The 137,876-nt window shown below is 47.7% G+C and overlaps 2 long non-coding RNA genes across 6 annotated transcripts; one reads left to right on the top strand and one right to left on the bottom strand.

The window, feature by feature from the left end:
• Positions 1–27,637: 27,637 nt before the first annotated feature.
• LOC120098188 (uncharacterized) lies at positions 27,638–76,841 on the bottom strand. Of its 4 annotated transcripts, XR_015642658.1 has the most exons (5): positions 76,714–76,799; positions 37,148–37,392; positions 34,873–34,941; positions 28,648–28,698; positions 27,638–27,892 (listed from the first exon to the last, which is right to left on the bottom strand). It is a non-coding gene; the product is annotated as an uncharacterized LOC120098188 (long non-coding RNA). The 4 variants fall into 4 exon arrangements; XR_015642657.1 differs by lacking the exon at positions 34,873–34,941 and having other exon boundaries at positions 76,714–76,830; XR_015642659.1 differs by lacking the exons at positions 34,873–34,941; positions 37,148–37,392 and having other exon boundaries at positions 76,714–76,841.
• Positions 58,164–108,571, top strand: LOC147999882 (uncharacterized). 2 transcript variants are annotated; one of them, XR_015642660.1, is made up of 4 exons: positions 58,164–58,874; positions 77,645–77,802; positions 81,515–81,602; positions 104,787–108,571. It is a non-coding gene; the product is annotated as an uncharacterized LOC147999882 (long non-coding RNA). The 2 variants fall into 2 exon arrangements; XR_015642661.1 differs by lacking the exons at positions 77,645–77,802; positions 81,515–81,602; positions 104,787–108,571 and adding exons at positions 59,003–59,169; positions 90,937–94,119.
• Positions 108,572–137,876: the final 29,305 nt, after the last annotated feature.

Raw genomic sequence — 137,876 nt, 5'->3', positions numbered from 1 at the left:
TGCCCCCACTTTCCTACCCTGAGGCTCTATACAGCCACTCGTGAAATACAGGGGGGAAGCCCTTGAGGAACCTAATATTTTATTGAGGAAGTAAAAATAATACGAAAGTAGCAGTGAGAGACTCAGCTAAGGTGATATCACACCGAGGGTGTCAGTGCACGGGGCAGAGACCAATAGCGCTTGGTTGCCTCTTCCTGTCTTACTGCTTGGCCAGGGAGAGCTGTGTGAGCTAAGCACTTTGTTTATCGTCTCTGTGCCTAGTGTCTTCCCAACGATGCAGGATTGGCGTTTCTAGGATTAAGTGAGATGAGTGACAAGTGCTAGAGAGAGCTGGTACTGTAAAGATCCCGTACACAAATGATAGCTGAGAGCTGTGGAGGTCGAAAGCTCTCGGAATCGTTGTCTCTTGGTTCTAGGTAGCCAATGTCAAGGTTGTACTTCATGGTGCTGCTCCCAGACGGCTTGACTATAGGATCCCTGGGTGATTTTGACAATGTGTTATGCTCCTCCCAGGAACATGTAGGGACTGGTAGCATCCTTCCCTGCAAAGGGGTCTCTCTGCATCAGTGGCCCAATTGGAAAGACAGACAGACAGACAGACAGACAGACAGACAGACAGAAGGAAAGGAAGGAAGGAAGGAAGGAAGGAAGGAAGGAAGGAAGGAAGGAAGGAAGGAAGGAAGGAGAAAAGCCAAGGACTACAAGCACCAGGACATTCTGGTGGCAATGGATTAATGGCCAGAAATATGTATGGCAATGAAATGTGTGTCCTGCCTCCTTTCTGAGAGCTGACAGAGTTGGGGCTACAAAGGCCAGGCTGGGAGTACAATGGGCAGAGGCTGATTCTCACGCGCTGACAGGCCTCTGTGGAGAGCCTAGGCTTAGGTGGCAAAAGGAGTCATGGCCCATCACAGCCATTCTCTAGTATGAATGTGAGTCTCAGAAAGACATCACCTTGCCCAGAGGGCATGAAGCAGGAGAGCCCGAGCTACAAGCTTAGGAAGGAGTGGTAACCTGGTAACCGGGTCTCTTTCATCCCCAGAAGGTAAAGCTGTCTTGGGTTAAACACACACACACACACACACACACACACACACACACACACACACACACACACACTAAAACAAACAAAAAGAAAAAGAAAAACAGAACCGGAAGTTGGGGGCAGCCCAGCATGCTAGAGCAGCCAACTGTGTGAGCATCCAGTATCGAGGCTCCTAGAGTCTCCACACCTGTGTGTTCCCACAGGCCCCGGTGCTCCCAAGGCACAGCCCTCGGAAAGGCAGCCGCAGAGCTCCCACAGCATCTGCCAAGAATACACCCGACATAATAATTTCTTTGACCTCCACCACACGAGCTTCTGAAAAGAACAAAACAGCATCCTTCCCTGGCATTTACAGTTTAAACCTTTCCTATTCAAGTTTCTAACAAAAAAAGCCACCAACCCATTCTGGCCGTGATTAAAATTCATAGGCTTGCTGCAGACAACAGATGCAGAAGCAATTTTAGGCCAGTCATATCCCAGGTCTGCAAAATTAATTTGACAGGTTTGCATTAAAGCACTGATCAATATCCACTTTAGAGCGGCAGAGGCTAACTGAGAAAAAATAAGTGACCGGAGTGTTACCAGACGAGAAAAAATGAATCTTTGAGACTTTTTTCCCTCTAAGCTTGCACCTACATCAGAAGTCCTGACCTCAATCCATTGATCGGCTGCAGTTAACATGACAAAAGGCTCGGCAGATAGACCAGCTCGGCCTACCAGGGAACAATCACCCGGATACACTAAATGTTGGAGGAGTGACTAGACTGCAGAATTAGTCTTGGCTGCTGAGGACGACAGCAGCCCAGCCTTCCTGAGTCCTCCCTCCCTGCCTGAGATCCATTTGCAGAGAAACAACTTTTCCTAAACTTCCTCCCACAGATGGCTCAGAGCCGTGGTCCTGAGGAAGGTGGGGTCTAGCTCAGTTTAGCCAAGCTAAGACAAGAAGGAAATTAGGTCCACATCTTTCCTTAGACTGTGCTTCAGAACGGAGGCCTCCAGGCAATGGCTCTTGGGGTGTGTGTGTGTGTGTGTGTGTGTGTGTGTGTGTGTGTGTGAGAGAGAGAGAGAGAGAGAGAGAGAGAGAGAGAGAGAGAGAGAGAGATTATGGGATGGCTCTTCAAGGGTGAAATTATGCACTAACTCTACAACAGGGTAAACTCCAGATGGCTATCCACTACCTGTGCTTAGAGAGAAATGAGCCCAAGCTAGTTTTTTTTTTTTTAAACCCTATTTTATTTATTCTCTAAAAATCCCGACACTTCTGCTGATGCCAAGAAGGGCTTGCTGACAGGAACCTGGTATGGCTGTCCCCTGAGAGGCTCTACCAGCACCTCCTGACCAGTTCAGATGCAGATACTCACAGCCAACTGAGTCTGGGGACCCCAATGGAAGAGCTAGGGAAAGGACTGAAGGAGTTGAAGGGGTTTTCAACCCCATAGGAAGAACAACATCAACCAACCAGGCCACCCAGAGCTCCCAGAGACTCAACCACCAACCAAAGAGTACACATGGAGGGACCCATGGCTCCAGATACATATGTAGCAGAGGATGGCTTATGCGACATCAGTGGGAGGGGAGGCCCTTGGTCCTGTGGAGGCTCGATGCCCAGTGTAGGGGATGCTAGAGTGGTGAGGTGGGAGTGGGTGAGTGGGTGGAAGAGCGCCCTCATAGAGGCAAAGGAAAGGAGGGATGGGAAGGGGGGATGGGATTGGGGGTTATGGAAGATTAAACGGGAAGGGGAATATCATTTGAAGTATAAATGAATAAAATGATGAGTAAAAAATCCCATGCATGTATATAGTGTACTTTGACCATATCTACTCTCTACTCCCCCTCTTCAACTCTCCCTGAACCCTCCCCGCACATTTGCATCCCATCATCCTATCCACAATAACCCACAGTGTACGGTTAGTGTGGCCTCTGTGCCTACAGTTGTAGGGCCATCCACCGGAACATAAACAACCTACCAGGGGCCACAAACCGAAAGAATATCGACTCTCCCAGCAGCCATTGCCCATCGGTCCTCAGCTACGGGCGGAGCCTCAGGAGCTCCTATGGAATCTGAGGTAGAGGTTTAACTGTGACATCACCTGTTCTTTTTACCATATCCTTCAGTCGTACATGCTATTCCCTGGGTGGCTGAGCTTGCCCTGCAACCTGGCCATTCCGGTTGAATGTATGGTCTTCTTACTCCATCCCCCTCCAAAGTCGATTCACACTGTGGCAATAAAACCAACACATCTGAGCCTAGCAGTGCTCAGAAAGGTGCACACAGAGTGGAACATCTTCTTGAGAGAGCGCCCGCTGAGGATGCTCACAAAGATGGTGGATTTCCCTGAGACCCACTGCCCTCCCTGTACAGGTTTTCCTAGGGGAATCCTAATTCCTCCTTCCCTGCTCTGTTCGCCTGCTGAGAAGCAGCAGATTTAAGGCACATCTTACCGCCTTATGCTCTCTATTGACCCAGCAGGATGCCCATATATGATTCTCTCAGACCTTAACTTCTGCTTCCCCAGATCTGAGGTCAGCTGCATCAGGGTACTGTGTCCTAGCATATCCCAGTACCAAACTGGTGGACATGAGATCTGAAGTCGGATCACCTACATCTGAGCCCCACATTTGCCACTTGCTAGCTGGGTGACCTGGGCAGTTATGTTCACTTCTGTTCTGCTTACTGCCATTGTACAGCAACACAGAAGAACTGCTATGCTACTCCCGTGAATTCCGTAGGGCATGGTGGGAAGGGATTCTTTCTATTTTATATTGAGGGCCTCAGAGATGAGATTTGACTGTGGGAAGTGAGTGAGGAGACCTTAAGTACTGGTGCTGGACTCATCTAAGGCATTTATTCTTGTCCAGATCTTGGGGCTGTACATCTCGAAGCCTATGGCTGGTGATGAGTCTTCTGTTTCTCCCCTCTGATTGCTTCCTTGAAACACACAGCCTCAGGGCACAGCAGCAGCTCAAGGCAAGACACAGTTCTCCACGTAAGTGGCTTCCAGTGAGCAAAGCAGGTACCTAGTCTCTCGTGATCTAGTCTCAGAAGCTGCATATCCAAGGAGCATAACTCCCTTAGTCAGTAAGAGGCACATCAGATAATCTTGGCTCTGTGCTTTAAAAATCAGAGCGGCTTCTCTCTAGCTCAGTTCCTTATCTAAACAGACATAATAATGTCCATCTCACAAGACTGTTGTGAAGCTTAAATCAGATAATGTATTTAACGTGCTTGGAGCAATGTCTGGACCATTCAGTAAGTGTCAGCTTGTATTATTAGGAGTGACATTAGCTAAGTGAGCAGTCACCAGGCCTTTTCTGCAGTCTTTGCACTGTAGGCATGCATGCCCAGCCTCATGATGGGTCCTAGGAGAGGCATCTGGAACCCACCCCTGCTATCAGGTTGGGGAGATAGACGTAGACGTGACACGTGGCAACAGAAGTCATATCAGACTGTGTGTCAACTCTATCTCCCCACCGCTGCTCCTCTTTCTACACACAGACATGTGTCACTTGGCTGACAGGGGGATAGTGTCCAAATGTCTGTTCGTCTCAGTTGAAGTTTTCAATAGTAAACAGTTGGTTATGAAACCAACACCATTGTATCCACCGAGAGCCACAGCAAGTGCTTGTGTGGGCTACTGACCCAAGCCTGTGGTCCAGCGGAGTGGGGGGCGTAAGTGAGCCCCTGAGAACAAACCTCTGGCTTCATTTGCTCTCCCGATGTTCACAGATCCCACCTCTGGGCCAAGGTCAGGAAGAATTTGCTCGTTTGCTGGAACTCAGGCACAGTGAGCCCATGTCCAGCATGCTTGAGAGCAGACAAGCAGTGGCTTGTCTCCCTGGGAAGGCACCGAATATGCGTTCTCATTTTGAAAGGACACAGATGACTGCCATGGGGAGTGTAGACTCTTGCCAGTGACGTTTGGTATTCCGATGTCGCCACCACATTCAATTATTGGTTGTATTTTTCTAACTGTAGTCACACATCCTCTGCAGAGGTATTAATCTCCTGGGGCTTAAAGAGATTCAGAATGAGTCCGAGGTCAGTAAAGGGATCAGACCAGGGGGGTGTCTACCTATTAACCTTCCATTTTGGTAACCAAACAGCCATATCCAGCACATAAAGTAGGACCAGGAACCTGCCATCATCAATAATGTCACCCATACAAGGTGACCGGGGTTCATCTGAGCTATTTCAATAACAATCTCACTTCTGCTCAAGCCGTAGAAGCAGACAGATAGGGCATGGGGAAATGGGAACCTCTTGGGGTTCAGAGTGGAAAGTAAATGTGAGAAAGGTTCAGGTCACTGTAGGTGGCGGCAAGGGTTCTGGGGGAGGGGCTCTTAGTAGAGCCCCTTGCATTCACACACACCAGCATCCATTCATTGGAACACACACCATCTGTTCATTAACATCCTTTATTCCACTCTTAGGATGCTTCACCCATTTCTAGGGATTATGCGGAGATGGGAGATAAGTAGCAGAGCCACGTTGGCAAGGTCCAGTCAGCCAACATCACACTGTCAAGATATAATGGGAACCAGCCAGGTGCCCTCACTGCAGTGTCTGAAGTAAGCCAGGGAGTGTCCACAGGGCAAACTGGGGGGCTCCCAGGAGGGTCCGGATGAAGAGGTGTAAGGACAGCCAAAGGTGCTCTGAAGATCAACCATTCAATGGTTCTTCCATTCCTAAGCATTCGTCTACAAACTTCTTCCTCAACTGAAGTAAACTCTGCCTTTTGATTCCTTTGGGGGGGGAGGGGAGAGAGAGAGAGAGAGAGAGAGAGAGAGAGAGAGAGAGAGAGAGGCAGGCATAGAGACAAAGACAAGCAGAGTGACAGAGAGTGACAGAGACAGAGAGATAGAGAAGGGGAGACAGTCAGAGAGATAAAGAGAAATGGAGAGAAAGAAAGGGAGCAGATAGGGCAAGGGAAGAAACAGAGGAGGAAACGAGAAAGAAAGATAAGGAGGGAGTGCCTGGACTGATGGCGGAGGGCCAAGAATATTCTAGATTCTGATATATGCCCATTATGAAACTATGGTGACCAAAAGCTAGACTAGGAACCATGGAGAATAGCTGCCCTTGATAGGAACAACTTCATTTGACATGACTTATGGAAGACCTGTGTGAGTGAATTAGTCACATGCTTCTATGAAGACTTGCTTTTCTGAAGCTATGGTTTATTATACAGATAGGACTCGCTGTTGTCGTCCAAAGGATCTTTTCCTGGATTCTAGTATTCCAATCCTTATGGAAATTAAGGTCCTGTCATGTGCCCACCAAAGGGCCTAGCACATACTTTCAGAGCGGTACCCTAAATTCCTTCTCAGCACTGAACTACATCTGCATGAAGTTCATAGAGACCCTTGGAGAGCAGGTTGCTCATACACCAGGGGGCGCTCATACCCCTGTGACATTCAGCTAGGCACCCATGCCACCAAGGTTAAGGGGCACCAAGACCCCAGGGGCCCACATCACCAGCTCCCGGTTCTGTTGCACCAGCCTCAGCAAACACCTCTTGCTTATCACTTCCAGAAGATTCCTTTGACTCCCACTTTCCCCTTGTATAATAAGGTGAGAGGATGTGGCTGGCCACGAGGAAAACGCCTTGCCAATATAGGGAGTAACTTGGCTGCTCTAGCTAAGGTTACTTGTAGGACAATGGTTGGGAAGGAGGTCATGGCTCACGGAAGTAAGGGTGCCATGGCAGGACCTTCAGTAAGAGGACTAGCATCCCACCTTACAGATGAGCTACCTGAGGGGGAAAAAAAAGAAGCCAAACTATTCCAACTTCAGGTAACTGAGGAGGCATGTAGCATTAAGGACTACTAGCAAGAACACTGGAGAGCCACCCAGAACACACCCTTCCTTTTGCTACCTGTGTGCATGTCCTGACTGGATTCTGGGGCATGCGCATAGGAAAAATGACTGCTCCCACACATTACTCTTGCTCTTTCTGTAAATAAAAAAATACATGCCGGGGCCAGTTTGTCAGATAGTGTCTTCTGCCCTGATACTTAATTTTATTCCATGACACAAAGGAGGAGGGTAGGGGAAGAGAAGTCAACTTCTGTCCAAGTTAACACCCTGAGGGGAAAATGACTGAAAAGAACTTAATTCAAAAAAAAAATCCTTTAGGCACACAGCGGCTTCTAACCAGTAAGAGGCAGTCAGCTACACATACACAGAGGCATCAATAAATAATCAGCCGGCTTAGACTTTTAAACGGGGATCCAAGCCTCACCATCCAGAGGTAAATTGCATCCTTCCCGCTAGCCTCCAAGCAGGGCTTCATGCTTGCATAGGCTGAGATGCTCAACTGATTGCTAATGTCCTGACTTCTTAACTTCTTAATCTCTCTCTCTCTCTCTCTCTCTCTCTCTCTCTCTCTCTCTCTCTCTCTCTTATTCCCCTTCCCTCTTTTCCCTCCCTCTGTATTCATATGAACCTCATACATATCCTATTTCACATTGTATATATGGACTACCTTCATACTCTGAAATGCCAAGAAATATCTTTGCTGCTGGTTTAACACACGTTTATTATATGAACGTCATCACCCTACAGCTGGAATAAAGTAGGCTGCGGAACAGGGAGAAGATGCAGCTCCTATCCCGGACTCTGCCCCAGAAGCACACCTTCCCCATGTTCAAGGAGTCCCGTGCCTCCCCCAGGACCGATGTCATACTTTACATGGGATGGGGCATGTTTCTGACGGTGCCCACAGTGAGCTAGGTGACTTGATCTCACTGCCAGGGGTATGGATTTGTCTTTGTGACAAGGGAACAAGTGCTTTCCTGGGTGGGATTTAGTCTTGCCTCTGCTCCCAGGCGAGAGCTCCACACTGCCCTGGGTTACCATGGGCCAGGAGACCCACGGGTATCCATCACCCGTCTTCAAGTGTTTTATGAGGCTGTCTGGGAACCAAAGAGCCAGCAAGGGGGTTTGTGGAGCTGTGGTCCCTTTCCACCTTAAGCACTGTGTCTTTCTGCTTGTCATTTTCTTCCAGGCTGTTGACAGTTCATCCCTTTGAAAGCAAGCTGACTTATATGCTTCCTTTGGTGGGCTGGGCAAAGAATCCTTTCTCTGCCTGAGAGCAAAGGCAGCCATGTTGGGCCTCTTTTTCCGGGGCTCCTGGTGGTCAGGCGAATAGTCTGTCACAGTAGCCTGTGGATGCGTGTCACCATCCCAGACCCCAGAGTAAGAAGAAGCTGCCAAATGAGTGAGATGAAATTCTGAGGTCAACGTGCAGGCTTATGCAGTAGGGCAGCTCAGTGAGCTCAGCCCAGGATGCTCGCCCAGAAGAGCTCTGACTGGCCCAACTCAGCGGCCAGTCAGTTGAGCTGTGCAGCAAGTTTAGGTACATTCCACTGCCAAGAGTCAGTGTCCCCCAAAAGACAAAGTATTAATGCTTATTAATATTAATTATGTGCTGAAATAACAGAAAGTTGGATGTTAGGTGAAAGAAAATACAGAATTTAAGTAAATGTTAATCTGTTTCGTTTGATGTTTTAAAACATGTCTACTAGAAATATTAAGATCATACTCATTTTTTGATTAAATTTCTGTTTCATACCTTAATATCATACAGGTCTCTTATCTGTGGGGGAGGTCATACTTACCAAGCTAATATCAATAGTCCTCGCTTCTTGTAATATAATATATACAAATATGTTTGTAATATAAACATACAAAGCACCACATAGCATGGTTTAAAATTGCCCAACACCAAACACCTTGGAAAGAGCTGCGTTCCCCATCCCGACATGACCTGACCCTGATCAGAGTTCCACAGCCCCTGCTGAACGTTTTTATTTTCAAGAGATTACGAAAAGCTCAGAAAACACTCACAATCACGAAGCAGACGCTGTGTTCACGAGCTGCCGTTGCCTGTTGTTATCAAGTCTGTTTTCTTCTCCCAAGGAAAGTGGGGCAACCTTATTGATGAAGCTGAGGCTGCCTTTCAGTGGTGGGCAAACTCATGCCCAAACCCAGCGGCCTGGCTAGTGATCTGCTTTAAGGCAGTAGTGTCATCCAAAGGCATAGCAATAACATTAATCACTTAGCAGGCTCCGGGCCTGGGTGCCGGACCTACTGCAGAGGTCCTCAAAGGGAATACACATGTAGGGGACAATTGACAGATTATAAAAGAAACCAGGAAGGGGAATAACAATCGAAATGCAAATAAGAAATTCTCAAATTAATAAAGATTTAAAAAATAAAAATAAAAGAAGCTGTGGGCTAGCCTGGGCTAATTGACCACATTCATGGAAAGGCTGTGGGAAAATAGTCACAGTGGAGACCAGAGAGGATAATTGAACCAAACAAGCTCACCGCTCCAGCAGTCTCAGAGCCTAGATGGGCACCTGGGTCTCCACCTCAGGGCTGAATCTAAGACGGGCTTGCCTAAGTCCTGAAGAGTCGTCCGAGCTGTAACCCTCTCTGCACAGGAGCTGTGGACTGCGCAGGGAGCTAGGCAAGCACTCTAGCACTGAGCTACAATGCTGGCCCATCTCTTACTTGTTCAGAAGTGTCTCGAGTTATCCAGGCTGGCCTTGAACTCGCTGTGTAGCCTAGACGTTTCTTCAACTTTCAGACTCTCCTATATCAGCGGACTAAATAGCTGGAACTACAGGCTAGAGGCCCTCCCGCTCCCCCAGACCCAGCTGAGAAACACATATGGACCTGCTCCCTCAGACTGAAGCCCCTGCTTCTTGGTACCACACACAGCTTGGCTGCTGAAGGGTCTTTTAGTTGTTTCTTGAGAGAAAGGCATGCTCACTGCTTGTAGTGAGCAGGTAATAAGGGAGATCAGGCCTAGTCTAGATCTGAGCCAAACTTTGTCTTTGAGAAACTCTCTACTAAGATTTAATCTTTATTCTTTTTGAAGATTCTTACTAAGTATCCTTAATAACAGGATTTCCTCATGTGTTTCTGGCCTCACTTGCAATGACAATAACCGCCCCCCCCACCCCACCCCCACCGTCTGCCACTGGATATTTTGATGAGTTTCAGCTAATAATGGATCCACTATGATTCCCTCTCCAGTGGCCAGGGTCAGCGTTGCAGAGAGGCCTTGTAAAGAGAAGTGGGAAGATAGAAGGAAACCTTCTGTCATATTCTTATAAGAGCAAACACTTGAGGAATTTAGTCCAAATATGGGCTAACACAGCCAAGGACTCAAGGTGAGGCATCCCATTTGGTTAAGTGGCCATCAACCAGTTCCCTGCCCTACCCTTGCCCCATGGTTCTCACAGCATTTAAAGCCCTAATGCAAAATGTTGCTGGTTCCACCTTTCACTAAGTCCACAAACTCCTGAAGGAGGCTGTGCCTCTCCCATAGTTCACCTGCCTAATTCAGCATTCTGCCCAGGAAGCGGGTTTGCAATTTTTTTTTTCTGTGGAATAAATAATAATGACAACAACTCAATGATGATACGCTCTCCTCGATAGGAAAAAGTCTTCATGCCGAGCAGAGCAGGTGGGTCGCGGTATAGATCGTCCCTGCCCCCACGCATCGACGTACTATAGCTCCAAAAGGCCGATGAACAGTGAGAACCACTAGCCCCGAACATAGGCCGTGAGGGGAGGGGAAGGCAAGGCCGAGGGAGAAGCACATGCCTCTTCTTATAAACATACAACAAGGCAGATGTGTGCCCAGGACAATCCGGAGAGAAAAACGTGCAGAGCAAAAGCGGCAGAGTCCCATTCCACCAACAAGGGATTTCCTGGGGGAAGGAGAGGCAGGTAATAGGTTCTGCGAATTTCTCCTCCTGATAACTACATCACACACCAAGTCCGAGGAGACCCTGCCTTCCTATTGAAACCTTATTTAAATACAGCCGCTGGTTTCGGGGCGGCAGTGGCAACCTTATTGGCTGGCTTCATTTGCTCTCCCAATCCCTTATAAAACACAGAACAGACAGCTCGCGTCTCCACGGGAGCAGGGGGCGCCTCACAGGGATTTTTCTCCCGCAAATGTGCCTTCCTCGGTTCTGACGAGTGGCCTTCAGCTGAGCCAAATCAGCAGAGAAAACAAGAGTGCGGTTCTTTAAAATAGCAAGAAAACCATGTGAAGCGCGCGGGGGTTGGGGGGATGCTTTGTCTCCTGTCTTCATTAGATTCTTCTAAGACCAACCACGGAGTGGAAGAGCCCCTCACTGTGGCTCAATGACGACGACGGCCATGTAGCCTCCCTGTTCATTAGTAGGCTCTCTCCCAGAATTATTTCCAGGTACCCGTCCTTATATACCCATCGGCTCAGGCAGACAATCATTTTATTCCACAACCCCACCCCCAGGCCTGTCTTGGAGTCAATGAGTACTTACTGAGCAGCTGTTATTTACCAAGTGCTGTGCTCAGCGCCGGAAATATAAACAGAACATTGGCCTGGTCGGAGGATCTGTTGGAGCACAGGGCCTCAGCGGGGCGGGGTGAGGGTGGGGGGATAACGCAGCAAACCAGGGAATCACCCCAATACGTGGTAATGCAATGTGGTGAAGTCCTGTGGGCTGAAAAGAAGAAATTTTTACCGGGAGTTAAAAGTATTTGTCTCCTGCCTCCTCTCTCTGAGAGGGCTGATACGGGGAAGAAATGGCTTCAGCTTAGTGAGAGGCAGATGCCAGGTCTTTCCTTGGAGTCCTTCATTTTCATATGAGACCTGGAAGAGTAAGAAACTCTTCTTTTAAGGTAGTATAGGCCTTTTGGATAGTTGTGGCATTTTCTAGGAAGCTTGTATCCAAGTATGGTTGAGGTTTCGGACTAGGGGCAGAGTCTGGGGCATGAGCAGCATTTGGTCAGAGATAGGTCAGTATCTGGAAGGCTGGGTGGGGCTGCCCCTGGGTGGGGCTGGTGGTTTAGATCAGTTCTTGCAGCTTGGGGCCAGCCCAGTCTTTGCTCAGCCTTGGTCAGTCCTCTGGATCTGGGGTCATTTTTATGAGCAACTGTCTTTTTTTTTTTCTTCCTCTTTGAAAATATTGGTGGATGAAAATGAAATTTCAGCTGTGTGTGCCTTGGCATTGATTTTTCTATTTGTGATAACACACCCAGGCATACCTCCTTTGATATCAAGAGGATAAAATGTCCCTAACTCGGAGCTCTCCATCCCGGGTAATGGATAAAGCCTGTTTATGAGATGTCATTTATTCCACAATAGACAGTAAATAAAAGCTGTTTCAAGCTTGGGTTAAATCAAAGCTCGTTCAGGATTTCAGCAGATTTGCAAGTCACCTCGGGGACCTTCCTCAGCCGCCTTTCTCTCCCCCTTGCAGTTGGCTTTGCCCTCTGCCTGGCCTCCTCCCCTCCTCTCCCCACTGCCCTGGCCCCTGGATGATTTGGAAAGAAAACTGGCTTGGCTAAGGACCCAGCTGTGCCATGAAAACTTCCTGTCTTCTGTTTGCAGAATGAAGATGTGGAAAGACAGCAAGAAATTAGCATACTACAAACAAAAGGCAGAACAGAAAAACAAAAAACAAAAACCCAACAATTCCCGGAATATGAGCTGTAACCTGGGAACAGAACGGGGAAGCCTCTGGTTTGACAGATAAATACTTCAAGTCATATGAAGGCAATTTCTTTCACCTTCTGCATGCAGAAGGGAGAGAGGGAAGAGAGACTTGGGTCACCTTGAGCTTCCTTGGGCTCAGACACCTTGCCTGGTGAGTCCACCTTAAAGGAGAGTATTTTTAAACATCCCCTTTGCTGACCCCAAGGCCTGTTTTGACCAATGGAGTATGACCAAAAAGGGTATACGACAGGCCGAGAGGTAACCTTCTGTAGACATCTAACAGGCCTCTCATCAAGCACCCTTACTGTGCTTCAGCTGTGGTGACGTACATACACCTGTAATCTTGACACTGGCAAGACTTTAGCAGAAGATAGCGTGTGTAGATGGACACAGGGTTGAAGGCCAGCCTGGGCTATGTGGTAAGATATTCTCTCAAAACAACAACAACAACAGCAGCAGCAGCCAAGCCTTTGTTAGTAGAAAGACACAAGGTCATCAGAGCTGGGTGAAGCTGTTGGAGCAACATCCTTCAAAGAGTCTGGGCATGGCCTCTCCCTCGAGAGGTTTGCTGCCTAGCTGGGGAAAATATTGCCTCTGTTCTAGGCCGTCTAAGTGGTGAACTAGCAAAGATACAGGAACTCAAAGGAAAGATCAGACTGCGCTGGGGCTTCTGGGAAAGCTTTGAGGTGGGTGAGGTAACTCCCCAGTCGGTGGCTGAGTCTCAGGATCCCCATTAGCATCTCAGTCTCTGAGTTAAAAGTTGGTGCCTTCGTCTCCCACGAGGTGAGCTAAGCAGAGTGTGTAGTATCATGGCGGACGAGAACTTCCATTCAGGTGATCTGCTAAGGCTGAGTTGATGACAGGAGTGGTGAAGGCGGGCTCAGGGAGATCAAACCGGAAGTACCTGTGGATCCGCCTGAAACTGGCTTGGAGAGGGAGCCTAGTCTAGGAGGCAGCTCCAGCAGCCTCGTTCTTGGTCCCTTCACCTCCCGGACGAACTTTTACAGCCACTCGGTGATCTGTGATCAGTGATCAGTGATCTACATCTGCCACACCCTTTCAGTTATCTCGCACGGGAGAAATGGCTGCTGTTCTCGTTTGCAGATCCAGACCCAAGGAGGTCAGCTACAGGCCAGGACTTGAAAGGTCCTCCCTGGACCTAGGACTTTGCCTTCACCAACCTCTATTCAGGCCCTGCCTCGCTGTCATCCTCATCTGTCACCGCAGGACCCCCTAGGTGGAGAGAGCTAGGGAGGGGGCCTGACTTAGGGTCTTTAGCTCAGGAGCCACTCTGTGATTCCTAGAGCAGCTACTAAGGACTGTAGCAAGTCAGGGATTCTGAAGGGATGATAAAGGAGGGGGTGGGGGCACAGGAAACAAAGGGAAGAAGGGGGGCTGAGGCTGGCCCCCTCACTGCACCAGGCACCTCGAACCCCTGCTCCTGCCTCTCATTTCCCGAAAGTGGCGCCTGGGTGCGTTCTGTTACAGTTAGCGTCCTGTCAGAGGTTTCATTAGGACCCAGGTTTTGATTTATAACCCTCTCTGCAAAACTGTGCTCCTGGCTGAAAACTGGCATCCGAGGTCTTGGGCCACAAGAACCATTTCTACAGAAAACGTGCAAAAGGCCTGGTTTGAGGGGGTGGGGAAACCTGAAATAAAAGGAAAGCCCGAAGATTTGTAGACGCATGCTTGGATTCCGGAAGGAATGTCCGGAGGATAGGGTTCTTCGTCTGATGCATTTGTGTGTGTGTGTGTGTGTGTGTGTGTGTGTGTGTGTGTGTGTGTGTGTGTAAAACTTTGCAAAGCCGGTTCATGAAGCAGTCCTTTGAAGAACCTCCGTCTTGCGAGCATCGTTATGAATAATAATGAATAATAACGCTGACGCTAATGATCATGGCGCTGACTCCCTTGTTGGGTGATGCTTCGATTACCACACGACTTCCAGGTGCCTGGTCTCCCTGACAGAGCAGTTCCGAGGAGGTCAGGAAGAAATTATGATTATGCCGGGTTTGCAAATGACACTGCTGAGAGCCCAGTGCTGTGCATTGGGCACGGGCCTCACCTGTAGCCCCAGTCACAGCAAAACAAAGTCTGCCTGCGCGCATGTGCACAGCGCAGCTTTCCCCGCTTTTATTTTCAAGGAGTACGCATCACTGCAAACAGGTCCCATTTTAAGCCACATGAGGCTTGGCGGAAACAAATGTGAAAATAAAAGTGCTATTTAATATAGGCATCATTATTACAACTGTTATTGCAAAAAGTCTATTTGGAGCCGCCTAAAAACTTAAAAACTGATTAATATTTTTAGAGCATTAGAACGTACATTTTTTTCCAAATATGAATGATTTGAAATAATCATAATCATTACCATCCCCTCCATTAATTTGTTGCTTTGTACCTAATTTCCCATAAATTAGCATATTTGCTGCTCAGTTGCCCCCATTTTACAGATGAGGAGATAGAGGTTCAATAGCCTATAGCAAATTGAACTGCTTGGGAGTTGTACCCAGGAGACCAGCAAACTTGCTACCCCGTCACTTTGCCACTCTTGGTAAATAGTGGCCCAGCGGATAGTTGGGGTGGGAGGCATCTGCACTGCGTCAGAAATCTAAAAGGAGCACCGTCAAGGAGAGGGACAGGTAGCAAATCCAGTCACTGTCTAGACAGCTGCTCCAGGGACAGTCCCCTTAAGTCTGGTATGGGGAGCCCAGCCTTGCCTCTGTTCCTGCCTGCCCCCCTGCTGGAGTCTCTCCCATGAAGTCCTGCCCCAGGAGTCAGGGCGGGTGGAGCTTCATGTCTCCCACTGAGCAGAGGAGTCTGGCTGTCACTATGCTGTTATTTATGAGTCTCCCTTGCCCAATGAGTGGCCTCCAAAGGGCCCAGCCTGGGCCTGCTGTCTGGCCACACTTGTCACACGTCATTAGATGTTTGGTTGCTGCTGACCCCTCTGCCATCTGGCTGAATGGCCTCGGGGTGAGGGGAGGCAGGCAGCCTGTGTCTGCCCTGTTGGAGAAATGAAAGGTTTTCAGGGCTGTTTGCTGAGCAAAGGAAGATGGAGAGAAAGAAGATCTTTTAAAAGAGCCTTTGTCTTCAACATCCCTGCCCTTTGCGGTCAGGTGACTCCGTCGGGGAGATGTCCCGTGCCAGGTCTTAGGGGCACACCTGGCTTCTACCTTCCATATGCTGGTTTCACTCCTGTCCCGGATGTAGCAGCCAAAAATCATTCCAGACTCCACTGCCGCCAGGGGGGTGAGGGACAAAAATCAATCTCTTTGGAAACTTCTGGCTATCCCTAATTGTGAGATGAACGCAGCGGTGGGGAGCGGACCATGTGACCATGACCACTTGTTCCCAAGCAGCAGACATTTACCGGGCTATAGAAAGAGATGGCAGGGTGTTCCTGAGCCCTCTGCAAATGGAGAGCTGCAGTTCAGAAAGGGACGTAATTGGCTCAAGGTCGCACAGCGGGAAAGTGGCACAGATGGGTTTGGAAGCCGATTTTTCCAAAGTTTTGGTGCCGGGCTTTGTCGAGGCTCTGTGTCCTGGTTCACCAGGTGAGGACTTGGCCGGGCCAGCTGTCTAGCCTCTGTTTTCTGGCTGCACACTTGGTCTGGAACCAAGACTTTGAATCATGTTCTCCTACTGTTTCCACCGACCCACACCCGCTTCTCTCCCCCCCCCCGCCCCTCCATCTCCCCTGAGCCTCCCTTCTCAATATCCCGAGGCAGACCCTTCTCTCCCCTAATTTACCTGATGGACCCACAGGATCCAGGAAAGTGGGCGGAGCTTGGTGCCTCCTTGTGGAAGCCAAGGAAGATCCCTGGCAGAGAAACCCACAACAATGTCATTCTCTAAGATTTCTGTCACTTACCAGGTGGAAAGAAGACTTTGGGGCACATTTTCCCACCTCATACAAACTAGGAGATCCAGTCTCTATAAAAGTTTGAATTAAAAATGTTCTAATTGAAAAAGAAAAAGGTAGCCATTGTCATTTTAACAACTGCCTGTGCATCTTTAAGCATAGAGGACTCCAGGACTCTGGAAACGAGTGGCTACTTTCTGAACATCTCTCCTGCCTGTTGTATAAGACAAGCTGGTCCCAAGAGAACCTGTCTCCAGATGTGCAGCGTGTGAACTCTAGAGGGAGCGTTAGATGGTTTTGTATATCAGCTAGTAAACCATTCCAACCACACACCAGAACTGTGGGATGATGACTCCTCCAGACCCCGTTCCCAAAACTTCACACCCCACTTGCTGCTTAGGACGTTGGGAGCTTCTGGTCTACTCCAGGTGTAGACAAGGGTATGCTTTGGGGGATCCAACCACGGTGCTGGACTTCACCCTTTCAGCATGGGTAATTTCACTGAGCTTCACTGCCCATGGGCTGGCTTCTCTGGTATTACCAAACATTCTAGTTTCTTCTTGTCCTCCGTTCAGAACACACACACACACACACACACACACACACACACACACTTCCCTTAACACTCCATGCCCTAGAGAAATACATAAAGCATCAAGAAGCAAAGGCAGAGACAGAAAGGGGCAGACAATTCCTACTGGACAGTGATAGCAGACCAGGAGCTGACAGACTTTCCTATGGTCCCTAAGCAGATTCTTCAAAACAAGGTTTGGTTGTTGCTGTTGTAAATTCATATTTGAGTGGATGCTATTCACAGCCATGTTCAGGGGTAAGGTTGGAGCTTCTTTGCAATACCCAGAGGAAGGGAGTGTTCAGTAGCTCCCTGGATTGTGTGTATGGGATCTGGCACTGCACGGAAGGCTGACTTGACTGGGCTCAGGCCAGAGGTGGCATATACATGGATTGGAGGGGTGGGGGGGGATGAAGAGAACTGCATTCTGGGAAGGCACAAGAGCCAATGGGGCTGAAACATCTCTGGAAGTGTTTTTGTTTGGCTGTTAGGTTTCCGGGGTGTTTTGTTTTTGTTTGTTTGTTTGTTTGTGGTGTGTGTGTGTGTGTGTGTGTGTGTGTGTGTGTGTGTGTGTGTGAACCCATACCACTGCATAGCTCCAGCTGGATTTGAACTTGAGTTTCTCCTGACCTGGCCTCCTACATGAGGAAACTATATGCCCGTGCCTTCGTGCTGTGCTTTACCTGTTCGGTTTGATTGTTGTCAGAGTAAGAAGTTCAATATTTTCTGTCACGGGCCAGCAGGCCAGGCAGGAGAGGCAAAGGGAAAGATTTGAAATCAAGAACATTCCTTCAGCCTCGGCCCCACCATGCCTTTGCTTGCCCAGTGATCCCTAAATGTTGCCATGACCCCTGGGACTTCAATTCAGCACAGGGTTTAATTACGTGCTATCTTGTGGTTGGCAGTGCTAATGCTAAAACACGGCGCTCCATCTTGTCCTGCAAATTGTACACAGCTCAGCACACATCTAATGCTGTCATCTCCTCCGATGGAGCCACAACCCTTGTGAATGGGAAGAGGGGCTGAGAGTGAATGGGGCACAGACAGAGGAAAATAATGGAGGCACAGAAAGATGACATCACTTGCCCAGGACCTCAAATCAACTCACTCATGGAATTCTGGACCTACTCAGTTGTTACAGACTGCAAGGCTTTTCAGAAAGCAGCATACAAGGGGGCCAGGCCCTGGCAACTGCCACATACCCACCCTAATAGCCTTCAAGCAAGATCCACTACAACGCAGTCACCCGTGGGCACACACAGCACCTGGCCTAAGATATAGGAAGAGGAGGGCCACATGGGGCTGAAATCACATCAATAGGGGCCCACCCCATAAACCCAAGCCAGGGCTGCCAATTTCCATTTTCATTGGCGTGGCTGGTGCTTAGTAATCCAGAAGCTTTATTTAAGGGCTGACCTCCGACCGGACTTGTCACTCCGGTGGCAGAAGCCTGATAGCCACTGGAGATCAATAGCCAGCATGAAGGTCACTTCCTAGAAAAACTGGAGCTATCAATGTGTCAGTTCCAATGAAAGATGATAACCAACCAACAGAGAAGTTTATCTGTGGTCAGGGGCTCATCTGAGCAGATCGCCTTGGACCGTCTACGGCACGCACATGCACACACACACTCTCATACACACACAGAGTCATATGTCACTGGGTAGGTGCATGCACATGTATGTGTGTGTTTGGGAAACGTGGCATACCCATAAGGGAGGTATAGCTATGCTGTTGCGTGCAGTGAATAGACGTATGAGTGCACATCTATATTCCTGCAGGTGTAGGGGTACAGGGGTTTTCACGTGCAAATCACATGTTGCAGGAGAACTGCACACGTGCTTTCCATGTACATATGTATGTTTCCACAGATATGTATGCATGCATAAGTGCACATGTGATTGTTAAGCGCGTATGTGGCTGTTTTGCAAATGCCAATGTGTTTGGTATATGGGCGTGAGTGTGTATGTGTGTGTGCAGGGGTGTGCAAGTGGGTTAAGCACAGATGGCAGTGTGTGTGTTTGTGTGCGTGTGTGCACACGCGCACATGCGCATATGTCCGTGTCTGTTTGTATCTCTGTGCTACTCCATGTGCATGGATTCTTGTCTCCTATCAGTACCACTGAGTTGAGAGGCCTCATAACATCTCCCCATCCCCTGAACCTTCTGATGGTTTGGAATTGAAACATCCTTCACAGTCTGACTGCTTTGTCCCCACCTGGTAGAACTACTGGAGGATATTCTGGTGGCTTTGAGGAAGTGGGTCACTGGTAGTGGGTCATTGAGAACATGTTATTCCTAATTATTTCCTGTATCCTCCCTCTGCTTCCTGGTCCAGCGTGGTGTGAACCTTGTTGCTCCACCACGCCCTCACAGTCCACAAGGGAGCGAACCTTTGGAAGCCTGCGCAAATACAGATTTTCCCTCCTCTAAGTTGTCTGCATTAAGAGATTCCGTCTACACTGACAGAAAAGCTAATACTGGCTTCACTTTCCTCAATTTCAAAGATGTTAGGGCGTCTCCTGTCCCTTCCTGCTTTGTATACACAAAGTTCAAAATTATATCTCGTCTCTGGGCCTTAGTTTTTTTGGCTATTAAGTGGGTCTTGGGGTTGGGGATTTAGCTCAGTGGTAGAGTGCTTGCCTAGGAAGTGCAAGGCCCTGGGTTCGGTCCCCAGCTCCGAAAAAAAGAACCAAAAAAAAAAAAAAAAAGTGGGTCTTATCTCTTAGAAATAAAAGGAAGGACAGAGAAAAAGGCTGGGTTTGTGTCTTCCTATTTTTCACTCTTAACATAAACTTTCTGTGTTTCCAACAGGGCAGGCTCCAGTCATTGGTTTGTTTATTCAATGAACCTGCAGTCGGGCTCCTGACAGGTAGAGAGAGAGGTGACATTTGAACAGAGGCACGGGCTCTAGCCAAGCTCAGCATGGGTGAGAGTACCTGAAGGGTCACCCTTAAATGTAGGGTTAAGAGTTGCCCTGCATGTCCCGAGTGCATTATGACTGTATGAAATTCTTATTAAGGGTATGTGGAAGCCTGACCTTTGAGAGGAACCCAACACTACTCCTGACATCTGAAACCAGAGATTCGGTATGAGTGGATTTGGGGGAGACCCTGGAATCTAAGAAGGGTGGAAGGACAGACGGCCCCAGGTTCACAGCCCAGAGTTCCTGGGCATGAGCCGTAGCTGCTCTCTCTGTTGAACACTGGGTTTTGGAGTTGAATCCCAGGCTAATTCCCATTTCTAGTCCAGCATGCTAAGAAGCCAGCACTCCTGACTCTCAACGACCTTAACTTGTCTCATCATAGTTTGTAGACGTGAACTTTGACCCTATCATAATGTGCTCTACCTATGGGTCCAAACCTCTATCAGCAGGTCTTTAATTCCTCACCTGATTATCCTCCGACCCAATAATTCCTCCCGGCGGTCACCTTCCATCAACCAAAAGCTCTTCTAGTCTTGGGTCCCAGACATCCATTAGAGAAGAAATTTTTCTGGTTAACTCATCCTATAAATTAATACACACACACACACACACACACACACACACACACACACACACACACACAACTGTTTAATATGTGCTATAAATGATTGCAGCTATGCCTCCCCATTCCTACTTGGGTGACTAACTCCTTATAAGATATGGATGATTGACAGCCAGTTCTACAATTGCGCTTTCGCTGTCAAACAAAGCACACAGAGGACAGAACACTCACAGGCTTCCACAATCCCCTCCCTTGATTGTAAGAAGCTTGGTTTTATTCTGGGTTCAGTAGTGTGGGAGCCTCTGACTTTATCAAAGTTACTTAGCCTTCCTGAGCATCAAATACCTTGATTGGTATGGAAACAAGGACCACTACTTAACCCCACAATACTGGGTAAGAATTTGCTGGGCTAACAACTGGTTGATTCTAGATGCTTCATAAGCGTCCCAGGCATGGAGGCTCTGGACTTGCTCAGAAGCACTGTCCAGAGAGCTAGGTCATCCCAAGAGCTCAGCAGCTCCTGACGGAGCTGTAAAGTCCCTGTAAGTCTGCACCAACTCACTCAGCACCAGATGCCCCAAGCAGATGGGCAGGCCTTGGGAGAAGAGGGATTGAAAAGAAACTAGTGGGCAGGTGCCTGGGCCAGTGGTCACATAGGTTACATCACAAAAAATTGCTGTCCTGGGGGGGAGGGAGTGTCAGTGAATGTCATCTTCTTCACTATGGCTGCCCAGAGTGGCTGCGGCCACATCAGGTGTGGCGCTCTAAGAGGTATAGAGTGCTTGGTGTCCCTAACCAGCTTGGACACAGCCTCTGCTTTGTGGTTTTCCACCTGTGTTTGCAGAGAGGGGACCACTGTGCTTCTTGGAGAAATCCAGGCAGAGTGGGTATTGGGGGTACAGGCCTGTAAACCCACCACATGAGAGGTGAAGACAAGACTACCATTAATTTTGAGCTAGCCTGGACTACACAGCAAGTCCTCAACCACATGGCTTTTCTTCCTGCAGGTGCTTATCAAGGGTCAGCATATGGTAGTCCCTTAAGTGTAGAGGGCCAGGGATGGGCAAACCAGAAGCCCCGCCCTCCAATATCAGAGTCCAGGGGAGCACACACACAGACAGCACCAGGTACTCCTTGCTGTACATAGTGGAGAGTTGTAGGCAAAGCGCCATCTCAGGCTGACTGTTATTCAGGAAGACATTTCCTTCTATTACAATGACACTGAAGAATTCACAATACACGATCTGGATTCAGAATTCTTTCTTTAAGCTAGAGTCCAAATACAGTGTCAGAGGGAATGGGCTGTTTAAAAACCATATCACATACTACTTACTTACTTGAGTTCCACCCCCTCAAAGGATTCGATACAGTGTTACATCCTACGTGGGGGATGAATGAAGGAGATGGTGCCTCCCCTCTGGGCTTTGAGCTGACTTGAGAGAACCTTGGAGTTAAGAACATAGCAGACACTTCAAACTTTCTTCCTGTAACTTCGTTATCAGCTCCTCCTCCTCTTCCTCCCCACACCTCCTCCCCACACCTCCTCCTCCTCCTCCTCCTCCTCCTCTTCTTCTTCTTCTTCTTCTTCTCCTCCTCCTCCTCCTCCTCCTCCTCCTCCTCCTCCTCCTCCTTCTTCTTCTTCTTCTTCTTCTTCTTCTTCTTCTTCTTCTTCTTCTTTTTCTTCTTCTTCTTTCTGCCCGCCCACTAAACTTTATAACTCTATAGTTTGACAGAGGACACAGACGGTGCCAGTGAGGAATTAAGTACTCTGTAATATGATGTGGTACAGCTTACATGAGCTGCAGCGCTTGGAGGGGGATTCAAAAGGGTTAGTGTAACTGAGGGTCTTGGTCAGAGGAAGCACCAGCTCTGCTTAACTCAGCTTTTGCAAAGTTTCACTTAGAACAGTGCCCTGTAGTGGGCAGTGCTGTTTGAGAACGGCCTGGTACTGACAGAACTATCTAGGGAGGGTCACACTCAGACAGGACATTGAGGGTGGGGGAGGAGCAACACTGATCGCACAATCACACAATTGATTCCAAAGGAGGAAGAAAACCAGGTGCCAGGAGCTGGCTCAACAGGGTGAGCTGAGGTTAAGTTATCCCTGAGATCAGGGAAGACTTCCTGGAGGAAGCAACTTAAACTGGTGTCCAAAGGAAGGTAGGCATAGGCCAGATCCAAGGAGAACAGAACTTTCCAAACAGGGGCCCTGCACTTTCAGAGCCTCTCTGGCAGATCAGGTTTTTGGAGGAGCCTGTAGCATCCGGGTAGAAATACCAGCAAATCCCATCTCTCATCTTTATGCCTCTATCCTGAAACCATGGTTCATTCACAGGGTGGAGTCCCTCACTTTCCAGACAGCAGCTGGGCTTCCTATAGCTGTCTGTGTTCCCCTGCACTCTGAGGCAGACTAGAACACGTGCGAGCACTGGGGTTCCGCTGGCAATGTCCCTCTCCCTGCATTGCTGTAGGTGGGTATAACGCAGTGGCCACAGTCTTTGCATCTCCTTCACTGCCTGGGCAGGTGACCACGTGACCAGCTCTGTCAGGACAGTCCAAGTTCACCCACAAGGCTTGAGCATGGTGCTCCATTTTCAAATGTGTCCCCGTTGGAGTGGGAAAAATCTATGTGTACTGCAATTCTGTGTTGCAAAGAAATGCTCTGGCAGAGGTATGGAGGAACGGCGCCACTAGGTAAACCGGTGTGCTATTTGGTAAGTCCTAATTCCTTGCAGCTTTTCAACATCCCCACCAAAAAAGTACAGAAGATCTGTTCCTTCCCGAGAGTTATTCTAGCTCCCAGAAGCCTCCTTTCTCATACATTCATCATCAAACACTTCCATCCAGAACAAGGGCAGTGTTCAGAGGTGCCCCATACGCCCTTGGCAATAGGGTGGGATAGAAAAAAAGACCAGGATCTTTGGTCCCCTTAGGTAATAGTTCTTCCAACCTGTGCCATGAAACCCAGGCAAGTCGGTTGCTACCACAATTTGATGTCCCCTTTGCCCAGTGAAGCTAATGAACATACTCTCTTCCCGGTGTCATAAGGGTGAGTGAGGTGTGTCCACAGGCCAAGAAAGAGGCACTCCTGAGTGCATGGGACGGGACCACTGGCTAAACATAACTAGCTGGCATAAAACATAGCCACCGCAGCATAAAGAGCCAAATGGTATAGAGAATTTTCTAAGCACCGGACAGCCCCTTGAAGGCTGTTCTCTGAGCAGGAGCTCACAGCTTCTTGCTACTCTGACAGTGACTGTCAGGGCCACGCTTAAGCCACAGTGTCAGCAAGGACGGGAAAATCATGCGTGCGGATGGGGTTGAGCCGGCTGAGACTATGGCTACAGCCAGCATCTAGGACGCAGAATCCTGGTTGCCTCTAACAAATTTTTTTTCCTCCTTTTTCCCTCCTTTTGGAAGCTGGAGATCCCGTGCCAAGCTCTCCAAGCAGCCCCGACTTTCCATGCAATAAAGCAGCAGTGAGAGAGGCTTAGAGTAATTAAGTGGCTGACGCACAGAAGAAGCCGTTACAAAGAATTGACTAAATTGCCCATTCATTAGCAGCTCGGCATGGAAGGAGAATTACAAATAGACGGCGGAGCCCGCAGTAATTCAATCTAACCTTGTACTTACAGAAAACAATGAGATAATGAACAGAAAAATTACCAGGCACATATTGTATTTTGTTAAAGGGGCGGGTGGGGGCGGGGGAGGTGGGGGAGCGCAGGGACCGCCCGGCACATGCAATGCTAATGGCCTCGCTCAAGCTGAGCAAACGCTTCTCCAACACAATCATAGTTCTCAGTCTAAGGGCCTCTGGGGAGCTGAGATGAGGCAAGATCGCGAACAAAAAAATGTAATTTATAAGGCGTCTGCGGACTGGAATTTATCACCGGATCCGCTCGCCGCCGCTCAATTGATATGTAGTTGGTTTCAAACAACACCCCCCGGGCGCCCAGAGGGAACATTTTTTAGATTTTACGCTTGGATATATCTGTTTAACTCGCCATTTACCAAAACAACGGCTGATGACAGCACAAACCAGTCACTCTGGAGAAAACAGCGCGCACACACTCTCTCACAGGCGCGCACACCCGGTACCCAGGCATCAGAGAGCCGCCATCATCACAGCGCCGCACAGGCCTCTTCAGCCCAGGAGGCTCTGGGAAGGAAGAATGGAGTCAAAAACAACCAGAAGAGGAAGCCTCACAAAGAGAACGCTGTGCTGAAAGCTGGGTTTATAGCTCATGCCCCCGTTGTCACGTCCCCCCTGAGCAGCTCAGAATGGCCCGGTGCTGTGCCCGTGCCATGCCGTTCTTCTTCCCTGGAACCTGATCCCACCGTACTCTGCAGTTAAAAGATCCTGGACTCCACTAGGAGAAGAGTTGGGAGCTTTCCTACAGTCAAGAGAGGGGTCTAAGTGGTTCAAAGGTGGGACTCATTTCGTCCCCTGTAGGTCCTGAAGACTTGGGACTTGGCTGCTTAGGCAGGTGTGAGTTTATTCCTTGTCATCCCGAGCGCTGAGCTGGCAGGGTAGGTGTACAAGTCACTGCATTTCAAGATTGTTTTCAAGACCTATCTGTCATCAAGCACGCCTCCATTTTTAAAGAAAAAATAAATAAATAACTCGCTGGACCCTTGGAAGTGACATACAGACTTCATTCAGGATGCTTCTTCCAGGCCTGCAGGTAATGGAGCTCACTAGAAGCAAGACTAGAGAGAGAACTTGGTTAGTTGTGTAGGGAGGCAGCAGAATTGACTGGACATCTCGGGTGGGAGGGATAACTGTAGGCTAGCGTCACCTGATACTGTCCTACAAATGATCTCTGCAGGCCGAGGTCAAGGGTTAAGAGGAAAGGGTCAGAGGAGCCTAATGAAAATGTGGCCCAGAGAAGACGTGGATGGAGTGACCGCTAGGTCTATTGTGGGCTAGCCAGTACCCTTGAGAAAGTCCCTAACGCAGTGCTTAGTGATGAGGAAGTAACAGATGGGGCAGGTCCTGCTGAAGTAGCCAGGGCCTGTGAGAACCTATTTCTACACCTTCCACTAAGCAAGCAAATGCCTCTGAAGAAGCATTGGCCTCAGCAGATTCTCCTGAACTGACATTCACTGGCCTGAGCATGTGTCAGGGCAGGGGCTAGTAGCCATGAATAACTGGCCAGTAGGGGGCACTTTAGTCCAATAGGAAGGTCAGGCAGGTGGAAGTCCAGAGAAAGCCGCTCACCAACTGACTGTAGTACTTCAGGACACCATCTCTTCCTGTTTCTGGATCCCCCGTTTGCTTATGAAGCATCCCCTCACACTGCCTGCCCTATGCACTTCGTATAGTGGTGCTGTTATGACATCTGAGAAGTAACCAAGCTCCAAAATTAAATCTACACGAACACTGAATGCACCAGAGAATCCGACCACAGGTCTTCAAACAACCACATCCGGACCAGAAACAGTAGCATCCAGAGACTTAGACACACTAATTCTCAGGCACATCCTGAATCTGTTGAAACAAAAACTCAAGCTGTCTAACAAGCACACTGGATGTGGGTGTGAGAACATCTGTATTGTAGAATATACAGAGTTGGTAACAACAGAGGGCAAAGGGCAGCTCAGAAAAGCTTTTGAAACTGCTCGGTCTTTTCTAGTCAATCAGAGGCCTGCTCCAGCAATTATGCTTGGGCTGCTCATCGATTCCCTTTGCACTGGGCAGGTGATGTGCACTTTCAAAGTCCCTTCCAAGTGCCCACTCTTGTTTGCCTCTTTAATTTCACCTTGTGACGTAGGAAGAAAGCACACCGTCACTCTACGCTGCACAATAATTCAGCATCAGCCACTCGGACAATCCAATGGCAAAGCCAAGGCACATGAAGCCCAGCTCTGCAACCCTCCATTACCCTGTAGTCACATGCCTTGGATCTTTAAACACAGAAGGGACACACATCTTGGGTCTCGAAGGGACCTTCACCTGCTGTGTCTTCATCCTGGAGGCACTTTAGTATCCTTGTTACTTGCATGTGTGAGAGTTCCTCTGTCTTGAGCATGTTTCCCTTTGTGGTCATGCTTCCCCTCACTCTCAGCGTGCTCCCTTATCCACGGAGGATAGCAAAGAGTTGGGGAAGCAAGTGATCTTTGCCCTGTACCTCAAGAACACCCCCCAAATCCAACATCGTAGCAAACGCTAATGATTCTAATTTTTGCTACATTTTAGAGATGAGGAAGCCAACGACCGGGTATCTGCCAAAAACATAATATGGTTACACTGCTCATGGCAGCCATCACCAAGACCAGAAGATCCTGGAAAGCACACCGGGGATGGACAACTTCCGAGTTGGTTAAAACATAGTCTTCAAGCATCCAGAGGCTTTGGTTATTGGCCCACTCTCTACGTGCATGTGTACACATATCCTTGTGCTGTGCTACAAAGAGACCCAGGGCCATGGATTCAATGGCTAAATCTGCCACAGAGCATCTCCGTGAGCATTCTGGAGAAGTAGGCCACTTTGCTGACCGTCCGCTGTGAGGCAAATCTCACTGCAGAGCTCAGCACTTGAGATGTACTGCCCAGAAGACCCATGAGTCTCCCAGAAAGGGCCATAGGGGAGCCCAACGTCAATCCTTCTAAGCCCTCACCTCCATTTTGATGAGCCCTTTTCAAGAATTCAGTGGTGGTGTCAACTCAGGTCAACACCCTTTGCATTTTGAGTAAGCAGTGACTCTGGGAGGAGCCAATATAAGTCATCAATGGCTGAATAGCTATTCAGATTTCAGTTCAGGGAACTTTAGGTTGACTAAGTTAATGGATGCAGAAAAGAGGGTCGACTGGGGTGAGCCGATCCCTCCTGGCTCAGCACCTGCTTGCCTGTCTGGAGGGAGCCTCATTCCCCATTCCTAACGCTAGCAAGGAACTTGGCTTCAGGGATCTACAAGCTGAGTAACAGGATTGTAAGAAGTCACTCAGGAAGGTACCTTCCTTAGCAAGTGCTTTATTTTCCTCATCTTTTATTGGTGTTAAAGCCCCTTTGCAGCTGTCAGCCTAGGAGCACACACAGACTATATTGTGGGCAAGCAATTGGTTTGGTTTGGACCATTTATGAACTCTCATGCCTAGATCATTCAGTCCATGAACATCCCTTGTCAGCCCAGCCCTGACTTGGAAAAGCATCCACACAGAAGTGTCAACGAATGTTTTTATTGCGGGAATTCATGAGTTACCCTGGATAGGGAGGACAAGACACTTTCTTATCAGGGGAAGATAAATGTCTCCCTCTGGCTCCTGGGCACCTCCTTGTATTTCTTCTGTATCTTCAGTCAGCCCAAGCTTCAGAGACCTGAAGACCAGAGGAGAGGAGCTCAGGGCTCTCTCAGAGCCCTGTGTGAGCTGCATGACTTCAGCCCCTAGCTCTGTTGGGGTGTCACAGGAAGGGTGTCCTGGGATGGAGATAAACAGAATCCAGCCAGACTGCATTGTCTCCAGAGCGCAAGGGTCTGCGGTAGAATCCTGATCTCAGAGCACTGCCATGTGGTCTAGCCATTCCAGGAGCAGTGACCCCTACAAAGGAGTTTTCTCAAGGACTGACATTATCTAACGTCTTTAATTGAAACAGAATTATATCATTTTCCCCATCCCTTTCCTCCCTCCAGCCCCTCCCAGATACCTTCCCACAAACCCCTCCCAAGAGACTGATGTTTCAACTCTGACAACTTTAAATAATCATTGATAAAAGTCTTATAAATTTTTTTACATGTTTTCTGGTCATGCAAATGACATCTGCCCAAAACAATTTAACTCTTTCTGCAATTATCATCAATGTGACCGAGCATTAATGTGGTGGGTCAGGGAAAAAAATGACACAGGAGTGCCTAAGGCTGTGTGCCCCGCCCTGATGGCTCAGACTTCTAATGGCTCAGCACTGGTGTCTCTGAGCAGAGAAGTGCTACTGTTTAATTCTTGTCACACCTGTTGACTGTTCCTGGCAGGTGCGCAGGCGCAGTGGGGTGCAAAGGATTGAAATCTGAAAGACCCCCCCCCTTGATAGTGAGAACTGTGGGGGCTGAGGCAATAACATTTCTTACCCACCACTTTTCTTACTCAGTAGCTAGTGAGGTGCCTAGAACAGAGTCAGTAGTGAGTTGATAAGGTGAACGAATAAAATTACTTAGTACCTAGTGCTGGCTTTACTCACCATTTATCATCTGTCTCGCTTTGGGCAAGCTTTGAGTCCTGGTTTCTAAATCTGCAAAATGGGAATAGGAGCATGTTACATTGTGCTTTTCGGAGCCCCTGCAAAGACCAAGTCAATCCAAGTAATACAGTGTTGTAGACGTTCCTTTGGGTGCTAGGGAGGTATCCAGGGCAAGAGATACTCATTTTCAATGAGGTTCTGATTATTATTATTATTCTGTATATATGTATGAATGGCTTGTTCTTTCCTCCTGTGGGTCTGGTACCAGTGGCCTTGGTCTATTAACACAGTGAGGTGAGGAAATCGGGGAACAGGACAGTGGTTTCCCTGGATACAGTGTGTGTGGTGTGATCCAGCAGCTAGCATGGCCTTAGGACCTTCACTTCTCCCTGTCCTTGGTGCCTGCTTGTTCCCCCGGGCATGAGGAACACAGTCACATAAATGTAGATAGGTCCATCCCTACATACAGTTTGGTCTTGAAATGGCTAAGCCAGGAGAATCTTTGTATCTAACAAGGGTGGTGTGGGTTCTGGTTGGGAACGGAGCGTCTGCTGGAGGCATCACAGTATCATCCTCCTCCTGGAGATTTGTCAGGAGTAGGAAATATGTGTTTCAAGCAGGGGAATTCTTAGCCACACAAAAATGGAGGCTAACAGTAGAACTTCCAGGAAGAATTAACTGACTGATGGCCCCGGGGTCAAAGGTCAGACTCAGGAAGAAGGGGTCTCTCTACTGTGACGAGTCCTCAGCACCACAGAGTCACATCCTAAGGACCCAACCTGATGAGTTCTTCTGGGTTCCAAGGCAAGCTCAGATCTCCTTTCCCAGTGCATTATGTGAACAGAGTCTAATGCTGATATCTGGGGAGACTTAAAACCAGGTGCTCTCAGGTGCTGACCCATGCTTTCTCCAGGAGGAGTCACATAATTGCTGCAACCTGTACCAATATCCACACCAGAACCCAAACATTACCACTGCTGCCCATAGCACCATATCTACCACCACAGTTAATCAACATAATCTCCACCACAGTTATCACCATATCTACCACCACAGTTAATCACCATAATCACCACCACAATTATCACCATATCTACCACCACAGTTAATCACCATAATCACCACCACAGTTATCACCATATCTACCACCACAGTTACCACCATAACCACCACCACAGTTATCACCATAACCACCACCACAGTTACCACCATAACCACCACCACAGTTATCACCATAATCACCACCACCATCATCTTCACCAACATCCACTACCATAATTACCATAACTGTCATCATAACCACCACCACCATCAACATCACCACCACAAACACCATCACCATCATCCTCACCATAATTATACCCACAACTATCATAGTTACAACCACCACCATCGCTATAATCACTACCACCACCATCGCCATAACTATCACAACTCTTATAAGAACTACCAACACTACCAAAGTACCACCAGTAACCATAACTATCATCACCACCAACATCACCAAACTGCACCACTACCACCATACCTACTAGTGTCAATGGAACTATACCATCATAATAATCACCACCACTGTCACAACTTTTACCACACCATCACCTCCACTCAAGCTACCAACGCTACTGCCTTTACTAGGGCCACCAAAAGCACAATCATTGACCAACACTAACATTATCCCTACCAACACCATCATATCTATTACAATAACTAATGCCATAAATGGCTAAAAATTACCACCACCGCCATCCCTATCATCATCACCGTCTCCATCACTTCTACCACCTTCACAAGGACCGCCCCTATTCACACCAACACTCATTTCGTTGCTACCACTGTCTTGACCTTACTACCCTCTCACGCTGTCCTCCACCAGCAATGCAATCTCTGACACTTACTTAGCGGCCCTGTGACCTGAGGTATTTTAGTGTCTCAGACTCGGGGTCATAAAAGCAACGATTCATGCCGTGAGAATCCAAGTGGTGAGCTTAACATTTGGTAGCATAGGACAGCCACCGTATACGTGTAGCTACTAAATCAAGCACCGATAGTCAGGCATTTCAAGGTGTGGAGGGACACTCTTACCTCAGAGTTTGACAGCACACAGCCGTTTGAAGAGAAGAGGGCAAGCTTAGTGACCTTACAGGGACCCTGCCCTTCCAGTCGGAGTGGTTGCTCCTTTCCTCTCTCGGGTCTGCTTCCTCTGCCCTTGGGAAAGGTACTTTTAGGGAAGAGGGCAACAGGAGCTCAGAGAGCTTCTACTGTTCTTGCCTCACTCGTTGGAGCAAATACACACGACACGACAGCTAGATCTATGCTGCCAGACACCCAGAGCCCAGGGCATGTGGATCAGAGAGACGCCAAGTTAAAGCCTCATCCAGTCTCTCCAATGTGTTGCTTGACATTGGCCTGGAATGACCAGGCCCAGCCAACTGCTGTCACTGGTGGCAATCTGTCCCTACCCTCCAGGCTCCCTCGCATTCCTCGACATCAATCCAGGCATACAGACACTGCTGTGTCCAGTGTCTCCAGAGCTGAGAGTGTTCTCGATATCTCCATGACCCTCCTCATTCTGAGGCACGTCTGTCCTTTCGCCCACGCTCCATCTATCCTTCTGGAGGGTAGAGTCCTTGGCAGACAGTCAATTGTGACCCGCCGGAGGCATCACTCCGCAGGCGTGCCAAATGCATCTCCTTTCCCTCCCCACACGCCAGGCTCCTTCGACAAGGAAGGGTAAAGACCCTCCAGGGTGCTCAGGGACACCAATGTGTTGTGTATTTAATGTGCTGGCTCTGTTACAGTGAATTAAAGCGAGGGAGCCTGGTGAAAGGAACGCAGCCCGCCACTCCTGTCCCTGGTTGCACGGGAGGCTGTGGAAATGGCCCTCCAGTGTGGAGGGCAACTGCGTATTTACCACCACCACCACCCCCCCCTTGCAGGAGCAGAGCAGGCATTAGACAAGCCCCGAGTCTTAATGGGACGCATCCGGCAAACATCTGAGCTTGGGCCTTCAATCACAAACGCTGCAGGATTTAAAAATGAATAAACTTCACATTGTCTTTCTCTTATTTATCCTTTATGCAAATTGTCCCTGGGAGGACCCATTACTCTCACTGCATGGGGACAGCAGAGGCCGGCTCCGAGGCTTAGAGGACCACTTGCAAGCAGTTCCTAGAATGCCAGGCCCATCCTGGTGCTTTACAAAGCGGGAGGCAGAGATCGTAAATGGGAAATAAACAGATGAAGTGTGGGCTCCTGCAGAAAGCAGAGGCGGCGTGTGTGTGCGCACACAGCCATGGGCTCATGCACAGGATCCACTCGCAGGCCGCAGTCAGAGCCATAAGGGGGACCTTGGCCCTAGGATGACTGTGAGGAGAAAGGATGGGGTGGTGTGACATCCCCTCTCCCGCTCCTCCCCACTGCTGATCAGGGACACAGAAAGATAAATGTCATTGGGGGACATTCACAAGTAGAAGTTCCCAGCATCTCTGGTTACAGATTTGTCAGCTGCGAGCAGTGGCTGTTGCTGGAATTGCTCAAGCTCCTCTGGGGGCTGGCTTCCTGGGAGCTCCATGGTCCGTGGAGGAATCCCAGAGAAGTGACTCTGCTAACCAGAGTCATGAACCTGGGTGAGGAAGTCACCCCAGAAGTCTGACTGGGACAGCAACAAAGGCCAAACACTAGAAAGCCAAGTCCAGCAGGAAGCAAAACAAAAGAGCACAGAAGGGGGCAGCCAAGCCGCACACCGACAGTCTATGGGAGCCCTCAACTGCTCGTCCTCTAGCAAGATAAGAAGACCAGGCAAAGAGTGCAGCTTATGTCTTGCCCCAGAGCGCACCCTGCCTTGTGTTCTAGGGCTTCTGCAGCATAGACTTTGCCCTACCTTGAGCCAGACAGATGCCAGGCGAGCTCCAGGCTAGGAGGGCCCCCCCAGGAAATGACGCACATCAGGGTGTTCATGACAGGGCTCTTTAAACATAGAAAGGGAAGCTGGTCCCCTACTGCCCTCAGGCCACCTGCACGTGCTCCATGCATCCCCTGTGACCTGGGCTCTGCAGAACACTGGGCTCCTACTCCTTCTTCTCTCATGCAGACCCTGCAGTGAGCACTTTTTTTTACTGAGCAAAGAGCACAAATGACAGAAATCCGATGCTCCTCCCCCCTCCCCCTCCCCCCCCTGTTCCCAGACTTGTCCCGCCTGCCCCCAAAACTGCTGCTACCCCCTCTCCCCCTGGGCAGGGAAGTCGCCATATTTCCAGGCTCAGAAACAGAAAGGCCTGGGGCACTGTCCTCCATCTCTCCAACATTCGCTTCTGAGCAGCTGCCACCTTCCAACAGGCCCAGGTCGCCCATCCATCACCGTCACCCTCACCTGGGCTGACCCTCCTGGCAGGCCCTGGATCTGTCACCCACTCCAGGGAGAGCTACCTGATACAGATGTGGTTTTGACCACCTGTCCATCTCACAGCCAGCCTGATGCCCTGATCATTCACATCTGGACTAGGCCCCTGCCTGATCCTTAAGGGTCTCTGTCATCCACTCCTAAAGCTGACTCATCTGGACCTAAAGCTAAACACTCATTTTCTAAATGATGAAATCCCTTTCTTGCCACGGAAAACATTCATTGTGCTAAGTGCCAACCTCCACCTGTCTGCAGGAAAACTCAGATGAAGGGGTCACAGGCTGTCCTCAAGGACAGCCACGTGTAAGTGGCATCCACTGGAAAATCACCCATTGAGATGTCACGTGAGCTGGGCGTGATGGCTCACACCTATAATCCCAGCGCTCAGAAAGCTGAAAGCTGAGGTCTGAGTTCACAGCCATCCCAGATGCATGGGATGTTCCAGGCCAGACTGGGCTCTAGTGTGTGGAGAGCTAAGTCTAAACAAACAGACAAAAAGACATTCTGTGATCTTCAGTTTCTCAAGATAGGCAATGGGTAAGGAAGACAGACATGGCTCCCAGGGAAAGATGTCCTGAAACAGCATCTTTTATCGTATCAATATACTTTTACTTTTTTATTTTAATTAATTAATTTATCTATTCATAGAAGAAGAAGAAGAAGAAGAAGAAGAAGAAGAAGAAGAAGAAGAAGAAGAAGAAGAAGAAGAAGAAGAAAAAGAAGAAGAGGAAGAGGAGGAGGAGGAAGAGGAGGAAGAGGGGGAGGAGGAGGAGGGGAGGAGGAGGGGGAGGAGGAGGAAGAGGAGGAGGGGGAGGAGGGAGAGGAGGAGGAGGGGGAGGAGGAGGAGGAAGAGGAGGGGGAGGAAGAAGAGGAGGATGAGGAGGAGGAAGAGGAAGAAGAGGAGGGGGAGGGGGAGGAGGAGGAGGAGGAAGAAGAGGGGGAAGAGGAGGAGGAGGAAAAAGAGGAGGAGGGAGAAGGAGGAGGGGGGAGGAGGAGAAGTAGAAGAAGAGGAGGGGGAAGAGGAAGAGGAGGAAGAAGAGGAGGGGGAAGAGGAGGGGGGGGAGAAAGTTGGCAGAAATCAAACACACTGAGAAGAAAATTAGCCCAGACAAGTGAGAGGAAAGTGGCAGAATTTAAAGTTTCAATCAGCCTTGTACAGATCCCTCTAAAAGAGCTACATCTCTGATCTCACTTGAACAATATAAAATTCCAGGAAGCCAATGCTGGAAGGACCTCAGTGATGCTGACGAGCCACTACGGGACAGGCCCACACAAGCCAGCATCATAATCGAGAGCCCCCTTCTGCCCTGTTGGCTTTGTGGTTACTGGAAAGAGACTTAATGTCTCTGTCCCTGAAAACAGCAACCACACCTAAGTTTTAGGAATGCTGGGAGGCGTACATGTTAGATGTCAAGTGTTTAGAGGACAAGGCTGACTGGTGCTGGCTACTGTCGTTGTTGTAAGTGTTTTAGATGTGCGAATTAACTGTATGCTCACAGCAACCTTTCAAGGTACAAGTACAGTATATCCACTTCACAGAGGAAGGCAAAGAAGAGAGATCATTACTTGATTCCGGACATTGGTTTCCAGGGCTACTCTAGCCTCATGTAACCATCTAGTCTTCAGGCCACACATGTTTATTGTATTCTCACTGTTCCTTTAACTCTCAGATCTGCCACCTGCCTACCAAACCCCTGTTCTCTCTGTCTGTCTCTCTCTGTCTCTGTCTCTGTCTCTGTCTCTGTCTCTGTCTCTGTCTCTCTCTCTCTCTCTCTCTCTCTCTCTCTCTGTTTCCCCCTCTCACCATTTCCCCCTCCATCCCTTACCTCTCTCTCAAAAGAAATGGTTTAAGCCAGATGGGGTTCCAGCACCAAGAAGCTATCTGCAACTAATACCTGCTGGCAAAGGAAAAAAATCAGTTTTATCCAATGGAGTATCACTGGGTACATCAACCAATGCTCAGGAATAGTTGGCCGTCACAAAGCCTGCTCTTTCTCTCTCTGTCTGTCTCTCTGTCTCTCTGTCTGTCTGTCTCTGTGTGTGTGTGTGTGTGTGTGTGTATGTGTATGTGTGCTACTGTCTTTCTTAATTTAAAAAAAAAGCAATTATTGAAACAATTTGAAAAAATATTTTTTTTTTGGAAAAGATATAGAAAACTGTGGTTGGTCTGAGCCGCATTTAGGGGTGAGCGAACGGGCTGAGCAACCGGAAGTGGCCCACCCCGGTGCCCCACTTGGAGCAGGGTTGCAATCCTGGCCTCCCTACTGCACCTTCTGGTCTGTTCTCTGCACCATCTCAGCCCTGACAGAACATCCTCAAACAGATGACACCTCCCCAGATGGACAGGGTGATGGGGTGCGTGTCCTAGCTGGTTCTTAGGTAGAAGACACCTCCCCAGAAGACACCTCCCCAGATGGACAGGGTGATGGGGTGTGTGTCCTAGCTGGTTCTTAGGTAGATGATACCTCCCCTGATGGACAGGGTAACAGAATGAGCGTTATGGCTGCTGCAGTTGGAAACCAGGTCGATTGCCTGGATCTAAGAAGGGAGGAAAAGCAGGTTTGGTGGGAGCCTACTCTCTCCTCTCTTCCTCAGATCTACCTATGCAAATGCTGGGAGGCGATCTGCATAGGGAAAAATGTAATTACCCAAATTGGAGCAGAGCCAGGACCTCATTGCCCACACTGAGGAAATGTTGAAGTCTTTAGCCCCAGCCCTCACAGTTGGAACCCAGTAGCCAAGGAAATGGGATAGTTCCCATGGAGACTCAAGTCTCCCTTCCTGAAGCCTCAGAGCCGGGAGGGCAGCCCCTGGTGACATTGCTGTAGGTGCTATTACTCCTGTACCCTCTCACTCTCGCCTGGGATGTGAGTGACGGGCACATGAACTTTTGAATTGTCACACTGCTGTTTAGACTTATAATGTTGTTAACTGGGACAGCTGCCCGGCCTGACCCCACTGGTGTTTGACTAAAAGACCATACCAAAATCACACACCAACAAACGCCAGTCCTGGAAGGCAGGTTAAAAGCCCTCTATGAAGAAAACCTCTGGAAGAAGAGCCACATGCAACCTTGTTCCTCAGAGTTCTTGGCCTTGGTGCTTTTGTTGATGATTAAGAAAGCTGAAGGTCATATCCAAAAGCTTAAGACCACTCCAGCTTTCCAGTTCTCCATAGCTTCCTAAGTACTCCCCCCATGGATACTACATAGATGCCCCAGAGTCTATGAGAAAGCACACAGGCCCCATGAGCAGGTGAACTGAAGTTCCAAGAAGACTGGCATCTGCAGTCATTCAGCAGCAACACAGAGGAAGGGGTTCATACAACTCTCCTTCCAGGTAGGCATTTCACTGACAGAGTTGGCCAACAGCAAGCACAACGGTAGTTAAGGCCCACCTGGGCTCTGGGTGCTCCCCGTGAGTGGGGTCAAGATGGCTTCCAACAGCTACCATTAACGCGACATTCCTGCAGGTGCTGTCCTGGGGTAACCCAGCCCTTAGTTACTCCTTTGCCGGAGAAGGATGCTTTTGTTTAAGAGCTCCTGTTCGATTTGCCAAGCCAGCACAGGCTCTTATGGGAAACAGTGGGGGACGACGGCTCCACGCATGGAGAAGTAAGTGTCTTTGCTCAGGGCAAAATCCGCTGTTTGGTGAACTGCTCTGGCTTCCCTTTGTGTCAGTATGATTTGAGGGAACCGTTAAGCTTTAACAATGCAGAAAATAAATCCCCATTAAAATATATGCACCTGAAAGAGCTGGGTTCTCAACCAGACTGCAGAGAAGCCCAGGCACCCTCCCGTCGCTGCCTGCCACTACTCCACTGTCCTTCAAGGCCAAGTTAGGAGGCCTCGTGCTCCAGGAAGCCTGTCCTGACTCTTCCTGGCTGCGAGTGGTCTCTCTCCTTCCAGCCACCCATGACCACCTATTTACCATGCAACCACAGTAGGATTCTACTTGGAGGATACTGAGGTAGGCTTATAATGCGAGCTCTACAGAGTTCAATGCCCTTTGCTTTATCTCAACTTTCTGCTCCTACTTCATACCCTGTCCCTTTCTACACACAGTAGGGGCTCTGATGTGTTGAATGGATGCCCATACTTACCTGCAGCCTCATAGACCCTGTCTCTGCCACAGCAAAACGGAAATCCACCGAGCCAAGTTGAGTCCGCTAATGGCTCCGTTTACCACAGGACTCTCCCTGGATTCTGACTGGATACCTACGCTAATGTCACTGGTGCTGAATATTGTCACGTGCTCTCTAACTGGTGAATAGAGTCAGGATTGCTGAGTCAGCATGTGGATGGATGACAGAGATGGCGAGAACCTGGAGAGGAACAACAGCAGGATCTGTAATAGAAGGAAGAGTAAGGGCGCTTGGACCAAACTTGCTCTATCTGCCGGTTTCATGCACTGATAGCTAAGAGGACCCTAGATACCCTTCCCTTAAAACCACCTGGACCCTCAAGCTAACAGACCTGAGCTGCTGGGAATTAGTCAGAGAAGCTTCTTTTTGCCCTGGGCAGCAGGCAGCAGTCAATAAAGAGGTGGATAACTTGTCAAAGTGCGGAGGATCAGAGTGTCCCAGCCGTAGACGGGACATCTATATTGGCCTTATCTCCACCGAGGCTCAGGGATCATAGGGAGCGGGACTGGAAGACCGTAGGAGCAGGAAGATGGGAGATGTCTGTGGAATGCTGTCTTCTGAACATGACCCGCCTATCTCGCCCATAATCTTGCAACGGCTCTGATTACCTGCACAACACCTACACAAATTAACCAGCAAATATTCCAGCACGATGGTGTGGAATCTACACTCTCTGGACTATGTACTATAGATGATACTTAGGCTCCACTTCTCACTGAGGTATTGAAGATCTATAGTCACTGGGGCTGGGATTGTTCTATTTGGAAAAAGTGGCTACTATTAGGCTTCCCATGCTCCAATGGACAGCGTCACACCCAGGACGGATGGTCAACACTAACCATGGACTCAATGAGTTATAAAAACAAAAGTGAAAATATGAAATTGGTGACATAGGCAGGACTTGGAAGTGGAAAATAAAGGGTTGCTATGATCATATTTCGTGTGAAATGCTTAAAAATAAAGAAAAATTTGAGAAAAGAAAGGTCAGGGGACAAAGGGCAGGAAGATTTCTCTAATTTAATCAGATCTCAACAAGGCAAAACTTGAACTACTTCATCAGAACACAGAAAGAACATTTGAAATTTTAAAGGGGAGAAGGCCTTATCAGAGTATAAACAGTCCATAAAACAAAAGAATTATAAATTTGAGTGCATAAAATTAAAATGTTTTGCTTAGAAAACATGCCAGGAGCAAAGGCAGAAGATGAAGAGGCAACTAGGAAAAAATATTTGCAATAAAAACTCCGAGGCTCTACCAGCCTAAGTACAGAAATGGTGTCTACAAATCAATAAGAGAAAAATCTAACCACCCGACACAAAACTGTCCAGGAAACATAAACTAAAAATGAAATACGTCTAGGTTTCCATAATCAGAAAAAGATCTCTGACTCAGTAAGAAAAACGCCTATCTCTCTACTACAAGACATCATCAGGTTGGCTATTTTAAAAACTTGAACAGTACACTGGAGTTTGAGAGGAAGAGTCAGGCTCAAAGGCTACTGGTGAATAGGTACTACCGTTTTTGGAAACTGTAAATATGTATCTATTTTTTTAACGTATCAAATATAAAGTCTTTGAGAAATGTGTTTCAAGTATATGCTTTTTTCGAAACTGTGTATCTGAAAAGTTATTCTCTATACGCAGATATAGTTACATATGTGGACGAGAACTCAGTAGTGTTTAGAGATAATCACTTAAAACGCATTAAATGCCTTCTAGAAAACGTTCATTCACTCGCAGGGTGTCCATTGCTACAAAATGCCCCATAGCTCTCGATGCAGGCACGTGACAGCAATGCAGACTTAAGACGAAAACAATGTCAAGGGTAAATTGCTAAAGAAAAATCTTTGGGAGGCATCGACGACGTGACAGCAAATCGTCTGCACCCTTTATAAATTTCTATACAGTTTTATGTTTTGAGTATATTTCTATCTATTCAACAAGAAGGGTATCGTTACTCCTCCATCTCACAGGCGAGGAGAGCAGGCCCCCTCAGAGTTATGAATATGCATGACGAATATGCGTTCCTTCCTGTGACTTTTCTCTCCATGCTTCAAAGTGAACACTCACATGCAATATAATTCACAGTTCTATATTTTGTCTTCAACACATTATTTCATGAGTTCATGATTTCGGTTTGCATATTTTAGTGGTTTTAGACTTTTTAGTGAGTCTATGTTCCCCACCAAATGGTCAGTCTTTCTAACTCTCTGGACATAATCCCCATTGTAAGGTAAGATCCAACTCCTAACAACGCACACCTCAATCAGTCCCTAGGGTGCACTGCATATTGTGGGCATTCTTGCCATGCTGTCTTGTCATCCTGTATACCTGATTATTTTTTGTGAGTGTCAGACTTATGGAAACTGATTGGATCCTAGATAATGTTGTCTTCTTCCAGCGAGTGTTGGTTTCTGCTAGGGAAGAGGCACTGGCAATTCCAAGCCATCTTAGTGCAACCATGAAGTTCTCAGAGGTGCTAAAGCCCGAGCCTGGGCCCTGCTGTTGATCCTCAATAAGCCAATTAAAAAAATACTGGAAATTAGAGAAAAGAGATTCCATTCAGTGTGGTCATGTTGAGAAAATGAACAAAAAGGGCTAGTGATTCCTCAGAATACACATACACACCCCAAGTTTGTCTTTTGGGTCCTGATATTTAGGTTTAAATAGAGAGCAAGAGGAATGGATAACTCAGCTAGACCTAGTCCTGGTCCTGCCAATCATCGATCCATCATTACCTCACTTTAGCACATTGGTCCCCAACCTCCCTAATACTACAGCCCTTTAATACAGTTCCTTGTTGTACTGGCTGGTTTTGTGTGTCAATTGACACAAGCTAGAATTATCACCGAGAAAGGAGCCTCAGTTGAGGAAATGCCTCCATGAGATCCAGCTGTAAGGCATTTTCTCAATTAGTGATCAAGAGTGGGAGGGCCCAACCCATTGTGGGTAGTGCCATCCCTGAGCTGGTGGTCCTGGGTTCTATAAGAGAGCAATCTGAGCAAGGCAAGGGAAGCAAGCTGGTGAGCAGTATCCCTCCATGACCTGCATCAGGTCCTGCCTCCAGGTTTCTGCTCTGTTTGAGTTCCAGTCCTGATTTCCTTTGGTGATGAACAGAAATGTGGAAGTGTAAGCTGAATAAAGCCTTTCCTCCCCAACTTGCTTCTTGATCATGATGTTTTGTGCAGGAATAGAAACCCTGACTAGGACAAATTGGTACCAGGAGTGGAGAATTCCTGTGACAACCTGACCATGTTTGGGGGAGGACTGTGGAAGGACTTTGGAACTTTGGGCTAGAAGAGCCATCGGATGTTAAGAGCTCTGTGGGATGTTCTGTAGAAGCTTGGACGATAATGTTGAAAACAGTGCAAACAATGGAGGCCTGGCTTGTGAAATTTCAGAGGAAAGATTAAAGACTCTTATCAGGGCCTTTGCTGTTTTGATTGTGAAGATTCTGTGGTTTTTGTTAACTGGGGCTGAAGAATCAGCTGTGATTAACGAGATACTAGAACTACTAAAGTGAAACCTTTGCATTACTGGCACTATTGATACTGGTCAGCTGGAACTAAGATATTAGGGTGATTAAGATTCCAGCATCATTGCAGTGAAATATTCTGAGAAGTGTTTTCTGAGAGCACAGACAGGTTGTATTCCAGAGATAGCCAAGGTTATACCAAGTGCCGTGGATGGATTTGGTAATGTGTAAGAGTCACCCAGGTGCTACTGGTTTTGAAAGGGTGAAGGGGTCATGAAGAGCAGCTGAGGCTTGGCACCATGAAGAGAGCCTATGAGAGGCTATTGGTGAAGCCTAGTTACAGTAGAAATCAGCAGTGTTTTGGAGATGCCAGTACCATGAGATGACCACCAAGAACAGCAGCAGCAGTGGAGTACAGACAGCTGGAGCCTAGAAGACAAGGTGTGTGCTACAAAGGGCAGATCTGGAGAATCGTCCCAAGTCCTTGGAGGAGCCCAGAAGATTGTGGGTGGATCCCAGACATTGGAAGGTTAGAGTTTGATTTTGATTTTGATTCTGACTGTGCCCTGATATTTTTCCCTCGTGAAGGAAGGAAGTATTTTAAAGGAGCCCACAGTTAAGAGACAGAATTTTAAGAGAGATTGGATATTTTAAAGGGATTGAAATTTTAAGATCCAAGATTTGTAAAGACTGTGGGACTTTTACAGTCATTTAGATCTTGGGGATGAATAAGAAAGTAAGGGTTGAAGCTTAATAGTGATGTGTTTGCACATCAAGTTGACAAGAGGTCAATTGTATTGACTGGTTTTGTGTGTCAACTTAACACAAGCTGGAATTGTCACAGAGAAAGGAGCCTCAGTTGAGAAAATGCCTCCATGAGAATCAGCTGTAAGGCATTTTCTCAATTAGTGATCAAGGGTGGAAGGGCCCAGCCCATTGTGGGTGGTGTCATCCCTGGGCTGGCGATCTTGGATTCTATAAGAAAGCAAGCTGAGCAAGCCAGGGGAAGCAAGTTAGTAAGTAACATCCCTCCATGTCTTCTTTTTTTTTTTTTTTTTTTTGGTTCTTTTTTTCGGAGCTGGGGACCGAACCCAGGGCCTTGCGCTTCCTAGGTAAGCGCTCTACCACTGAGCCAAATCCCCAGCCCCCCCTCCATGTCTTCTGCATCAGCTCCTGCTTCCTGACCTGCTTGAGTTCCAGTCCTGACTTCTTTTGGCGATGAACAGCAATGTGGAAGTGTGAGCTGAATAAACCCTTTCCTCCCCAACTTGCTTCTGGGTCGTGATGTTTTGTGTAGGAACAGAAACCCTGACTAAGACACTCATGTTGTGCTGATCCCAGCCATAAAGTTGTTTTTGTTGCTACTTCATATCTGTAATGTTGCTATTGTCATAAAGCATTGTGTAAATATTTTCTAGAGGCAGAGATTTGCCAAAGGGGTCGTGACCCACAGGTTAAGAACTGCTACCCTAATCTCTCAGAATGAGGTCAGGACTATTAAGATTGTCTTAGTGTCCATCCATCAGATACCATGTTATACATGTTTCTGTGTGTGTGTGTGTGTGTGTGTGTGTGTGTGTGTGTGTGTGTTTATGCACACATATATGTAGATATGAGGTATGTGTGCATCCATGCATGGGGAGGCCTAAAGACCTCTAATGCCCTCCAGATGTATCATTATGATTGCTGCTATTGTTATTATTAGTTTATTTACTTTATGTGTATGGGTGCTTTGCCTACCTCTGTGTCTATGCATCATTCACCTGCTACAAGAGGCTAGAAGAGAGAACTAAATTCCCCGGAACTAGGTCGAGACAGTTGAAACTTGCCATGTGGTTGCTGGGAATCAAACCAGGGTCCTCTGGAAGAGCAGCCAGTTCTCTTAACTGCTGATCCATCTCTCCAGACCTCTCGTTTTGGAGACAGGGTCACTGGATGGCCTGGAGCTCACCGAGTCGATGAGGCTGGCTGACTAATGTGCCCTGAGGTCCACTTGTCTCCACACCTGCAGTGCTGAGTTGACAGGCACAGACCACCATGCCCACTCTTCTTCATGTGGGTCCCCGCAGTGAAAGTCAGGCCTTTGTGTGTGCAAATACTTTAGTGACTGACTATATCCTCAGCCCCATCCAACATTGTTTTAAGGATGAGTGTTGGAGGAAGGAAGTAAGGAAAGGGCCCAGCCTCTAAAACTACCCAAGATAAATCGTTTAATAGAATAACTGGCGTTGGGACATTATATGGAGTGTGTGGATAGATAAAAGAACAAGAAGGGAGTAGGGAAGAGATTGAATTGTCAAGAATATCAACATAGAGGGAGAAGGAGATGAACTGATCAGCTCTCGGGAGCCAGGGCCACCTGTCTGGACCACAGGGCTGCAGCATAACAGGGATGGTGCTCAAAGGCAGGGGGGCAGGATGACCTGGTCCTCTGACTCATCTTCTCCCCCTATCCTCCATTCGCTTCCCAGGGCCTCCTATTGACCAAATTTACCAGGAAGGAGCTCGGCCAAAGAGGAAGGAATCTGAGACCAAGTACACTGGTGACTAGCCACAGCAGGCATCTTTAGAAATACACCCAAGGACCTGTTGCCATAGTTGCCTGTGCGGTAACAGGAGGATGGGGAACTAGGGCAGCCAGAGCCTGGAGTTTTAAGAGATGTCCTGCCCACATGTCTCACATTAGCAATCCACACACACCGGTGACAAGCCAAACAAGGTCCTTCAATGACCCTCAGCAGACACTGCAACATCTCTCAAATCATGGGGTGCGTTGAAATCACTCATTGGCCCAGAGACACTGCCTACCCCATGAATAAATTTAGGGTGGTCCCCAGAAACCACCCAATAGCTACCATCTCCTGTGATTCAGGAATGGCTAGGCCAAGTAGAACCCACTTGGGAAGGCCCTGGCTCCTGAGGACAGCCTCAAGTCACTTCAGAATGACTTTATGGCCTTCCTGGCCATGTGACTGATACCAGTTACTCCTGGAAACCTCCCAATCATGAAAGGCAAGGGTCAGCCCTGACCCCACCCCTTCTGTAATCTTTCTGCACAATACCCTCCCAAATGTCCTAACAATTTATCCCAATAATGTAGGTCTGTTTTCCTGAGGATATCTCTCATCTTTATTAAGTCTCAGAGATGCCTTGCCCTGTACATGGTGCAAAGGAGGAGCCCAGGGAAAGTTGGCAAAATTGATGGTCCTGCGGTTCCCAGAGAAGGAGAGAGTCTGAGCCGGCTGAGATGACCAGGGCTTCCCAGAGGGGAAATCACCCTAGACAAGCTGAGAAAATGCATTCCAGGCAGGGGAAAGGGATAGGGCACGGTACTAAAGGCAGGCAGACTCGTTTCTATTAGTGAACAAGCGTGGCAATGAATATAAAGTGCTTTGGTGTCTTTTTTTCCCCTGTAAGACATATTCCCTAAACCCACACTGGGTAGGTCATGTATACCCCCTATCTGGGGCCATCTCTTCCCCAGATGTTAATGAGTGCTTCTAGCACTGATCACGGGGAGAGACCCCCACAGCTTTATAAAACATGCAGATGACTGGTTTTTAACGAATGCAAAATGTCAAACAAAAGCAGTCTCACAGGCCAGTTACCCATGCATAGTAAACTTCTCAGGGAAAGAAAAAAAGGATCGAATAAGTAGGGGGAGAAAAAAAAGACCTTGGCTGGAACCGCTCCTAATAGGCAACGGACAATTGGGAACAGCGGGGGTCTGCGGGGACTCGGGAGCAAATAGCAAATACATTTGGAAGATATCAGAGACAGCAAGATCAAGGCAGCATCAAATGGCCCCCTGGTTTTAGTTTCTATTAGGGCAGAGGGCTGGGGTCCAGCCCTTCCCTACAGAAGGGCACAGCGCTAAGCTTTCAATTGTTTGCTTGTTGGGTGGGTGGGTGGGCTGGGTGGGAGGATGAATGAAGAATCAGATACAGGTTCAGGAAAAAGCGGTTTTAGAAGTGGTCATGATTAAATAGCGCTGCCTGCCACGTGACTCAATTCCAAATGGACAGACAGCATTGACTCACACTTTGTTCTCCAATGTGCCCTTAACTCGCCTACCCCTTGTATCCCATGTAAATGCAAATTTGCTTTTTTCTAATATTTTCTGGTGCAGCAGTCATAACCAAAGCCACTGTCTTTGTTCGTGCATGTGTGTGTACTAAATAGAACAGTTTGGAAAAGTAAGCAGCTCCCGTAGCCTGGTTTGCGACAGGCCTTCCTTTTTAACGCGCAGAGTCTTAAATCCTGAGTGCTACCTTGGCCCCATCTGCTGGACCCGCTTTCTGCTCCGGTGGTGCCAGCGGTGTGATCTCCAAAGCACCAGGAGGGCCTCTCTCCATCCACAGCCAGCACACACTGGCTTAATGATGCCTGGAATCCCTTTGTCAGGCCGCACTGTTGTTCTTTCCACACTGAGAAATGAGCCTTAAGTTGCACACTCTGTGGAGAGGGGGGTTGCTTTCAGCCTCGCAGTGGCTTGGAGGTGTCCTGTGGGTATCGGAGTTCCAGGAGCTGCCTTCCTTAGAGTAGTGGCCCTCTCCCCCCACATTAGCAGCGCGAGCAGCAGGGGAACCTATTTGGCTGGTCTGCTGGGTTCCGCAAGGACTGCCACCATGGGCGATGCCTGCCAAGAGCGACAAGCTGTCTTCTACTGGTCTGCCAATGTACGGGACGCGCGCGCACTCGCGCACATGCGCACGCATGCGCGTGCGCTTACATGTGGTTTTTAACATAACGTAGTGTTTAGAATGCTCGTTACAGGACAGACATGCCTACAGTCTACCTGTCAGGAATTCCAGTGCAGATAGCTAACCACTGTGTCATTTACTGAGCACGGGCCTAGGCCACCGAGAACGGCCATGGCTGAGGTTATGCCTCCTCGTGGGGGGTTCCAGCTAGTGGCTGGTTAATATGAAGACGTAGAAACTCCACCTAGGGTGACTGAAGGGCCATCTCCCCCATAGGTAAGCTGAACCCTTACTTTTTGCTTGCCTATCTTGCAGTCCACTGCTTCCTGTGCCCAACCCTGCCTCCTCCACTTACGTCAGGAGCACCATCCAATAAGATTCTTGTATGCCACACTCTACCCTGAGGATTAATCTGCCACCCACACAGCCACAGGCCCCAGAATTAAGATGGGGCCGTGGAGCTGAGAACATCACTTTTTGTCTAGCTGGCAATGAGAACATCGCAGCAGACAGATAGAGGTTCGTTGCTAGCCCCGGTGTCCTATACTCCTGCGGTATCTGCGGTTAGGGCTCAGCCATGAAATAGTCTGGGATTCTGATGGAGGATACAGGAAGGCTGAAGTAAGAAATGCGATGCTAAGGGGAATATGTCAGAGTGACTTTTAAATCTACAACATTGGGAGGCCATTACCAAGTACTACTGACCTATTAAGAAAAGACAGTGTCAGGGACTCGGGCTGATTAACTCCAAGCAAAGTGTGAGGCTAGAGAGGTTTCCCCTGGTGTGAGGGAATCATGAGTGTCTCCAGCTGGGCAGCTGTGCAAATTCAACCTCATAATTAGATGCCCAGATAGAACTAGGCTGCAACGGTTCACGAGCCCCACCCCTAACTGGGGAGCCATGGGCAGGTGATCGAGAGGGATAGTCAGTTTCCTTAAAGGGTGTGGCTCCTGATAGGTTGGCTATACTTCAGTGGATAGCCCCATGCCCAGAATTATAAGGATAGCACGAATTGGAACAGATGTGTTACTTAGGGGGAAAATGAAGTTGGGGGAGATATGGAGATAGGGTAGATCTGGGAGGAGTTAGGAAGAGGCATTGTGTGTGAATATGATCGAAGTATACTGTACGGAATTCTAAAATAATTACTATATACATTAATATACATATATTAATATACATACATATTAATACATATATATTAATACACACATATATATATATACATATATATATATGGCTTCAAGACAGAGTGATTCCCCTGGCAGTTGCTGTCTGTAGGAGCCTGGGAGGTTACTTTAGTCTGAGGCTGAACATAATCTGCACTTCTCGGTCATACTTGTGAGCCAAAGGAAAGCTCATCAACGCCAGCTGTGATCAAGGCAAGATGGTGCCAGGACTGGGGTCCTGACCCTGGGAAGAGTAAAGTTGTCTGGACTCTGGGCAAACCAGGAAGTGGTAAAGAAGTCGGTACAAATGCCATTAGCGATCACACCGTGGTGAAAGAAAAATACTTTTCAAACAAATGAGGTGCTGCTAAGTAAACGAGTCACTTAAAGATGTCCTCATGGGACAGCTGAGAGAAATTAAAAGGCAGATTAAAGCGACATCTGTATATTAGCACCCTCATAAAGTGGAATTGTAATGGGAGAGCATGAGAGTTAACATAAAACAATACTAGACCTGGCTGGTCCCTGCAGCACACCATCCCCACCTGCCTTATAAGAGACACAACCAACAAACACCCATAAGGTCCCACAGTGTAGCACCACACTAGGAAGACCACGGACTAAACAGATGATCGTCCCCAGAAATGATGGGTCAGAGGACAAGACAACTAAGCCTGCTATCCCTGCCCTGGAAAGAAAAAATGCTTATTTTACATGACCCAACTACTTAGGAAATAACACATTTCTTGAAGTCTTAATGGCGAAAATGTCAGTTATGCGATGAACTCCAGATTCAGTGAGGCCCTATCTCAAAAGCGAAGATGAGAGGAAGACACCTGATGCCAATGTCTGCCTACTACATGTATGTGCACGAGTGCAAGTGCACACAGAGAGAGAGAGAGAGAGAGAGAGAGAGAGAGAGAGAGAGGGAGAGAGAGAGAGACTGAGATAGAGAGACACAGAAAGATACATACACACACAGAGAGACAGAGACAGTGACAGAGACAGAGAGAGACAGAGAACACCAAATTATAAATTTAAAAAAATAGCAGTTATAAACTTTGAATCTGTAGGTCACTGGTTAACCCACTCTTCCACCTGGGGCCCTGTGTCTTCATTCAGAAGCTGACAAGACTTGCTCAAACACACACAGAAAGCTGTAGGTTCTACAGCAGAGCCAGACCCCACCCCTACACCACAGCCTCTCTCTTTGGCCCTCCCTCCCATCCTATCTCTTTATTCCTCTGTGTCTCCCTCTGCTCTGTCAGTTCAAGCCCCAGGCCATCAATCAACTTAACACCAGGAATTCCTGCCAGTGGCCTGAGCCCTCCCTATGGGGAGGTTGGCATTTTCCTTTGAACTGGCATATTTGATATGTGCTCTGAGCTTTTCTTCATGTTCCTCTGACCACCAGTTCAGCTCCCAGTTCCCTCCCACCCTGAGGAAGTCTTCTCTGGTAACTGAAAGCAGAAACTCTCTGAGTGGAAGTGTCTCATGTTTTCCCCTGATGGTCATTCCATTCTCTTACTTTCCATCCAGGCTCATAGTTCTGCTTCCCAGAAGCCTGCCTGTGTCCCTGCCCTTCTGTAGATCTACCTTCCTCACTTCCGCTCTTCCTTGGTGGCTCCTCCTTCGTGTTCCATGAGTCTCCCTCATTCTGCAAAACTACTCCTCTGGGTTTTGTTTGTGCACCCCTCCTGTGGCTGCCCACACCTCTCTTCTATTCATGAGAAAACCCTGAAAGCTGGGGATGTCATCTGAAGCCTTTAGGGAGTTTGACAGTCGGCTGCCAACTTGATTGAGAAATGCCTAGAAGATGAGTGAAGCCTGTCTCCTTCGAAGGCTAGTCTGCGAGGCCATTTCTGGACTGAATTAGATCATAAGGTTACTATTTAATCAATGCCTTCATCCACTGGAGGTTTTAAAACTTGAACGGAGTACTGGAAAGTGGGACAACAAAGGAGGGTGGGCTCTCGTTGAAGAAAGTACGTCATTGGATAGCATTGGATAGCATAGCTCCTTCCTGTCCCTCTTTCGGCTTTCTGTCCACCACAAAGTGAGCTTCCTCTTCTGTCACATGTTTCAACCCACCATGATGCTCTGTTCAAGTACAGGTAGCTGTGTACTGCACCCTTGGAAGTTATGAGCTAAAGTAATTCCTCAGAATACATGTTACTGATGCCTACTTATGAACCAGGCTGTCCCGTGGTTACATGAGATCTGCAGTTTTAATAGGCTCCAGGATACAGACTAGACTGAGGAAATCCTCAGTCCCCAGACCTCTGCACACACCTTCTATAAGAAGAACTTCTATAAGAAATATTTACTGAGAGATCGGAAAGGAAAATGAGGTTGTCTGTGTCAGACAGGACCGCAAAGCAGAACCAGGTCACAGAAGCCCAAAATGCTGGGCAAGGAGTCAGGACTCGGTAAGAAAACAACGGTAGGAAAATTGAAGTTGGGCACGTTTCAAGTAAGAAAGAGCTCAGGTGGGGTTGGGGATTTGGCTCAGTGGTAGAGCGCTTACCTAGGAAGCGCAAGGTCCTGGGTTCGGTCCCCAGCCCCGGAAAAAAAAAAAAGAGCTCAGGTACATCAAAAGCTGCTGTGGCTCGCTGTGGTTGCCTGCAGTTGCCTATATCCAGCTCCAGGACAGCAATCAGGGGGTATATGCAAGATGCAAGATGCAACAGGGCGGTGCCCAGTGGTAGGCAGCCACATCCCGGGAGAGGGGCACCGGACAGCATTGTAGAACACTAACCAGCTAGGTGCCCTGCACTCTTCAGAGACTCTAGTGTATCTGTCAATCTCCGGGGCTTCCCCAAAGTCACTTAGCAGCTCCCACGGGCAGCTGGCTATGTGCAGTGATCCGCTGGCCTTATAGACATGTATCCTTAGCTGTACACGTTCCTGTACTACCTGGTCCAGGAAATGGCAGGCATGCTTTTGTTCCCAAGAGGTTGTTATGTTTCTATAACTATGTCCCAACTTTTAGCCTGACAAATCTCCTATTTGGAAACCCTCTATGGCTGGACTATAAGAGCCCTTATCTTCCCCATGCCCAGTGTTGATCTCTTGAGTCCTGCTTTTTAGGGAAAGATAGCCCATGTGCATGAATTTAAAAAGCTTGCTTTAATTAACTGTCTGCTTTAATTAATTTGCCCATGATGATTTGGGCCAGTGGTCTTACTCCTCACATCTGTAGGAACACTGATGGAACCATCTGGCCAAAATGGCTCTTCTCGCTAGCCAACCTCTCCAATCAAATATAACTAAGACACGTGTGAGGCAACTGCCCACTGATGATGCAGGGAAAACAACCAACACGGGAAACTTGAGAAAGAAGGCAAATGGAGAAGTTACTAGAAGCAGTAATAACATCTGCCTCTCTCATATGGTCTGAGAGTGTTATCAGAGCCACCACTCACCAGAGCCACCACTCCAGTGTGGACAGCACTACCCCAAGAGAAGTGTCACTGCCTTGCTGACTAATAACCAGGAGAAGGACCCCTGTGAGCTGGGGACATGGGAAAATATTCTACTTCCTCCCTCCCTTCCTCTTTCCCTTCTCTCCTTCCCCTCCCTCCCTTCCTCTATCCCTTCCTTTACTCGTTCCCCCTTTTCGCCTTTCTTTTTTTTCCTTTCTTCCTTCCACCTCTTCTTATTATGCAGTGCTAACAACTTGAGCACTTAAAATTCCAAAAGAAACTCAACTCCACCGAGAAGTCAGGGGATGGTGGACGTACAAGCTAAAGGATGGTAGGAAAATTAAGAGTATGTTCAGTTGTGTGAATGGTGGAAATGCAGGCAGATAAAACTCAGTCTGTGTCATTAAGGCCAAATGGCTCCTCTAGATGCAGGAGGACATAACAGAGCCCAGAGATGAGACAGATGAACAGAGAATTTTTGTGACTCTGTGAAATGTTGGTGAGTCTTGGGCATGGGTGAAGAAGAAAGACCAAAGCAAGGGGTTGGGGATTTGGCTCAGTGGTAGAGCGCTTGCCTAGCAAGCGCAAGGCCCTGGGTTCGGTCCCCAGCTCCGAAAAAAAAAAAAAAGAAAAGAAAAAAAAATATCCTGCAGTAAGAATTTTGGGGTTGGGGATTTAGCTCAGTGGTAGAGCGCTTACCTAGGAAGCACAAGGCCCTGGGTTCGGTCCCCAGCTCCGGAAAAAAGCAAGATTGTCGAGATTTGAGAACTGATCTGAATGTGACACCACTAAGCCCGGAACCCGCCTCTAGAAGCACATATACGGGGAGCTTCAAGTATAACTGAGCCCAACTGAACTTGGAAATTCCCCTAAGGAAGACAGAACTTGGAATCTAAGCCCAACTGGTTTGAGTGCCTTCTAACATAACAAGTAAGCACATAAAATCACCATACACTAGAGGGCTTGGGATGCCACTCAGATAGAAACCGAAGTCCAGAGTGACTTGACACATGAAAAAAAAAAAAAGAGAGAGAGAGAGAGAGAGAGAGACAGGAAAATGTGATGCATTTTCAAAAGAAAGATATCAGCCCCTATTGAAGCTAGAATAAATAAATTAGCAACAATTACACAAAAGACGTAGGGCAGCCATTATACCAATGTGTCAAAAGGGATGGAAAGATAAAAAAAGTTCCCAACAGAAAAACACACAGTTTAAAAGAAATGAATGGGCGCTTTGGAACTGAATGCAACCTCTGAAATAAACGACTTAACTGGGTCAGCTCACTTGCAGAATTAACATGATGGAAGAAATAACCAGTCAGCTTGGAAAGAAGACAACAGGAAGTATGCAATTTGAAGACCATAAGAAAAAAGCATTGAAAAGGGAAGAGACAGAGACAGAGAGAGACAGAGAGCAAGGAGAGAGAGAGAGAGAGAGAGAGAGAGAGAGAGAGAGAAAGACTCCTCAGGGCCTGTGGGACAACAAAATTACATCCAAACAAATCAAATCAGCCAAACTTCTGAAAACCAGAGACAAAGGCAATCGTAGGACACAGCAGAGCAAAGCAGCAGTGCAGAAGGAGCCAGGACCTGGGCGAACACAGATCTCCATGAGAGACAGTGAGAGCCCCACGTACTGTGATTAAAACCAAACAGCCCAAACAGCCGCTAAAAATACCGCTAAGAGAGACTGTCAAAATGCCAACAGAGGAGTGGAAATCAAGGGTTATAAAATCCTCAAGTAACACCAGAGAAGGTGGAGAGGGAAAGGAGTGAGTGATAGCCAAATGTGCAGAGAACAGTCAGTGGCCCACAAGAAGCTAACTGTGATCGGCCTGCCATGCTGATAAAAAGGCAGACACCGCCACACTGGCTATTCTAAAAGTGAGACAACTCACGGCTGTCTACGAAAAGAAACAATAAGAAACAAAGAAGAAAAGGGCCTGGCCCATCATCACCAAGGACCGGCTCTAGAGAAACAGTAGAGCATCATGGGATCTCGAGAGCATGACCCTGTGAGCTCGAGGAAAAGAAGAGCATGAGCCTGGGTGTACACTCCAGACAGCAGAGCTTCCAAATAAACACAGCCAAAGCAGACAGAAACTAAAGGTGGGGGAGGGGGAGCAACCTCTGCGCGGCATTGACAGGACAGAGTCCCCTGGAGGAGTCTCAGAACAAATGAGAGGAAGTCCTAGGAGAGCTGAGGCACCCCAGTGACCTGCCTGACCTCACTGATGCAAAATAGACAAAAAACAGAATGCATACAGGAAACCTTACCAAAACTGGTGATAGCTTGGATAAAGAAAGAAGCTTCAGTAAATGTGAAAGAAAAGTAAGTCTGAAACATACAGGGTTTTTTGTTGTTTGTTTGTTTGATTGGTTGGTTTTGGTCTGTTTTACAGAATAGAATTAAGCTAGAATCAGTCACAGGGAGACAATTGGAAAGTCCCAATATTTAAAAGCCTCTCACAGACATGGCTGCAGGCTGATCTGATTGAAGCTATTCTTCAGTTCTTCTCTCCCCAGGTGACTTTAGGTTGTGTCCCAGTCAACATTAAAAACCGAGGAGGACATCGTTACCGCGTAATTACTTGTTGAAAGGCCATCTTCCACTCTAGTCTGTGAATGCTCTAATCTGTATGCACGCACTTCAGCACGTGGCCCTAGTATCCAAAGAAGAGGTGACTCCATACTTAATGTGTGAGTGTGTGTTTGTGTGTGGGTATGTGTGCATGCGTGGATTCATACGCATGCGTGTGCATGTGCTTGTTTGTGTGCATGTTGGAGTATGGGTGTCTGTGTGAAGTGTGCTTGCCTATGTTTGTTAGTGTGGGCACTATACATACATCAAGTTTTCATAGGTTCTGGCCTCTTTTGCCTCCTTGGGAAGAACAAATTTTATTTTACTTCCCCCCTCTGCCCCTTTGTTCGCAGTAAGCACTTGTCCCGCATTTGTGACAACTTGTTGACTCCAAAAGAATCTACCACGTGGCTGCAGCGATCCCGCCTACACGGTCTGGCTCTACGTGATTTCAAGTGCCTTTGCGTGAGGGATAATTAATTGTTCGTGTTTAGCACATTACACATCTGAAAGCTTTTGAAAAGCACATTAGCTAATACACACATTAACTCCGTAGACTTTCTGTCGTTTGTGGAGAACTTGGAAGATGGCGCTCTTAGTCGAGCAGATTTCACTAATAACAGGCGGTTGGACTTGAAGCACTTAACACAAACAGAACAGAGGAAAGACAGGTAACACTGGACTTCAGCTCTGTCACCCATGACTCAACGTGCTGCACACCGTCTACCTCTCTTCTGGAGTTAAAAGGTAAGGCACAAAGAGTTAAGTTAAGCCATGAGAGCAGTATGGCTTAACTTAACCTCACTCCTGAGATGACTAGGAAAGTTGGGGAGATATATTGGCTGCCACTTATAGAGAGCATTATATTTCACCCCTCCCCACTCTCTCTCCCTCTCTCCATTTCCTCTCCCTCCCCTCTTCCTCCCCCTCCCCACTCTCCCTCCTCACTTCCTCTCCCTCCCCACTTCCTCCCCTTCCCACTCTCTCTTCCTCCCCACTCCCTCTCCTTCCCCACTCTCTCTCCCTCCCCACTCCCTCTCCTTCCCCACTCTCTTCCTCCCCATTCCTCTCCTTCCCCATTCCCTCTCCTTCCCCACTCTCTCTCCCTCCCTACTCCCTCTCCTTCCTCACTCTCTCCCTCCTCACTTCCTCTCCCTCCCCACTTCCTCCCCTCCCCTCTTCCTCTCCCTCCCCACTTCCTCTCCCTCCCCTCTTCCTCTCCCTCCCCACTTCTTCCCCTCCCCACTCTCCCCCCCTTCCCCACTCCTCTCCCATCTTGCTATGCTTCCTCTCATCTCCTCCTTGGGTGAGGTCTTTCCAGAAGAGTCAAGATTTTAAAATCTAAAGGCAGATGAGACTGACCTAGCATGTATTCCTATACCTTCTATTCTTGAAACAGTTTAAATAACAAGGTCCTGGGCCCATGAGATGACTCGGCCAGTAAAGGCATTTGTTGCCAAGCCTGAAGATCTGAGTTCAAATCCTTTAAAATGCACATAGTGAAAGAGAGAATCAGCTTCTTCAAGCTGTCCTCTGACCTCCATGTGTGTATCACAGTGTGTCTCACAGACTGTGTGGATGCTCAACTCACTCTCTCTCTCTCTCTCTCTCTCTCTCTCTCTCTCTCTCTCTCTTAATTATTAATTAATTAAACAAACACACCCAGGCCATCTTCCTATAACCTCCCCTCCAGTACACACACCCAGACCTTCCTATAAGCTCCTTTCTAGTGCACACACTCCTTCCTGTAAAACCCCCTCCAGTGCACACTCCTTCCTCTAACCTCCCTCCAGTGAGCAATCTTACCTCCTCTCTCCTCTGCTCATTGGTCCCATTTGAACTTTTGGCAAGGGATCACCCCTCCCCAAAATGCCTCTTGCAAAATACAAGGGTTTTGTTTTGTGACAGGTTATCACTATGTAGATCAAAGTGGCTTCGGACTTGCTGTATGATCCCAGCAATCTGCCTGCCTCAGCCTTCCAAGTGCTGAGGTTTTAGCTTTGCCCTTCCACATCCAGCTGCAAAGGACAATCTTATAACAGAAAAGTGATCGCCTGATAGATAGCAAAGCAGTAAGAACAACACTGGGAACCTCAGACATCACAACCCCAGGTCTGGGAAAAATGTGACATTTAGTCAGCAGGAAGTGCAGGAAACATGAACTCTGTTTCCTCTCCCCTTCTTTCTCCAGCAGAAAATAAAACAACCTCTACACACCACATGGTCTTTAGAAGAGGATGCTAATGACGTCCCTGATGCCTCTTCATCTGATCAAACTTTATTGTCTGTGTCAGACTGCCAATTAAGGTATGGCTCTCCTATCGCACAAACTTCCCGGGCCACCCCGAAGGTTAATTGAATCATGTACATGTGATGCTCCAGTGGACAGGGGGTCAGAGAACTCCTTTCCGACAGTGGGTCTGTTGGGAGCACAAATAAAAAGACCAGGGTGATGGTTACGCAATTAAGGCAGAGGCCCCCTGGTCAGGAGGAAGTGGCCAGAGCCAGCTTCTTCTCCCACTGACATTCAGCTTCTCGGGGCTCCTCTTTCAAGTTCTGAGGAGCCCCCTGTATTTGCTGATCAAGACTGAAATTACCAAAAACAGGCTCAGGGACTAGGCCTGACATAGATTGCCAGCTTGTCTTGACCCCCAAAGCAAGACTATGAGGAAGATTTTCTTTTCCCATTGTCTTTGGGGGAGCAGGGAGCTGAGCTATGGGTAGACTGTCACTAAGAGGTGTGATTATGAGATGCTAGGTCTTTACCAGTTAGAAATTATCATCTGAAGAACACACAGCCTGTTTCCAGCATAGGTGAGTAACCAGTCACAGAATCGTGGACAGAACCCCCCCTCCCCACATCCCTTAGATTGTAGTTGTGGAGTGTTTTAGAATAGAAGTGTCGGGTTGGGGATTTAGCTCAGTGGTAGAGCGCTTGCTTAGCAAGCACAAGACCCTGGGTTCAGTCCCCAGCTCCGGAAAAAAAAAAAAAAGATCCTGAAATAGAATAGAAGTGTCCCCAGAACACAGCTTTCACTTCCAAAGGAATACAATATTGTTTACTCTGGAGACATTTTGAGAGGCCATAGCCCAGGGACAAAGATTAGGGTGCCCCAAATTCCAAATTTCAACATGGACAAGTTTCATGAAGCTTTAGAGTGTCACAGAACAAAGCCATAAGTCCTACGTCAAGTTTAAACACACCAGTGGGTGCACCAGAGAGGTGGTTGCAGCAAGATGGGGGAGAGGGGAGATTTCGTATAGGCTTTGGGTGCTGTCTGGTGATGTTCTCAGCTTTGGAACTGGTGTTGAGCTAGGGATCTGCAACATTGACAGATTTCAAGAGGGTTTTTACTAGCCACAGTCAGTTAGCTCTGACACAGAGATGAACAAGGAGTGGCTATTCAGAGAGCTAAAAGATAAGGTAGTTAGCTTCTCGTCCTGCCACGTGCCAACATCTCCACATCGCTACAGTTTTCATCAATCACTCGATGCAGACACGGCTTCTTTCCAGGGCTTTTCATTCATAGTACTGTGTTAAGAGACTGCCATAGACCCCCAGTCTCCTGACGAGGGACATCCTGTGGTCGAGACTAGAGTCATCTAAACCTATGTGCGACTGAGTACCACCAGAGCATCAACTCCTCAGTAACCCTCCACCTCACTGGAAGAATGTCAACCATATGCTCAGCTGAGGCTACACACTCCACCTGGTGGCATCTTGATTCTGAGGTAATATCTTTGATTTAAAAAAAAAAAAGTGCTTTTCTTCCTCTGCCCAACTTTTGTTTCCTAAGAATCTTCCACCTGAATGTGGCCTGCTAATCAACAGATCTGACTCCTCTTTCCGGTTAGGTGAGCCTTAAACTGTAGCTTCCTTCAAGAATGCAGTTGGCAATACCCTTCGGGGGAGGGGGGGTGCTGAGGTAATTTTGACAAGGAGTCACAATGCGGGAGATCCACGGGACCTCAGGGATGGTCTGTCCTTGGCTGACTAACAAGGCACAGTTCCCAGGCCTTGATAAGGAAGTAGTCAGTGCACGCCAAAAAGACAAATGGATACAGCTGCTGTGAGAGCTCCACAGGTAAAGACACTTCCTGCTACACCTCACGTGGAAACCTGAGTCGAAGCCTCAGGACCTACAAGGAAGGAGAGAACTCCCAAAAGTTGTCCTCTAGCCTTCATGCGTGCTATATGCATGTATGTATACATACACACAGGCACGTAAAATCCACCCGTCATCAAGCAATATTGAAAAGAAGAAAGAATAGATGGACGGATATGTGGTCGTGTTCACTCGTCCCCTACCCTCTAGGGATCCAAATGTGATCTTTACTCCTTGCTCTTGTGAGATTACGAGATACTGAGTGTCCTAGACCTCTTGACTCACCTCTGATTATGAAAAAGCCTCCTTTTACAATAAGACCAAGTCGGTGGGAGGGTAATCATGTTTGGGTGGGCAGTATCTCAGTTCCGTGTAAAGAAACAATTCAGAGTGAGCATTTCCCATCGCCTAGATAAATCGTGTCACTCAATTATTTATAAATAGTACTGGGTACAGCCAGTTTCTCTAACTACCTACCTCATTACAGCTGTTACCTTCTCGGACTTGCAAGCATTCAGTGAGGTACCTGTTAAGCGCCTGGCGTGCAGGAAACACTCAGTAAAAAAATAGATATCATTATTGTTATTAAGCCTGTATCTCAACTGCTCCTGTAGTATAGAGAGACCTTTGTCCTCAATGTAACAACTTGGCACTCAGTGGTTCAGAACACTGGCTGATCTTCCAGAGGACCTGGGTTCGGTTCCCAGCACCCGTATGGAAGCTCCCAAACGTTTGTAACTCTAGTTCTACAGGATCCAACACTCTCTCGTGGCCTCTTCAGACAGTGCATACCTGTGGTACACATGCAGGCCAAACATTCATATACATTAAACAAAATAAACAAATCTTTAAGTTGAATGTGGCTTTACTTATTAAATAAGCCAGCCTGAGCTATGAGTCTCTGCCCCTCGGCACATACTGAGTGTAGCAGAAGGGGAGAGGAGACTTATCATCAGCCCAAGGTAATCACACCCAGTTGTCTGCTGGGTACTGAATATCACTTGAAGGGATGGCCCTGGGTGTGGGTTTGGTGATCACCTGGAAGGGGGCAGAGGTTTACGTGCGGTCAGGAAGTGTTAAGGGGTTATTGATGGCTTCAGGGCAGGAGCATCCCTGCAGCCTGCCTGCTCTGGCTAACACTTAGAGACACCTTTGAACCTTCACCATCTCTAATTCTGAGCAAAGATTCTCAGTTCCCTCTGTGGCCAGAGCAGTCACGTGACTTGCAGCTTCCAGTACAGGGGAGCTCACTGGCACAGTAGATACCTCCAATTTTCAGATTTTCATTTGCTCAGCTTAGAGGTGACTTTTTCTACTTAGAGAAATAGGAAAGCAGGCCTTGGTTAGTTCCTTGAGCCACCTGAGACCTCCTGAAACCCCCAGAATTCCTCAGTCTGCACCATCTCCCCCTCCTTCACTGGAACTTCCTGTCACCTTAGCCACTCCTACTGAAGGAGTACTGAACTGACCACACCCTGCCACACATTCTCTTCTATGTTTCCTAAAATAAGATTTGTGTGTAAACATCCCCAAGCAAGGACGGTCGCATACCTGTGACCTCCCTCCACAGAGCTGCCCAGCGGCAAACGATCAAGAAGCATCTGTCTATTAATGGGCTGGCTAAATTACAGAGGAACTTTGTTTAGACTGCTTACATTGATTTTGTTTTATTCACGTGTGTGCGAGTTTTGGGTGAATGTATGCCATGTTTGTGCAGATGCCTGAAGAGGCCATTAAAGAGCGTCCTATCTTCTGGCCCCAGAGTTATAGGCCACGTAATGTGAGTGCTTCGAACTGAACTGCTGTCCTCTGAATCATGTGTGATGGTGACTCCTGGTTGTCAGCCTGACTCTATCTGAAATGAACTACCATCCAGAATTGGAAGGCTCACCTGTGATCCTGATCTTGGGGCTGGGAGATACAAGTTTCTGACCTGGATCTTGGCATGGAGATCTTGAGGCAAAGTGGCTACGAATCCCAGGAGACTAAGGCAAGGAGATCTCTGAGTTCAATGTCACCTGGGACAAAGCAAGTCCTAGATCCAGGCAGGGTGGTACACACCTTTAATCTGGGCCACACCTTCTGCTGGAGACCTACATAAGGACATTGGAAGAAGGTAGATTCTCTTCTTCACCTGCCTGCCTTGTGGGACTGAGCCACTGCTAGACCCTTGGACTTCCATTCACAGCTGCTGCTGACCATTGTTGGGGAGTTGGACTACAGACCGTAAGTCATCAACAAATCCCCTTACTATATAGGGACTACCCATGAGTTCTGGGACTCTAGAGAACCCTGACTAATACATCATGTCTCCAGCCCTTATTGTTTAGATTTTTAATGAATTATATTTTCAGTGTATAGGTTGACATCAGTTCTCCTCTAAAGGAAGATATTTTATTTAAAGTTACAAACTGGTACTATCCAGATAAGCCAGGATGTGTAGTCTCCCAGAAGAGGAACCAAGCACATCATGCTAGGTACTCCTAACGCTCCATTTAGGCCCTGAGCTGACCACATCCAGGTAAGAGTAAATGTCATTATCTTTATTTGGCACTTGGGAAAATCTGGCTTTTGAGAGGTTAATTAACTTGCCCTTCTAATCACAACATAGTCAGCTGGCTTCAGAGCTGGGATTCAGACCTGGGTCTTCAATGCCAAGCCGTTACCTTTGCACGGACCTCTCTACTACGGAGCCCTTGGGCCTTCTCCTCCTGTCCACCCTTTGCTTCTCTGTCTCCCACTCCATTTAAAACAACGTTAATGATAATTTTAAGACACACAAGAAGGTATAAAGATCAGGAAGACCTGCATGCTGTGACCCCAGCTTGAGAGATAAAACACCACCAGTTCATCTGGATATTGCTTTTCAGTGCCCTCCCCCCTAGAAGGCAGGGAGCACCCTGATCGTGCATTTCCGGTGTACACATAAGCCTTTGTACTGCAGAGATACTCACAAAAGAACCGCTGTCAAGTGCTACAGGTTCCTAAAATTTTATAAATGGCTGTATGCTAAACTGCACGTAGCGGTGCACACCGGTAATGCCAGAAGGGAGGATCAGGAACTGAGCCAGCCTGAGCTACATAGTGATTGCCAAGCCAGAGTGTGATAAGGAGACCTGGCCTAAAACAAAGATTTCCATAAGCTCTCAGCGTCGTCTTGTGTAACTCTCCACCTTCACTCGGGACGCAGTAAGGGCAGGCTCTCCCCAATTTGGTACTGTGCGGTGATCGGCCGGGTAATCGGGCTCTCCTGAGGAACAAGAGCAGTTGCAGCTGCTCGCTGTTGTGGCGTTTCTATGCCTCCTCGTCCCGCAGAATCTGCAAATGCTTCTTGGATATAGACCGAGGCAGTGAGTTAAGGGTAGCTTCATCTTTACTCAATGTTTCCAGACCCTTCTCTGGAGTGGCAAGGAATCTTCTGGCCAGCAAGGTTTCTGAGTTAGACTGGTTTACTGTCTTCCCCAAATGCTGATCTGACCAGGCTTCCTTAGTTTGGGACAGTATCTTGAATACTCTGAGCTCTCATCAGACTGTGGTTTTATTTTCATTCTCTGCATCTCCCTGATGCATATAAATACAGTTCTGCCCTCCCGGGCTTTGGGATACACGGCCTTCTTTGTGAAGCCGCGCCCATCTCCTTTCCTCTCTTCAGTTCTCTGTCACTCCAGAAAAGCTGTTTTTGCAAGAGAATATCATTCTTTCTTATCTCCTCTGGTGGTTTGAATGAAAAGGGTCCCCACAGATGCATTGTTGGAGGTTTGGCTTTGTTGGAGGTGTGGCTTTGTTGGAGTGGGTGTGGCCTTGCCAGAGGAAGTGTGTCTCTGGGCTGGCTTGCTGATCCAGATTTAGAACTCTCAGCTTCTCCTCCAGCTCCACGTCTGTCTGCAGACTGCCATGACCCTGTCATGACTGACATAATGGACTAAACCTCTGAACTGTAAGTCAGCCCCAATTAAATGTTTTCCTTTCTAAGAGTTGCTGTGATTCATGGTGGCTATAAAGCAATAAAACCCTAACTAAGACATCACCTCACAGCAACTCCCAGGACTCCTTTGAATTGAAGGGCTATGCCAGCTAACATAGGTTGACAAATGTCTTAAATAACAGACCAAGGGATGCTACAAGATGCCCAGTCTTACAAAGTCCCTGTTTCTAGCGCTTTCACTTCTTGGGGATGGAGAAATCACTTATGAGTTAGAAGTTTGCCCTGCTCTTGCAGAGGACCCAAGTTTGGTTCCCAGTACCCATGTATGTCAAACGCTCACAAACATCTGTACCTCCAGCTCCTGGAGATCCAATGGGTCTGACCTCTGGGGGCACCTGCACACGCACACACACACACACACACACACACACACACACACACACACTCACTCATGCACGCACACACACACACATTCACACACACTCACATTCACACACATTCACACACGCAATTAAAAATATCAAAAATATGTCTGTGAAATCTTCACCTCTGTACCTGGCCTCTGTAACTTCAGACACTGGCAGGGGGATCACAGTCCAAGGCCTGGCTTGGAAACAGAGTTAGTACAAGGCCAGCCTGGGTAACTTGGGAGGATCAAAACTTAAAAAGTAAAAAGAGTGTTCAACTGCCGCCAAGTGGTGAAGCTTACAACGGTGTATGTCTAGCGAGGGACGCGAGGCCCTAGGTTTAAACTACACAGAAAGCAGTGTGTGTTTCCCCACTGGGGTCTTGGGATAGTAACAATCTGGGATACATTCCTGCAGTGTGTTCTAAAGTTCCCTAGGAGAGCAGTTCCCAAGTTTTCGTCTTACACATAATCTTAAAATTATATTAACAGAAAGCACTTTTTGAGCTAGCTTGCTTGCTACTCTACGATCACAGCGCCTGCTTTCCTGATGTTGTAAGCAGTTTGCGAAAGAGACACCTCTAAAAGGAGCCAGCCCTAATTTGCTAAGGCTCTGGTAATATAATATCCACCCCCAAAGTGGCTTTAAAATGTATCAGTAAGCTTGCAGGTATGCGGTTCCTGGGCTGGTTCTGAGAGTCAGTGTTACCAGTAAGGGGGATCTCTATCCCATTCTGTACAAACTCAGTCTTGTACCCTCATGGTCCCATGAGAACAGAGAACAGTCCTGTGCCCTAGGCTCCTGTGTTCAGACAACCAAGGTAAAGTTCATGAGGCAGTGTCCAACCAGGGACAAGAGCAATCTTTCCAGTTGTTTTCTCTGTACAGTAGTTCTCTGTCCATGGTTTTACACTCTGAGGTTTCAGTTACCAATGGCCAGAGCATTCCAAAATACGAAGATCCCAGAAATATCTAATTCACCAGTCTTAAGCTACACAGTATCTAATCCTTCCTGTCCAGGTTGTTTATCTAAGTACACTTAGAACAGTGTACTCTTGCTGGGTTTGCTACCCTCCTGTTAGTTACTCTGTAACAATCTCAGCTATCAGGTAGACTTCCTGTAGTCTTACTAGTTTGCGTTCAATAACCTCATACCATGTGTCTGAGACCCCTTTAGTAATGGGTCCCAAACAGAAAAGCAGTGTCACAATTCAGATGTGCCAGAGACAAAAAGGCCAGTAAGTTGGTAAGTAACCTAGTGAGAAAGAAAGAAAAAATAGAAGAAAACACGTACTTAACTGGGAGGGATCTATCGCTTCGCCTTTTGACTAAGATCAAGTGCAGTAACTGGGAGAGAGCTACAGAAGGAAAATATCTTTTCTATGAACCTGTAAAGAAGAAAACTGCATGCTAGGTCTCCTGGCACAATTCAAGCTACTGGAGCTCAGACCACCCTGTGTGACCAGTGCTGGGCTAAGGCCAGAGTGGCACTCAGCAGCTGCAGCTACAGGCACCCTTGGGGACTGGGGAGACGCTCACACTGAAAGTGGGCACAAGGCACTCCCAGCAACAAGGAAAGTCAGGCTGTGTAGAAGTGAACTCTGCCAGCCTGACAGAGAGGGAGAAGATGGCTCTGGGTAAGCAAGAATGGATGCCTTTGCACCAAGTTGAGGGTGCACACTGTCAACATGGGTTGCAGAAGTGAGAGGTTTTCAGGGGAAGAAAAGGGGAAACTGATTATCAGGCTCTATATATATCATGGGTGGACACAGGCAGGAAGCTGTGTGTGGGTTCACAGAAGAGCCTTCTGCTTCTTCCCCTGCCTGCTCAATACTCACAGAGCCATCATTAGGCATATTTATGACTTCTGTGTGTGTCTCTGTGTGTGTCTGTGTCTGTGTATCTGTGTGTATGTGTCTGTCTGTATGTGCCTGTATGTGTCTGTGTGCATGTGTGTGTTTCTGTGTGTTCGTATGTGTGTGTAGGTGTGTGTCTGTGTGAATGTCTGTGGGCATGTGTGTGTATGTGTCTGTGTGTGTTGGTGTGTGTCTGTGTCTGTGTGTCTGTGTGTGTCTGTATGTGTCTGTGTGCATGCGTGTATTTCTGTGTGTTTGTATATGTGTGTGAGTGTGTATCTGTGTGTTGGTGTGTGTCTGTGTGTGTCTGTATGTGTCTGTGTGCATGCATGTATTTCTGTGTGTTTGTATGTGTGTGTGAGTGTGTATCTGTGTGTTGGTGTGTGTCTGTGTGTGTCTGTATGTGTCTGTGTGCATGCGTGTGTTTCTGTATGTTTGTATGTGTGTGTGGGTGTGTGTCTGTGTGAATGTCTGTGTGCATGTGTCTGAGTGTGTATCTGTGTGTTGGTGTGTGTCTGTGTCTGTGTGTCTGTGTGTGTCTGTGGGTGTCTGTGTGTGTATCTGTGTGTTGGTGTGTGTCTGTGTGTGTATCTGTGTGTTGGTATGTGTCTGTGTCTGTGTGTCTGTGTGTTGGTGTGTGTCTATGTGTCTGTGTGTGTCTGTGTATGTCTGTGTGTGTCTGTGTGTGTCTGTGTGAATGTCTGTGGGCATGTGTGTGTATGTGTCTGTGTGTTGGTGTGTGCCTGTGTCTGTGTGTCTGTGTGTCTGTATGTGTCTGTGGGTGTGTGTAAAGTCTTGGTGTGCCCCCAACACTTCCAGACGTTCCCCCCTTTCCTTCGTTCCTCAGGGCAGCTCTCCAGTCTCTTCTACCCCAGTCCCATGAATCTGCACATGCGCATCTTTCCAGCAAACCTAATTCTTCCCTGTATGGCTGCTGGGCATTTCTTGCTAAGGGCTTCATACTCTCCCCTTCCGTACATCATAAGCCATGTTTTACAACAGAAGTAAGGCTGGAGAGCAGGAAGAGTCCGTAACTGCCGGCCCCAGCAGAAGTGTGCTAAAATCCTGCCTCCAATGTTATACATACCAACTGAGTGATAAGGGGACATTAAATGGACATTGATAAATGTCAGTACATTACAACTTAGATTAGAAACACAAAAGGGTCTCACATGAAATTAATTAATACCTTGAAATCCAACACAGCTTTCTCACAAAGGAAATACCAAGAACAAATAACACTAGTCTCCCCACAAAGCCTTTGAGAGGATGGGAATGAACCATATTTGCCAAACCATTTGTGAAGACCAAATGCTTACCCCATCACCAAAACCAAATGCTTACCCCATCACCAAAACCAAATGCTTACCCCATCACCAAAACCAAATGCTTACCCCATCACCAAAACCAAATGCTTACCCCATCACCGAAACCAAATGCTTACCCCATCACCAAAACCAAATATATTGCAAGGAAAAAAAAACTTTCTTTGATTTTAACCACAAAATTACAAAATGTGTCTTAGTAAGTCACATCCATCAACTGTGATGTGTGTGAAAATGGAAACGTGTACCAGGTGATGTCATATTGGAAACATGATGTTGACTTCCCAGTCAAAAGTCAATCAACCCAGTGAAATAAACGGCGTGCATACATGGAAAATACACTTGACAAAACTCAACACCCCATTGTGATTTTTCAAACAGTTCTCAGCAAACCAGAAAAACTGAAGGGAAACTAGGAAGCCTTTAGAGTGGGCAGGGCACTAAACACTACAGTCTTTTTTCCTAACATTAGAAACATCATAATGATTTGTTTCTTATCACCCTAGGCCACATCATATTCAGAGATCTTAGCTGTTGCAATAAGGCAAGAAAAAGAAATAGAAAGCTTCCAGTTTAGAAATAAATAAGAAATGGTCTGTTTGTACAGAACGTGACCATACATTGAGAAATATATCAGAAAGACACATATGTCCACCAATAACCCTTTATATGTTATACAACTAATTATTTCCAAAGTTGCCTAAAACTGAGAAAAGCCTAAAAGGCTCTCAACACGTATGTGGATAAGCAAGTATCCATCAGTCGGAAGAGACAAACAACTGATACTTGTAAGGGCACAGACAAGAAGATGCCTACACATTTACCTTTTGTGAAACGCTGAGATGAAAATATAACTGGTTGTAAATATGGAGATCTTTTCTTCCGAGGGTAGAGCAGGAAATGACTGAGTGGAGACGGGAAATCTTTAGGACCCATAGATAAGATCCATGTCTTGTCTTCAAGTACTTAGATAGAGGTATTTACCTGTCAAAACATAGCACACACCGTGCCCTTACATGTGCATGGTTTTGGTTTTTGTAAAATATAGACCAGTAAATTGAACGTGTAAACAAAAGTCTGTCACTTTCTCTTACAGAATGGCCTGAACTAGCTAGATCCCTTCAGAATCTCAACTTTACGAAATGACAATAGTTGTTTGTAATCCAGGTTTTGTTATGATAATTTAATTAAGTGACATAGTTATTTATCCAAGTATGGAACTTTAAATAGAGTATGCAAATGCTTAGTAATTGCGTGTGTATATATACATATACATACACATATATATACATATACATACACATATATATACATATACATATATATATATATATATATATTATATAGATAACCTAATTATCATCCTGAGCAGGCTGGAAAGGGTTGCAGAGCAGAGCTCTGCTCTTGTGACCATCAACGTAATCACAGTGTGCAAAGCTCTCCTTTGGAGGTGACAGAGAAAGTTGTTGAAAGACGAGGCTTAGCCTTGGGTGCTCTTCCTGTATCCCTAGACCCCCTCCCTCCCCAGAAAGGGTAATGGACCAATGTTTGCCCTTGATCTTCAAGAGAGCTAAGGAGTTAGGAGTGCAAGCTGCTCTCTTCCGTGCCATCATGGTCGGTCCTTCAAGGTCCTCCAGTTCTCTTGCTTACTCCCTCCAGGGAAGAAAACAAACAGCCGGGGAAGAAAAAGGTCAGTGAACAGGTAGCTCAGTCTCTGACCTGGGAGGACACCTCAACTTCTGGCTGCTCAGGAGGAGCGGGGGCTGGGCAAGAGGTGGAGTAATTAATTTCTATGCATATCATTGCCAAGATCGCTTACTGATGCGAGGAAGGAGATTAGACATGTCACCTTGTAAATTGAGTCAGAGACTTCGCCCCGGTGCTTGGCTGGCAGGTTTACGCGGTGCCTGACGCGTAACAAGCGCGGGGTACAAACAGGCAGCAACTCCCTTGGGTGATGGACAGGGGGAATTGGCCCAATAAATTGTTCTCTGTAAAAAGCCATGTTTCTCTCATTAAAAGGCGGTGAATTCTCTATTGCTTTTCATTAGCTCTGGCCTTGCTAGACACGAGGGTGTAATTGACAGTGTGGTTACAGGAGGTGGACCCCGAGGTGAAGAAGACAAAGAAGCCGAAAAGAGATTCTTATTTATTAAGGTGGAGGTGGCAGGCGGCTGTTTAATAAGTTTTGGGTGTGGGGGCCAGGAAGTGGGAGATGACTCAGGTCCTCTGCGGGCTGGTCCAAGGGCATTCACTCCACCCAGAGAGGAGAGGGTTGGCCAGATTCAGGAGCTTCGAAGGCACGTCCACGCCAGGCAGAGGCACACTCAGGAGCAGAGGACAAGTGAGGGATGAGCACACACCCAGTCCCAGGGCCCAGGGTCCCCTCCTAGATTTTTCATGGATTAGTTACCAAACGATTTTGGAAAGTGCCCTGACTCTTCCTGAGCTTTTATTTCTCCACTTGAAGACGAGGGAGCGGTGAAAGCTCCTTTCTGGAAGGGCACTGTCAAAGCAAGTTTCAGTCCTACAGACACATCCTGGCTTCTTTTTCTTTTCTTTCCTTTGTTCTTTTTGTCCTTTCTCTTGCACTCAAGGTAAGTTTCAATATAAAAAGTTCACATGGTGACAAATGACAAAGCTCTGGTTCCTGGGGTTATTCTGCCCTCACCGTCTCAGTTTGGACCCAAGCATACTTATTTACTCAGAATATAGACGTCTTCTTGATGCTCCCGTTTGCCCAGAAGTAGTTGCTAGCACATCTCACCTGCCCCCTGGGTCTCCTCACAGGCTCTCACTCAGGGAGACTTTGCGGAACAGGAAATGCTCTCGGCTAATTGAACACAGCTCATAGTTTCTGTACATCCAGCCCTTGGCTCCTCTAGGAGGCCACAACTGAACATTTAGAAGTAAAGCGCAGACCAGTCAGCTTAGATACCACACGGGGTCTGCCTTGGACATGAAGAACTGAAACTACTTGGTGAGTCCTACACCATGGGACAGGCAGGAGGTGTGTTCTTTACGGTGGGTCTAGGGAGAAGGGCTCTGAGCATGCCACACCCGGGACACACTGGGTGGCACGTGCTAGAGACACCTTAAGACAAGAGACTGGTCTCTCCCAGGAGAAATGGAGGTGAGGTCCCCTTACCACTCTGGAGCTTCTGTACTCTTGGGGGAAGTATGAGTCAATGTGGGCGGTGTGGGGGGAGGCCTGAGATCTTTCTCAATTCTGCCCAAGGAGACTGTGAAGGGGTGAAGTGAGCAGAGTGGGGAGCAAGGATGTGAAATGCATATCTAGGGAGGGCGGAAGAGCAGAACAGGCTCTCCAGCGACCTTCCAGAATAACACCAAAGAGCCTCGGCCTGCAGAACGAGTCGGAACCACGAGTTTTCCAGACAGGTGAAAACAACGCCTCCTTACTTTGGTCTGGGGCAAGGAGGATGCCTCCTTCCACTGTTCCTTATAAGGATTGGAAAACCGCACAAGCCAGAGGAGTGTGGAGGAGGGAAAGGAGGCAAGTGGAGAAACTGATCACCTACCAGACCATCAGAGCTCCCTAGGCTGCGGAAGGGGAAAGATTAGCAGTATTTAAACATGATTTTACTAGACATTTTAATCATTAGTGCGAGATCATCCCTCTGACTGAGTGAATGGTCAGCCACCTGCGGGGTGATGGCTTTGAGCCCCACAGAGCAGATTCAGACCCATAAGGAGGCAAAAGGGCGGGGTGGAGAGTGCAACTGATTCGTTTCCTTGAACGCTAGTGAATTTGTTTCCCAAGGATTCCATAACAAAATACTGGATGGCCTAAGCCATAAAAAGTTATTATCTCACAACCCTGAGGTCTGAGATTCCAAATCGAGGTGCTGCCTGACAGGGCCACGGTCCCTCAGAAGGCTCCAGGGAAGGGTGTGTGCCAGGCTTCCTCCCAGGTTCTTGCAACTTTGGGTATCCTTTCGCTTGCAACATGTCCTCTTCTCTCTTGACTCTTCCTTCATCTGCCCTCTGGGTTGTGTCTCTCTGAATCCAAATTTCTCCTTCTCATAAAGAAACGACTCACAAGATAAGGTGTTCCTTAAGGACCAGCCTGAAACTTGATCCCATGCGAAAAAACATTTCCAAATAAAGCTGTATTCGTTGGTACTGGAGTTGGGGTTTCGGCACCTTTGGGGAGTACACGATTAAATCTACTTGATCAACAAACCCTCCTAGCCTGAGAACCAGCTATGTATCACATGCTGTGCTGCTGAAGAGGTGACATACAGTGACCTCGCATTCAGGGAGCACAGCAGAAGAAGAGTTGCATTTGGCATACTGACTTCTCCTGTACCTGGCTGTGGAAACTTCCAGTGTTCAAACTGGGAACCACTGGTCACCCTAGATTAGGAGTCATCGACGCCAACACTCTGAGAAGTCGCTGTCTATCCAAGTAAACACTGAAGATGTATGAAGAAGTAAAACGTAAAGGCCTAAATGGGGCCTTTGATGAGGGGAGGATTTGAATGAGTGGGAAAGAGGCTTCTCCAAAGGTGTCGGGGGAGGAGGGCACCTTGTACAGAAAACCACGCCCAGGTTGTGTATGTGTTTGGTAGGAGAGGCCTTCAGTCGAACAATAAAATGCAGTTTCTGGTACAGGAGCTTAAAGCCTTGAAGAAGGAAGACAGAATCATGCTCATAAGGGGCCATGCCAGGAAGACAAGAGGGTCCAAGAAGCCAGGGTATACATGAGAACCTGCTAGAAATGGCGGACCGCCTAGGCTCCCAACCAGCAGATTCCAGAGGAATGTGCCTCTCCACTCCTATAGAAAACCAGGAAGAAGGTTGTGAGCGTCTGAGAAAAGACCTTGTCTTCTTTCTAATTGCTAGCCATTTTTCCCCTCTCCTTCCACTCCTAGAAACTAGAACATCTGCATTACATCTAAGGCCTTGTATACTGAGGGCCAAGAGCATGGGCCATTGGCAAAAGAGAGAAGCACTGCGGTTTAAAGGGACAATACAAAACTAATTAAGCGAGCTTGAGATCACAGATGAGATGGTACGGTGAAGATGAGGGCCGAGGGTCCCATTGGCAGTATAGCAACCGGATCCAAGTTGGCCTGGAAAGCCAGAAAATGGCGTCTGCCCAGCATGACTCCAGCAGAGAAAACTATCCAGAAAAAAACACATCGGAGAGCTTGTGAGCAGGTTGGAGAGGGCGGAGGTGAAAAGGCCAGGTTTCACCTGTTCAGGTAAGGAATTTTCTACAGCCCAGGGCCTCTTGAGGCTGAACACTGCACAAGTCATTGGACTTTTTCCTCAACAATTAATCTGTCTTCCTCCCACTTGGCTGTCCAGATAATTGGGCGATCTGAAGGAATTGGATCGAATACCATTTCCCCATAATAAAGAGCGTGGTTCTGCTCACCAGCACGACGGTTTTCTTAATTTCTCCCACCCCTTCCCTTCCCCAGCCTTCACCGAGGGGCTCACGGAGACCAGTCCAGCTGCCTGGCACTCTACGCCTCGTTGTCCTCGGAAGAAATACAGGCAGAAAGGGAGCCTTAAAATTAAATAGCATGGAGTGTCCAATAATTAATTTGATTTTATACCCATTGTTTATTTAATATAACTTTAAGACTACATTAAGAAGGCGCAGCTGAGCGTCGTAGCACAAAAAAAAAAAAAAAAAAAAAAAACGAACTGGAGGCTTTTCCAACGGAGGCCAGGGACTAGCAAATTGGTCAGATGCGTGGGAGGGCTCCAACGAAGATGCGGTGAAGAAGCCGCATCCCTACGCGGTTCGGAAGCAAGAGATATCCCCCCAAGGGTTTGAGCTCCTGATCCCAGGCTGTAGAGCAGCTGGAGGCCCCTCGGCCAGCCTGAGCCAGGAAGGTGTCAGAAGTGAGGACAGGATCAGTCACAGGCTCGAGGAGGCTGGGATAGGGTGTCCGGTAGTAGTAATGCAACCTGCCCACCCAAATGCCATCTGCTGTAGGTGACAGCTGGAAGGATCTTCAGAAACCATACGGGGTGGCCCCTGCCTCTCCAGAGGTAGGCTAGATGCTCTAGACGAAGCTGTCTCCCTCAGAGAGGAAGCAAGGCCTGGTTTGTCCATTGCTATTGCGCTCGCGCTCTCTCTCTCTCTCTCTCTCTCTCTCTCTCTCTCTCTCTCTCTCTCTCTCTCTCTCTCCAACTTCGGGTCTGACCTTCCTGTGACCTTCCTGATCATCCCACCTGCCTCTCTCTCCTTCCCGGGGCTTCCTGGGAAACAGCCCACAGACCTTAATAACCACACAACACCCACCGCCCTCTGATATCCAATCATTACCTACATCCTGAGCCTTGGTGTCCAATCCCCCTCCTTGTGCTTCGGTCTCATGGCCTATCCTGCACGTTGGCAACCAGGTAAGTGGAGTCCAGTGCATCGCCCATTCGTCTGATTCGAAGGCCTCAGCACTACCCCATGCCCAGTCCCACCTCAATTGCAACTTGGCCTCCTACTCTAGGTTTGGGGCCTTTCTCCATCTCTTTCCTTCCTGGCTCATTTCTTGATGTGGTTGGTGTCTCCCCCCGAGCCTCTGGGCCACAGCTCTTCCCTTCCAGCACGTACATTCTCAGCTAGACTGTGTGCTGCCGACTCTGTAGGATAGTTACGTCCAGGGTCCTGCAGCTAGCCAGCAGAGCTCGTTAGCCATTTGCAGTGCTGAGTTTCCGGTGGTTTGACTTCCGTGTGAGCCACACGCAACATCCCAACCTTTCTCTGACTGTCTTTGTGTGACCAGCCTGATTCTCCTCAACGCCTATTCCTAATAACTGCCCTCTTCTTGTGACTATGACTAGAATGCAGACCCCTCCCAGGGCCCTCTACTGAGGCAGAGGCTTCAAGGTCTCAGGCTCTGCCAGTCAGAACCAACAGGACAATATTTAATCAAAACAGTCTTTTGTAATGGCCAATTTCCATGTCATTGATCAATAAGAATATATTATTGAACTGAACTGATGGAAAAATGTTGCAGAGAACAACTGGCCCATTGATTTTTTTTTTTATTCTCTGTGTTATGATTAGAGACAATAAGAGGCTACATTTTCTCAGGGACTAGGTTTTGTGGTAAGGACCCACGGGCAGATGAATGAGTGTGAGCGGAAGGAGGGAATCCTGGGAGAGAAGGTATTCAGTCTGTTTGTTTGTCTGCTTGCTTGCTAATAAGACTAATATTATTGACTCCTATAAAAATGTGAAATTAAAAAAGTTTTATACAAATTTAATTTACATGTTAGCCTATCAACATTTAAATACGTACTGAGTATCTTCTATATATCCCAGACAAGGCACTGGCACAGAAGTAATGGGGATGAATAAGACAGTAGCTCCAGAAAACTTGTGATATGGAGAAGAAGATGGACATTTGCAGGATTATCTGTGCTCAGTGTAATGACAGACAGGCAAAGGGCATTATGGGAGCACATGGGAGCAACAGGCAAAAGAGAGGATATAAGGCTTCTCAGAGAGGAGACGTATGAGCAGGTGAAAGAAGAATAGCTCGAAACCTTTATCACTCCAGTTCGAGGGGATCTGGCGTGTTCTAGCCTCTGTGGACACCAGGTATACACGTGATACACACACATGCAGGTGTAAAATAAAAATAATATGTAACATAGATTATATGTCTATATTTGAATTATATATGCATATATTCAACAACATATGTATATATCGAATAAATACAATATATGTATATACTAAACTTCTCTAAAGTTCACATGCTGCTCAATGCCTGGTCCTTGTGCCGTGGCAATGGTGATGCAGAGGAACCTTGAATTGGTGTGTCCTCAGGCAAGGTGATTAGATACTAGGGGCTCAGTTCTCAGAAAGGATCGATGTCATTTTGGCAGAACCATGTTGGTTCTGATGAGGATGGGTTGTTGCCACGTGGGTTTGGCAGCTCACCCCCTGGCCTCCCCTCTTTCCGTGGGATCGCTCCTGCACACCCTCATGCTATGATGTTATCTGCCAGGAGAGTCTCCCCAAAGCCAAACAGGTCTAAAAATCATGCTTTTGAACATACAGAGCAATTGTCTGAATATATCTCTTTTCTTTACAAGGTCTTCAGTCTTGGGTGTTTTTGTTATAGCAACATAAGATGGACTAAAGCTAGCTCTACGTTACATATTGAAATGAACTCCCTGGCACATGGGAAATGCATTCATATTCTTTGAGACAGGCTCTCATCGTATAAACCTAGCTGGTCTTGAACTCACAGAGATCCTCCTCCCTCTGCCTCCTGGAATAAAAGTATGCACGCCGTATGTGGCTAGAGATAAAGCTTTTTTTTATTAATTTTTGAGACAGGGTCTTAACTCTGCAACCTTGGGTGCCCTGAAACTCAGGCTAACCATGAACTCACAGAGATCCTCCTGCCTCTGCCTCAAAGATGCTGGGATCAAAGGCCTGCAGCACCACACCTGGGAGGAAGCCCACTCTTTAAGTGGATGCCTGACACAGTCAGAGTTGATGTTAGGAAGCTCACGGGGGCTTGAAGGAGGAAGGAGTTTACACCCGGGAAGATGGAGGCTGGAGCAGGGTGAGTGGGACAGCATAGGCCTGAAGATTGATTGGGAGAGACAGGAAGATAGAGAAGCAGAAAAGAACATGGAACCCATGTGGGACACAGTGACAAAATTAGCTCCATGGTAGACACCAGGGCCCAGAACATCTTTAAAGCAGGGAAGGAAAACCAGAAATATTGCCTCTAACAGTGGCGGGAAGACTTATTGCCAACTCGCTCGCAGAAATAATGGACGCCTGGAGACACAGAATAACACATTCAACGTCCTGGAAGAAACAGCTGCCAACACTGAATTCTTACAACAAATATATCCTTCAAAAGCAAAGGCCAAAGGGGTTTACTGCTCCTGGCTGGGACACAAGCAGTAGGAAGCAGACCAGCTCTCCTGCCAAGAGCTAGAAGAACCAGGGCAGTAGAGAAATGGTTCCTTTGGAGGCATGACGTGTGCTGAGGAACGAACTGGAGTGAATTTTGAGGGGCGAGCTGACTCGTGCAGCCAGCAGGATTGAGGAGAGGATGTACCAGAGACTGTGCTGGAGACTGGAGAAAGGGCAGGCCAGGATGGCGTTAGGATGGTGATGTGGGGGCTTCATGTTCCTCTCCTCACACACAGGGCTCCCTGTGCTGCTGTGTCTGCTGCACATGTGGATGGCATAAGGCCTTGGCTTCCTGGTGCCTGGGATGTTGGGATGGCATCTCTTGGCTCCCCAGTGGGTGTCCCAGGCCAGGACTGCATCCTGCCTTCTGTTCCAGTCACCTTTCTCTGGAGCTCAGTCAACATGAGTCTTGGAATGACCTCAAGATGCATTAACAAGAGAATGAAGGTCACAGGCAGGCTGGGGACAGGGAGAGGGTTGAATGAAGAGATGGGCCAGATCTAGAGGCTACTAGTTTGGAAAAATCAGGAACTTGCAGCCCTGCCTTGTACCCCTGCAGCAGGCGTCTGTGTGTTTCTGGTCTGCTTCTTGCTTGCTGTCCCTTCTCCCTGCCTGGCAGATCCTTCCAAACCTAATTTATCTCTGCCCGTTGACCAATATTTCTCCTACAAACTTGACCACCATCAGGGGCCATCAACAATTGGGTGGGTTCCAATTGTTGGCGACCCAGTCAGAACCCACCCAATTCAGGACCAAAGACCACTAGTCCTGGTCACAGGCTCCTTTGTGGGGTTGGCACTCACTCCTATGACATAACCTCCCAATTAACCAAGAAACTCTAAGCTCCTAAAGGGCAGTCAAGCCCCTGACCAGCCGATAGCAGGTGACAGAGAGTAACTACAGCACTGTCAAGAGGCCCAGGACCTGTACTGCCAGGGTCACAGCAGGACAAGACAACTCAGTTTTGGAAGACAGAGACCTTTTGTTCCAAAAGTGAAAGCTGAACTTTAAAGATGAAGCTGGGGAGATGGCTCAGTGGTTAAGAGCACTGTCTCCTGGTCCAGAGGTCCTGAGTTCAAATCCCAGAAGCCATATGGTCACTCATAGCCATCTATAATGGGATCTGATGCCCTCTTCTGGCATTCAGGTATACAGTCAGACAGACTATTCATACATTAACTTAAAAAAAAAGCAATATTTTCAAGGTTTCTTTATAAAAATACTGTTCACGGTTCTCCTCTTCCTCCTCCTCCTCCTCTCTCATTCATATACAGACATACATACACACACACATACATATGTGTGTATGTATATATATATGTATGATATGTGTGTATGTATATATGAATGCATATATGTATAATATATATGTGTGTATGTATATATGATATATATGATATATTATATATATTATATATATATACACTAGCTGAAGAGAGGACCTGGTCTTAACTTTGTAATGTGAATTTCTTTAAGAACCTTAACTTTCTCTCCTAAAAAATAAAAAAACCAACAAAGTTCATTAAAAAACAAAAACAAAAAAACACCTAAGTAGCAAGCAAATCTCAAAGGTCCGAGGACGCTCCCACCCTCCTATCTCAGGCAGTGACCCTTAATGTCATGCCCAGTGAAGACTGTTTTCCAGATTGAATTCCATCAGAGATGAGTGTTCCTGGCACACTCAGATGCTACCCATGACTTATTGACCATCCCTTAGCCTCCCGGGAGAATCACTGAACCCATTTCTATGTGTACAAGGACATAGACCCTAACCCCTGGAACCCGGGAATAGAGTGGAATAAGTAAAGTGGACTTTGCAAGCACGGTTAAGGGCGATCACTTTGGGGGTGATTAACTACGACGTCCACAAACTTAGCTATCGTTGTACAAACACTAGTATATGACAACGTTCTCGAGGTCAGCGGTCCAACAGGATCTCCCTTGGATGAGGTCAATGCGCTGACAGGGCTGGGCTTCCTCTGGGAGTGCCAGAGAAACAAACTGTTCCTTTGCCTTTTCCCCTGCATCCTCTCCAGCTTCTAGAAGTCATCTGCTTTCTTTGGCGTATGGCCCCTTCCTTCAAATCCAAGTCCCGCTTACACAGGCAATGCATCTGAAACTGTGTGGGATGGTGAGGAGACGTGTGTGCAAAAAATGATCGTTCTAAGAAGCATGGTGAGGATAGAGTCAGTGATGTAGTTTAGGAGCAAAGGGAAGGGGACTGCATCCCACAGACCAAAGGGGTGGGGACACGTCTGACTCAGTAGGCCTGACCTCCCTTAGCTCTTTCACCTTTCTTCCTTTGGAACCCTGGGCATTGAATGGGCACCCGGGAGGCAGGAGTAGGTAGATCAATCATCCCATAACAGCAGGACACTGACAACTGAGGAGGTGGGAAGAGGGCTAGGAGAGAGAGAGAGAGCACCAAGGAGGTTGGCGATTAACCGTTCACGGTGCTCTCACCTTTTAATTCTCATTGAAGAGACCTGATTCTGTCTTGATAGAAAACATGCCCGGCGCGTGGTTCGGGAGGCTATAGAATTGAGAGCTATTAAATACTAAAAAGACAAGGTGAGAAACAATTTGCAAAATCTCCTCTTTTTATAGACTGCAGCGATTGAGAAAAATTGAGTAAATTCCCCAGCTGCCTCAACTGCAGTCTGTTTCAAGATTCCATCAATTTTTTACGGTACAATCAATATTTATGAATCCCCAAAGAAACGTCGCAGAGAGAAATCCTAGTACAACATTTTCTCAGTGGTTTGCAGAGATGTAACAGGGGGACCTAAATAACTTTTAAAATAATCTCAATGACAATCAAAGACTCTTCCATAGCCAATATGGTTTAATGTCGGTGTTTATATTAGCCTTGGTCTGCAGAGGGTGGGGGTGGGGAAGGGGAAATCCTGCAGTTTAATCTGTCCAAAAGGTGACCCAGGCTATAATAACTATACAGTGATATGGTACTTAAAAATTCAAAGGAAGTGCTATATTAAAAAGTCCCTGGATTTTTTTTTAATACATTAAAATACCCTCCATTGGTTAAGCAATAGATTTTTTCAGTCAGCTGGAAAGAAAAGATTTCTGGGGAAAAAAATAGGCAAACAAATCCACGTTGCTTTAATGGCTACTTTAGGTTTAATATCTAAACTTATTTAAATAACTCTGAGCCCTCCTGCTGAGAAATATTGAAACTAATGGATTCCTTTGTGCGTAATCTCCATTTAAATGTAGAGTTTAATTTCCCTTTCGGCTAAACCTGTGTGAAACTAGTCCTGAAAATGTCCCTCTAAAAAACAGAAAACCCCATATAGAATATTTAGGGGGACGACTTCATTTTATTTAAAATTGGTTTTAGGCATTAAAACTAAATAGCCAGCCACAAGTGAGCCCACAGACCCCATAAGTTTATACCTGGAGTCTGTGGTGGGTACTGGGTGCCTGCCGTGCCCACGTGCACAGACACCCACATGCACAGCTAATTCCCTCAGACACCCACGTGCACAGACACCCATGTGCACAGCTTTCTACAAGCCCAGCTCAGGCAACCCAACAGGGTGTGTCCACACAAGGGTGCTTAGCATATCTCTCAGCTCCCAACACTGTCCCCCTCTCTCCCCACAATGATACCTTAGAGTCTCCACTCCCAAATTCTTCTTTCTGTGTGGCTGAAGGCTTTGATTTCTGGTCCATGCAAATTTTCCCAGGCAGAGCCCTACTTCCCTGTGGCTGAGGTCATTTTGTTCACATGAATATGCAAGGGAACGCTGTGATAACCAGAATCTAGAAAGCAATAGCTACCGCCCTTTTGCTCCGCAGAGAGGGAGGGAGAGTCACCAGGCCAAAGTTGGAGTGGGGTGATGATGGGAGAGCTGGTTCCAAGGCCCACACTCCCTCTGCCAGGGAAGTCTCCTCTGGCAAGAGTACTTTCCTGCTCTCATGCTACTTTGTGCTCTGCCTTGCTTACTGACTCTACAGCACACATGTGCTCATGATGAAAGCGTGGGCTTTCTTGTCCCCACAGAGAATGCTGGGACACTTAGAGAAGCCTTCCAGCAGTTCTTTCTCACTTTGTGAGCAAAGTGCAAGTTGTAAAGGAGAAATGCACGCAACTTTCCACAACACCCAGTGCATAAAACAAGCCACGGTGGATGGGCCTCCCCAAGGATAGGTTCTGAGGCTGGCAAGGAAAAGCCCTAGGTGCCGGCTGAGGCCAAGTAAAGAGCAATGGCTGTCCTTCAGCTCATCCCTGTGGCATAAGACAGAGGCCTGGGCTCCTTCTCTTGCCTTCACTAGGAGCTGGGTGAGCCAGTCAGACCCTCTAAGCATCACTGTCCCTCTTTAAACACGGAGGTGATGACAGTAGCTTAGTTGACCAGAGGTTGCACCTCAGACAAGTGACTGAGGGGGATTCCTTGGCCTATAGGATTTGAGTGTGTCCCATTTTAAACACTTGAGAGTAAGCCAAAGAGAAAGGTAGAGTGTTGAGCTCTAGTTCTAGCACGAGTGCACACCTGCTCACACTGGTACGCCAGCTCCCAACTTGATCTCCGCACGACAGGTTTGCTTACTAAAGGAGACTTAGAAAACCTGAGACGGAAGCATGATCCTGGGCGCTTCTGCGAGCATACACTCTCCGGCCTCTCGAAGACCATCCATAGGATACCCTGAAATGCCAAAGGACGTGTGATTGGAGAGTCACCATGAACTCCACGCACTGTAAGTTTTCTCCCCACCAGCCCATGTCTTTAAAAACCTGTCCAGCCAGTCCTGTGGATGAGAACTCTAAAATGCCTGACAGCACTCAGGAGAGATGTTGTTCTTAAGCATTGATGCCTCAGCTAGACTTAATGTATTTGACACCTAACAGGGCCTTGGCAGTACAGAAAGTTTCACTGACCTCAGGTGGTATCTAGGGAAGGAAAGAGCCCATCTGAGTTACATCAGAGTCACTGGAATTATAAGAGGTGAAGGGGAGTCTGTTTGTAAGTCTTCCTTTCAAATAGCCCTGGCACTGGCACTACTTGGGGTGGCAGACAGCCGCCATGCTGTGACTCTGGAGCATCTGAGAAATGATTGCCCGGGCTTTCATCTAGGGCTCTGAACATAAATGATGACAGTCCCAGCAAGGACTGAGGCATTGCAGGGTTAGTATACAGTCAGGAGCACAGACACTCCACACAGTGGATGAGATACCAGAATGACTGGCAGGCTCTCCATGCAGAAAGGCCGGGACTAGGTCAGCAGATGAGTACAGAAAGGAAAGTCAGAGGAGCAAACAGGAGGACTGGTAATTACAGCATAGCCCAGTGTCTCAAGGGTCACAACCTCCTTCTGAGCTGCAGAGCTCTGTGCATCGTGGGCCAGGCTCAGACCTCCCACCAAGGTTGGCATCCAAATCATAAGCGGGTAATGTCAAACCTACCCAGTTTCCTGAGGCCAGGAGCAGCTAACTCCTTTAACTGTGGTCCTCAGCCCACTCAGATCCCTCATGGAGAGCTGGAGCCAGCGAACCCTCAATGCCTCCTCCTCTACAAGTCTTCTTTTTGAGTTTACAGGTCTTTTAAGGATCCGGTCCATCGTCCAACTCTCTGTTGTGAGATAGGACAGAAGGAAATTTGGGAATGAGTGTTTTTAAGTGAGGGTGCAGCACAAGTCACTTGGAGCAAAGATGGCCAATTCCCTATCATGTCAACCTGACCCCAAGTTGGGATTCCTGCTTGTGGTATCACTTACCAATACACGGGGGCCTCTGTTGATGATGTCGAAGTGCTTCTTAATTAAGAATCTTCTTTTCTATCTTATGCATAAATTAATCAAGGTAATTATTGTAGCATTATTATCATTACGTTGTACTTATAGAGCACATACCTCCAAGGTATGAGCAGTTTATAGATTTTTTAATCTAATGAACTCTGGTAGCCTCTAGGCAAGGAGGGAGAGCAGAGGGAGGATGATCAGAGTCACACTGTAGGCGGAGAAAATGGGTCAGGCCAGGAGTGAAGGTAGGTGCAGGGTTCTGGGAAATGACTCACTCAGATTCACCTTCTCCCTCTCTGTGGAGATATCATAGGCAGTGAAGAAGGTGACCTCCAGAGTGGTACCAGACTCCTGGCCCTATGTAAATTCCATTCATATGGCACACTTGAAACTAGAGAGCCCTCCAGTAGGGTCTGGACTGAGACTAGAGACTGGATACACTATCTATTTCCCATCATCTTCTTTACCCTCTGCCTGGCCCTAGGAGCTGACCAAATCTGTACCAGGGCTCCTCTGTGGAGCCAAAAGCAGAAACACAAGAAGCAAAGGGGAAAATCTCCTCCACACTTAGCACCCTAACACCATGACTTGACCACACCTGCTTCTTCCGTTCTCCCTGTTCATGAGGGCCCTGCCCCCAGAAGAGGTTCAGGTGGTTCTGGTGTTACTACTTGACACTCCTCACAAAAGGGTTGTCATCAAAGCCAGAGTGTGGCCCTACTCAACTCTTTTCCTTCTGAAGATGTCATTGGTTCCTCTCTCAGACACCCCCACCACTGTCATCTGCCACGGTATGACAAAGAAGCGGACAGGCCTACATTAGGGTTGAACCAATGTAAGTTCCATGCTCTCCAAAACTGTGAGTTTAAGAAACCTTTCTTCTTCATAATAGGAGCCACCTCAGGTATATCATTGGAGTGATGAAAACTGACTAATCCAGAGTTAAGGGGAGCGATTTTATTCAATGTTTCTGAGAATTCAAATAACTGAGGACTAGGAACCAAAAGATCTAGAAAGATGGAGACTTGACACAAAGGGGAAACAGAAAGGAAGGGCCAAGGCCTCTCTGAGGCATGGTCAAGTGAGGAGACAAACAAAGTACAAAGAACAAGGATTTAGCCTTGGCTAAAAAGAACGAAGCTGAGAAAGGGAGATGTAGAAGAGGCTGAAGCTTGAGAAGACCTCCCAACCCTCTGGCTGGCTATGTGCCCTCCTCTGGGTTCATACCTCTGGGTTCATGACCCTCTATGTCAATATCCTCAAACAGGCTATGAAATCTCAAGGACAGACATGTCTTGGTCATCTCTATGTCCTAGGACTATGTCTAATACACAATAGCTTTCAGAAAATATTTGCCTAACTTAATTGCGTACAGGCTTACACAAATTCATTCACAAGAAGTAAAAATTGATCTAAGCTATTCGATAATGCATCCACCCATGTGTCTGAAATAAATTTCACATAATAAAAAAATAAACATTCAACAAGTTATCTATATGGAATCTAACTCAAGTCCTGGCCTTGGGATTGAGAGAACTTTAAACATTTAATAATGATGCACTCAAAGAATGGTTCTCTCCGATCTGTTCCCTTCCACTGAAGCCTCTTCCTCCACCATGATTAATAAGGGTCGCATAGCCTGTCAAGCCAGGACACATCACATACAGTAGCAGGGCTAAACTCTGGAATCAGTAGCAACACTATCAAACACTAGATTTATCAGCCAAATTCAAGTCAAGGTTTAGAACTGGATGGAATTCAGGTATCTAACAGGATTGCTGGTTCTGCTTAATTTCTTTGACTCCTGTCATTTGCATGGTAATTCGTAGACAATAGGCACCCAGATAGAAATCAATTACCGTTCCTTTTCCACCTTATAGCAAGGAGCAGGAAGAAAGCCCCTTTCCTCAAAGCCTGAGCGCAATAATACCTAGTGTCCCCTGGGCTAAGTGACAAGTTGACAGCTGACACTGAAGTCTTCACCAACTACCGTATTAAAGCCTTCGCACATGTTCACTCCATTAGTCCTTTCCATGCCTTTATGGAATGGGTCTTATTATTAGCTCTCTTCTCCAAGGAAGAATTAAAGCCAAGTTATATTCGTGTGTCTTTGGGTTTAAAGACTGTAGGTGACAGGCTGGCTCCAGTGTCACAGGTATGAAGCCTATTGTGGTTGGGCTGGATCCAGTGCCCATGCTCTGATCTAGAGCCTGATTCTTCCTTTTCCTCCTCCACAAGCTCTAGGCGTTCAGAAAAAGGTGGCAAATCCACTCTTGTTCCCATTTGGTGAGCTGATGTTCTCTATGTAGAAATCCTCTTGAGTAAAGAACCAGCTCTTGGCTCCACCTCTGAAAGTCAAAGACTGCCCTTTAGAAGATGACCTCACCATCTCAGGCCTGTCCTTAAATAAGGCATTAATAGTTGACCAAGCCTTAGCTCCCAGTGCTGCTGAAGGTCTCACTCGACCTGGCATCGCTTGATGGTCCTGAACCCACATACCTGTCTGACGATGCAGTAGAAGTAAGCCAAGGGTCCCAGTCATTTTTGATGAAATGAGTTCGTCATAATCTTTTCTGAGTTAGAGTTGCCATTTTTCTACTTGGGTTTCATTTGGTTTGGTTCTTAGATGGGGTCTCATATAAGCCAGGCTGGTCACAAACTGTCTCTATAGCCACAGGTGACCTTGAGACCCTGACCTTCTGCAGATAACTCCTGGGGGCTGAGGCTCAGAATCAAAGCCTGTACCTCATGCACACAAGGTAAGCACTCTATTAACTGAGCTACATCTTCAGCTCCAAAATTAGAGTTCTGGTCACTCTAAGAGATACAGCATTTATGAAGAAAACAGCAACGCACAAGGAACTCTTCTTGTGAACCCAAACAGCATCCAATAATCTAGACACTCTGAGAAAACAGTCTGCTCCCTGGTGCCGGAAGAATTAATATATTAACCGTGCCTGTACACCCTCTCTGGCATTAAAAGTAGCCATTCTCCTTGTATTTCTATATTCATAGGATTTCTTGATTCCACCAAAACTGTGACCTAGGGCTTGGCTTGAAGGTTATTATCAGTCTACCAATTGTCTCCTCACCCGATCTAACTCTCCTATTCTCTCCCCATGTTCCAGTCATAAAACAGCAACTTGGCTTCTTGGCCATCACTTCTTGGCCTGATCCACAGCTACATACGATCATGTCTCATTTGTAGTCTCTCCAGAAAGATAGTGTTCAACCAGGACGTGGGCCCAGATAAGCAGTCTTCTTGCCATGTCAGGATAAATAGAAATTAGGCTTCTTTAACTTAGTGTCTGAAAATTGACTCCTAAAATATGGGATGCCCCACATGGGACTCTGAGTCCATCTGTGCCGCCATAACAAAATACTCAAGACTGTACAATTTATAATGAATAGAGGTTTGTTTCCCCACGAATCTGGAGGTTGGAGAGCCCAAGACTGAAGTACAACAGGTCCGGTGTGTGCTGAGGATTTGTTTTATCAGCAGTGTTTTCCTCATAGTGGCATGGTCACATGACAGCAGGCAAAGGAGCAAAGAGGGGACAAACACTGTGTCCTCACAGGGGAGTGGAGAGATAACTTCCCCAATAAGTTACTAGTCATAGGCAAGTGACCTCCTTAAGGCTCCCTCTGTTCATATACCCTCGACGCAAGTGAAGTCTCAGCCTGAGGGGATGTATTAGAACATAGCCATGACCTTTCTACGTCATGCTAAATATTTGTAGACGTTCAGATCAAGATGGTCTTAGAGCTCTCCCACCAACGTGTCTCCTCCCCTTACTGTTTGCATGTGTTTTTCCTTTACTGTCTTTTGAATGAAAAGGTGACTAAGTGACATTGAAGTGAGTTAGTTGGGGGGCACCAGCTCCCTCCAAAGCCAAGAGTCTGGCTGAGGCTGCTCACCTCAGCCCACCATGTATCTTTGAGTTCACAGGTACTTCCTTGTCTGTGCCCACTCCTACCTATGCCTAGCACATTTCACTACTGTCCTTCCTGCCTCTGGCAACGATCTCTCTTCCCACTTCAGCCATCTTCGTCTGCTGATTATCCAAAACCCAGTTGTCCTAGTTCTTTCTGTATTGCTTTCGTAAACACCATGACCAAAGAGTAACCTGGAGCGAAAAGTAGTTTGTGTTGTTTACCAATCACAGTCTTGTGAAGGGAAGTTCAGGGCAGGAACCTGGAGGCAGGCATGAAAGCAGGGTGTGTCAAGTTGATGACCAAGACTAACCATCCATCAGATGGCCAGTCCTCCTCCTGTGGTCCAAGAAGAAGTCACCAGACACGGAGATGAGGCCCGGGTCCTATAAAATGACAAAGGGTTTGGGGTTATTGTACATTGGTAGGTGAAACCTACTGCATCTGGACTTACTCTGTGTTCATCCCATAATGGCATGCGTATTTGTGGTCCTTAGCTATCTAAATTTTTAAAAAAAGCATGCCACCTCTTTAAAAGTGAGGCAGATGTCGATGGGAACCATAAAAACCTGTTCTCTCTGTCTTTCTCAGTAGGTCATGGATAGATGTTTAGAGGTCCTTGGTCATGTTACCAGCTTTGAAATGCAATATAAAGGGAAAAAAGAGATTACCATTTTTAACTCTAAGATTTCATAATTTTACTAAAGATTCCACTCCTTGGGTGTTTGTTTGTTTATGCTAATTGCTTCCAAGATGTAAATCAAGCCTGCTTTTGGAACCTTAGTCATCAGGCAGAAACTGGGGCTTAATTAACATTTCCGAGTGTTGATGTTTCCAATCAAGGTTCTCTGCCTTGCTTAGACCCAAGATATAGTCTTTAAAAAGGAACTGTTAGGGGCCTGGGCTCATCTACTTTCTTCCTAGGGCTTTTCATTAAAAATATGCATCAGTGAGTTCCGAGGGGTCTTAAGTCTCTTCAGACACCAATGTCACCACCTACAGTCAGTTGTCTTTAACTCCCGTGCCTGTTGCCTCTCTGTGACTTCGACAGAGTTACACCTGATTTCTAAATATATAAATGTGCAAAGACAGTTAACTAGGACTTATTTGTGCTTTGGGAATTAAAAAAAAAGTAATTAACTGGTATTTTTAACGCATCTGCTCTTTACAGGATGATCTAGTTAAATGGTTCAGTTATAAGATCAGGGAATTTGGTACCTTTTGAAATAGTCCATCTTAAATGGTTCCAAAGTTATCTTAATGGGCTGATCATTTGAGCTTTCCTTCCTGGAGAAGCTAAGAGAGGTGATCTGAGACATGTAGAAAAGGCCCAAGGACAGGAGGCACAGAGGGTCACTTGGGCTCAAGAAAGTATTTAAGATACTAAGAAATGTGTTTCTTCTTGTCAGGAAAGCAATTATGACATCTAATTTGCAAAGTTTAAGAGGTGGGATGTCCCTAATTTTCTTAAACATCGAGCTTACCTTTCCTATTTGAGTCTATAGGTCAGCTCACACTGTTACCTCAGGAGTCAGGCCTTCGAGTGAGGCATGACGCCCCCCAGTCTATCGCATGTATGAGACGTGTACCGTGTCAGACATGGGGGTGCATGTCCACAATCCTAGCACTCTGAAGATTGAGACAGGAGGATCTCAAATTTGAGGCATGTCTATCCTACATAGCATGGTGCTATCTCAAAAAAATAAACACCCTAACAGCCTGAGGGGAGGAAAGAAGAAATGACCAGTATCCAGCCTGCAAGATGGCTGTCACCAGTTCACCTCCTGCATCCACACCCAGTGTGGCCTTTCCCATATTGCGGTAGGGATGCTCTATGGAGAGAATAAACTATAACGCAAGGAATAGAGCGGCATTTTGAGGTCAGGGTATAAGTCCCAAAACATCCTCTCCTCTCTCCTCTCTTCTCATGGCCCATCCATTCTAGAAGAAATCAGTTGTCATGAGACCCAGTAGGGGAGATCTGCTGCCTACTTAGAACTGGGGCACGCAGGTGGCTGCAGACGGGACCATCAGAGTCTTACCAAAGATCTTAACTGAGATACTCCTGAGTTGGACTCCTAACCTCCTTCGACTGTTTGCTGTAACAAAGGCTCATTGCTATAAGCCACGGAGAGTAGAGGTATCATGTAACACAGGGCACACAAGCAATTTACAACATACAAGATCTGGAGCACAAATGCAGAACACGTGACCGGATATAGTTGTGTGTCCTTTCTGCCTCCTCATAATCCAGGAGACAGTGACCTCTGACCTCTACTTTTCCCTTTTCTGAAAATTGAAGATAAGCCTTCTTGAGTCTCACGAGCTTTGCATGTGCTCCCAGAATAAGGTTTGTGGGTCTCAAGCCCATTTGGCACCTTTAGGCCCAATTCCTTAGAACATAGTTCTTCAGGGAAGAGAAATCCTGAAGCATGGAACAACTCTTAATTCTAAGCACATATGGCTTCTGGGCTTCCAACTCTGTATGTATATTTATGAGAAAATATAATTGGTTGGGGCAACAACATACAGGAAACCCACAGTAAAGAAGCCATTGTAGCCCTGCCCCCTGCCAGTTCCTACTTCTATTTCAAGGTAGATGAGAAACATCCCCATGGACAGAGAAGGTTCCCTTCTGAAGATATCCAGGCACGCGTGACCTGAACCAGGAGTGCAGGCTTTAAACGGATAGATGAGAGGACAAGCCAGAATTCACACAGGAAACAAAAACCTCCCGTTGGTACTAAGAAGAAATGGCATAATATCAAAGAGTGATCCTGGCAAAAGTGGTGTGAGGCTCCAAGTGTGTGACCCAGTTGGACCTCCAAGGATGACACTCTCAGCCAGCTAGCAACATCTCGCTGACCAGCCATGCCGTGTGGGGATTGGTAGGCTACAGTGAACCCACTGAATATAAGTGTTTACCCCTGTTTAAGCCTCTAGCTGCAATCCAGGGACTGAGGGGGTCATGTCTGCCTTCCACACCTACCCCTGAACACCGTGGGATCTGGTGTTCACACTGCAGCTGCGTTTCACAGCCCAAGGTGTCTGTCTGTCCACAAGATCTCCTCGAACATTAGTCAACAGCCCTGGCCGTGGTTCCACCCCTCCTCACCCTTCCGGTTCTGACACAAGCATATCAGATCACGCTCAGGTGGAAGGAGCATCAGCTGTCAGGGGGCCTTGGGAGTGTAAGTTTAGCCTTGAAACCTCTGGATTTCAGAATAGTGCATCACGACAAGGTCGGAATCTGTGCCCAATGTGGGGTCACCGTTTTTCAAGCTTATTTTTATATGTATGGGTGTTTTGCCTTCACATACACCTGTGCATCACATAGGGGCTTAGTTGTCAAAAACTGGTTGAATTCCTGAGGGTTGAATTCCATAGACTAAGAGATGAGTCTACGGATGAACTCATAATTGAATGCTGCTATGAGAAGCATAGTGAGAAGTCAGAGAGAGATCTAGCTGGAGGGAGCAGGCTATGGCAGACATGATACCTTGAAGGGATGCATCTTGGCACGTCCCCTCCTCTTGCCCTTTCTGCTTCCTGCCCGTCAAGAGGTGAGATGCCTTGGTCCCACCACGGTACGCAGCCTCACCACACGGCAAGGCAACGACCCAACCACGGGCTGAAACCATGAGCCAAAACTGTTTTTTTTTTCCACATAGTTTCTATCAGGTGTTTTTGATGACAGTGAGAAAGTCGGACTAACAGACTCCAATCTCATTCAGCAGGATTCCCCATCTCATGGTCCAATCACCTCGTGAAGGTCTCGTCTTCTAAAATCATTACCTGGGGAGTCAGGATTTCAACATCCGAACACACAAATATTCAGATTATAGCATTTGGTAAGAGTCAGCCACATTCTGTGCACAGAGACCCTCGCCTTGCACCCACCTTACGAGACAGGGGCATGGCCTCACAAATGCCCTAGTGTGATTCCAGACAGCAAGAGCCACGCCCCAGATTCCTTCCCCAGACACTCATTAGTGTAGAAAATCGAGTTGGTACCTCTTGCTTGTGTCATCCTTCCTGCCACGAACTGGCCTGGCTATGCTCTCAAAGCCTAAGGAACCACAAGGACCAGTGTTTATGTGAGCGGAATAGCTAGTAAGGAGGTAGAATGAAGCAGAGGCCTCAGTCACCTCTCACCATGTCCCTGGACTGGAAGGGAGGCTTTGAGATTGACTGAGCAAGGATAAGGTAGGTCACCATCAGGTTAAACATCCAAGACAAGAGCTCACTCGAGACCTGAACAGCCAGAAGGAGGAGGACTTTTGCTCTGAAAATGGCTGACGGTGCTTCTCCTGGGTCTGTCCATTGGCCCCCTGTCCTCCCAGACGAATGATTTCTTACCAGCCATGTTCTTGTAAGGGAAAGGGCTCCATACAAATGCATCAGCAGTGCCCCCTGAAGTTCGAAGCTGGGGCTTTCAGCCAAGTTGGAGGCGAGCTGTTCTTGGTAAGAGCACCACGGGAGCCAGCAGGGCTTACACCACAGAAGGCACCATGGGAGTCAGTAGGGCTTACAATGGAAGGGATTATCATTGAAATAGGATTTTGACAGAGGTGGTACTGTGCTTTATTCCACTCTGATGAAATGTGTCATTAAATATAGAAATAGATCAAACACCTTCCCACTGAGGTCCTCTGGAGCTGAGTATCTAGGTGAGCCACAGAACATCTGCGAGAGCTCACGAATGTGAGGAGGTGGGAGGAACACTCCCTCACCGGGGAGATGTGCTTAACTAGACTTATAAATAGCCCCATCATAGCTCATTTGATTAATTGGGGGGGGGAGTACAAATGTTTTGCCAATTCATCAGATTTCATGTTTTCGGAGCAGTCGAGAATGTAAATATTAGCATCCAAAGTGAGCAAATGCTCTCTGGTAATTAAATGCCCTAATTTACAGGTTCCATTAGCAGCGAACAAAGATAATTTTCCCCTTAAATTAACTTTTCTCCCCTTGTCCCTTACCCTGTCTTAACTTGCTATCAGGCATCCGGCGGATGTGCTCGCAGAGGAACTGGGTGGGAGTTGCTCTTCAAGGCTGAAGGCAGGGGAAGGAGTTAGTCCCTGAAGACCCAGCTCGAAAGAGCAGAGCAGGGTCTGTGCAGGAGAGGTGGCCTCCAATGGCAGGATGAATACAACTTGAACAATGATAGCTATGGGGGCAATGACCTAGGGGGGTGAGGAGCTCTCCCAGTGTCCATGTGAGATCAAATCCTGTCTTGTCTCCCAAGGCCAGGGAGCATCCCTTAGGAACCTGCTCAGATGGAGGGAGGTGTCTGATGACCCAGGCCCAGAGGCCAGTGTTTGTTGATCCCCTCCCTTTCAATACCTCTTGTCCTACAAAATTTCTTTGAAGTACCAGGAGTTATGTCCTATTGCACGAATTCAGATTAGACTAGCTTCCATGACGCCCTGGCTGCCTGACATGTCTACATTCTCCTAGGGGGCTGTAGAATCCTAAAACCAATGCCAGACGAACGCATCAAGGTTAAGTGAGGGCCCTTCCCCTGCCATGAGCTAGGAAAGGTGTTTGGACAGAGAGGGCCAAGATTCACCCATTGATCTGCATCTGATTTATTCTGCTTTGTGTATTTAAATGGCAGCCTTGCACCTCTTATTACATCTTCACGGAACTGAGGCTAAGGGGAAGAAGGGAGGGAGGCTCCCGGGCGTAAGCATTAGACATGAAGCACCTGCATAGGCCCCGCTAGTGAGTTCTTGTTCACACTTGAGCCCTAGGCCCCTCACTGCTTCATCACCACTCTGGCCCTGCCCTTTGACCCCACCAAGGCTGTGACTGAAAGCTCAGCTCCTGAAGCCAGTCATTGCTCTACTACGAACCCCCTAGCTGGATTCTTGGCTTTTCAGATTGGGAAAGACCTGAAGGGCTCCTGTGGTCCAGCCCTTTATTTGGGGACAAGGCAGATAGAATGTTCTTTAGCAACCATTCCCAAGCCCTGATGTACACAAATCAATACTTATCACTATTCTTCCAGCACATGGATGGAAACACGCAAACAAACAAAATGCAAAAACAAATTAGATAGTAGCTTTGAGAAGAAAGCAGTTATCAAGGGGGTGGAAATGGGGGGAAAGCACCGGAGCCTAGGGCCTGCGGTCTCAGTGAAATAGTCTGGGTCGGGGGGTGGGGGCAGGGAAAGCAATGATCATGAATTAGGTAGGCACTCATATGGTTTAGAATCTACTATGTGCCTGAGCAGCTCTAAGGATAGGGACGTGGACAAGTGTAAGCACAGGGCTTGTCTCAAAGCTTGACCGGACAGCCAGAGAGAAAGAAAGGACCATGGCCAGATCCAGGAGAGGGTGCTGCTGGCAGAAGGGAATTCTTAGGGGTTAACTAAGCTGAGTGGCGTATCTGTCACAATGGCTGTCATGCAGGAATAACAAATGAACCCAGACTCTCTGTGTCACACACCAGTAACAACCTGTAACCTGCTGGTTTCAGACTTGCTCAAGCTAGGCCTTCTTTGTTTGGGAACCCACACTGAGGGGACATCTCAATGGGCACAAGAAAGGGGCAAGGAGGAACCCTATGACCGTAGCTTGGGCACCGTTCTTGTCTTCTCACATCTGACTGGATGAGTTCCACACTTGAGTGTCACTCACGGGAACAAAGCAGGCTACACACTCAAGCAGGGAGGTATGAGTCTCCTCTGCAGACAGAATATATTTGTTAATAACAATACAACCTCCCACAGAAGGGAGCTTCCGGGACCACAGGAGAACATGTTTATCCAGGAAACCGAACATTATTCTGAAAATAAAAAGGGCGGGCTTTGGTGAGTCTGAATGAAGCTGAGTGTACCTCGGTTTTCTCTTCTATTATCTGGGTATACTAATCAAATATATTTGGTAGATATATAGTGACACACATAGCTGCCTTGTAACGGTAAATAGAACATGTTTTTTTTTTAAAGTAATAAAAACATGCTAGATAAATATCAGCTTTGGTTATTATTTTAGATGTCATTTAAGCCCACAGAAATAGAAATTCCAAGTTTACTTGGAGAAAACGTTGCAGAACATATTTTGATGGAATCCAAAATGCTTTGGTAGATGAGACAAGCAGACTGGAAAACCAGTAGAGTAGAGCCAATGGAGGAGCCCATGTGGGGGCTTTAGACTGGACTGATGCACGAATGTATAAAATGAAGATCTCCCTCTCAGTGGTCACCTAGCAGTCATATGGTATTTTTCTTGAAGGTCAGGCCAACCTTCCCACTACACGGAAATGGCAGTTCTGCCTATAGTGGCATGGCGTGTGTGTGTGTGTGTGTGTGTGTGTGTGTGTGTGTGTGTGTGTGTGTATGTATGTATATGTGTATGTGTGTGTATATATATATGTGTGTGTATGTATATGTGTATGTGTGTATGTGTGTATGTATATGTGTGTATGTATATGTGTGTATGTATGTGTGTATATATGTATATGTGTATGTGTGTATGTATATGTGTATGTGTGTATGTATATGTGTATGTGTTTGTGTATGTATATGTGTGCGTATGTGTGTATGTATATGTGTATGTGTTTGTGTATGTATATGTGTGTGTATGTGTATGTATGTGTATGTATATGTGTATGTGTTTGTGTATGTGTATGTGTGTTTGTATGTGTGTATGTAAGCTTCCCTTACATTCCATCCATAACCTTTTACCTGCCCCCAACCCCAGCTCAGGTTTTGTCCTACCCCATCCTCAGCCCCAACCACCCAACTGTCTTCACCAACAGCTCTAGAGGACAGAAAGTCTAAGTGAGCCCCAACCCTGACTCTTCTCTCTGGAGCCAGAAGAACTAGACAGTATCTGATTAGCCTGCAATAATATTACATATCTTATAAATCCTCTAATCCATTTAATAAGAAAAAAGTTAAAACGTGCACACAACTAACCAGCTAACAATGGCCCCAATTTGTGTTTTGTCTTACTGGGACTAACATTCGTGTCTACATGAGGATGGCATGTAATTAACATGTCATAATCAAAATGACTAAGTTTGACACATTATAATCACTGCATGGAGATTATAGCATAGCCAGGGGCAATCCACAGAGCCTATCTTAATATCATTTGCATAATGAAGGCGGTAATAGCTTTTTTCTCTTGTTATCATAATTTCACCCAGGGCTGCAAGGGGCTCCCGCACTGTCAGATGTTGCCTGTTAAAAGTCATTGCAACTTGAAGAAGGCAGCAGAATGACCCAGAGCCCTCCCCTTGGAACAATAGCTCTATGGCAGACCCCTAATGAACAGAGTGGGGCAGCATGAAAACAAGCCTGAAGAAGGGTCTCCGGCAGACACGGGCCAGCGAGCACCTGGACAGTCGGCCTTCTGATCCGTAGTAGCTGCAGACATTCTTAGATCCCAGAAAATGTGGCCAGGTAGGAACACGCACGTGAATGCACCCCTGACAATTTGGCAGCGTTTAAATGGCTTCTTGTCTATTTATGGTCACGATGCTGACCATGAAATCAAAGCTGTGGTCTGAGAGTCTAGCAAACGGGTCATTCCACCAGCTTTTCATGGCCACAGAGCATGTCCTGAGCATCAGTGAGGGACTCTGTGGGGTAGTTGATGAAACAGGATGTAAGAGAATACCCCTTCGCACGGGGTCTCCTTTCCTCCCAATTCACCCCACATCTGTTGCAAACCCCCTTCCTCCAAGCTCCCTAATTGACCTGCTCCTCCGTCCAAGCCAAGTACTGCTTTCCCATCGTATTCCCCTCTCCTTCCACTGCACTTGCCTGTTCCCTGGCTTCCCAGAACTTCAACTAGAGCCCTACCTACATAGAACCTGTTGGTGCCACCTAAGACCCACCACCACAGCCCCAAAGCGCCATGTTTAATTATGGCATTTTAGTCCCACATAAGGATATGGGGAAGGAGTTACTAGGACATAGAAGTAGGAGTGATAAGACAACATATCTAAGGGATAAAAGTAAACACACTCCTGACCAATGAAAATGAAAAATAGTAAGTCCACAGGGCAGAAAGTCAGACATCACCTAAGCCGAGTGACCAAGGCCTGTGTCACCATAAGCCCTGTCAATAGCTCACATCCCTGATGGGATAAAACGATGGTGCAGGGACTGGTGTGAACAGAAAAGGTTGTCCGTGCGTGGGAAACTAGGGGGTCCAAACCAAGCCAGCATTCCCGTCCAAATGTTAGCATCTCAGCTCGGATAGGAGCACCTAAGTTCTGCCAGCTGCTAACGGCAGATAAAACGGATGAGAGTTAACATGGGTAGGATGAGGAGAAAATGGCTATCTGGGCTATCTTTGCCACATTTGTAATTATTAAAATGGCAATTTAAGAAGCCGAATTCAGAAAATTACACACACACACACACACACACACACACACACACACACACACACACACACACCACATCCTAAAACTGCATAAATCGCAAAGGCTTCTAGCAGGCAGTCAAGGACACCAACGTGAGTACAAGTCTTTGTTCCCAATGACATTCCCCCAGGGTTTGTCTAATGCTGCAAGTCCAGCAACAACTCTCTTGACTTTAAGCCGTGACTACATTTTTGGTTGTTCAGGAGAATGGAGAGAGGAGAATGTGTATCTAAGAACCTACAGCCCCAAATCCAATGTTTCCCACTCCACGGAAACCTATCAACCAGATGGCCTTGCCTCGCATCTCACGTGGGACATCATACAGATTCAAATGAGAGTAAACGAGTAGAGATTCAAATGCACAAGAAGAAATAACTTCCCACAAGACCCCACAAAAAAAGATGAGAGAACCCGTGATTTCATAGACCCATCCTCCATTTTTGTATGAAGAATTATAAGCCTGGTGAACTCAAGCAATTTTGCCTGGACTCTCACAGCACATTTGTAGGGAGATAGAAGCTGGGGCCCAGCTCTTCAAACTCCCAGTCCTGTGATTTGAATAAAATCATAGTTTCTCATGTCCAGAGGGTACATCTACCTGGCTCTTGAGACAAAATGGCAATTCACATGTCAAAAACAGCCAGGAGGCCTGACTAGTCCCTCCTTCCATGCTCAGTGTGGATGCTTTTGGCAATGACAGCCTCCCCAATGGGCTCTACATTTCTAGGAATGTGCAAGCTTCATTCCCTGCCTAGAGATCCACTTTCTGGACACATTCTCTGGATATGGCTGGATACTATTCACACAGCCCCAAAGCTAAGAGCTTTGTGGCCAACTCAGGGCTTGCTTCACCCTGCCACATCCCCTTCTTGATTTGGGAAGCTTGTCATTCACTATTGACTGCCAGTCATCAGGGTCCTCGGTAGGAAATGAGGCCAAGGAACTTGGGCACAGAGCCCCCTGCTTCGAGGGATCTGCTGACTCACAACCAATGCATTTTAACACAGGGAAACTCCCAGGAAAGCCAGAGGGCTGCGCCTGGGCTCCCAGAGCTTCCCCCTCTTCTCCAGGCCAAGAATTATTCCATCGTTTCCTCCTAGGTCAGGAAACTGTGCTCTCCACATTCCCCTACAAAATGGCATCCTGCACATCAGGGGGCCACTGCTGACATCTCACAAGAATTCCTGTTCTTAGAAAGACGATCAGAGCTCCAAACATTATTTAGGAAGCTGTACAAAGGCTCCTCTAGTACCTGCAAGGACATCTGACATCCCCCTTTCTATACCTGGATTCTTCCATTAGCCCTGGTTCCTTTAGCTTCAGAAGAATCTTAGTTTTAGTTTTTCGAGATCTTATTGCTACTATTGGCTGCAGGGGACAGAATCCACACATACTTCTTTAAGCAAAATGAAAAAGTCAATGGTTTAAGTCTCAAGGAGCAGCTAATAGTCTGAGAACCAGGGCGCAGTAGGGTAAGCCCTGAATCCAAAGACAGAAAGGTTGATATTGTGATGCTCAAACTCATGAAGGGAGAATCCCAGGTCCAGAAGAGAGCTCTTCTGCTCCCTCCACCCCACCCCCTGTCTCCCATGGAATGACAGCCACCCACACTGAGGGCAAATCTTTCCTGTCCAGGACTCTCACTGTTCACTCTTCCGACACGCCATCACATTTGAAAACAGTGCTTTCGGGGTTGGGGATTTAGCTCAGCGGTAAAGCACTTGCCTAGCAAGCGCAAGGCCCTGGGTTCGGTCCCCAGCTCCAAAAAAAAAAAAAGAAAAGAAAAGAAAACAGTGCTTTCCCAGCCCTCTGAGCATCTTTTAACCTCTCCAAATCAACACCTAGAATTAACCACCACACATGTTAAAACTCCATCTATGGCTATGTTCTTTTGGATAAGTGATGTGTGATCCAAATGTCTGGGCACAATGGCATTAAAGTATTTTCTTTCCAGCTAATTAACTCTCTCTATTTTCAGAGTGCCCCTCTCAGAAATCATGGGTCTAGATATTTTCTCTTTTTTAAAATTTTAGTTTCATTTTATGTGTATGGGTGTCTAGCCTGCCTGTAAGTGCACCATTTGCACATCTGGGGATACTAGAAGCCAGAAGATGGCATCCAGTCTGGAACTGGAGTTACAAATGGTTGCAAGCTGCTGCTTGGGTGCTGAGAATCAAACCCAGGTCCTTTGGAAGAGCAACCAATGCTCTTAACCACTGAGCTATCTTTCCAACCCCTGTGTTATCCTCAATGGTAACTTCCCCAAGTCCTCAGTTTCCAGGTAGCTGAGCTATTCGCAGAATGGAGAACTAACTGGGCATAGTAGAATGTCCTGATACTCAGAGACACATGAAGATCTCATATCCAGGTCTACACAGTGAGTGTCCGGGTTGCATTGTCTCAACACCACCAAACCCAGTGATGAAGAAGAGGTGAAAGGTGGTTGTTATTATAAAGTTGACAGCGATGTCTCTCTTCTTCTAACTTTAACTTTTGATGTGATGCTTTTACCTAAATGTCTGTGCCCACTTCTAGTTCACTCTATGAAGTAGAAACTTGAGGTTTCTTTGAAAAGTCAGTTGGGTCAGTTGATGTTTTTCTAAAGCAGACACATGCAGGAACTTTTTGCTGAAGCAGACACAGATGAAGAGATGTGAGTGTATGAAAGGATGTGTGATGAAGGATTCTTCACTAACAACACGCATGTATTGGTTCGCCTTACATTGCTAAGCTGCACTCCATTTGTCATGACTCCATAGAGAGAAAGGCACCAAAAGCCTTCTGTTGGTGTGCTGCACTTTCTTGCCACTTTTGCAGACTTGGCCAATTGGCAGAGTGATGTCAGCTGATACAGACTCAATCTTTGATACAGACTTTGCTAAGTCAGACTCACATGGTGAGGCAAGACCCATGAAGGACATGTGATGTTTGGAAGGAGTATAAATAGGACTCAACAGAAAATAAAGGGACTTGCTTGCATAGCTAGCTTTGCAACACTTCTTGGTCTCACCTCTTTGCTGAGAGAGGCACAGCCAAGAACTTCTCCTGGTGACCCTAATGGTCTTGGTCATTCCTGCTGACTCATGCCAATTTGGCATGGCTGTTTCTGCTAGGTCATGCCACCACTACTGATTCATATTTGCTACCCGGACACTTCTGAACTAGACTACTGGTATACCTATGAAGTGTTTGTGAGTGGATCAAGCTGTCACTGCTTGATTTCTGTGAACTAGACTGCTGATTTCCTGACAATCCAGATTGGATTTGCTCCAAAGAAAAAATTCCTAGACAGTATCCCATTAACCTTTCTTTTCCACTACCTCTAGTGTCCGGTGGACTAGAATGAAGGTTAATAAGTTTAAGAACCCATATTAAAAATAGGTTTTGAAAAATCTAAACTACACTCTACATGTCACCTTGGCTAGGCTACGGCACACAGCTATTCTGTCACATGTGTCTAGATGTCGCTGTGAAGGGCATTTTCGGATGTGATTAACACTGAGCACAATAGATGCTAAGTAAACAGATTCTCCTCAGTTATGTGGAGAAGCCTCGTCTAGTCAGTTACGTGCTTCCAGAGAAAACATTGAGTTCCCCAAGCAGGAAAAACTCTGTGCCCTCAGGGCTGCCTTCAGACATCAGTCAGCTTGTATTAGAACTCCCAGCACCTTAGCCAGCTTTCATATTTTAGACTTTGCCAACCTCTACAATAATGTAGGCCAATGTCTCAAAGTCTTTATATAAATGATGTAAGGAAAGTGTATTTGTCGGGGTTCTCTAGAGTCACAGAACTCATCGATAGTCTCTATATAGTAAGGGAGTTTGTTATGATGACGTACAGTCTGTAGTCCAACTCCACAATGGTCAGCTATGGAAATTCCAAGCATCTATAGTTGCTCAGTCCCACGAGGCTAGCTGTTTCAGCTGGTCTTCTGTAGAACTAGATTCCAACAGATGTGCTGGCAAGTAAGTGCAAGCAGGAGAAGAGGAGCGGATCTTCTTTCTTCCAATGTCCTTATGTAGGTCTCCACTAGAAGGTGTGGCCCAGAATATACCACCACACCTGGATCTGGAACTTGTTTTGTGCCAGGCTAACTTTGAACTCAGAGATCTTCATGCCTTAATCTCCTGGGATAAAAGTCGTGTACTATCTTGCCTGGGCCTAAGCTTTTCATAGCCACTATGCCTCAAGATCTCCATGCCAAGATCCAGGCCAGAAACTTGTGTCTTCCAGCCTCAAGATGTGGATCACAGGTGATCCCTCCAATTCTAGGCTGTAGTCAAGTTGACAACCAGGAATAGCTATCACAGAAAGAGTGGAAAATAGGGGACTAGATAGTAGCTACATAAATAATGGAGAGATGACAGATAGATGATAGACAGACAGACATATAGATATAGATAAATGACAGATAGACAAATCGATATAGAGATAGAGATAGATAGATAGATAGATAGATAGATAGATAGACAGATAGATAGGCAGATAGAGTGAATGAATAAGTGGGTGAGTTATATTTGGCTATGAATTGTCTAACTGCCCTGGTTAGATTTATTATTCTAGCTTGCAGAGTTCACAGCTGGACAAGACTGACAAGAACTTTTATCCTCTGGTAGTATACACTGGTGTCCAAGCTCTATGAAAGCTAGCTTGTAGGAATAAAGCCTCTAAAACGGTAACAGGTTGATTCCTCCACGACCTATCACTTAAGTATGTGACACCAACAGCAACAGGGTCGTACCGTCAAATTCTAGAGGTGACCAAGAGCAGTGGCAATTCTCCATAATATTGGGAAGCTCTATGGGGCCCCACTGACCAACAACTTAAAAAGACAACCCATACCTGACATTTGGCTTCTTATAACCAACACTATCTGAGAGAGATATTGTCCCTCATCAAGGCTAACTCTATTAAACACACACAGAGAGAGAGAGAGAGAGAGAGAGAGAGAGAGAGAGAGAGAGAGAGAGAGAGAGAGGGAGAGAGGAGAGGAGAGGGAGAGGGAGAGAGGGAGAGGGAGAGGGAGAGGGAGAGGGAGAGAGAGAGAGAGAGAGAGAGAGAGAGAGAGAGAGAGAGAGAGAGAAAGAGAAAGAGAGAGAGACTTCTAAGGCCTCCTTCCCTCAGAATCTACCCTGCAATGTCCCCTTACTCTTTCCTTTCTTACTCCAATAGAAACACACATCTCTAAAGATTCAAAGCTAGTGTGTACACATGAAGGAAAAGCTCAGATGTGTGCCGTTCATCTCCCTGGGTTTAGGCTACCTCACTCAGAATGACTGTTATTTTATAAGACTCAGGATACCCAAAACAAACCTGACCAATAAAAACAAACAAAAAAGTGTCACCATTACTAATTTCAAGTTATGCCACACAACTCTAGAAATAAAAACAGCACGGTGCTGACGTAAAAGCAGACACAGTGATGTATCAAATGGAATTGAGGATCAGATAAAGGCCTTTCTTACAGCCACCTGATTTCTGACAGAGAGGCCTAAAATGCACGTTGGAGAAGAGACAGCGTCCTTGATAAGCAGTGCTGGTCCAAGCAGATGGCTACATTCAGAAGGATGAAGCCAGACCCTTCTCTCTTACCCTGCGCAAGCCTCAGCTTCAAGTGGATGAAGGACCTCAGCATTACGGGAGGGCAGGGAAACTGCCACTAAGTACATTACCATTTCTGACAGCGCAGAAGTAGGTGCAGATCTAGAGAAAGGCTGGAGCCTGGGCTATCAGAGGAAGAGAGGGGAGGAAACATAAGCAGCTTGGTCCAGTAGGAGTTTTGTCCATGTGCAGGAAGCACAGGGGAAGAATGAGACCATTCACAGCACAACCGGCATGTTGGGAGGCTCAGTCTTACCTTGGGTCTTCAGCCTGGCTAAAGCTAAATGGTTACTGTTACTGACAACTCTCAAAAACTATTAGCTGATGGCTTTGGTGTCAAACGTCAACCTTTCTTTTTTTTTTTTTAAGATTTATTTTATTTTATTTATAAGAGTACACTGTAGCTGTGAGGCACACCAGAAGAGGGCATCAGACCCCATTACAGATGGTTGTGAGCCACCATGTGGTTGCTGGGAATTGAACTCAGGACCTCTGGAAGAGCAGCCAGTGCTCCCAACCACTGAGCCATCCCTCCAGCCCACGTCAACCTTTCTTTAGCAATGAATGACCAGCTAGGCCTGACAAAAGCCATCTGAGTCCTGGCACTCTTTTCTACATCTCCTGTCCTCTGCCCTGGCTCCCGGCTCCCGGCTCCCCGCTCCCCGCCAATCTTGGACAATCTTCACCATTTAGCCACTCTAGGCAGCTCACAAGAGTGCCCCTGTGGAGAATTCCCGACTCCCAATGTCCAGGACAGTCCCACTGACTTAGCCACAGCCAAGAACAGCTCACTAAATGAGGAGTACCACATCCCCAATAGCATTCACTTTACAGATGAAACTTGGCCCCAAAGAGTGGTTGCAGGGAGAAGATGACAGCGCCAAAACTGGTACCCAAGAAACCTAGATTCGCGAACACTCAAGGACACAGGCAGGGGGCAGGACAGCCTTCCCAGGAGCAAATTGGGGGCTTCTTCATAGAATTTAATTTCTTATCAATATTTGCGAAGTAGGAGATTTCATGAGAAAACCTCCATTTTTTTCCTTTCTTATATTAAAAAAAAAAACAAAACAAAAACCAAAACAAACAAATGAAAAAAAAATCAGAAGAGTGGCCAGCCCTTACCGCTGCCAAGCCCTCAGCCATTCTCAGGACCTGCTGGACCTTGGTGCCCTGGTTCAGTTTGTCCCACCCTTCTACCTGCCTTCTACCAGGAGGAGAAAAAGGAATGCACAGCCAGGAGACGTTGCCCCCCTAGGCAACATTAAAATCAGCCTGAAAAGTGAAAAACTAGAGGGTGGGAGAGATTGGGTTGAGGAGGGGTCGGGGCTGGGGAGGAAGAAAAGACACAGAGCGGGAAAAATTAGGTGGCAGCCCCAGGGAAAACTTTAAGAACATAATGTATTATCATAAGAGGATTCCGTACAGTTCTGCAGTCTGGTGCATGATGTAACCAGTTTCCATTTTATTAAAGATAGAAGAAGGAAGGGAGGGGGAAGGAAGGGCTTGCCCCACAACCCGCATGGTGCTCTTCAGTGCCCTGTGGCTGTGTGGGCGATGTGCTTTTTGTGTGTGGGTTTGATCATGTGCTAGGATTTAAAAACCCAGTACTGTCTGCTTCTGCACCTCTCTCTTTTCTCACACCACACCCAAACCTTATGCCCCTCCAAGCCGCTCCTATCTGGCCCAGTGCCTGCTGGCCAACCTGCTCTCAGCAGAGGTACTGAATGATCAACCCGTGCCTGCCTGTTTGCCCCCCGTCCATCATCTCTTCTGGCCTCATGATGACCCCAAGTCTTCCTCCCAAGACCTATCTTTGAGCTCCCAGGATGAGAGAGAGAGAGAGAGAGAGAGAGAGAGAGAGAGAGAGAGCGCTAGAACAGGGCGACCCCTCATTTGGGCAACCTTCGAACTCCATTCAACTTCACATCTTCATCCCTAAGACGAGGATGGCCAGGGAAACTCCTTTAGGAACTATGTAGTTCATCCCCCAGCAGCAAACACCCCTTTCCACTCCCAGCAAGGAAAACTGTGAGACTCAGAACTTCCTAACCTCTGGCACAGACTGGAAACTGGGGAGAGGGTGGGGAAGAAAGGCCTAGCAGTGGATTTTAGTGTCAGTCCCATGGACTATACTCAGGCTTTCTGGGCCCCAACCAGGCTTCCGCTTCTCCATGACCTGTATAGCCTCAAACAGCAGAGAGCTCAGGAGTCAGGAAGCATGAGGTTCTCCGCTTTATTCCTGGCTTTGCCCCCACAGCAAACTGTCTCCAAAGAGTCCAGCCAGCAAGAGCCAGTGTGGGAATCCATTTCAAACACTCCCAGTGGTGGGCACATGCGCCATCTCTCCTGATGCCGTGTTGTGGGTGTTTATCAGGTTGAGAGGAGCAGCACGTGTGTCCGCTTGTTCACATGCACCACTGATGCTGATTAAAGGTTTAAAAGAGGAAGAAAATCGGATAGGATTTAGGCAGAATCCGACCAAGTTTTCCAGCCCTAAGCCGTTAAGTCCTGACAAGCCCTTATTTTTGCCCTGATGTAGAAGGGAGCCTAAGTTAGGGAATGTAAATGACAGAGCCCAGAATGTTTGAGATGATTATCAGATTTGTGTAAGATGTCCTCTGCTCTTTAAAAAAGATCAACCACACACACACACACACACACACACACACACACACACACACGCTCGCACACTCGCACGCTCGCACGCATGCACAAGCACACACACAGGCACACAAACATGAACACACACACACCGATTTTTCAGGCACCCTAGCACAACATACCAATTATGAACAAGCTCCCCTTACAATGAGAATCATAGGCAGAAAGGTGCTGGGAAAGCTTCACGCTGGCTGGGGCAGGTGAATGGAACAATACAGAACTTTCCAGAAAGTCTCAGAGGAAGTATGAATCTACCATGTAAACCTAGAATGTCTTCCTGGAACATGAACTCTACTCAAAAACTGACTCAGAGAAAGAGGCCATGCAGGGAGGCCAGAGAAATCATCTCGCTACAGTATCAAAATGGAGTCCTTAGGAGGAGAGAACGAGACAGTTTCCTGTGAGTTGCAAAAAAGGGCCAAACCTGTGAGCATTTCTGACTTCTACCCCTAGATCCAAAGGGTCACAACTTGACAGGATTCAAGTCTATATTGCAGAAGTTTGCCTCTAACACCTGCCTTCCTTCGTCCTAAGCCAGAAGAATGAGGCAAACGAGAAAGCAGCCCACCTGGGGAAGACACTGATAAAGGCAGACATGTTAGAGCACTGCTGATGTCTGTTCAGCTTAGCCGAGTACGTCTGGGAAGAAAATGTAACCATTTCCCTAGGACCTCACAAAGGAAGGAAAGGAGAAAGTCTTTAAAGATTCCCGAGAAGCATGGCTGTTTCCGAAACAAAGTTTGGTTAGACATTATAGGAAGCTGGAGGTAGTTTTGAAACCCGCGCAGGTGGTCAGATAACTTCAGGAACTTAATCAGGCTTAGCAAGGTGCTGATAGAAATGCAAATGGAGGGCCCTGGATGGCTGGGTCAGCCCAGGAAAACCTGCAGGCAGAATCAATTTCTTCTCTGAGATTAAAACCGCAGCCTCCCCGGGTTGGAGGCTGCCACATAAAGTCGAAGGCTCCAGAAGTTCTTGGAAAATGACAGGTCAGTCCCTCACTGCGTGTGGTCCAGAGGCAACTTCGGATTCCTGTTTCTACCCACTTCTCACACGATGACTTTAGCAATCACTTTTTGATTGCACCATGGTAATTCCAGCAAGCCAATTCAGGTGAGCTGAATTTAAAAAGCCTGCAGAGGGGTTGGGGATTTAGCTCAGTGGTAGAGCTCTTGCCTAGCAAGCGCAAGGCCCTGGGTTCGGTCCCCAGCTCTGAAAAAAAGAAAAAAAAAAAAAAGCCTGCAGAAAAAACACAGCATCACAGTGACACTTGATGCCATGATCCAGTGGGACCAGAAGATGACCACAAGGGGCTCAGCCTCCATGGTCCTCATTCAGCCTGGAAGTGAGAAGGACTCTCTCCAAAGTCCTGTATGTGACACTGGAGCCTGGGAAGATGGGTTTCAGTGTCTGCCACGCAGGCATGAGAACCCAAGTTCAGATCCCTAGAACCCAGGTTAAAAAAAAAAGATGGGCTTATGGTCTGTAACTACAACGCTAGTCAGCTGGGACAGTGTTGTATTTTATTAAAAAGGAAAGAGAGAGAGAGAGAGAGAGAGAGAGAGAGAGAGAGAGAGAGAGAAGCCAGGGATATGTTTGGTAGAGGTGAGGTGTGGTGAGGTGGAAGGGGGTGCCTTTCTGGCCCATGCTGAGGCATCCCTTCCCCCCTGAGGTACCAGACTCTGTGTGTGTGTGTGTGTGTGTGTGTGTGTGTGTGTGTGTGTGTGTGTGTGTCTATGTATATGAATAGAGTTTATTCAGGGCATGGGGAGGGAAGTTGAGGGACTAGAGACAGAGGGGGGGAGGGGTAAAGACCAGCTATGAACACATGGAGAGAGAGAGGAGGGGAATGGGGAGAGAAGAGACAGAGAGGGAAGAGAGTTACAGAGTAAGAGGTAAGAGAATAAGAAAGCGAAGGGGCAAAACAGTCCCTTTTATACTGAGTCAGACAAATCTGGCTGTTGCCAGGTAACTGTGGGCGGAGCCTATAAGGAATGCTGACCGCTGACCAGATGATCCCTGGAGTTCACTGGCTAGCCAGTTGGATGTATTAATGGGCTCCAGGTTCAGTAGGAGACAACTGTCTCAAAAGAATAAAGTGCGAACAGTCATTGAGGAAGACACCCAGCGTTGACCTCTGACCTATGTGCACTTCCATGCCCATGTGAGCGTATGAACACACACCCACACAGACATCCACTCGCACACGGCAGGCCCCTGGCGTTCATCTTCTCTGTTGGGATCCTAATTCTCACTGGCCAAGTTCTCTCGGGCTGCTTATTTCATACCTCTGAGTCTTGGTCTTCCCATCGGTAAAATGGTCAGAAATATGGCAACCAATGAGCTTGCTGAGAAAGCCGAGACAGACCAGAAAAGCATTTAGTATGTTCTGGAGCACGGTAAATATTTCACAAACAGGAGTTCTCAGTACTGCTGTCAGTTATCAGTGTCGGACCCAGGGCGGTCATTTTCAATCCGTGGTGTTTAAGCTCTGACCCTATGAGCATTAACCAGGAAGTGTCGAATGGCGTTAGTGATTAGTGTATCAACTAGGCTTCTTCTCTCCACCCCTCTCGGGCTGTTGGTAACCTCACATTTCCTAAATTCTCACTCAGGAAAACAATTCTCACTAAGTCTGCCATCCTGAGTCTAGGGTTGGGGGAAGCCCTTCAATCAGTAAGCGATTCAAGACCCCCCAAAATCAGTGTGACCGTTGATCTTGGTTGTCAACTCTGTTGGGTCTAGAATCAACTAAGAGACAGGTCTCTGGGCTTATCTGTAAAGGCATTCCAGGGAAGTATCAACCGAGGGGAAACAGCCTCCCCAGAGAGGGTGGCACCTGTTGTCAGGCCAGAAATAGGGCTCACCTAGCAAAAAGATGTTGCTCTTGGCCTGCCTGCCACCATCCCTTGCTTATAAGAACATCTGCTCTGCTGTTACCACTGACACAGCCACATGGTGTTGAAATATAACCTCTTCCATCACTGACTGGGGGCCAGAGGCACCTCTAGAATCCTCTGGACATTCAGACCAGTCTGAGGCTTCATGGGTCAAGCATCTTCTGGAGCCTCAGCTACTCCGACGTGCAGCCATTGTTAGACTCTCCAGCGTGTATCACATAAGTCAATCTAATAAATCCCTTCTGTAATATGTATTTATTCCATCAGTTGCTCCTTTATGGAATCTTCAGAATCAGCATACACACAGGTACATATACCGTGTGTGTGCAAAACCCACTGGACTAGATATAAAGTATCCCCATAAAGGCTCATGTGTTAAAGGGTTCATTGCCACCCGATGGGCCTTGGATCCTATGATGTGACTGGATCATGTGATCTCACTGATAGAGATTCATCTACTGATAGAGACATACTTTTATTGCACTATTAGGAAGCAGTGGAAAGTTCCAGAAGTCGAGCTAGTTGGAGGAAAGCGATCACTGGAAGCAAGCCTTTAGGAGCACAGCTTGTCTCTGACTCCTTCCCATCTGCCTCTGCTTATAAACTGCTTTTCAACAGACTCTCTCCCCCACATCCCGTCTTGTCACAGGGCCCCAGCAATGGAGCAAGCTGACCAGAGATGGACACACCTAAACCATGAGCCAAAATAAACCTTTCCTTTTCTAAAGCTGATTCGCTGGAGCATTTTGCCATGACAATGGAACTCTTAACACATTCCCATAGACTGCGACTATTTAAGTCTTTCTCTCCTGTCTCCCTGCTCCAACCACTGACGCTTCTTCCGTGCTCTCTGCCCCTCACCTCTACTCAGGCACCTAACCCTTCCAGTCTCCTCTCCCAAACTATGCTTACCAGTTCTTCTAACTGGTGGATTTGTCCCCATCTTAATGGATCAGTTCACTGATGCCCTCATATCTATCAGTGTACAAGGAATAAAAGAAAATTTTTAAAAAAGGAAAAAGAAAAGTGGCAATGGTTTCCTCCCAGTCAGATGAAGAACACATTCAGGAGAAAGGGAAATACCTCGAAACAAATGACAGCTCCTTGACATGAGGGATAAAAGATAGCCTTTGCAACAAGGTGTCCTAGTCACAGGCAAGCCAATGTCACTTGTCATATAAGGTCATTAACTGGAAGGTTGCTAGTTTTAGATTTTGGTTACATTTTATATGTAAATTTAAGTTTCTACTTAAACAAAGTTGCTATTTCATTTATGTCTGCCTGTGTTTGGATTACCATGAATGGTATACAGTGATAAACATTGGAGAGTCAGGACCTGGGACTGGTGTGTTTGTTCAGAACTCTTTCTTTAGAAATCAGGTTTATCTTAGTTGGAGAATGACTGGCTTGTGATTTAGGTGGAGAACGATGGGCTTATGCTATGATGTGATCCACAGGTTTCCATCTCCCTGCACCTCATCTGCACCAACTCCACCCCCCCAACTCCTTCTACCAGCACAAGCCAAATCCATGTGCTGGTGTGTGGTCTGGCTCATGTGCAGGCTTTCTGCCTGCAGAGCTGTGGCTTTGAGGAAGCCTTTGAACCATCATGGTTCTAAGCTAAGCAGTAGACTAATTTATTGGTGGATTCATACTTCGATAGCATGGTCGGAATGTTGTAGACACTGTGACATTGGGTCTGTCTGGGAAGCCAGTCCTGTCATCTGTCTGCCACAACTGCCATGTGGTGAACAGCTCTCCCCTCCAACCATGACATCCTACCTTGCTTGGCCCAGAAACACAGAGTCAAGTGACATGGATAAGGCCTCCGGCGGCATGACCCATCAGGAGCCTTTCTTCTTTTTGGTGTTCTTATCAGCTACTTGCTTATGGAAACAGAGAAGCTCACTGAGCAAACACACCGGACCTTTCACTCAGAGAATGGAGCCAGTATGTCACTCATTCAGCAAAGTACAAAGACACCGAACGGCTCCCCGATCAAGCTAAGCAATGGTCAATACAATGGTTTTAAAAGTGCATACAGAAATTTAAAATTGGTAATGAGCAGAATATTAAATAAAGAGAAAGATTAGATTTGAGCTTAGAGGTGTATCTTGCCATCGTCGCTTGTAATTTTCTCCCTAGCCACAGCAGCCTGGCACAGTCTTTGCTTCTGTTGGTCCTTCTTTCTCTGCCTGAATATGAAAACAATCTTACATGTGGTTCTGAGAACTGAAGAAGATCATTGCTATACTGTGGTACCTGTCACTCAGCGTCATTGTTGCTGAATGCCGGCTTGACTGCCCTGGCATCCCCTTCTCCATGAACATCCCCACCAAATGCCAGGAGAGGTTTTTTTCTCAGTCTAGCATTTTACAGCACACATACCTCAATCAGAGGCAAGAGTGACCTCGTGTTTTAGAATTGTTGTTGCTCTTTTTCCCAGTGAGCTCCCTGGAGCTCAGGACTGTTTTTTGTCTCTGCTGGCTTCTGACTCGTGGTAGCTACCAAATCCTATCACCCACACAGAACGATGTATATCCAGTGATAGATTTAGCAAATATTTATTCAGCGCTAACCACATTCAGGCATCCTGTGTGGAGCTGGGGCTACAGCACAGAATGAACACGTGATCGCATGGGTAAACACGGCCCCGTTCCCTGTGGCATTAGCAATCTCCTGGAGGAGATGGACAATTAAAAGCAATTACAGGAAAGCAGCAAAGAGTGTTGAGGGAAATGGAGGGAGATGCTGGAGCGTCAGAGGTGAAGTCAACATCAGAGGGCTGGGGAAATCAAAGTCAAGTGGTGAACTCAGGACTTTGTGAGTTTGCTCTGGAGTCTGACTTGTCCCTCAGGTAGTGGAGGGCCACTGAATATGTTTAGTACAAAAGAAGTTCCAACTCCATGGGTATAGCAAAAAACAAAACAAAAACAAAAAATAAAAAACAAACCAACAGAACAGTACTTGCAATAGAAAACAGCGACATTGCTGACTTAAGGAAGACACAGAATTCAGGTCTCAGACCAAGTCACTCGGATCTGACCTTGCTATCTTGGCAGCTCAGCCCAGAGTTCTCTCCTCCTGGAGTCTGTTTCTTTCCTCCAGGACACATGCTAGCCATACTTGCTCCTGGCACATAGCCACCTACATGGAAGCCATACTTGCTCCTGGCACATAGCCACCCACATGGAAGCCATACTTGCTCCTGGCACATAGCCACCCACATGGAAGCCATACTTACTCCTGGCACATAGCCACCCACATGGAAGCCATACTTGCTCCTGGCACATAGCCACCTACATGGAAGCCATACTTGCTCCTGGCACATAGCCACCTACATGGAAGTCATACTTGCTCCTGGCACATAGTTGCTCAGGTTCAAAATCATCAACTACTTTTTTGGGTAGTCCAAGCTGAATCCTCAGGCCTGGTTTAACTTGATGTCTCAACCAGTCAGACACCAGGAGAGTAGTAATGACGCAATTCATATAGTGAGGTAATATAATACACCTCACCCCTCCAAAAATTGAGGCGAGATTGGAGCTGAACGGAGTATTCTTCCTAAAGGAAAAAATACATTTGAAACCAAATGACAGCTCATGCTGGTGGGAATGGGGAGCAAGGGGAACACTTACCCATCGCTGCTGGGGTGCAAACCTATATAGCCATTATGGAAATCATGTGACGGTGCCTCATAGATCGATGGGAATCGATCTACTTCAAGATCCAGCTATACTACTCCTGGATATGCCCAAAGGACGTTCCATCCTACCACACGGACACGTGCTCAACCATGTTCATTGATGCCCTGTTCATAATAGTCAGAAACTGGAAACAACCTAGATGTCCTTCAAAGGAACAGATGAAGAAAACAGTCCGTCTACACAATGAAATATTACTCAGCCATCGAAGAAACGTGAAATCACGACATTTGTAGGTAAATAGAACTAAAGAATCATCCTGAGTGAGGTAAGGCAGGCCCAGAAAGACAAACAGCGTATATTCACTTATACGTTAGTTGTTAAGCCATTGACGTGAAAGCTCCAAGCCTATGCAACTCGTGAGACCCAGAGAAGTCAACCTGGTGCCTTCCTAGAGCTTTCATCCCTACGGACTGGTGAGTATTCCTGGTACTGAATGGTTGGTATTCTGCACCCTACCAAAGAAGAAATGTGAATGCCAACCCAGCTACTCACTTCTTGATCTACAAGAGCGACTTGCCTGCAAGATACACGGGTATAGTAGTGGCACGGGCTTGTGGGAATGCCCAGCTGAGATCTGACTGGAGTTAAGGCCGACTCCATGAGACACAACACATGCCCAGTGCTGCTCAGGTGGCCAAGACTAGGCAGGTGAACCGAGGTGAGGGAAAACCAAACACTACCATTCTATTAGGAACGGAACACAAAGGAACCCAGCAATTAAATGTCTCCTAAGGATATTCCGCTGTACTCATGGATCAATGCCTTGCTCAGCCATCATCAGAGAAGCTGCCCCTGCAGCAGAGAGGAACAAATATGGAGACCTACAGAGAGTGAGAGACCTGGGAACACCCCGCCCTCAAAAGGATGTCTCCATCCAATCCCTCTGCTTGGGACTAAGAGAACTTGCAGAAGTCAAGGCAGAAAGAGTGTAAGAATGGGGATGTAGGACGCAAAGGAATCAGGGCCTTTTAGACGCAACTGGGCAGGACACACAGGAACCCACAGAGACTGAGGCATCAGAGGATCAGCACAGGCCTACACTCAATGGGGTCCTAGAGCTGACAGAAGAGGAGCCATGACCCATCACTAACCCAAATTCTATCTCCAATTGATAGCTACTTGCAAATGAAAACTTAGTTTTCTCCAAAGGAGTCTCACTGGGGAAACAAACCACTCTAAGGGTGGACCACAAGATGGACTCAATGGCATTTTTGAAGGTTCTTTGTCTCACAGTGTTGATACGGCTTCTGGTCTGTGTGTGACTATGTGTGTCTCTGATCCATCAGTGTGCCTTTGACTTTTTTCTTGCTTTGTTCTGTCATATTCCAATTGGTTTGTTTTTTCTTCATCTTACCATACCATAGTTTATTATTCTTCCTTAGATGCCTGTTTATTTTCTAACAAGAGACAGAAAGGGTGCGGATCCAGAATGTGGGGTAGATGGGAAGGAACTGGGAAGAGTGGGAGGAAGGGCAAACCATAATCAGGATATATTATTGTATGAAAAAAACCTATTTTCAATAAAAGTTTTTTTTTAAAAAAGACATTTAATATCAGTCAGTAATACCCATAAATAAATAAATGGATGCTGGAAATAAAAACCTGAAGCCTAGATCTGGAGCTATAGTTTATGGTGGAGTCACTTACTTCGCATATGTGAGGCCCTAGGTTCAATTCCCAGCACCACAGATGGTGGTGATGGTGATGATACAAAACCAAAATATTGTCTTGCAAGGAATGATTTTGTGACTGGATTAGCAACTTTAGAAAAGCCATCAACTGCAACACTGCAGCAGCCCAACAACACTGCAGCAGCAAGCTGTGAGCTGATGCCAGGAGCTACTGCAAACAGGGAGAAGAGGGAGCAGTGGGAAAGAGGCTGTTTTCTTACAGAGGTCAAGTCTGGATGAAAAAAATATACTCTGGTAAGGATGCTGGAGACTGTGTGCTTGACACAGGGACTGTGAATTCTTGAGGGTGTGTGTCCTCTGTGCCACTGAAATGTGGGGACTGTGAACTTGTTAAGGTGCATGTCCTCTGTGCCACTGAAATATGTTAGATGCCTTAGCCATGGTTTACCACCAGCATTGCCTTCCCCCATTGTTTATATGGAGATTTGAAGATGAAGGTACAAAAAATGTACAGGCTATTCTAATGTACAGGTTACTCTAATGTACAGGTTATTTTAATGTATAGGCTACTCTAATGTACAGGCTACTCTAATGTACAGGTTATTCTAATGTACAGGTTACTCTAATATACAGCCTATTCTAATGTACAAGTTATTCAAACTGATACTTATTTCTCCATTTGAGAAAACTTGAGTCCAGAGGAGCTAAAACACCTGCTCGATGTTTCCTGACAGGCCACTTGTAGAACACAGGACTTCTAGCTTCTGACTTGAAGGTTGAGCCTGTCTGTTCTCTCATAGTGCTTCTTGTATGCCCGAGGCCTCCTGCTCCGGGGCTCTCACTAGCTGCCCTGCCTAACTGGAGACTCATGCTTAGACAATCCTATCCTGGTTAAATTCATTAGCAGTATGGTTTCTTTAGCCTCACACACTATGCAGGCATGCCCATAGACTTAAAAAGTCTGTCACTGTAATCATACTTTCAGTGGTCTAACCTTTAACCTAGGCAAGATCTCTAAGGTGAAAACATGCACTCTAGGAGAATCAAACAGATAGAGGGATGTCTGGTGAGTTGTGTGGAGCCTTAGCCAGCTTCAGGATGTGTAAAGGCCGTGCTTAGATTTGGTTTCACTTTTTAAAAAAATCACAAGACCCTTCTATATGTAGAGCATTACACAAGGAATACTACCTTGGAAACCAAAATAAACCTAAACCCCTGGGCTTTGAGACATTGGGTAGATTATCCAACTTCTGTGTACTTTAGTGGGCCCATCTAGAAAGTGAAATAATATCTACATCCTAAGGTTATCAGGAGGCTTGAATAGCATACATAAATCATTCATCAATGCATAAAGACATAAAAACATAATATCTACCTCCTAGAGGTGTTAGAGGCTTAAATAATAACCTGCAGGCACCTAGCACAAAGCCTGGGGTTTCCTAGGCCGTGAGACAATTCCTTCTCATGCACAAGCCCTGTTGGACCCAAAGGACCACCACCAAAGATCCGCTCATCCCCAAAGACCATCAGAGCCGAGATTCGATGCAATCAGCAAGAGGTTTATTGGTTCCCGCACGTTGGGGTTCCTCAGCCTTCAAGTGGGAGAAGGAGAAGAACCCCATCCTACAGATACAAGCTACTTTTAAGCACAAGAACCACAAAAGCCACAGGAATGGGGATGGGTACATCGAGGCACACAAGGATTGGTTGGAACCATTTGCCCTTTAACTTCATTGGTCCACACCATGGTCACATTGTCCTTGGGTGCCTGGAGCAATGCTGTGGTTTTGGGTGGTGGAAAGTCTCTGCCGGTCCTGCCAGTCATGTGACTACCACCTGCTGGTCATAGGACCACGAGGAAAGGGTGTAACTAGGTCATAAAACCACAAATGGGTGGGGGAGGTATAACTGGTAGAATTTCCCAGCAGAGGAATTTTTCTTAGGGGAGGGGTGTAGCTTGTGGGATTTTCCTTTGGTTCCTCCTGGCTGGATGGAAGATGTACAATTCTCTGACAGAGCATGAAATGGAAGGAAAGACACTATGTAATTAGCAGGAAATTGAGGTATCTTCTCATGGCAGGCTCAAGACATGTGCAACTTTAATTTTTTCAAAGTCTACTTTTGATGATGGTTCTTAAACACTTTAACATTCCTTGTAACCCACCACACCCCAGAGGTAGTGAAAAAGAAAAGATACGGGGCGGGGGGTTGTTTAGAAAGGTTCTTTGGAGCAAATCCAGTCTGTGTCTGGAAATCGGCAGTTCAGTTCACAGGTCAGCAGCGGCAGCTCAATGGACTTGCCAACACTTCATGGATACACCAGCAGTTCAGTACAGTTGAGTCAGGATAGCAAACATGAGTCAGCAGCAGTGGCACTACCTAGAAGAGATAGTCAGGCCTCAGCCATGGCACGAGTCAGCAGGAGGGACCAGGGACAACAGGAACGCCAGGAGAAGTTCTCAGTTGTGCCTTTCTCAGTGAATCAAAGATCAGCAAAGATGGGAACACAAGCATTGCACAACTAGCTGTACCAGCAACCCAGGTTCAGCTTCTGTATGTACACAGAGTCCTGTTTATACCCTCCAAACATCACATGTCCTCCATGGGTCTTGCCTTGGCACATAAGTCTGTCTCAGCTGAAATCATTCTGCCAATCAGCTGGACTCCTTAGAAGCGGCAAGAAACTGCAGCACACCACCAGGAGATTTTTGTGGTATGTTTCGCTCTACAGAGTTCCGACAAGTGCAGCTCAACTACACAATGTAAGGCAGTCCAATACATGCATGTCCTTAGCAAAGAGTCCTCCATCACGTGTCCTTTCACGCGCTTGCTTTAGATGAACATCCTTTCTCCTGCGTCTGCTTCAACAGAACATTCCTTCACAAGTCTGCCTTCGCCTTTCACCTGTGTCCACTTCAGGAAAGCACTCCTTCATGTGTCTGTCTCTGCTCCTCTTCCTGGAATAGGAGCTGAGCTATAGGAACAGTGACAAGAGTCATTCTAGCCTGGGTGAAGTTTCAGTTGGAATCTTCTGAAGAGGATATTGGGTATCAAGGAGCTCATTGGTTGTGAGGTTATGGTGGTTAATTTTACGTGTCAGCTGAACACAGAAGGGATGCCCACAAATCCAGTAAAACTTGATTGCTGGGTATGCCTACGAGGACGTTTCTTGGAGACAGCAGGAACAAATCTGCATGCTGAATAAAGACCATACACCTTCAACAATAAGGTCAGCATCCATCAATCCACAGAGGGCTCCATCAACAGGGATGCAGAGGAGTAGCACATTTTCTCTTTTGGCCTGGGCTGTACCGGGCATTCTCTCCTGCCCCCATTGCTGTCATCGGACTTTGAACTGAGACTGCAGCTCTTGTTCCTCTTGTCTCTTAGGCCTTCAGATCTGAGTTGGGCTTGTGCCATTGGCTCATATAGCAAACACTCGGAGCTAGGAGAACCTCTTCCCGCAGCCGCAGGTACAGGACATCCGGGTCCATCACTACGCAAACCAATTGGAGATAATAAATATCTCTGTGAGGCTGGGGAGGTAGCTCAATGGGTAGAGTTCGAGCTACACAAGCATGGGGACCTGTCTCCACATCTCCAATATTCATGCTAAGTGGTGTGTGTTGCGGGGAAGGGGGAAAAGCATATATCTATAATTCCAGTACTGAGAAGCAGACGCAAGAGGATCCTAGGGTCTCTTTGGACAACCAATCTAGCCAGTGAGTGAGCCCCAGGCTCAGTAAGAGATCCCATCTCAGACAATACAATGAAGAAAAATAGTGGAAGACACCTGATGCTGATCTCTAGCCTATACACACACACACACACACACACACACACACACACACACACACATGAATCTCTTTATATATACACACATGTGTGTGCCTGTGTAGATGTCAGTTCTGATTCTTTGGAGAACCCTGATTCACCTGGAAAGACAAGGAACATCATCTCACTTGCAGTAAGGAGCCACCAGGAGGCTCTCCCAAGGCAGGCCTGCTCAGTCCTAACCCTGCCTATGCCTGTGGAACCAAGAAGGCTCCCCTACATTAGAGACCGAGAGAGATGAGAGTTGACTCCCCCTTTGCCATTCAACAGCCAGCATTGCAAACTTCTAGAAAATAGAGGAGCCCCAGGGAAATCTAATAACAGCCCTACTTAAGAGCACACGACAATTATTACCTCCAACTGTGAGGGAGGCTGAGTAATTAAAAAGGGCTCTTTATTTTGATTAAAAAGATTACTTTTAGTGTTTCTGAATCTTTAGTGAAAGCCTAGAACTCTATTTTTAGACTGAAAACAAGATCTGTGGCCAGGGGCAGGGGTGTAATTTAAAACGGGGGATGATTATTAGTAACCTAAAAAATGAGCACGCGCCCCCGGTGGCCCCCAAACTTGAACCGTCTTCACCCAGTGGCTTTCAGGATACACAGGATTACGGCAGCCCCCCACCCACCCACCCTGCTGCCTGGATTAATAGGAGGCTCAAATTAATTGGTTTTAATCACTATAAATTTCCTTCCCAATAAAATTTCAAGAATTTCCAATCATGCTGATTTATATGTGTAATTAGAAATCCACTCACAGATGTCACACTGCTAGGTGGTGGGTAGTGTAAGCTTTCGTTTAGCTCCTGCTCGGGACCCAAGCACTGAAAAAATGATGCCCAGAAACGTGGCCGGAAGTAGGGGCAGGGAACACCCTGTCCCCTGGAAACCTGTCCCTACCCAGGGTTGCATAGAGGATGCTAGCCAGGAATGAAAATGAAGCGCAGATTTTTGTCATCCTAAATCCCAGTCCTTTCTTTGCCACAGAGGCCTAGAACCCCAGGTAGGTGAGATCAAAGGCTAAGACGAGTGCAGCTCCCCCCTTCCGACTTCCCTTTGATCCAAAGGCACAGTGAAAGTAACTGTTGGAGGTTGGAGCAGTGAGTGGGACATTGGCCTGTCAGCTTTTCACTCCCAGCAGGCAGATCAGACACTTCGGCAATTGCCCACACCCTTGGTTGGCCAAATCCTGGCTGTCACATCCCTGCTGGCTGCCCTTGAGATCCTGATCACTCACTCCCTCTCTCTTGCTATGGTGCCATATCTACTCTGCAAATGGCCCAGCATCACAATGGGAACCGGTAGCAGAGTAAATAAATAGACAGACAGACAGACAGACAGAAGCCAGAGAATCCATCCTGTTCCTGAACAACATGTAAGAGTTTTATGTCAGAACCGTCCCAATAACAAGACTGGGCTGATAGAAAGAAAACTCTAGGACACCCCCCCACCCCCAATGTGGGTAGCAGTTATACAAGTCGTCAGGCCTGTGAAAGAAGCAGGTAGAGAGTAAAATCACGGTGAAAAAAAGTCAATCTCGGGTCAGGCAGCAAAGGTGGCTGCCCTGTAGAAGACCAGGGGACCATGGGAAACAGCCAAAGTTAGGAGCACAGGTGAGAGGAAGCCTTGCGTGAGTACCAGCCACAAGCAAAACTCCACTCTGAGCCTAGAGCTCTCTGAGCTGGCTTCTCCGGCCTTCAGCCTTGGACCTTACTTAATGGGCTAGAGAGGATACCGGTCTGCACTGAGCCCTGTGGCCCTGGGTGAGTTTCCTGGCTTTGCAACTCATGCCGCCACCTTCTGTCCCCTCAGGTTCTCCGCCACAGGGAACATGATAGGGCTCAGAGTTACACCATCAGCAGAGCGGAGAGGGGAGGACAGGAGCATTCACTAAGGGTCTACCATGTTCAGTGCGTTCTGCGTGCAAACCTTCCTCTAATCCTAAAGGGGCAGAAGCATGAGCTTCAAGTAAGCTATGCTTGGAACTGCTTGTCCATGGCCACAGACCGCTGATTCCCAGAAGTGTGCTTATCAGTTTAATATAAACTTAGGGCCCAGGATAAGGGCCAATGAGGGGTTGGGTTTTGAGGGAATTACTAGAGAAGAGCTCAAGGGGAAGGAGACAGGCCTGGGTTGACAGAGAGCCTAGAGAGCAGTCAACCCTGGGAAGGCAGAGCAAGTTCGTGAAGTCAGTAAGTGGATGCCAAACATTCTTCATGTGTTTCATGAGCCACTGACTTTTTTAAACAATGTGAAAATAAAAGCTGGAAATTTGAGGGAGGGCGGAGGAGAGACTTACAAAAATGTCACAAGGAAACCCATCATTTTGTGAGAGAGAGAGAGAGAGAGAGAGAGAGAGAGAGAGAGAGAGAGAGAGTGTGTTTCCCTTCCTGACTCCTCAGGTTTTTAACCATCTGAGGAATGAAGCACAAAAGCCAGTCAGAGAGAAGACATAGGAACAACTACACTGCAGAAGTCGATCTGAAAACTGGTGCGTTGGATCCCTGAGACCGGATCCCTGACCTAAACGCAAGGCCTGTCATATCTCATGTGTAGCTCACAGCGGGTAGACCATCCATCCCATGTGGAGGGTAGCTTGGACTGCACTCCAGACTATCGGCACTCCGGCAGCTTTAAGTCGCTTCCCCTACAAGGCGGACAACTTTTTGGCCAAGGAAGAGGGGTGTAGGTGGTACGAAAGTCAGACCTCACCTCCTACCTCAACTAAAGCTGCCAGGCTGGGCTCTCCACAGAACAGTAGTTCTGCAGTAAGCTTCCTGACAAGCAAAGATGGGCCTAGTCAGAATTGTTTTCGACGGCACCCTTTTCTCACAAGTGGTTGGTCCTTTGCCTGCTCAGCCCACCTCCTTCCAAGAGAGATCATCTTTGCTGCAGCCTGATCCTTTAATGGGCCTGAAAGCTGTTGTTTTGGTCTAAAACACACCCCTGGCCCCAAGTGGGGGCTAGGTGGATAGGTCTTAATGGGGATTAGTGTCTGCCGGGCAGTGCCAGCACAGGGTCCTAAGAGGAGATTTCAGGGGCTGGGCACTGTTTAAGGGCTTAAATGTTTGATAATGCAGCCCCATTGTGTCTATGCATGGTAGGGCCTCGGCAGCCACTGCACCAGCCGATGCTGCAAGATTTGATTTGAGTAGTTTAAAAATATCCAAGTAGTCTGCAGGCTAATGGCAGACTCATTAGGATATCAATAATCATTCGGCATTCTGAAAACCTTTTAATGCTCTGGGACAGCGAGCAGCAGAGCAGAGGAGAGAAGAAGGTCATGGGGGAACTTGTGGGGTCAGTTAAACAAGTAAAGACAATAAATGAACCCAGGGGCTGCCAAGGCCTGGTTTGTTATCCACTACCACCCACACACAGCCTGGCTGGGCTAGGACCCTTCCTGTAGCTGGTTAAGGAGGGTAGGGAAGTTTTAACAAAATGTCTACATCCCCAATCTGTCTCTTATAGCGGCTGAGCTTTGTGCTACGACAAGCTTCCCTCTGGTCAAGCCATTCTTCCCAGCCTGCTTTATGTCCCCTCCTCCCTCCTGGCTTGCCTGATTACAGGGGAGCTGTGACCCACAAAGCTGATTTCCCATCCACCTTTCCGTTCTAAGCTCTACGAAGGTTTCCTCTGATTCTCCATGCCACAAGGCCCTCCTGCTAACAGCCCCTCAGAGTGTACCACTTTGTGGTGTTAGCTCCTAGGGAGTAGCTCCTGTCACATTCCGTGAGTTTGAGATGATGGTTGCCAATCCCCCTCCCGGCCCACATTCCTGCTTTGCTTGTGAGTGCTGGGCAAAAGATCTAGGCCTTTGCCCATGTATACAAAAGCCCACCCTGTGTCCTTAGGAATACATGGCACAACTGCGTAAGGCACTTCTAGAAATATTGATGGTATGCCTGGGGCCCAATCCTGCTTAGGGTCCAAACTGTTTGGCTGTCAGAAACATGCTGTGGGGCCAATAGAGTAATGGGGAGTGGGCTTAAGAATGTCTCCTGGCCTCTGGGGGGAACCCCAAGAAAAGGCACAGACTGGGGACCATGCAGTTTATACTAAGTCCCAAGATAGCTGTGAAGAGATTTCTGGCACTGGACAACCAAGCAAGCCCATACAGAGGTCTACATTGGAGACACCAATTTGAGGGTCAACGTTACTTGGTGTGAATTGATGCCTAAGGGGTTAGGGGTGGCTGGGTGCCCTAGGTAAATACACAGCAGAAGAAGATCAAGGAGTTAAATATGGAGAACTCCCCGACAGGTTAAGACTACCTAGGAGAAGCAAGGCTCCCCAGATTTCAAGGAAAGAGAAGACAAAGTGAGCTGACAGAGACCAGTATCAATGCAATATAAAATGGTGAAAGAGGTATTTCCCACAGTGGAAGAAAGTGTGTTTAGGGAGGACTGAGAGCCTAGGGGACTCTGCTAAGCCTTAGGAGCACTGCCGGAGGAGCACTGTGAGAAGGTAGGGCTGGGCACCGAAGAGACTGTCTGAACGGAGTCTGATCATGTGGACCCAGAGCAGAGCAAATTCAGAGAGCTACGCCCAAGCCCTCCTTGCCCGTGGCCTTCTCCACGCCTCTCCGGCGAACGAATAGCATCCAAATATTTAAAGAGTACCTGTTTGCAAAGGCAAGAAACCAGCGCCGTGAGGCAGAAGGAAGAGGTGGGTCTGACAGTGCCTAATGAAGCAGAGAGGTCTCCAAAATTAGAACTAGAGAAGCCCGGTGGCTCGAGGGAAGGGCGGAATGTTGCTGGAAAACTGAACCGTGGTTGGAAGAAGGCACAGTAAGGAAGACTGCAGTGTCCATGGAAGAAAGGAAGCAGGAAGTGATGGGCCCGGAGGACAGCCTCCAGCAAGACTCGGGCATCAGGCTCAGTGGGAGCACGGAATGAAAAATCTAAAGGCGAAGAGGAGTTGGAAGGGAGCACGGAGGAAGACAGAGATCAAGTGAGGACTCAACGGAGTCTGATGTGGACAGATCCAGGAGCACCCCAAAAGGATGCAGGTCACTATTTTTAGGAGAAACGTACTGGGAAACAGGGTGGAGCTCTTTGGGCAAGGGTAGCTGGGCACCCTTTTGGTTTAGCTATTTGTGATTTACTCACCCGTTTGCTCCGAAAAACCTTTCTCAACCCTCCCATGCGAAACACAGCAGGCAAGGACTCATAAGGACACTCGTGTATGTCGCTTCATCTACTCCTCACAGTAGCCCAAAAGGGAGGTTTTATTGATCACAGATTTCCAACGAAGAACTAAAACATGGGGCTGGAGGGGTGGCTCAGCAGTTAAGAGCACTGGTTGACCTTTCAGAGGACCGGGGTCCACACTCAACGCTCACACGGTGATGTTCAACCATCCATGAGTCCAGCTCCACAACTGCAATTCTTCTGACTTTTGTGCACACCAAGCACACAGTGATGCAAGTACGTCCACGCAGACAAAACATTCACGCACATAGAAAAAAAATAAATCTAAAAATAAAACAAAAAGAATTAGAAGACGTGAAAGCACGGAGGAGTTGAGCTCCTAGAAAAAGCATATGGGTCTGGGCCCAAATTCCAGTTGTGTCTCTGCATTTCCTTAATGGGATTACTCGGACAAAAATGCTTTGTCTGCTCCCTTTCTTCTATTTTATGAAGAGGGAGGTGTTTTACATGATCCCTGTCATTCTTAAGAAGGACTCCAGAGAATTCCAGCGCCTCAAAGAGTCTGGCATCTGTCTTCCACAAGCAGATGATAGGTACAGCTTACTGTCTCTAAAGTATTCCTTCAGTCTGTAGGGTAAAGGTCACTTCATTCTTTCCAGGACACACACACACACACACACACACACACACACACACACACACACACCTCTGCCTGGGTCCCACTGAGGAGAAACTCATAAGGCTGGTGACAATTTATGATTCCCCCACCTCAGATGACAGAAGGCAATTTGAAGAGTCAATAAAAGCTGTTCTGTACCAAGGGTATTTTATGTCTCCTCAAACATAAAACGCCATGCCCATGTGATCAACGTACCAGAAACAAGCCATAGACTGGGCTCGTTGAGAGGGAATGGTGCCCCTGAGCATGGTGGTTATTGGGGCAGACTTGACATGGAAAAATCTTCGAGAGTCTACACAAAGCAAACAGGCCATCTAAATGTGATGTCAGGGGTCTCTGAGATCCCTCTTCATCTATACTCTTGAACCAAAGCGCCCCATCCTACCCTGGGATGTTTAAAATACATTTTCAGTGGCCCAGCTTTGATGTAGTCCAGTAGCTACTGCTTGGTTTGATATTCAGCCCAGGTACCTACTGGTTCTGGGGTCTTAAGCCACACGAGAACCACCCATCTTGCCACAAGTCTGTTTTCCCTTGTCACAAAGCAAGGAGAGTCGTGTCTGCATTGTTGGAAGTGGCTGGCACCACGAAAATGCTCAAAGCACTGAATTGTTGAGAAAGTGGAGTGGTGTATCTTTCCAAAACAGGGTACAAGCCTTCATGTTTAAGGTCAGTCGAAGGCCTCAGGATGCTTTCAGAAGTATCCATCTGTCCACCTACCCATCCACATACCCATTTAACCAACTCTTCCATCTGCCCGTTCATCTCCATTTACTCACCCTCCCAGCTTGGGCCCCTGCCTTGTTGTTCTTCCCCTCAGTGCCTGGCTGAGACACATCTCCTGCACGCCTCACCTGGCCTTGCTTTCTCTGTTCATGGTTGTTTCTGTCATCCATGCTGGCATGCCATGATAGAACTCGGGGTGCAGAAATCAAACCTACGAACCTCCCTTCACAGGTGAGGGAGCAGGTGTGTAACGGGCCACGGTGTAGGGAAGAATGAGAGAGGCTGTGGCACCTCTGTGGAAGTGTGCACAGCTGGGTAGGGGCTGGAGGTACTACAAGAAAAGGAGGCAGCTAGGGTGAGACTAATACGTACCTGAATGGGGTTCCTCAGCCATTATCCCTGCTGGCCACACAGCCTGACCCAGTGGAGCAACTCCCATGCTTGTTTTGAACCCAAGTCTATGTGAGTAGAGATTTAAGGAGTTGGACCTGTTACAGAAAGCCTGGCACAAGGCAGGTACCCATACAGCACCTGCTTGCCCAGAGCCTGCAAGGTCTGCAAAAACGTATACCATGAGGAAAGGAGGCTGGAGGAAAGCAGCCAGTCCCCTTCCTTGGCTCCCCTGACTGAATCCAACACACCCTCCTCCACATTGATTTTGTAATCACCAATACCCCTGGCTCCTTCTCATCCTACCTACATAAGCTGGGGCCAAGAGACCTGAGCGGCTGCTCCGTCAGGCATTAGGTACAGACATTAGCTAGCTTTGTGGCTCCCCGGGGACCACTAATGCACCTGTTCTTTCTGGAAGCCAGTCACCCTGCTCTCTGACGCTACCTCCTCACCTTGGCCAGAGGATGGACTTCCTGAAACATTGGCTATTTCGGTTCTCTTGCCTCCTGTCTTGCAAAGGCCAGGGCTTACATCCACATGGGTTCCCTACCTGTGTCACCCACAGTGGATCAGAATGAGCACTGTGCTGGTGACTCCAGCGGGCAGCTCTCTGGGAACAGAAGCCCTGATTCAGTGTCTGCCAGTTGCAATGATGTCAATGTGTTTCACTGCAGACGCTCTTGGCTCTCCAGCGGACTGAAAGGGTGCAGTAAGGGCTGTAAAACCTGTGTTGGAGTGCACACCCACAGTACGCCTCCACCACTGTCTACCTCAGTATCACCCCTCTGTGGAAGACGCCTCTCCCAAGCCAGGGTGGGAAGGAAGGCACAGCCTTTGGAACAAACAGATCTTCGGGAGATTTCAATTCTTCCATTGAGTAAGGTGAGATGGATTAGGGCAAGAGAGCTGTCTTTGTCAGACCTTAGTCTCCTGATGAGGGAAAGAAGACTAATGTCCCTTTTGTCAGAGACTTACAAAAACTGCCTACTAGCTGCAGGAAGTGAGACCCTATTGTAAATCCTGAGGCTTTCCCAAGTAGGTGCTGAGAGAACCAGCATACACAAGTTCCGTGGCAGCCTGGAGTCCTGCACACATCTTGGGTATGGGACTAGGGTGTGTTGTCTTAATGGTGTCAGTATGAACATAGAAAGATCAGCCCAATCTACGGTATAATTATCCCACATTCTGTGACTTCCAAGACACCTAGGAGTCCCAATAATATACTGCTTGTCCCTGCTGGATGATATTGGCGTTCTGTCTAAGCTCCACCCCCACAGTTACCTGGCAACAGCCAGGTATGCTCCGCCCCACAGTTACCTGGCAACCGCCAGCTGTGCTGACTATATAAGGAGCTGCTGGGCCCCTCCTTGCTGTCTTGCTCTTTGCTCTTCCCCTCTTCCCCTCTGTCCCTTCTCTCCCCATTCCCCTCCCTCCGCTTCCCTCAACGTGTTCATGGCTGGCCTTTACTTCCCTCTTCCACTCTCGCTCTCTCATTAAACCTTTCCACGTGGAACCCTGTTGGCTTGGTGTGCTCTGTCCGGACGTGAGCCGAGATTTAAACCCCAACAGATGACACCTGGAACTGCATCCCGTTCTGACACTGTTTCATGCGCTAACTCCTCAGACCGGAAGGACAGACCTTACCTGATGCTGGCTGGTCCCCTTTACCCAGAGTATGGGAACAAAATGCAGAGGAAAGGGAGGCCGGAGAAGATGGAGCTTCTCCACAGTGTGGCAGTGTCCCAGTTTTGCTCAGACAGCCCTGGTCCAGGGGGAAGGGGATGGCGGCAGCTCTTGGTGCCTTTGTTATTTGGGGCAGTACTCCGTCTGGAGCAGTGGAAAGCAGGGTCTCAGAAGGAGGCAGTGTGTGCTGCTGCTGGAGCCAGTCCAGGCCGTTCAGGCTGACATAGCTGGGGGCCAGATCTGTAGAGGGCTAAGGATACTGAGGGCTTGTTTGTGTTCCTGTAGCCTCACCTGTACTTCCAAATCTTTCCTAATCGCATTGTTGGTGAGGCAGGAGAGGGGAGTGACCGGAAAACCTTTCACTTACCAGCAGACTTGATACAGAACTCTTTCTCACTGGGCAGTTAGACAGGACCAGGGAAGGAGAAAGGATATGGGCCTAGGGCAAGAGGAACACAAAAGAGTGAGCTCAGGAAGAGAGGAGAAGGATACAGAAAAGAAGGAAAAAACACAAAGGCTGGAAGAAGAGAGAAAAGGAAAAGGAAGAACAACAGAAAAAAACAGAACAAAGAGGGGGAAAAGGAATAGCCAGGGTGGGGAGGATTGAAGGAGAGTAAGGAGGAGTGTGTTAGCTGGCTGGGCAGGGAGGAGCAGGAGCTGGAGAGGAACAGCAAGCCCTGATGACTCCCGCCCAGGAGGGAGTGGAGAGGAAGGGAAGGCAAGACCTTGAGAGTCTTACATCTTGATCAAGGCATGACTGATAACATTCCAGCGGACCATCTTTCAGGCCCCTTGTTTGATGACAAAGCTCATCCCCCATCCACCATCCATTACTGACTCTCCCTCCCTGAGGCAAGAGCATCAATAATGCTCCCTCTCCTCGATGGATGCTGAGCCGAGGCTGGCCGGCCAGCACTGGTGGGCATCCCAAACACCATTACGGGGCTCCCATCCTTCACCCCACCTGCTGGGTGGCTGACCGCCCTCCCAACCCAGTGGGCTGTGCTCAGCAACACCCACAGCCCTTCTGCCGGGGCTGACCCTGCGGGCCAGCAGACAGTTGGGGTCTCTGCAGCTGATCCCTGGCAACTTGGTGCCAGGCCTCTGATTTTAAAAATGATTGTTTAGTTTTGTTTTGCTTTAATTAAGAGAGAGCCCGAACTTCCCCATTCTGGTTGGCGCTTCCAAGAGACCCTAACGGTTTGAATTTGAATATAAACATCTTCAAACATCTGTCGCCATAATTTGGTTGGATTAACTGACTAGTTTGCTGGGCCATCTGCTCCTCTCCCCAAACCCCATCATCACTTCTTCCTCTGGCCACACCTGGGGTCCCCCTGACTCTCCTCTGCGGTTGGAAGAAGCCATCAAAGAGAGAATCCTGGTCAAGGCATTGAGTCTTCTTCCAGAGAAACCCGGAAGCAGATCTTCCATGATCTACAAATTCCAGAGGTCAAAACCAGCTCTGAGGAGAGAGGGCTGTGTGTAGATCTCTGTTAGGCCACCCCTTGGGCTTGCGTGTTCTAAAAAGGGTTTGCTCTTCAAGGAACTGAGCCTTCGTCTCTCGGAACAGGGCTGCCCTCCAGGATGACAAGATGGCGTCTCCACAGTCCCAGAAGCGTTGCTACACATTAGGCAATCCCTAGAGTTGCACAGTAGACTGTGTGTGGCTGTGTTGGATAGCCTTGTTTTCCAGCCCCTACAGGACCATCTGCCGTTTGTTGATGCCTTGACTATAGGACAAAGGCTGATCAGGAAGGACAGGGAAACCCAGACTTCTCTCGTCCTCCTTGTCCAACCACTGTAAAAGGACCTCCACCAAGAAGGAGATCCTAGCCCCTGACCAGACACACCCCGTGGCACACCCAACCTGCCAACAGCTAAACTCAGGCTTTTGGGATCCTGTATACCTTTGGAGGCCGGACTACCTTCCAAACATGACTCCACGTGGCTCTGCAGGGAATGTCCCAGCCCTGTGGACTGAGAGCTGTTTTGCAAATAGGACCCAGTGCTGGAGATGAGGGGTCATGGGATCAGCTTCAGAGACAATGTGAGGACTTGGTACACATTTTCCCAGGGATCAGCTCTGTGTGGCCAGAATCCATTCTCAGGTAGCGTGACAGCCAGGTGAGCCGCAAAACACACGGCAGGGAGAAGGTTTTCCAAGGTCCACATTGTCTGCCCCCCTTCACCCCAACTGTCCGTTCACATAGCTCAGCCTCCTTGCTGTTTGAGTCTGCACAGCTCATTCTTTCTCTGGGAATCTTCTAACGTCAGGATAAGGGGACCCCTCTTCCATAGAGTCCCAAGAAACCATCCTCCTGCCTCGCACTCCGTGACATTTGTTGTGATCACTTCCTCGGTCCCTTTACTACCTGGTTTCGCCTGCACCCACACAACACAGAGAATAAATGATTAACTGAGCGAAGGAGTCTATGCAGTCCGACAGTATTACAGCTAAGGTCCCCACAACTGCAAAACCCTTTCGCATATTCAACACGCAGACAAAAGACTTACAACCCTTTAACACCTGTAACTGATTTGAGAGTCCAGGAGAGCGGGCCAGCGCTGCTAGAAAAGCCCTCATTTCTCTGGTGGCTGCGAACAAAGTCGCCAGCTAATAGAAACCCATGTCTAATTGCTTAACATAGAATAGAGACACCTCCAGCCAGCTGAGACCACTGACTCGCATTCACAGCCCTGCTTCCCGGCTTACACCTAAGCCTTTCAGGTTTTATTAGAGGTTTGTTCATTTCATTTCCTTTTATGTGAGGAGGAAAAATGGTCCCTAAGTGCTGGGAAGGACATTCACAGTTACTTTTACTCATTGGAGGGCAGCTGTATGGAATGCCAACCCCATTGTCAAGTGTGTGGGTTCAGATCAGCAAAGGGAGGGAAAGCGGTCTCCTCTCCCCCAACATTAGATGGGGTAGACAGAGCCCTTGTTCCCTGGACTGGCCACATGGGTGGCCCTCAGAGCATGGTATCCTCCAGCACATCCAAGCTATGGCTGGTACCCAGTAGAATGGACAGACAGTAAATATAGTCACAGACTAGCAAGCTCCAACAGTCCACTGGCCCCTGTGCCCTATTACCACAACCACCACCACCACTCTGCTGCCAGCAGCCTGGACCAAAACCATCAGCCTTGGCTGGGAATCCACAGCTGAGTTCAAGCTAGGCCCTATGCTAGGGTTTTGACGGACCTCGCTCGGCTCTTGAGGATCCTGAGCGGCAGATTCCCTGAACTGCTTGTGTGCCTCTCCTCCAGCCAGAGCAGCAGGAAGGTACTGTGCTCCTTATTCATTGGCTACGAACTCCTATCTCTGCTAGACTAAGCCACGCTTGGCTTGAGACCCCAGGACCAACTGTTATCCTGTGTCCTAAGCCCCACCCCATGCCCTACCCCTGAGCCAACTTCCTGCCATGGGCTAATTGCTCTTTCCAATAAAGTGGAGAACTGCTTCTGATGGGACTCTCAATCCACATCCAAGCCCGAGACGCTACAACCCAACATGGTAGCATTTAGGAACTGGCTGTCAGAGTAGGCCCGTTCCTAACTCCCACCCCCTATGACAAGCAACACAGGCATTTGTAGAAGCTAAAATTCTGGACTGAGAAAATGACATTCACTGTATAACGAGGTCACGAGTGTACCTCCCAGATCCTCCCAAAGTAAAAACTTGAGTGGAGCCCTTTGCTAGGGGACAAGGACAAAGTAGAATGGAACCTCAATCGATGTCAGCATCACCCTCTATCCGGAACAGAAGCATCTCCCCGCCCCCTTTCTCTGGGCTAGAGATTTCAGGTGCAACATTGTAACATCCAATATCGACTCCATTGTCTATCTGCTTAACATGCCTCAGTGTGGGCTGGAGTGTGGTTCAGAGGTGTAACACTCACTTAGCATTCACAAGACCCTGGGTTTAACCTCTCACACAGGAAAAGAAAAGGTCAAAGCACCTTGACTGGTTCCCCAGGGCAGGGGCAAGGGCGGGGGCGGGCGACGAGGTGGGGCGGGGAACTTCTGCACCTGCTTGGACCCACCCTCAGTGCCTGGCTGTTCTTTGATGACTCCTCTTTCCCTTTAGAAGGGAAGTTCTGATGCCTACTCCTGCAGAAGCCTCCGTTTAGCAGCAGAGAAGGGCTGGCCTTCCCTCTTTCCTGCTGAGCTTTCTCATCTCCCGTCTTCCTGTCACATGACCATCATGACTCCTTTGACTTCCGGGGTAAGGTCTGCCTTCCCGTGGACAGTAAGCTAACCATCTCCTGCCACACTGGTGCAGTGCCTGACACAAGACAGAGGCTCCAAATTGGCTCGCAGGGCGAGTGACCCCTGAGAATGTTTCATAGAAAAGTCAGAGTTCAGGACTCTGATTAGCAAGCTTGACCAAGGAAAACATGTGCTGTACGGGGGGGGGGGGGGGGGGGGCAATCATTCACAGTTGATAGACTAGGAAGATTCCAGTCCCTCCCCTCTGATGAATGCAAAACCCACCCAATCCCACGGGGCCCAGAATTATCGACCAAGCCCAATTTTCAGAAGAAAGCAGGGGTCTCTGCCTGGTTGGAATAGTGTCACAGACAGTACCCATGGCACAGAAGATGACGGCCTAGGGCTGCTACCACACATCTGGACCTAATTACCCAGGAACACTAGCACTACCCAGGGTTGTGCCTCAGGGAGAAGTAGGACATCAGAGGATGGCAGGGCCCGGGAGAAGCTCCTCTGTCTCAGGTTCCCCTGATTCAGCTGGGTTATTTGTCTCAGCCTCTGCCTGGCTAGTGTCAAGGATGGAGCTGCCTTAGTCCAGAAACCCAAGCACCTAACCAACGAGTGCTCAAGGGAAAGCAAATGTCTAATTGTGTTGGGAAGCAATGAGCATGGAGATCCTAGTTTTTCAATAGTTTCTATTAGCGCATAGGGTACTTAATGGGTTTATGAAGATGTTTTTGGGGTAAGCATATTGTAGTGTGGGTTGTTTATGCTTGTTCATTCATTTTGGAGGGATTGAGACGTCATGCTGTATATCCCAGGTTGACCTGGAGACTCCAGATTATACTGCCTCTGCCTGCTAAGTACTGGGATAACAGGTGGGCAAGCATCATACCGGAATTTCTTTGTGTGTGTGTGTGTGTGTGTGTGTGTGTGTGTTCATATGTGTGAGGCTGCATGTGCACATGTGTGCATGGACATGGAGCAGCCAGAGGACAGCATTGGCTGTCATTCTGCTGTTGCCATCCCTGTTTTGCTTTAAGGTTTATTTGATGTGTTTGAGTGTTTGCCTGGATGTGTACTACCTGTGTGCTTGTTGCCTGCAGAGGCCAGAAGAGGGCATCATATTCCCTGGAGCTGGAGTTGCAGACAGTTGTAAGCAGACATATGGGTCCTGGAAACCAATCCTGGATCCTCTGCAAGAATGGCAAGTGCTCTTAACTGCAAACCCATCTCTCCTACCTCTGATCGACCTTTTTTGGTTGTTGATGCAGGACCTCTTACTAAGTAGGCTAGAGTGGCTGGCTCATGAACCCCAGGGACCAGCCTTCCTCTGCTCTCTCTGCACTAGGGTTACTCCTCTCCACTGTCTTCTGTAGATTGAGAGTGTGACATCATCTCACCCAAGGAAGCACAGGCCTCTGCTGACTCCCATAGAATCTCCTGCAAATCCTCTGAGCCCTGCTGTCACCTCTGGTGCTTTCTGTGACCCTGTCACTTAGCATCTTTCCATCTCCTGATATGATTACAGCAAACATTCCAAGGAAGGGGATACAGTGCATTTCATTGAATGGAGTCTAAAACTGTACCCTGCACATGTCTTCCCCTCGAACGCCCACAATGGTAACAGTCGGTTGCCTCATTATAACTTGACTCTAAATGCTCACATCACTGTCAGTGTCAAAAGGCAGGGGGCCCTGCGACCTCTCCACCTTTGAACTACGACCCTACCATTCTTCAAAATGCTTGAGCTTCAGAAACATGAAATAGTGCACCCACTTCCTTGGCTCTCTTGGTTTCTCAGAGGGCAAATGCCCTGTAACACCTTGCTTCCCACTCTCAGCCTCCAGAACTGTCATAGAGAAGTCTCTCTCCCTGAAGGTCATCTAGTCTGTGGTATTTTGTCCCAGAAGGGTTTGAGACCCTCTTCCAGTGCCATGTTTTTCCTAATATGTTTCCTCAATTATACCTATCATGACTTTCATCATCACTGAGCCACTGCAAAGCACAGGGTCAAGGCCTGGAGAAGAGGGTACCTGAGGTCAGCATCAACCCTCACCCTCACCAAGGACTCGGGCAGGCCTGGAGTACACCTGAGAAAATGGATCTGGTACACAGTTGGCCCTTATGAGGCCTGTGATGTTGACTAGGAGAATTCAGAGGACAGAGAAGTCTTCTGAGAGGAGAGAGGTCCTGGGAAAAGGAAGGATAAAACTGACAGTGTTGAGTAAAACCGAGAAGATGGGGAAGTTCTAGGAGTGTCCCTGCCCACCGAAGGCAGAGGGAACAAGCGACTGACTGAGCCTGGGTCCTGAAGCTTTCCTATGACAGGGTAAGGATCAGGGCTCAACCCTAGGAGCATGGAGGAGGCACTGAAAGACTTGTTTGGAGGTTGGCATTCTGCAAACGGGATGCTCGGAGTGTCATGAGGGGCTTGGTGAGTTTTCACAGGAGAAGAACCAGTAAGAATCACTGTACTTGTTCGTCGGAGGCAGACTCCTCCTCACAGGAGAGCAAAATAACCCCCAACCATTTCTCTCCAGGCAAGTCTTGCCAGAAGCAAACTAGATCGAGGTGAAGGGTGGAGAGCAGGGCCTTGCAGATGGGCCATGCATCTAGAAGCCTTATTCAGATCGGTCAAAGAGGGGAGACATGGCTTCGCCTCACTGTGGAAATGGGTTCCAGAGACAAAGATATGCTTCCCCCATCACTGTTGCCTGGTACACGGCTCCAGGGGAGCCCTCGGTGGGCTTTCAAGAACATCTTCTTTCCAAACGCCAGGACAAACCCTGGGCAGCTCAGGGACCATCCCGTTTGGCTCCACACAAATTCAGCATTGGTGTTTAACTTTTTTTTCTCCAAAAAAAAAAAAAAAAAAAAAAAAAACGCCTCCCTGTTATTTAAATGGTTTTAAACATGAAACTAGGCCAGGAAAAGGGGGTAGCATTGTTTTAATAATTAGCAATTATGATCGCTGCAATATTAATTGCATATTTCCATAGCAAACACTTCCCCAGAGGGCCAAGGGTGGTTAGAGACCGACAGAGCCTAAAACTGGAATTCCTGAGAACAGAAAAAGGAGAGAAAAGCAACTTCTTCCATTTAAGCAAATCACCACGGGGACTGCAGGCCCCTCTAATTAGCCTGGCTCACCACGGTAGCAGCAGTGAGGAAAGGCTGCTACCACGCAGTCTCACTCAGCATGAGGGCCTGCTGAACCGTGCTTTCTAGCCCACCTCTTCCTTCTTGTCATTTGAACAAGGGAGCGACTTCTTTCCAAGGGTGGCTGGGCTGAGCTGGGAGGCTGCCCCCACCACCACCACTCAGCTCCCCCGCCAGGCTGGGGCCCAGAGTTCATTCCTAGGTTCATTTGTGCAGATAGTGGCCACCACGGAGAAGGGCAAAATGGGACAGGACCTTAGGCAATTCTTTTATGGCAACACTCGTGGGAGGCCAGGGCAAGAGAGGCCACCAAATCAGTCTCCCCAATTCTACGACACAGATTGTGGGGTTCAGGCTGAAATGAGGTATCAAAAGAAAAGGCAGGAGGGGAATGGAGAGGGAGGGAGTGATGCAGAGAAGAAGGGAGACGGGGGGGGGGGGGGTGAGAAAGAAGAAAGTGGGAGGGAGGGAGAAAAGGAAGGACAAGGGAGGGAGAGGGACCCTGGGGAAGGAGGCAGACGGCAGATGGAGGAAGAGAAGGCTCAGAGCTGGGCCACACCGGGCCACAGTGGTGAAGAAGCAATGGCCACTCACACTTCTGGCTGTGACTTCCTCTGAGACCGCCGAGCACTCAACCAAAGAAGGGTAACTGGCATTCCTACTGTACCCCACCTTCCAGCCTGCCAGCACAGCCCACACCAGCAGCCACCCGTGAAGCTGGAGAAGCAGGAAGGCTAGCGGCAGAACCTTTCCCCTAGCCTCAAGGAGCTCAGAGCCCTACGCTGCAGAGTCCACACAGTCACATATGGTGAACTAGGGCATCACTGCAGGCTTGAAGGAAGAAGGCATTATTGACCCCCCCAACCCCCTCCCATGTCACAGCTGAGAAGACAGAGGCAGCCTGTCCCGGGTCACAGTCACACACTGAGAAAGAGGCTAAGGCTCAGGCTTTTTCTAGCACAAGGCACCATTTCTCCCAGGTCACTGGGTAGCCTGAGTCCTGCTGAGCAAACCTGACAATAGAAGCTGGACTACCCGGCTGCCCTGGTCCTGTCTCCCAGAATCTGGGGGAGACCAATCAACATTATTCCTAGTTTTCCCCAGGGTCCATAATCTCCATTTTCAGGGACTTGCTAAGCAAAACTCCAAACCCACAAGTGGAGACAGTGTCGGGCAATAATTCTCATTGTAAAAAGGCCTCTCCCTCGGGTGCCTTTAAACAGGGCTCTCCCTTGTGCATCGAAGAAGTTGTTTACAGATCATCCTCCACTCCTGGATGGAGAAGCTGGGAGGCTTGACAGAGAAACTCACAAACAAAATGTCTCTGGCTGATCAGCAGCAAAAGTAAAGCAGCTGCTGGGCTTGTAGGGGAGAGAAACTGAGTGACTGAGTACAGATACCCGGCATGCGAGAGCTCCTGCCCTCCCACGGGCCTCCTGCCCTCTGCTGGTCCCCTAGGTCGGCACAGTAGGACGCTCTCACCTTAGCATGGCAGAGAACCCACAGCCCACGTTGTCCCCATGGCCTTGGCCACATGAGCGGCTCTAAGGAGGAGGGGGAAGGGAGAAGGGGGAAAAGAAGGGGGAGTGAACCCCTAGAGGTCTTGGTCCTAGCTTGAGGTCATTTGTCCTGTTGAGTGGAGACACTGAACCCCACCCTGCTGTCTCTGAAGCTATGGTGATACCTCATGTTGGCACTGTTGGCAAGGGCAGTGTCCCACCTGGGGTTGTGGGGACGGCCTGACACACAACACCTGGCACCGCACAGATGAGAGTAGCTAGAAGTCACAAGTCCCAGGGGCAGAGGTTGCTACGTAACACAACACAACACACATAGAAAACACACACACACTAGGAGGCAGGCTTTGTCATGGGTCGAGGGTAGTGACCACCCATTCCCACAGGAGGAAGCGATTGTTTTTTCTCAACAGTCCTGCAGCTGGCGGCAAGCCGAAACCCAATCACTCGGACTCAGTAGAACCTACCTCACCCCCTGAGACAAGGAAGGCTTGGCTGTGTGGCTGGTCCATGTGGAAAAGACAGAAGGGAACATGCTCTAAACCACAGGGAGCCTTCCAGGTGTCAGGGGTAGCCTATGGCAACAGATATTCATTTTAGGATCCATGCTGCAGAAAACCCCGGCTTCTCCAGAGCCCTGGGGATCTCGTCAGCAGTAACATAGCCACAGACTCCAAAGAAACAGAACCACTCAGCACCCAGGCCAGGTCAGGAGAGCCAGCTTCTAAAGAAGGCTCCCTGCTACAGAGTCTTCTGCTGTGTAGACAATGGGCTCTGTAGCCCCAGCATGAAGAGTGCCCTGCCTGCCCACCCTCTCTCCCAGCTCCTAACAGCCTTGGGCAGCTTTGCTCAGTCCGCCAGTGTACAAACATTACCCGGCAGATTTCAGATCTTACTTATCCCTGGGAATCCATCTCAAAGCCGCCTTTGGAAACTCCTAAGTAGGAGATAATGCGTGGATTTGAGCCTCACCAAATAGTTTGCAGTACAGTTATTCCCAAAGCCTTAGCATGCAGGAAGAAACAAGCCAGCAGAACAGTGTTTAAGCAAGCAGTGTGGGTGGAAAGAGAGAGGAGGAAGGAAGGGATGGGGCAGATAGGGAAGACTACACACACACACACACACACACACACACACACACACACACATGCACGCACACACACATGCATGTACATATACATGCGTGCACACACACATGCACATGCACGCACACACATACACACACGCACACATACACACACATACATACACACACATGCACTCACACACACACTTGCATGTACATATACACGCGCGCACACACATGCACACACATACACACACATACATGCATGCACACACATACACACGTATGTATACACACACATACATACACACATGCACGCACACACGCATGCACACACATGCACATACACTTACATACACACACATGCACACACACATACACACACATACATGCATGCACACACACATACACACGTATGTATACACACACATACATACACACATGCACGCACACATGCATGCACACACATACATACACATACATACACACACATGCACACACACGCACACACACGCGCACACACATACACACACATACATGCATGCACACACACATACACATGTATGTAAACACACATACATACACACACATGCATGCACACACGCATGCACACAATGCACAGACACGCACATACATACACACATGCACACACACATACACACATACATGCACGCACACACACATACACACGTATGTATACACACACACACACACACACACATGCACGCACTGCAATGTCTAGTCCTTCCAAAAGTTGACTGAATAGCTTCTGTCATGCTCCTCGCCCCGGCACACCACAAGAAAAGCTCCAGGCCCTGCTCTCACAGCCTCACTTAGCTTTGTTATAGAAGCGCTATGCTGGGCTTCCCTGGGGAGGGGACAAGGGGAAAGACAGAGGGGAGCTCCAAGAAATGACATGGAAAATATGTTGTTGACGTATGTTCAGGAAAAAGGCATACGACCTGACTCCACACTGAATGCCTCTTCTGAAGGCAGACAGAGCAAGCAGGACCCAGGTGAAAAGCCACGCTGGAGCAAAGTAACTCCATGCTAAGTTGCCCTGCCTGATACTCTTCCTTCAGAAAGGCCCCTCACTGTCATGGGTGCTTAGGTAATTAAGACAGCCGGTGTTGTTACTGAGGAAAGTTGGGGTTACTGGTAAGAGTCGGGAGAGAAAAGCAGAGGAGGTGGTACTCTGAGAGATCCGAGGCTACACTCAGTGGCGTCTGAAGGAGACTGGAAGCCGTCATACACATCTCTCTGAGCTGAGAGGCTTAGGGGCGCTGCTGCTGAGATCTGGAATGGAAACAGGGCCTGAGAGCAGGGTGCTGCCCAGCTGCTGTCCTGAGGCTCTCGGGGTTGTACACAACCCACTCTGCTGGTTAGGTGTTTGTGAACTTGCCACAAATTAGTCACCTGGGAAGAAGGCGCCTTAGCTGAGGAATTGCCTTAGCAGCCGGCCTGCAGAGAAGTCCCTCAGTGATGGACTGTAATGTTAACCAGGGAAGGGAATGTGGCTCATAGGGCTTTCAGCTGTCCCCTGAAACACCCTCCACACCCTTCTCCAGAGCCTATCTTCTTGTCCAGTCATTGACAACTCTGAGAGCCAATGCTGAGGCAATAGAGTGACATTGGCCATAGGAACCCCTCCTGCCTTCTTCCTCAAGGTCCCTGTGTTTGTCAAACGGGACATCGGTCAGTGTTCACTGAACTGGGAGGACAATGGCCACCCATGGCTTTCAGAACGAGCAATTTAGCACAATGTGGGCCGCATTGCTGGGCTCTGGTCCTAAAGGCTTGTCCAGTTTCTTACCATCCTCAGCCCCGATTCCCATGCGTTACTCACAATGGCACTGTCCTGCCTGGTCTCCTTCCCACCCCCCACCATTTCCCATCTATGGCTTAGCGCACAGTAGGGGCTTCACATTACACCTGTGTGCTGGTGCACAGTATCACTGAGCGGGGCTGTGGTCATCATAAGCATAGAGTCCTAGGTGTGCCAGGACCATCACGGTCACCCAAGGGCACATTCATGCCAGGGATGGTCCCAAAGTCACGAAAGATCAAGGTTGTGCTGGGATCTCAGTTACAAATGAAGACCAGGCAGGAAAGCACAGTGTTCAGCGTGCACACACAGTGACCTACAGAGTGACAATTTGGAGGCTGAAGACTCCTCACACTCATTTTATTTCCGCCAAACACCAATCCCACTGCTAAGATGCCACAAGGGGAAAGAGTGCAGGCAACAGACTCCCATTGTTTGGGGGTTGGGAGGAAGTTAAAAAAAATGGAGCGGAACAAGTGTGGGGTATTTCTAAAAGGCAGAACCAAGGAACAACATTTCAGATTATTCTGGGTGAGCCTCCAATTTTACAAATGAGGGCACGGACTTCCAGGACTTGCACAAAATTCCTGCAAGGCTAAATAGACCTGGAATTTAGAACAAGGTTTCCTAGTTCAGGGTCTGCCCCTTTCTTGTTGCCCCTGCTGTGGACCAGCGTCCAACAACCTGTTGCTGTCTGCCACCTGTCCCCTCAAGAAGTGTCAGCCCTGTGTGGGTGGGCACTGGATCAGTAGTCTCACTGTAACACCAAGAACACTGCCTGATGTCGTACAGGCAGAATGGACTGGGTGGATAGAATAGTGTGAGCAAATACAGCCGAGTGAACTGTGTGCTATAGTGTGGGGTGGAATGCTCTAAAGGAAAATGGGGGCCAGGGGGGTGCAACCTAACAAAGCAGCTGGCAGACCTGACTAGGACTGGGCTTCTAGTGTAGACATAAAGGACCCTGGGCTTGCTCTCCACACCGCCCCCTGTACAACATACCGCCCCTTTCATCATTTCCCATTCCTGTCCAATCTCTCACCCCAAGCAAGGACAGGGAATGCTGTGTACACTCGGGGGACGGGCAGGGCTAGCTCCTCATCTGGAGAATGGAGGACGATACACTCAGAACCACATCTTTCCTGAGAGCTGCTTTGGAACGGGGTGAGCAACTGATCCAGTGGTGACATTTGTGCGTTCGTCTGACTGAGCCAGAGGATAGCCAGATATCGGAAAGCCTGCCCGTCCCACGAGTCTGTGCCCTGACCTCGGGGATGCTTGCTGGTTTTTAATCATGAGTCAGGCTCACGGTGGCCCTAAGTCTCTGCCTTGTTTGCTCTCTCCTGACATCTGCCCTAGAGCTCACCCTCCACTACACCTGGTACCGGATCCCCTTCTCGTGAATCCTGTGATCTTCCAGGCAGGGCTGCACACAACCTGTAATCCCGGCACAGACAGAAGGATTGGGAGTTCAAGGCAACCCTTGGGCGCACTGGGTGTTTTCGGGAAGTCTGGACTACAAAAGAACCAGTGTCAATACCAACGAACAACCCTGAACCTCCTCTATGATCTGTCTCTGCCGTGTGTTCCCTGACACCATCCTGAGCTGAAGAAGAGCATCCTGACTAAATTTTATCTGCCAAGTCCTTGCCGCCCTGGTTCTCCCCAGTAGCCACTCCTGTTTGCTACTAGTGCCCTGCGGCGTCCTCCGTCTGAGGCCTCACCACCATACCGTCACCTAACCCAGACCTAAGGCCTCCCTTGCCAGTCACCCTTGCTGAGAAGGAGCGAGAGACAAAAGGCCAGCAGAACAATGGGGCCTTGGGTTGAATTTCATTTCCCTCCCAACCTCTGGCTATTTAAGGAGCTCGAAGCCAGGCTTTGCTCGCTTGCTGTACGTATGTATGTACACATTCCCTCTAGGTGATTGCCTGTTCTATTTATCCTGTGGAATTTGTTTCAAAGCCACCTTTTGGAGACTCCTAAGTAGACTGTAATTCTGTGGATTTTCTGTTCTGCTCACTGCCTGGCAAAGTCGTTCAGTCCACACAAACATCAGTTGTGGGGTGGGGTGGGGGATGCATAAAATATGGGCCTGTGCTTTCCCCGGATGTTGTTCCAATCTGGATCTGATGAAGGGAACTCTTAGCAGGGCAGGGTTTATGTAAAGATTCTTAATGTCTAAACTTTTACATCCTCATAACCTGTGTTATTAGTATGAAAGGAGTTATCTCTGGATGGCATTTAAAAGCAAATTGGATTTTCTTCCTACTGCCCTCGAATCCACTGGCCAGGGGACGCAGTTTGCTTCGTGTCTGAAGCAGGCATTTATCATGTGTCACAGGACGTGAAATAAAATTCCTTTGTAGATGACTGTCCAATAAAGAGGTTCTTAGTGTTCATAATTTACTTCAAATGTCATTTACACACCAACTCTCTCTCACACCCTCCATCTAAGGTACGGAGCTGAAAGTTTCCTGACGATTTTCTGAAGATCCTAAAGTCGTGTTCTGGAATAGCATTTCTATTAAACACCAGCTTCTTACAGGCCATCAGAAAAGCCACCTGCTGGGCAGGGAGGAAGTAGAAATCCTTGGAGCCCAGGGAGGGAGAAGGCTCACCATCAAACAACAAGAACAGGGTTCTGTGACTTCAGACACTCACCAGTGTATGCACAGGGTTTTCAATAGGGCAGCCTTTTGCTTGGCGGAAGGGTCAGGGTGGGGGCTAAAATCTTCACCTTCAAGACCTTTCTGGAAGCAATGCTAACACATTAATTGAGGAGCACAAATCAGACCAGCACATTCAACTTTACTTATTTAAAGGGGGTGAAGGGGTGCAAACTAGACACAGTGGAGCAAGGCTATACTCCCACACACTTATGAGGCTCAGGAAAGATCACAAGTTCAAGACTTGCCTGGGCTACAGGGTAAATTCAATCCCCAGTAATACCTGCATCAATCAATCAAGTAAAGCTTATGTGTCTCCTACCCTCCGTCATCCCTAGTAGATAGGGGGCGCCTCACTGGCTCCTTTTGAACCTCAGTCAGTCTCTTTAGGTGGACCTGTTATCATTTATGTGTGTGCCCACTGGGTAAAGGTTTCTCAAGGGCAAGAGTGCTCTGTTCCCTCTGTCTCCCCAACATCGGGGCCACTGCTTGTCACTTAGAGCACCCAGTCCCTGCTCCCATGTTGTTCATTCCAACATAAAAGACAGAACACACTGAGGGCCACAAGGCCTGGTTCTCCATCAGCCCAGGCTGAGGGTCCAGCCATAACAAGGGGGGACCCCAACTGCTGCAGCTTCCAACAGTAAGTTCTTCTTACTCCCCCCACCACCACCCCGGACCTCACAGGGCTACCCTATCTTTCAGGAATAAGAAGAAAGGAAGCCAGTCTTGGGGCAGGAGAAGAAACCATTAGTAGAGCCACGTGGGGAGCATCTGAGCCAAAGTGACACACGTCACTGCCACAGCACTGAATGCCTGTGGCCACCAGGCAACCAGGAAACAGCATCCTCTACACTTGGCCTAGTAAGGAAGGGATAAAGTGTACAAGACCACAGCACAAGCATAGACCACTGCACACCCCATGACAGCAAGGCACAGTCAGGGAGAACAGGGGAAGAGAAAGCGGGGAACCTTCTGTCCCAATTCATCCTAAGGCAACTTGAAAAGACCTGTTGTTCCCCAACCGAGTCCCCAACCGTCTTTGACAAGCAAAGCAGTGTAGCTGGAGTGGACCCTTCTTCTTAGTCAGCTGGGGCTGCCGTGACGAGGCAATGCCACAGACACGGTGTCTTGTCAACGACAGAAACGTGTTGCTCACAACTGTTAAGTCTGATGACCTGGGGGCTCAGGAGAGACTCTGCTCTCTGGCCGTGGACCCTAGAAGTGTGAGCTGGCTTACGGCATTTCCAGAATGGCTGGAAGCCATCCGGAGATTAATTTTGAAGCTATGTGGATCATAGTGGCACCTTACAACACGCTGAAGTTATGACGGTCACAGGCATGGAAGTTGCACCGTTAACTTCCACGAGTCCCGCGACCCAGGTTAACGACTACAGTCAGGTTAGCTGACACAGATACCTGTGTCGGAACTTTAACATGAAAACCTTTCCCCAAGCCATACTATTTTATTTTCCTGCTATAACTTCCTCCACTCGTCGTCCCTTCTGTTGCTTAGTTGTAGATCAGTAATATTTTCCAACTTGACAAGGTGTATCCATTATACCAGTCTGTTTTAGAGGAAAGATTTTGGCTTTACCAGTGAGGCCAACTCTTTCACATTCATTTGAAATTTTTCTCATTATTAACTCCCCCGTTCTACTGCCGGTGGTGCTGGATTACTGGTCTTCGCCTAATCTCTTCAAATGAAATCTTAGATTATTCGCTTGCAGGCCCGATGTTTTCTAACGGCCCCTCTGCTTGCGTTGACATCGTGTGCTCTGGCAGTTACTCTATGGTGCACACCTCCATTTTGACTAACCCTCTGATCCAGTTACCACTGAGGTGAGTGTAGTTCCTTAGTCACAGGTGCCTGGGCCTTATTTTCTCTGCTAGATGGGGGCGTCTCCTTGCTACGCCCATGCTGGCAGATATGGCGTTGAACTCTAATGGTAGTTTCCCAAAACACATCGAGTTATTTCTGACCCAACACATAGGCAGTTATGCTCTATGCGTAATGAAGGGATTTCCATTCACTGCCAAGTTGGTAGACACAGGCAGTCAGACCCGTTAATCATGTTACCACGAGTGTCCTTTATGTCCTAAGTTGGTTTCCTTGTTGGTCTGTCCTGTTGATCTGTGGAGAAGTAAGTTAAAATCTCTGACTGTAAGAATATATTTCGCTGCATCTCCCAGTGATGCTATCAATTTTTGATGTTTATGTTTTCTAGATTTTTTTTTGTTATGTGCATAATGACCCATGATTGTTATATATCAACTTAACAGGGAG

The sequence above is a fragment of the Rattus norvegicus genome, chromosome 18 (assembly GCF_021556685.1).
Source record: "Rattus norvegicus strain SHRSP/BbbUtx chromosome 18, alternate assembly SHRSP_T2T, whole genome shotgun sequence".
Taxonomy (NCBI): Eukaryota; Metazoa; Chordata; class Mammalia; order Rodentia; family Muridae; genus Rattus; species Rattus norvegicus.
Note: the sequence above shows the minus strand (reverse complement) of the source record. Positions and strands in the feature narration are given on the sequence as shown.